This window comes from Zalophus californianus, chromosome 11, assembly GCF_009762305.2.
Source record: "Zalophus californianus isolate mZalCal1 chromosome 11, mZalCal1.pri.v2, whole genome shotgun sequence".
Taxonomy (NCBI): Eukaryota; Metazoa; Chordata; class Mammalia; order Carnivora; family Otariidae; genus Zalophus; species Zalophus californianus.
This window is the reverse complement of record NC_045605.1, coordinates 87132294-87268113: the sequence shown is the minus strand read 5'-3', so window position 1 is coordinate 87268113 and position 135820 is coordinate 87132294. Positions and strand designations below refer to the sequence as shown.

The following is a 135820-nucleotide window of genomic DNA, read 5'->3' as shown; positions in this document are numbered from 1 at the left end:
GGTCTTTTCCATCTTTAATCCTCTTGGAGCAGGGTGGGGCTGAGCTGGGAACTAGTGTAAGTCAGGTTAGAATCATCCTTGTGCAATCTAGCACATCCACAGGGTAACACCACCTTTTGGTGGATACCAACACAAGGGAGCTGTTTGATAAGAGCTTCTGGCGGCTTGAGGTCACTCAGAGGTCTATGGCCAACTGGGAAAGAGTTCTATACATTGATACTTTCTTTGACCTTATCTACCAAATGGCTCTGCGGCATACATGCTATCATACTGAGTGAAATACCTTTCTTTCCCTCGAGCTAAAAGCATACTATTTTAAGAAGCTATGGATTCTTTGCCACCATGTCACTGATTTACCTACTGTACTTTGTAACCCAGAACTATGAATCATCCTTCCTAACTTTTCAGCTAACAAAACATGTTCCCTTAGATACAATCTCTTCTTTATCTAGATTTATTTGTTCTGAATCCTGATGCATTCTTAGGGCATTATTTCTTACTGAAGGCAGCTCTCCCTCAGTGTTTGTTTAATGATAATTTTTATTTCAAGCTCTTCATTAGTAGGCTTGTCCTTTCTCAAGGCTTTATATTCCTAGGACTCTCTGAGTCAGTTGTCAGATTTCTGGCATTCGTCAAGTACAGGCAAGGGGGCTGTATTTCCTTGCCTCTCTTTCATGGGTCACTGAACAGTGCTTAAATTCTGAATTCCTTAGGAATAGAACTCAGAGACAAAGAGACAATCTCTTATCTTCCCCCCCCCCTTATTCATTAGTTTTAATTTCTAAGTAATGCAACAGATCATTTATTCATTCCAACACTGGTTGAAGAACCACCATGTGGCAGGCACTTTGCTGGGGATACAGAGATGGTCTGCTGTCAGGAAGCTCACAATATGGTGAATAAGATCAGGTCATGACTGGAAAAGCAGAATGTGCTCCAAGGTCTGCAAGGCATTTATTTAGAGGTGTGCAGATCCCAGAAAATTCATCCAAAAGCCAAGAGATGCTGCTTGCCCTGAACTGTAAAGGACAAGTAGCAGTCCTTTTGGAAGAGTCCAAACAACGGGTAGGGAACAGAATTAAGGGAGTGCTGGAGAGTCAGGGCCAGATTACAAAGGGCTTTGTCCCTTGGGCTAAGAAATTTGAACTTTATCTTAAAAAAGAGAAGGAACCACCAAAGGGGAGAGACAGCAGAACTGTGAGTACAGAATGGTGTCATGTATGAAAGAATGAGAGTTCTGCTAAGTTCACACAAGTTAGTAAGATTCTGTGTCCCCATGTGCTTGATCCGACACTGCTCTTTGGCTGCTGGGATGGCATACAGAGCATGTGGAGACTAGTCTGGGCTCAGCGCCAGCTCATGTTGCCAGTCTGCCTCTCCAGATTGACAGCCATGACCTTCTTCCCACTCCGAGCGAGCCGTGCTTGTTCTGTACTCGGCCCTGTACCAGGATCATCCGGGAAGCCTCACCGGAACAAGGTCTCTTTGCAGAAGGGCATGAAATAAGGAATCCAGATGGTGGAGAGCAGTGTAAATGGCACTTGGGGACGGGAAGAGAATGTGTGTGCAGAGGCAGAGAGAGTCAGCAAGCCCCACGTGTGACATCTCAAATACAGGGAGGCAGGGGAAGAGGTGGGAAACGTGGGGAAGGGACCAGAAGATCCATTGGTTCTCTTCCGGAAGAGTGCTGCTGCATGGAATATGAACCCACTTCCAAGCAGGAGAAGCTAAGGTACGAAGAGAGAGTAAATTGTCTCAGTGCAAAGGTGAAGCAGGAACAAATTAATAAAACAAGTCACATGGGTTTGCTTGCTTCCTTTTCCAGTCTCTGTTCTCTAGACCCAAAGCAGTCTGCCTGTCACCTCAAGTTAAACATTCTCCCTGGGAAATCATGCAGTTGCAGAGCTTAAGGAAACTTGCAAATGGAAATGTCATTACCTAATTTAAAAAAAAAAATTTTTTTTAAAGGCTCAAGTTCTGTTCTAATCACCTCCTATTATTGTTCCTCTCTGTAGCACAGCCCGTGCGCTAAGGCTCTTCAGGTTCATCAGAGGCCTTGGAAACTGCTCAGGGGAACGATTTGATGCCTAATGATCCCTGAAAAATTCTTTTCATGTTCTTTGGACACTGACTTTTTACATTTTCCTTGAGAAATTGTGGGTACAGCTAATTAATATACATACCAGAAATGTGACGAGTGCGCAGAACTTAGTTTAATCTGGTTTCATGCACGGTGGCTCCCTGCTCCACCACAAACCATGATTTTATTCCCCTCACATAGATGTTTTATGATGGATTTCTCAGGAATTTAAAAGAAAAGTTTAAAACTTTCACTCGGGCTGAGGTTCCTCAATTTTCATTTGTAAGTTCATTGGCCAGGATGTGTTACAGGGACAAAAGTGATTTCAAAATTGCTGGCTCAGTGACTCTCAGCATAGCAAAGAATAAAGTCTTTCGTGTTGTTACTGTCCTCAAACATACCCTTTCTGCTCGGATGTCACCCCTAGTTCCTCTCATTTGGGCCACATTTCCTATTTCACAGCTATAAAAAGACAGGTTCTAGATACTGTAAAGGTAAGGTTCCTATGTGTAATGCAATAGGTGTATTTCTACAAAATATACATGAACAAGGATTTTGTGAGCACCAGTTAAAACTATGTGAAGGGTATTTTCTAGGGAACTTTCTGTGGATCTTTTCAAAAAACAAAAAGCCCTATGGAAAAATATCCATCTCTTCTTCATGTGAATTTCAGGTTTTCATGGACTAATTTCAAAAACTGATGGAGCTCACCATTCATTTTCCTTTATTGAGCAAGCTCCACAACCAACACAAGAGTCAAGCATGCTTGGCTGTTAAGCTTTACTAAACAAAGATATCTGCAGTGTGGAATACTGAAACAGAAAACTTCCCCATGAGTCAGTAGCCAACCCCAGCAAAAGACCTCATGGTTCCAAATAACCAGCCCACAACCTTTCGTATCCAGTTCTGCTTTTTCAGTGGTCTCTACAGTCGAATTTCTAGTTAGGAACTGAAAAACTGGCTTGGTTTCGACTTCCGTAGGATAGGCAGTGGTGCTAGCCACGATACCCTGGGAGTTACAGGATCTCAAACATGTGAACGCTTCCCCACCTGAAGCCCCCACTCTAACCTCTGCCCCATGGGGCTCCAAAGGGACACCATATATGAACAGAAAAGGCGGCCAGGTAAGAAAGACATCTCGTTCGTGGGACTCCTGCCGCAAACCCTGGGGAGCTGGCTTGGAGTATAAGCATTCTCGTCAAAGGAATAGTTCCTAATTCTCCTTAAGCATCTTAATCACCTGGGGAGGTCTGGGTTTTTGTAGTTTCAAGTCTCGCCTCAGACTGATTTCCAGGGGTAGGGCCCTGGATTCTGTATGTAAAAGGCCTATTGTGTATGTCTGCCCTGTCCCCACCACCGCGGGCATTAAGGAAGCGCGGGTCGGAGTTGGAGGGTGGGAAGCCAGGGGTGTGCTGAAGCTGCCTTGTACCAGCTTGGGAGAACTGACTGTTAAAAGCAGCAGACTGTTTCAAGAATTTTGCAACCCCTTATTAAAAGTTAAATTATATAAGCTTACTATTAAATAATTATCAACACCAAAAATAATACCCACAGCTCATCACCTCCTACTCACTTACTATTATCTATGTTCCTGAGGTTTTCCCCATCTACCGTATCTGTACTACTGGTGGGAAATGCTACATAATGGTACTCAGCCGCGTGCCACTTCCCAACTCTGCATTCAATGACATCACATTGGTAGCTTGAGATCACAGCATTTATATAAGAGGCAAATCTAGAAATCAGGGCTTGATTTATTGTTGATTATCTCCAGGCTTAAGAAAGTGATGGGAAAATGTAAATAAGGCAGATTAAACTTAAAAATATGTCACATGTAGGGGGTGTCTGGGTGGCACAGTTAAGTGACTGACTCTTGGTTTTGGCTCAGGTTGTAAAATTGAGCCCCTGGCCCACTCTGTGCTCAGCGGGGCATCTGCTTCAGATTCTCTCTCCCCCTCCCTCTGTGCTTCCCACTAGTGCGTGCTCTCTTTCTCTCTCTAAAATAAATAGATCTTAAAAAACAAATATCACATCTATAGCTGGTATATTGTGAACAGCACAAAATTTGAGGAAATGTTCTTCCAGTATCTGAAAATGGTCCGATTTCAGTAAAGAAGTGACTCTCTTCTTTGACAAACAAGTGAAATTCCAACATACGTCTTTGTTGTTCTAACCTTCATCTTCGTCTTTCATGTGAAGGAAAATATCAACCAACATTCATGCTGGGAATCATACTTATTCATCAACTGCCACCATAGTTTGGCTATAGATAAAAGAGTTCCATAAAATCAGTAAACGCATTCTGTGAGAATCAATGAGCTATATAAAAATTTACAATAAAGAGGACTGTATGTTCTATTATTTGTGAATTGTGTATTTTATTGCACTGTATTATTAATGTATTCATATATTATTGTATTATATATTCTATTCAATTTGTTAATTGTATATTTATTTGTATCTCAGTAAAATCTATAATAGACTTACATTTGATTATATGTAAATACACATTTGCCCCCAGAGAGCAGGTTGTTAAACATTTCCCAGCACACCACTGCCTAAGCCAAGAAAAAAAACAGGTTGAACAGCTTCCTTGGCTTCTATCCTATAGGTCCACACCTTTATCTCAGCCATTTAGTTAACCACTCTCTCTTGTCAAGAAAAACACCAAGAATTGTACAAGAACACAAATCAAAAGAGATTTTCCTGAAGACTCAAAGCAGCTAATTGAATCTGCCTAATCCAACCCTTCCTAAGAAGACTGCCTTCCAAGGAGGGACAGCTTCGGGCTGATCTGGCCACACTTGCCATTGGAAAAAAAAAAAAAAAAAGCAAGAACCCCAACAGATGGCAGTTTGGGCACTATAGTCTAATAAATATCCTCCCCCTAGAAGCCACGTCAGATGGTTCCTTGGGAGCAGAGGAGAGGGGACTATGAAGGCATCCAAGTAGGGAACAAGAGGAATTTGAATCTTCCTGTCAACTGTGGTACATGTTTGGGGTACATAACAAAAGGATCAGTGAGGATTTCCACTTTTTACCAACCTGAGTAGACGTGCACGCCATGGCTTCTTCCATATTTAAATTGTCATTGCTTGTGATTTAAAAACGTCTTTCTAAATGTGGAATAAAACCCAGTTACCAAACCAAGATGTACAGAAATTTTAAAAATTCTGTTACTTGGGGGCACCTGGGTGGCTCAGTCAGTTGAGTATCCAACTCCTGATTTCAGCTCAGCTCATGATCTTAGGGTCGTGGGATTGAGTCCCATGTCTGGCTCCAAGTCAGGTTCTGTGTTAGGCATGGAGTCTGCTTGAGATTCTCTCTCCCCCTCCCCCCACTTTCATATACTGTCTCTCTCTCTCAAAAAAAAAAATTCTGTTACTTGATAGTTTTGTTGTTTGGTAACTTTAGGCCAATGTCAATAGCCAACACTAACCACTAAGGAAGTTCCTTCAGTGTTAGAAAAATAGAATGCCACGAAATTTTCAAGTTTTCTTTAGAGTTTAAATAAAAACTTGAAATAAAAAAAGTTTTCTTAAAAAAAGGCCTGGGGCACCTGGGTGGCTCAGTTGGTTAAGCATCTGCCTTCGGCTCTGGTCCTGACCCCAGGGTCCTGGGATCAAGTCCCACGTCAGGCTCCCTGCTCAGCCGGGAGCCTGCTTCTCCCTCTCCTCCCTACTCATGCTCTCTGTCGCTATTTCTGTCTCTCAAATAAATAAAATCTTTAAAAAAATAAATAAAAATTAAAAAACAAAAAGGAAAGGACTCATCTTAAAAAAAAAAAAAAGGCCTGTTCTCTCTAATCAAATCAGATTACTGACAGTCCATGTTATTAATCTTGGTCTTGTCTAAGTGTTTAATTCCATTAATACTTTTCCATTTGTTAGTCTTACCCTACCTCACCTTCTCCTTAATGATCTTTCTCTTAAAAAACAAAAGAAGCAAAAGCCCATCAAATATCTGTTGTTATTATCTGAGTACCATGAGCTAGAAACCTTGGCTACAGAGCCATCCTCCATTTAAACAGTGTAATTTTTCATTTATGAAAAAAAACCCACAATTGATACAGATAAGGAGTCTTCAGGTAAGTTGTTTTAAAAAAATATTTAAATTCAATTAGCCAACATATAGTACATCTTTAGTCTCAGATGCAGTGTTTCACAATTTATCAATTACTTCTGAATGTCTTAAATATATGGTATTGCAGATGTAAATACACAAAGAGACCTCTCTGACCTTCAAATAGGAGAGGACTCTGCTACTGAATGTTCACCTATCTATCCACCAGAAAGGGAGACTGGTCTCAGAAGTCCTCTAGAGAGCATAAGGTTATAGGTGAGACGAATGTTAACATTTTTACTTCATCAGTATGTTCTTGAAACCTAGGCACAGAACTGCTCCAACAAGATTCCCCAGGCCATTAATGAAAGGAATGTTTGGTGAAGGTCAGACCACACATTCAGGGATTGGGAGGAGGTAAGGTATGAGAAATCCAATCAGTCAGGAATCCTGCAAGATGTGAGCCTTGTGTTATGTATTTTGAACTAACAGCCTTGAAGGTGATAATATGGATGAGGGGCGCTGTGATAATCAAACAAAAATGTATCCAAGACACTTGCAAAACAATCCGGGGAAAAATCAAGATGTTTCTACTTACCCGGTATCTGGTATCTTACCTGGTATCTGCATAGAAAGAAGACATACTTTCAAGTACAAAGACATTTATTATGTTTTTTAAAAAAAGGATTAGATATTTTTTTTCCTTAACTTGTTATCCCAGAGAAAAATTAAAGAACTCTGGTCATCACTCAAAAACTTGCCCTGTAAATAAGAACGTGGAGGTGTCTTCCTGTTTGACTAATTACTAATCCGTATCAGCCAACACCCCTTCATGAATCAGAAGATTAAAGGAACATGTCACTCATTAATATAAAAATCTAGAGGACCGTCAACATCAGATTACTGTGGCTTTAGCCAGACTCATTTGTATGATATTCCTGTAAGAGATGCTACTGAGAATAAGCTGTTTTAACTATATCAACACAGAAGCATTTCCCCAACTCGTGTCCTTGTCATGTGCTAAGCTCCAGAATTTCCTAATAGATCAACGTTTTTAAAAAGAGGACTCTTTTGCAAGGCTCTGGGGCCATACTGCCCGCCTTGACTCCTGTCATCACTTCCTGCTGTCTGATCTCGACATGTTACCTAATGTGTCTTCTGTGAAGTACGGATAGGACCGATTCCTATCTCAGGCAGTTGTGAGGATTTAATGAGTTAATAATACTTTACAAAGCATTCGGAAGAATGTGTGGAACATATTAAGTTAGCTATTCGAATCATTATATTTTCATCGTCAGCATATGTGTAGCTGGAAGAAGAGAAAAAAGGTCTGCATCTACTTAACGATTTAACTAGAAAAATTATATTAAAATATTCGGTTGGAAAATAAAAGTCCTATAGAGGATTTCCCAAGTAAAAAAATACTTTGGGTTTTATTAATATATGTTTATTTATCAGTTTTTCCATTTTTAAAACATTTTAGGAAGCTATTCTTTCCAGTATTTCCCAAAGTCATGAGGATTCCTTCAGGGAGTGAGAAGACACACATACCAAAGTCCTATCCCCCGATGAATACTGAGTTTCCATTTTGCCCAATTCATAGGCTCATATATTCTCAGCATAAAGGAATAATGGCTTCTGAAAAACGGCCAAAATTAAAATTTTTAAAAGGAGGGTTTCAAGTCTGCTTTCAGGAACAGATATATCTATAAAACTTAACATATATTTTCATTCTTCTGAAGTTATATCAAAGCATTAAAAGTATAAGAGAATACCTGGAAACTTAGTTCTGATTAGCATTTAAATTAACAGGTTGAGATAAAATACATTCTTATTAATTTACCAATAATTTTTTTTTAAGATCTTATTTATTTATTTGACAGAGAGAGACAGTGAGAGAGGGAACACAAGCAGGGGGAGTGGGAGAGGGAGAAGCAGGCTTCCTGCCGAGCAGGAAGCCCTATGTGGGGCTCGATCCCAGGACCCTGGGATCATGACCTGAGCTGAAGGCAGATGCTTAATGACTGAGCCACCCAGGCGCCCCCCAATAATTAATAGATGATTTGGTGTCAAAATGAAATGCCCACAGACTACATAATGTATTAAGTAATGAAATTAAGTTAACCAGGGGTAGGGAGGGAGGGGGCTGCATGGTGCTAGTGGGCGAATGAAGTTGGCCTCAGAACCTACTAATTTGATACTTAGCATTAAAGATATGGAATGGTAAAAATAAAGCTTGATTTTCACTTGCACCTATCGTTTTGCTCAGTTAGCCAGAGAGCCCAAAGATGATCATGTTTCTCTGAAAATAAATTTAACAGATGGTCCCTTGAGATGTGAAACAGTGAGCCTAAAGATACCTAAAGAAGTATCTGTCCTGGCCGATGACTTATTCCATTATCAGAAGGCATTTGCACATTCATCTTCAAAAAAGCAGAGGTTGGAGAAGAGGTAAGGGAATGGAAGTAATATTAAAATATATTTCAATTAAACAGGACACGAGCGCTTATTCCTAAACTAGCTTAACTTTCTTTAGGCATGATGACCTTGGCGAGAACATTTTCTTGCAGGTAAAGGGGTGTAAAGCTTTCTCTGCTCATGAACTGCCCCCATGGAGTAGCTTTCCTTCCAACTAAGTTTCTAAGCTCTGTTGGAGTTAAAAAGCTACTAGGAGGATATGTACAGGTACTGGGTCAAGGTCATACAAAGATGGACTGCTGATACCTGTACATTGGGTGTATAAAAGGTGCTAAATGTTTGGCTACTGAAATTAGGGAAGTCACAGACAAAAGGGAGGTGGGTTAAAACCAGTTAAAACCTGCTTCAAAAACAAACAAACAAACAGAAAAAACCGGCTTCAAGTGTTACCTGCTCTGTAAGTCTACCTCTCAACCCAGGCCCGATGCATATACTTTGAATACAGAAGTGACTGAGTGGCCTGTATCTGCAGTTTGAGCTGACTGAGGGTAAGGGCCATTAGCTATAAATCAGTGCTGATGCACAGGAGATGCTCACCACTACTGAACGAATATTGAATTTCACATTTTACTTTTGTTTCACACTTTAATAATTGTCTCACCTAGGAAATAGGGGAACTTATTTGAAATGAAGTGACAATACTTTCAGTATTATCTCTTCTTTAGATAGATTTCTACCCATAAAGCAGGTCTCATATAGACTGCTATGCCTGTCTAAGCTGTCTTATTATTTGGTGTTATTTCAAAAATGACATCACATTTTATTTCCCAGCCTTTCTGGTTGGCTTTATTGTGCCAGTTTTAATTCATTGTCTCTCAGCTTCAAATTTATCCTGCAGTGCCTGCTCCAAAACAACGAATAAGCATTTCTCCTTTTACAGCAAGAACGATGTTAGGCTTTCTCAGAAGACACATAAAGAACAAGCAGGTGTCTGCCCCTGCTGTATGTCCAGAATGGCTCTCCCAACACCATGTCCCAATGGCCCTCTCAATGTGCTCTAGGTCTCCCACCCACTGTGGCACCCTGACCCCCTCAGTGTACCAGCCCAGCGGCTGAAGCTCACCTGTGCCCTGGAGGGCCACTTCCTATTTCCCTGGAGAATGTGGACAGATCTGGCCTTGACAACCCCATGGACTCTACCAGACAGTGAACTGTAACCAGTGGTCCCTGACTGATAAGGTCAATATACAAGATTGGACCCTGACTGAGATGGTTGTCAACAAGGAAGTCTGGAGCCTCCAAAGGAAAAATGGGGTAACTACTTTTGCTTCTGAACTTGGACCTGATTCTAAATACCTTAGAATTTCACTTTCATTATTGAAAGTGAAATTTCAATAATTTCACTTATTGAAAGTGAAATGTTCTATATATCATGTTTTTATCCTCAGAGGAACTAAGCCCCTAGTTTAAGTTTATATTTTTCTAAGCCTTCCATTCAGAGGGAGAAGTTATAATACTTAAGTTCAGCATTTCAGGTTAACAGGAGTTGTCCATATAAAAACAAAAATCCCTCAGCACTTTCTGCATACAATTACCAGAAAGACACCAGGAGAAGTACTACAGAAAAACTATGAACTGATTTAAGAGTGGTCAAGTAGCAAACACATCACTGTTAGGACTGAGGAGCAGGACCTTCAGTTATGCCAAGTGCAGAATGCTATGTGTTACAAGGAGCTAACTCGGCAACAGTACGCTACAACCCGCAAAGCTCTACACCACACTGTGGCGAGCTTGATTTTGGGTGCTGCACAGACCTGGGTTCGAATTCCAATTGTGGCACCTGAGCCATGTGCCTCTGGCCAAACGACATCATCTCTGAGTTTCTTGCATTGCCCTGCCTTGCAAGGATGATGTGCAAGTCGGATATATGTACCTTAGAGAATTGAGAAGATATTAAACAAGATCAGCAACACCATGGTTCATTTTCCCTCCCGTTTCCTCATTTTCTAGGTAAGAATACCGAGGCACAGAAATGAAGTTTTTACCAAGAGCACACTAATTTATAAAGCTGAAAGGAGGCTCAAATGTTCTTGATTTAAGTGTGCAAACTTGGGCAACAAAGTATGTACTAAAGACCAGTAGTTCTGAAGTGCTATCTTATACTTTCCTGACAAATGCCATTCTTTACCAAACAGACTGTGGATGAGCCACTGAAAAGAGGTATAGAATAAATGCAATTTATGTGATTAAACATTTAACAACTTACATTTACAGAATACTGTATGCTTTATAAAGTGCTATGACTAACATTTCACCTGATCACAAGAGCCTTCTCTTTATTAGAACAATTTTTAGGGCCATCTGGGTAGCTCAGTCGGTTAAGCAGCTGCCTTCGGCTCAGGTCAGGATCCCAGGGTCCTGGGATCGAGTTCCACAAAGGGCTCCTTGCTCAGCCTGCTTCTCACTCTGCCTGCCGCTCCCCCTGCTTGTGCGCACACTCTCTGACAAGTAACTAAATAAAATCTTAAAAAAATAATAATAATAAAAGATTGATTTTTAGTGATAAAAATTATTCAGTAATAATTTCATAAATCAAGAAATTTCAGAAAAAATAAATTTTATGTGTGAATAAAGGCAAATCATGACTAATTCACGATTTTGTGAATAATTTCTCAACTTTTAAAAAAGTCCAGGTTTCCTTTAGTTGTATATGTCATATGTAGTAGAGGGTAAGTTAGAGGTTTAAAAGTATCTGCTTTCCTAGGAAGAAAAGGCTGCTTGAACTTGTTGCAAAAAATACAGATGACTGATAAAATGTGAAAGTAAGCTTTACATATGATCAAAGAAATAAAAGACTGCTACTAACAGAGGCTAATCATTTTTCAAAACACCTCTTTATGCCTTATAATTTCATTCAATATTAAAAGTCTAGACAAACCACACCTTTCCTCCAACACTGTGCCTGTCCCCATCTGCTGAAACCAATGGAAGCACTAGAAAATACAATGTAAAAGTCCACAAAACTATTTAAAATTATTTTACTGGAAGACTGCTCTTTTTCCATTTATAAAAAGTTTAAATGGAGATATACCATCTGCTGTACATAACTAACCTTTTGGAGACTGGCGATGCACAGGGTGTGGGGGACTGTGACCTGGCCCGGGAAATTTCATTGTTCTTGCCACACTGTATGTGCCCACCCTGTATATTCATAATATGCCACAGCAAACTGACATGTACAATATTCTTCATTTTCTCCCTTCTTTAAAATCCCCTGACCTAGTGCAGAATCTAGTCAACTCACGCTCTCATTAATGCAAAAGTTTCCAGATGGTTCCTGCTGCCCGCTGTCCTTGCCCTGTTTTGACCTGCCTTGCACACTGTGGCCAGAGACTAACCTTACAGCAATTCTACACTGTTACTTCCTTCTTCAAAATTCAACAGAAGTGTCCCATGAATAAGGTCATATTTAAATTAATGGTTAATTCTTACCTGCAACATATTTAGTTCTTTTACTTCTTCACATCACCTGAGACAAAGTCCATCCTGGGAGGCAGTGTGTAATGAGGACACATTTCCCTTGAACACGAAGATTTAAATGCCATTTTAATTTTTCTCCCACACTCTAACTACAATCTCTTAACTCACAGCACCACCTATCTTTCAATTAAAAGGTTAGAAAACTAGCTTTACTTTTAACACAACGCTCAAACGCCTGGCCTATACAATTTAGTGTGAAATTCAGTCCAAAATGCAAAAAAGAAAAAAACATTCTAAAAAGAACAGTTCCAATTGACACCACATGTAAGGTACCTGTTCCAGTCCATGTAAGTCTTTTATATGGACTGGAATGTTTTAAACAAAGGAGTTGGGTGAGCAGTATATTGATGCCACAATACAGTGAACAAACTCTATCTGTAAATGTCAACCAGAAACTGCAATCGGAGCAGGGCCATTTGACTTATAAATTCTAATATTCACTGATATTTATTTTCATGCCCAAGTGTTAACTGAAATGTGTGTCACCTTTTCCTTAGAATTCTCCCCATATTTTATTCATTTTCCCTGTTTAAATGAGAAAAAAGATGACTAAATATAAAATTTAATTTTATATTCTCTCAGTGTGATAACTATCAGTACTACAAATAAATATCTATTATATATATACAGAATAATAAATAAATAAATAAATAAATAAATAAATAAAATGGGGGAGGGAGACTGCCCATGCAGCACACAGTTTGTTCTCTATAGTAACCCAAACCAAGTTTACTGTACCTCTTTCTCAAATCAATGTTACAGCAATTTCCTTACATAATCAGTATGAATATTCGAGAAAATGCTTTTAGTCAGAATGAAAGAGCATTTGTACCAAAAGCTGAAAGGTCAACCCATGAAAAATCAAAATGTCTTAAATGTATACGGCATATCTCCTGTGCAGTTCATAACTTTATAAAGCAGGCTGCGGTGCGTATCAGCACCCATTTCACCGATAGGGAAACAGATACTACTGTTGATGCACAACGGTCCATGGAAAACAGAACTCCAAGCCAAGGCTTATTTATGGCTATCTTGTGTTCTGTTCCTCAGATAGAAAAATTAGGAAAAAAATTGGGGTGCCTGGGTGGCTCAAGTTGGTTAAGTGTCCCACACTCGATTTCAGCTCAGGTCATGATGTCAGGGTTGTGAGATCGAGCCCCACGTCAGGTTCTGTGCTCAGCTCCAAGTCTGCTTGAGATTCTCTCTCTCCCTCTGCCCCTCCTTTCTATTTATGCTCTCTAAATAAATAAAATCTTTTTAAAAAATTAGGAAAACAAATAATTTCAGTTGAAACTGAAAGCAATGTAACTTATAAAAGTTATTTTGAAAATAGCATTTGGTTATAATTTTCAGTGTAACTGTTAATATAATAAAAGTTTTGAAGACTACTTTGGAAAAACAGCTTGTTGAAACTGAGTAATTGGGTTAAGCATATTCTTAACAACTGATATATTGGGGCTCTAATTGTTTTTAGAAGCTCTTTGGTTCAGGCCTAAGTAGTATGCTGTCATACCATACACCTTGTACCACATGGGTCTTTTTTTCTGGTGATTATGGCAGCAGATACCAACACAAGCCTTTCTGGGACTGGTTAATTAAACTTAACTACCCAATTTCAGTACAGTTAACTTGCCAACTGTAGCAAAGTTGTTAAAAGAGAGAAATAAATTCTTTTAACTTTTACAATTAATTAGTGAAAATTTCCTACTACTGATGGAATAAAAAGGAGAGTTCTTGCCTACTTCATAAGCTCTCCCTTTCACTCTCTTGCAAAGTTTTACATTCTGTATCCATTGTTTTCCTAATGTCATATCAAGTTTAAATTCTTTCTTTCCTCCTGTAGAATTCCTTATAAGCTGTTCCAAGCAAATTACTAACCTACTTCAAGGTGTTGCTAAACTTCTTTGTCCTAACATTTAAAATACAATAGAAATTTTTATATTTTCTCACATTTTATTGCACAATACAAACTTGATTAAAATGCACTAAAAACCCCCAACATTTTGTGTTTAAAGTAACACTAATTTAAAATGTTTGGTAGGAAATAGCATAATTTATTTTAATATATTCCAACTTAATATGAAGGTGAACAGTTTATTTCAGAAAATCTAGATATTTTAACTATAGTTTAGTACTGAAAAAAATTTTTTGGTCTCTCTTTCTTATTTTTGACTTAATTCTTCCTCTTTAGAAGTTCACAGTGTCATAGAAGTGAAAAATAAGATTGACAGAAACCACTCTAAGACCTATGGCTTTATATACATAAAAAATTCAATAATGTTGCCATAACCCCTAATAAATGTGATCCTTATTTACTATTCTCCAGAATAAACTGTACATATTAAATTGTTCAAGTATATCTAGAGTAGTGCTTATAAAAAGTGAGGTCCCACTGCTTAAATTGATGGGCTTCTCTTTGAAGATCGCTTCTAATTTCAACATAATTAGTTCTAACAATTTTTCAATTTTATAATTTATCATACATTCTCAATAGTCTAAAATGCTCAAATGAGCCAAACATTTAATTTACATCGAGCACCAGAGGTTAAAAATGGATCTAACCAAATGTTCTCTTTTATTAGTTACAGTTTGTTATTTATTTCTATACTGTTAAACCCAAACTGAAAATGAAGACAACTCGGGCCAAACTCGTTCACCTTGAATAAATAAACAACTCACCCACTTCACGCTTATATACCTAATTGTTTTCCTATAGTGTAGGTTCTGGTAACAGCTATACAATAAACTAAGCCCAAGACCAACTTCTAATCTTGGAGGACTAGGCCAGTCGGATAGGATTCTCCAGGTTTGCTTTAAAATTTTCAAGAAACCTGGTAGCCAGTTCATCGTCCACCACTCGGCTGTCGCTTGACATCGTGACTGTTATAAGCTGGTGCTGCTGCAGCCTGGCATTCCCCTCTTCGTCCTCCTCCAGCTTGAGCACAGGTCGGAATCTCCCAACGGCCAGTATGCAGGCCTGAGGAGGGTTGATCACTGCAGTAAATTCGTCGATGCCAAACATGCCCAAGTTGGAAATACTAGGGGAAAACAAAAAGCTCTGAAGGTGGCATGTCCTCAATCAAAGAAGCCTTTCCCGGAAGCATGTTTTTACTCTACTAAAAAATGGTGACACAGAACCTTATACCAAGTTATTCAAAGACCAAAGACAAAGATACCATGTACAATAGTATCAAAAAACAACACACATATAAATAGTGTATCTAATACAAACATTCATTCAGCATGAACTGGAAGTCCTTAGCAGTGGATTATGACAGAAAAAGAAATAAATATAAGAAGAAAAGAAAAAGAAAAAGAAGAAATAAAACAGTCAATAGTCACAGATGAACTAAGTGAGTGTACACAGAAAATTTAAGACTCTACAGATAAACTAGTAGGATTCATAATTTAGCTAAGTCATAATTTTGCTACTTTTATCTAGATAAAAAGGTCAGTATAAAAATCCATTTTATGTCTATATACAGGTTGCTGTAGTTAGAAAATGAAATGTTAAAACAATACCATTTATAGTAGTAGCAAAAACCAAATATTAAGAAATAATACATCTAATGAAAAAATATAAGACCTCTGTATAGAAGATTATAAAACAGAACTGATAGAAACCAAAGAACTGAACAATGGTTTATACCATGTTCACTGCCTGGAAGACTCAATGCTGTAAAGACTGAATCCTCAAACTGATCAAAAGATTTAATGCAATCCCAATCAAAACTCCAGCAAGGTTTCTTGATTTTGGCTCAGGTCAGGATCTCAAGAGCCGTGGGATCTCGAGCCATACATCTGCACTCAGCGCGGTGTCTGCTTGAGATTCTCTATCCCTCTCCCTCTGCCCCTCCCCCCACTCGTGCTTGCGCTCTCGCCCTCCATAAATAAATAAATAAATAAATAAAATCTTTTTAAAAAACCCAAAAAACACAAACAACAACAACAAAAAAACTCCAGCAAGGTTTCTATGTATGTGTCTGTATATGGAAAGTGATAAGCTGATTCTGAAATTTATTTGAAAATATAAAGAGCCAGGAAAGACCATCTTGAGGGTGAACAAAATTAGAAGACTCTCCTTACCAGATATCAAAAGTTATAGCTTAGTGGTATCGAGCAAGTGATGGACAAATAGGCCAATTGAAGACAGAACACAGAACAGACCAAACACATACACAGTCACTTTCTCAGTGCTATGGAGTAAGCTTTTCAATAAGTGATGCTGGGTCAATGTAATATCCATAGGGGGGAAAAAAGAATCTTGACCTTTATCTTCATACCACACACAAAATCCAGTTTTAGATGGATTGTGATCTACATGTGAAAAGTTATAAAGCTTCTAGAAAATAGCACAGAAAAATAACATCATGATTCTGGGATAGGCAATAATTCCACATAGAACAAATTGTACCAGCTGTAAAAAAAAAAAAAAAATACTAACAATAGAATTTCATTAAAATTCAGAACTTGTGTTCATTAAAAACACCATGAAGAAAGTTCCAAAGGCAAGGGACAGAGTGGGAAAAGATATCTGAAATAATATGTATCCTATAAAGGTCCGTGTATTTGGAAATAAACCCCCACATATCATTTTTAAAAATGGACACAGGACATCAACAGGTACTTTATCTGGTAAGTTACCAGATACTCAAAAGGCTTTGTATTTCCCTGACCACAAAGAGTACCTACCACTACACACTCCAAGAATTGTTACAATTTAAAACCTAACATTACTGGGGCACCTGGGTGGCTCAGTTGGTTAAGTGACTGCCTTCGGCTCAGGTCATGATCCCAGGGTCCTGGGATCGAGCCCCGCATCAGGCTCCCTGCTCAGTGGAGAGCCTGCTTCTCCCTCTCCCTCTGCATGCCGCTATGCCTACTCGTGCTCTCTCTCTGTGTGTCAAATAAACAAATAAAATCTTAAAAAAAAATAAATAAATAAAATAAAACCTAACATTACTAAGTGTTGGTGAGAATATGAAGCAATGAGAATTCTCATATACTGTTACTAGAAGTATAAATTTGTATAACCATTCTGGAAAATTGTTTGGCAGTATCCATTAACGCTTTTAATTCAGGGATTTCACTTGCAGATCTATACAACAAATATATTCACCATAAGATGCTAATAATAAGAATGTTCATGGTGCCATTATTTGTCATAGCATCAAACTGTAAACAATGACAAATGCCCAAGAGTAAAATGGATACTGGCATACTTACACAATATACTATAAAATACTATATACTGCAATAATAAATAACTGCTTCACACTGCAACGTGGTTAATCTCACAGACATTAATATTGAGTAAAAGAAGTCAGACACTAAGGAATATATATTATTTATATAAAGAAAAAAGTAGCAAAACAAATCTATGGTGATGATTTTCAGACGAGTGGTTACCTTGGCAAGGGGGATACTTAGGAAGGGGTAAAGGGAAGCTTCCAGGATGCTGGTAATGGTCTATATCTTGCTTTGGTTGGTTACACAGGTTTCTCCACTTTTTGAAACATTCATGCTGTACTCAGTATATTACACCATGTATAAGTGACACTTAAAAACAGAGCTGATGATAACTAAAGGGTCTAAGTATTAATATTTTCCTCCAAAGTACCTTAAAATAAGAGATCACAAGTAGAAAAAGTTGAGGTTTATAAACGTATTGTATTTATAAATATGTATTTTTTTAAAGTTTCAGAACCTGGATGTCATTCTGAGAATACCTGAATGGGTTAACTAGGTAACCCTAATGGGTTCCTACTAGCCCTGATACGTTGCTTCGATTAAAAAAATTGTTTCAAAAAATAAATGAAACAGATCAACACAGACTCCTAGGTCTGATACCTGTGTGATGCTACTGATAATTAAAAGTTTAAATATTACCTAAAAGATCCTCCTTGGTATTCTTCAGGTAACAGTTTTCCATCTCTTGCTTTCTTTGATAGGGTCTGGGAAAGAAAAACACAAATACAGCATGACAACCAATACCATGTTACAGGCTGATTTTGTCACTTAAAATACTTGTAGAGAGTACACACTCATCTCTCATGTGCCTTGATTTGACTTTATTGTCTCTAATACAATTAAAAAATGAACAAGTTAGAGCGCAAAATAGTCTAAGAAGCTGAAGATGTAAATTGAAACTCTACAAAAATTACTTCCCTTTAAAAATTCTTCAAGTATTAGAATTACCCTGTACACCATTACTATGCAGAATGTTTCAGTGTTTTCTATAGATACAGTGAAATTTGTCTGTAAGAGTTTTTTCTTGTAAGACACAGAATATTAGAAGCCATTCTTGTCAACTTGGTAGCTTTTAAATAGTTGTTCAATGGCAACAAACCCACAACCAATGTATTAGTTTTCATCTTTCAGTGTTTGCTTCTTTTTTACATATAACATATACATATATATAACTTCAGAGAGTTGTAAAAAAAAAAAGTAGAATTTTATATTTCACTCTCAATATTATAAGCATCTTCTGGGTTGTTAGTCTTTATAAATGGTTTTTTAATGTCTGCTTAACATTCTAAAGACTACATCTGCCACAATTCAGTCATGTCCCCAGTGTTTTAATTTGGTTCAATGGTTTTTCAATTATTTCATATAAATTTTCAGAAGTGGAATTATAAAGCCCTAGAACGTAAACATTTTCTTGGTTCTTGATTTACAGCCGAGGCATTTCCTGAATGAGCTAGTTCAATTTGCACTGCCATGAGAAACAGAAGAATGTAGTAATTTCATATCACTATTGGCAAAACTGATTTCTAAGAACTGACAGAGGGAAAAACAGATGACACTCTGAGAATGACACTAAGTAGTTAAATTTTCCTTTACTTGCACTTGCAATTAACCACACTTAGGTTAATTTTTATTTTTGAATGCTTCAAAAACAAAGGAACGGAGGTAGAGTCATTACATATGAAAAGTTAATAATGAACTAATTTATGAGTAGAAGAGAAAAATGAAACTATTGTCATTTGAGGAGATGAAATAAATCTGAGGCTTAATTTTCGGTACTATACAGCTTACATGGGTACAATTACAATCACCACTGACAACTGTTTAAATTTTTTTTAAGATTTTTGTTTATTTATTTGAGAGAGAGAGAATAAGAGAGAGAGAGAGCGAGCATGAGAGGGGGGAGGGTCAGATGGAGAAGCAGACTCCTCGCTGAGCAGGGAGCCTGACACGGGACTCGATCCCGGGACTCCAGGGTCATGACCTGAGTTGAAGGCAGTCACTTAATCAACTGAGCCACCCATGCGCCCTGACAACTGTTAAATTTTAAACCAGAGAGGACTTGGGTGCCTGGGTGGCTCAGTTGGTTAAGCGTCTGCCTTCGGCTCAGGTCATGATCCCGGGGTCCTGGGATCGAGTCCCACATCAGGTTCCTTGCTCTGCGGGGAGCCTGCTTCCCCCTCTCCTCCCCACTTGTGCTCTCTCTCACTATCTCTCTCTCTCTCAAATAAATAAATAAAATCTAAAAAGAAATTTTTTTTAAACCAAAGAGGACTTAATTTTTGAAAAAAACATTCTTTAAAAGTCTAAAAATGATCTCAACATATCACTGTGACTTTCTGAGAGTTGAGAAAACTACATATTTATACCAGTTGGATGTAGTTATTTATAAAACTACTTGGATCCAAAATGAAAACTGAAAAGATGAACTTAGACTTGTGTGGTCCTTGGACTATCAGAAATAGAGAGGACAATCTACAAATGTGTTTTTTCTGCCTTAAGCAATGTGACTGTTCACATGATATAAACAGGCATGTATCATATGAACTTTGAAAGGCATTTCTTTAAAGGCAGAAGATCTCAACAATCCTGCTGAGTTACCAGGCTAAAAACAAATAACACAGACATTCATTTAAAAAACTGGATTGCAAGCCCACATTAAAAAAAGAAAAAAAGGGAGAGAGAAAAGAAAAGGAAAAAAAAAAAAAAAACCTCTGTAGACCCTAAACACATCAGCAGGATATTTCTACCAATGAACTCTAAAAGCTTGGAATAAGAGTAATTCTGAGGACCACTGGTTTTAAAAATTGCTAATTCTCACTGGGATTTCCCAGCAATATAAACTTAAAATCAAAGCACAAGCTATCTGAAGCCTCCAGCTAAAAGGATGTAATATAAGATGACCAGCAAATATTTCTAAAATATGTTACATTCCTTATTAATTCATTTTAAAAATCTACTGCGTAAATAGAGGAAAACTTTACCTCTGTCTTTTAAGACTGTTAAAGTTAATGAAGAATTAAGAATAACATGGAATCTAAGGCTTGTTACTATATTACTTTATATTTAGGGAATACAAACTTGAACTCAGCTGAGGCATGCCTTTAGTACCACACAATGACATCCTTGAGGCTTGTGAGGGTCAAGAAGTAAAAACTTAGTGCAAGTATTCTAACCTGGGTCCACAGATGGAGAGTTCCAGAGAGCCACAAACTCCTTTAAAAATTAATCTCGGTAAGATTTTTTTATTGAAAATCAAAAAAGTAAATTTACTGAACATCCATGATCTTCCACGCACTCTTGTAGAATTAGTTATATGGCAAGGACAAGACCCTCAATGTCAGACAGGAGAGAACAGAGAAGGACCCACAGATAAACAAGGTAACCTCAAAGACGGATCAACTGCATAAAGACAGTAAAACAGGGTAATGTCAGGAAGCTACTTTAGCTATGGAAGCCACAGAAGGCCTAAGAAAGTGGAACTTGAACTGAGAAATGCCCAGATTTAAATAAATCCTCACTTCTACTGCTTTCTAGATGCATCACCTTGGGCAAATTTCCTAAAGGCACTATAACTCTGTTTCCTCAATTTTGAAATGGGGAAATTAAGGTTTCAACTATAATGTGGGACTAATAGGATTTTTTTTAAATTTTTTTTTTGGGGGGGGGCTAATAGGATTAAATAAAGTGCCTAGCCTAATGGCTGGTATATCCTAAGAACAACAGAGAGTGGAGTGTTCATCACAGACAGCAGGGTGGGAGAGAGAAGCAGGGAGAATGGGAAGCACAGAGTAACCAGAGCGAAGTAAACCTTAAGGATTGCTGGGAATGAGAGGAAAGCCTCGAGGACCACCAGAGAGGCCATGGAACATTCCAAAGGGTTAAGACTGCCCTTCCCATCGCTGAGAGGCTGCTCACACTGCCTCCTTACCACCTCAATGTAGGTTCTTCCAGGATACGAGGAACAGACTACGTATTATCATAGTAAAATTAGTAAATTGATCAAAGTCAAAGAAACCTTCCTGGAATGGTTAATTTTAAAAATTTAATATAATGTACAAATATTAAAAATAAGGAATATATATGAAAATTCTAACTCTATAGTTAATTATAATCTCATTTGAATTTCACAAAAACACTAAAATACACGGATTCTCATTGTTGTTGAAAACTTTTGATGAACAAAAGGCACATAACTTACCTTAGTAAACCAATCTAATTACTTTGACTTTTGAACCAAATTAATACCACCACTCAATTAAGAAAAAGTTACATTTTTATCTATAAAAACACACTGCAAATCTTTTCAAAGAGGAGTGAAGACCTAAACATGTCTATTCCACTAAGGTCACCCTTAATTATATCTAACTGGAAGATTCCAAGGGTGTGCTTTTAAAAGTAGATTAATTTGTGTTCATGTATTTTGGGCAACTTTATCGCATGTATATTATACTGTCAGCTCTCCAAAGAAATCTTATGTTCTACTTTTAATTCCTCCTTATAACTGGTTCATTCACTATACATACAACTGCTCTTTGGTAAATGAAAAAGAAAAGAATCACTTACTTAAATGCACCTAAAATTTTTTAATTCTAACACTCTTATAAGAGCCATGAGACTTCTGTCAAAAAGTACCTTTGGAAATGATAGTGGTTGTCAGAGCTGACCTACTGCCTGCGTTCCTGCCGATTCAATGGAATATTTGGGGGAAAATCGGACTCCTCCATATTAGAGCTATAAAAACTGCTTTTAAAGAAACTCAGGAAAAATTCCGTACTTTTGCTTCTGGAATATTAAGTACTTTTAGTGGTCTCAATTCTAGAGAGGAAATGAATAAAATATAACAACTTTGAAGAATAAAACGCTGTGAACAGTGAGGTCTTTCCATTACCACCTGCATAGGAATATGGCTTCAGCTTTAACATTAAAACCATCTAAAATACCATCGTTAGAGTTGAATTCTAGACTTTGGGAAATAAAGCATTCACCTATAACTGGAATACAGTTGATCCTCATTTAACTGTATGTTTTTTCCTGAACTCTTGAATGTTACATGTTCTTAAAGTAGGTCATACCTGGATTAAAACTTAAAAACCTCCATATAGTGTGACAAGATGATGTCACGACTTTACCAGAAAGTAAATACTAACATTTTGAAAACACAGTATTTAAGACATACCTTTACAGAGTCAGCAATTTCCTGTATACCCTTAGCAGCAGCATCTTTTATGATGGGTGTAATTAAACCTTTATCTGTTGCCACAGCCACTGAAATGTCAATAAAGGGCAGTTGCTTTGGGCCCTCTCCATCCCAGCTTACATTAACATCTGGCATTTGCTAGGAAACAGAACCAGAAAAAAACATGTCACTCTAAAGAAGCAGCTTTATTATTATTTTTTCAATTTTCTTAAAAAGCAGCTTTAGGCCAAAGTGGTTTCAGAAAAATAGCATTATTATGCATTTTTGAAAGTGAGTGTAGTAGACAGAAGCAAGTAAATGAAGATTTGGTTTGAAACAATGGTTTGGATCTCTGTGTTAAATGTCTTCTATGTTCAGGAAGAATAAACATACCATGTTTCTTGAAGCAAGCTTGAGGAAACGCTGATGTACACGTTTTGATCTCTTTACAATAAATCATGGTTAAAAAAAGGTCTCCCTTTGTTAAACTTGATTGCTAAAAAGCATTTAACATTTGTTATACTTCCTGTCTCATATGCTGACTGAGATGGCCTTGAGGAGAGGAGGGGAGGGGACGGGGTAACGATTCAATCATACTATTCTGGTGGCAATGTAGAAAGCCCAATTTTCTAGTGCAGCCCTGGGAGATCCATCCAACCCTAAATAAGTGACTTCCCTCTTTAAGAAAGATTTCCTAGGCTTCATAAGCATATGATAAATGTCTGAGCATGCTTGTATTTAACATACATACAACTACATGGAAGATGAAAAGAGCAGAAGAAATCAGTAAACGCCTGGAGACAATATGTACGACACTGTTGCCAAATATCACAGAGAAACTGATGGTGAAAAACAGAAATCACAAATTTCTCTTCTCACAAATTCTTTGCTCTGATTAACAGCCTACCTAACTGTACTTCTGACCATTCCCTGGAGATGCATTCCCCACCGTACCTGAGCTTCTCATCGTCCTGCTATGTTCACTCCCACTGCATAGTTTTTGTTTTTGCTTGTTTTTTTTTTTTCTTTTTTTTTAAGAGAGAGAGCACGTGCACGAGTGGTGGGGGAGCAGGCAGAGGGAGAGGGGGAGAGAGAATCTTAAGTGGGCTCCACACCCAGCGCAGAGCCCAAAACAGGGCTCAATCTCACAACCTGAGATCATGACCAGAGCCAAAATCAAGAGTCCGACGCTCAAACGACTGAGCCACCCAGGTGCCCCTCCACTGCACTGCTTCCATCTGTTCTTTGCACTTCTCCATCTCTCAAGGCTCCTTCATTCAAAGTAATCAAAGCTCGCTTATGTCAAAATAATTAACAGTGAAATCCCACCCCCCCAAAGATTTTAAATTCTTCATAGAGAACACTAAAGTAAAAGAGGAAAAAAAAACCCTCCCAAGTGAGGAATATCTGGCAAATAAATGTAATTACAGAGCTATGTAACAAAAACCCATGGGATGTAGCCTCAGTTGTAGTCAGGGGAAAATTCATACACTTAAACCTTCTTATTCATATTCATAACTGCAATAATTACACATTCACATTTACTAACAAAATATTTTCAACCAAAGTCTAATATAATTCCAATCTAAAGGTAAGGAAATGACGGAAGGAATACATAAGGCACAACAATATAAATGGACTGAGAACACCCATATGCAATAATAAAAGCAAGACAGAGTTTAGCATAATGCCAACACTGAGGATTATAATATTAAAATATTATAAGAAGCAAATTTAAATGACTCTGGGCTAGTGAGTTTGGGAATCCAGATGAAATGAGTGATTTTTCTGGGAATATATGTTTCCAAAATCGATTCAAGAAAAAGCTGAAAATTAAACAGCTCAATAATTACGGGGAAAAATGAGAAAGTTGCCAAGGCTCCCTCCTCAAAACAGAACTAGGCTCAGATATTTTTACTGGTGAATTCCTTAAAGCATCAAGAAATAAAAACCTTTATAATATTGAAATAAGCACAGAGAAAGGAAAGGGGGGAAGAATCCAAATTCACTTAAGAAGCCACTGATTTAAAAAAAGAAAAGCCTGACAAAACTAGCACAAAATGTAAATTACAATTACTTATGGCTCCTGATACAAAATTATGAAATGAAATGTAATGTCCACTAGAAATTCACTTAAGGAGGGCAGGAATGATTCATAATTAGAAAATCACTAATATAATTCAAAGTATTATTTGATCAAAAGACAAAAGCCATACGAACACTTATATATGAATGGCTAAGAAAATGCGTGACTTCAAAATTCTCTATTACTGTATTGTTCAAGAAATAAAAATAAATTCCTTATAAATATACATTAAATATAGCACCTAACACACAGTGATCCAGAAAAATAGCCTAGTCACGGAAAGAAAGACAGGACAGAAAACGGTGCAGAGCAAGAAGGCAGGAAGCCTGGGTTTCAGATCCAAATCCAACTCTAGACTCCTACCTCAAACCTGCTCCTCTCCCACCTTCCCCATGTCAGTAAGTGGAAAACTCCACACCTCCCACTGCTTGGGCCAAAGTCCTGGTCCTTCACCCCACATCTAATCTATCAGCAAATCTTGTTGGCTCTACCTCTGAAATGTATCCCAAGTCTCACCTTCAGCCCAGCTTCATCGCTAGCTGCCACCTTACCCCAAACCATTGTCCTCATCCAGAGCCTCCCCGGAGAGGGCACTGCTGCCCTCCCCGGCCCCCCGTGGGCTGTTTTCCACAAAGCACCAGAACAGTCTTTTTCTTTTTAAAATTTAAGTAGGATGTCAGTCCTCTCTCAAAACCCTCCAAAGGCTTCCTTCTCCTTCGTAATAAAATCCCCAGTCCTTCCATGGCCGCCAAGGCTTCACCGGCTTCGGGGCCCTCACAACTCCTCTTTCTTCTGTTTAATCTCATCCACTACCTTCTCTCCTCCAGAAACAGTATCCCCGGCGCCATGTCTGAATGGCAGTGTCCCCCTGCCCCAGCCTCTGTCTGCAGTTCCCTCTGCCTGGTGCACTCTTCTGATAGCTCTCACACCCTCTCTTCCAGGACTTGGCTCAGTTACCACCTTGCCAGAGAGGCCTTCCTTGCCTAACTGTGTGCACCATGACACCCCTATTATTCTGTAGCAGGGTCTTTCTCTTCCTCCTCAGCACTTTGCCTATCTGACAAATACTGGTCTCTCTCAACTACACTATAATCTTCAGGAGAGCAGAGAACATGTAGGCTTTGTTCCTACTGTTTCTCTAAATGCCTATAATGTATTCAGCGCATGACAGGGGATCAGTTAGTATTTGCTGAATAAATGGTCTTTATTCTGCTATAATTAGTTGTAAGGCCCAGTGATTCTCAGTTTCATCTGTAAAACTGAGGGAGTGAGATTAAATGATATAATATTTTTAGCAATAAAATTATACAATTTTTGTGACTTAAAAATGACAGTTCTATTTATCATATGAAAATCCCAAGACATGAGACCACTGTAGAAGCCGAAATGATTTGGGGTCTGCTACGTACTTTAAGGGTAACAGCTGCAGCCTTGATGATAAAATCGTTCACTGATACTTTAATGTCATCTGAAAGAAAACCAAGCGTATCAAAATTAGCGCTCATGAAACTTTAACATTGGCCATTATGATTTCAAACTTGTTCATTAACAAATTATCATAAAAATATTATAGGTTTTTGCTGGTTCACTTAGTAAGAGTCCCTCAATTAGAAAAACTTATATGAGGTTCTGCATAAATAGTATTAACCATAAATGTAAAAGATTACTTCTGTACCTTGATTACAATTCTTTTAAATTGCTCAGATATTATACGAGAACCTGGAGGGCACATTATAACTGTAATTAGAAAGAAAGGAACCAACTCCTATGTCTCTAAAAACACAAATGGTCTATGGTGATTCATTTTTTCTCTCACCCTTTTCAAATGTCTTTATTCTGCATATGCTTTATACTGATTATACTAGAATAGTGGTAACATTAAGTCATCTTAAAGATATCTGTATCTATCTACATATCTACCTTTATCTAGAGAGAGAAATTTTTTACAAATGGAGTGTGTACGAAAAAAATTTAAGACCACCGAGCTGCTTTTTCACTTAACAAAACAGGATATAGCGAAGCCAAAGATGAAGCAATGTTGGCACAGGTCCTAGTGCAATGAACAAAATGAGGTTTTCTGTCTAGTTTTATGGTGATTCCATTTGAATCAATTTCCTTCCAGTATACATAATGATTTCAAGATAAAGCTAAGGTCCCCTCCCTTCCCACCGAGCTGATCATAATGAAAGCATTTGATTTACACTTTTGCTTTTCCCGGTGGGTAGGAAAGTGTTGAAAAATGTAAACTACACTTGATTCTCTATTGCAAAAGCTTCAAGAAAAAAAATTTAAGATCAAGATCTAGTCAATGGTATGTGGCAAGATACACAAATCCTGTTACTATAGTATCATGGAATTTTACATGAATGATAGCTCATTCCAATGGCATGCTGGGGATTTCAGAAAGACATTAGATGAATTACCATAAATCCAAATACTGCCAAACTGTCATAGTAACCACCACCTGCTCATCCAATTCCTAGTTCTTTCAATCCAGATTTCCAGAGATATAAATATTTTTGTTTGCTTGTTTAAAACCCCTTTAGGAGTAGAAATAGAAGTGGATTTCCAGTGCTTACGGAATTTTAATGATAACCACATACAAAAGATATGGTCTGCATAAATTCAAGTATGTGGACATATTTGATGAACCCATTACGCTTACCTTTCATGGCTCCCTCAACCTCCTTCACACTTTATCTAGCATCTATAGGTAGCCACACTGAAAACCCCAAACCACCCACCAGCTGATGATTCCCTATCTACTGCCAGAATCCACAGTGCTCACCTAAATTCTCTGCCCTCATCATATCCAACATTTTGTACTCTGGAGCTGATCACTTTCTTCATCATGAAACATTTTTTCTTACTGGCTTCTATGTCACTGTACTCTCCTGTGTTTTCTTCCACTCTTTACCACTCACTCATTTTCCATGCCTTCCTCTTAATGGTGGCATCTTCCCAGGCAAGAACTTTCTGTTCCATGGTTTTGATACCATGCATATGGTGATGATTCCTTCAAATGCTACCTCTTATCCTGATGCATCAGGAGTTTCAGACTTCTATGTCCAATTTCTCACATGACATTTCTAACAGGCATTGAAAATCAAAAAAGTACAAGGGAGATTTTTTTTTCAAGATCTTTTATTTTTAACTCTTTATTTGGAAATTTTCAAATATATAGTAAGGAGACTGTTGGTGACACTGAGAAGAATAGGGAATAGTTTCTGAGGGAATATTAAATATTTTCATTTGCATATCATTACAAAACAGTATAAACATGCTTACAGAATGTTATATAACTACGTAAGAAAGAGGGCTGGGGATAAATAATGGGGGCTCTTTGGAGACCCCCTAAAGACTTCCCAGTTGCAAGGACATACAAAACTTGGACAACAAAAAGATACTAAACTAATCCATCTCTCCACTGAAATAGTACTCTCTTCTGCCTCATGAATGGAAGAAACCAGGAAAATTATTCCCCTAATGATCTCTGTATCATGACTAAGCAGGTACACTTAAAACCTATAAGGGGAGCTTCCAGGATTAACTTTTTGAATATTGTTAATTTTCTCTGAAGTAAGCTTTCCATTTATTTCCTTGAACTTTTAAAAGCTGTCAGGTTGTCATCATATGAATTCTTCAAAGTCTGTATATAAGCTGAAATATCATTCCTGTTGTCTCTTAAGATGTAGAAAGCCACAAGAGAACGTTTTTCCCACCCTAATAGGGTAGGGGAAAACGCAGGAGAAGTTACAAAATCGTAACTTCTCTTGAGCCTGTTAGGGAGTTGAGGTTACAAGGCAAACAAGTGAATTGAATGTCAAGGGTGAGGATTCCCCTCTGAAGAAGGACAAACACATGAAATGATTAACCACTGTCAGAGTACGGGAAAGTATGGGACAGAGTACGGGACAATGCGTATGAACAGATGGGGATATCAGCAGAGAGATGGAAACTCTAAAAACATTCAAATGGACAGTTAGGGGGAAAAAACATGCAATCAAAGATAAATAATTTTTCATTAAGCTTCACAGACTAAACATAGCTGAGAAAAGAGTCAGTGACATTGAAGCTAGATCAACAAAAATTATCCAAACAGAAACACAAAGAGAAAAAAAAAGGATGAACAAAAAAGGAATAGGGGATCTAAGAGCTTTGCACAATTCAAACAGTTGAAAATTTATAATCAGAGTTCCAAAAATAAAACACATGGAGCAGAAAATATAGTGAAAACTAATGGCCAGGAGCTTTCCAAAATCAATGAAAGACAACAAACAAATCCAAGAAGCTGAGAGAAACCCAAACAGGATAAACACAGTTTGTTTGTTTATGAGAGAGAGAGCATGTGCAATCAAGTGCACAAGCCAGGGGGTAAGGGCAGAGGGAGAGAGAATCCCAAGCAGGCTCCACGCTCAGCACAGAGCTGGACATGGGGCTCGATCTCATGATACTGAGATCATGACCTGAGCTGAAATCATGAGTCACACGCTCAACTTACTGAGCCACCCAGGTGCCCCTCATTTTTAAAATTCTTTAAAACACAGTTGATTTTCTAAAGCAAAAAACATCAAACATATATGCTGGGGCTTACACCATAGGTAGAAATAAAACATGACAATAACAGCACAAAGGATAGAAGGGGGAAAATGTAATATATTGTTGTAAAGTTCTTACATTATACATGAAGGGATGTGATAAAAATTTGAAGGTAGACTGTGATGAGTTAAAGAATTATACTGTAAACCTTAAGGAAACCACCACAAAAGAGAGAGAAAGGTAAAACAGAAATAAAATGGAAAAAAAATTTAAAGTAACCAATCCAAAAAAGACAAGGAAACAGGGAAAAAAAAAAGTAGGAAGAGATGGGACAAATAAAAACAAAGGACAAAATGGTACAAAGGAAAATAGTACAAAGCAAAAAGAAAGGACAAAATCATGAAATGTGAATGGTCTAAATACTTAAAAGACAGTATAGGATTAGACAAAAAACAAAGAAAAATTATATGCTGTCTGCAAGAAGTCAGTTTAAATACAAAGAGACAGATAAGTTAGCAGTAAAAAAATATAAAAAGATATAAAAACATTAATCAAAGAAAGTTGGACTAACCGTATCAATATCAGATAAGGAAGGCTTTGGGGTAAGAAAGATTACACCAGGAGTGGACAGGGACATTCCATGATAGATCTATTCATCGGGAACACATCAAAACCCTAAATGTGTTATGTGCCTAATTACAGATCTTCAAAATGATGTAAAAACTGACAGAACTCAAAGGGGAAATAGACAAATCCATAATTATAATTGGGGGTTTCAACACTCTTCTTCCAAGAATTGATAGAACACATAGGAAACCAGTAAGGATATAAAAGACATGAACACTACTACCAGCCAACCTCACCTGACATTTAAAGAACACTCCTCAAAAGTAGAATACACATTCTTTTCAGGGGCTATCTGGGTGGCTCAGTCGGTTAAGCATCGACTCAATTTCAGCTCAGGTCATGATCTCAGGGTTGTGATTTTGAGCTCCATGTTGGGCTTTGCATTCAGTGCAGAGTTTGCTTGAGATTCTTTCTTTCTCTTTCTCCCTCTCGCCTCTGCCCCTCCCCCTGCTTGTGGGCTCTCTTTCTCGAAATAAATAAATAAAATCTTAAAAAAAAAATAGAGGGGTGCCTGGGTGGCTCAGCTGGTTAAACATCTGCCTTTGGTGCAGGTCATGATCTCAGGACCCTGCTCAGCAGGGAGCCTGCTTCTCCCTCTCCTTCTGCCCCTCCCCCTGACTCATGTTCTCGCCTGCTTGCTCTGCTTTCTCTCTCTCAAATAAATAAATAATCTTTAAAAAAAAAAAAGAACACACATTCTTCTCAAATACACATGAAACATTCATCAAGATAGACCATATTATGACTATAAAATCTCAAAAAATTTAAAAACATTTCAATCATACCAAGAATGTTCTCTAAGCACAATGGAGCTAAGTAAGAAATCATAAAAGAAAGGCTGAAAAGTCCCCAAATATTTGGAAATTATACTTACATTCAAAATAATTCATGGATCAAAAAAGATATCACAAGCAAAAATAGAAAACATCTTGAATTGAATGTAAAGAAAAATAAAACACATCAAATTTTGTGGAATTCATCTAAAGCACTGCCAAAAGGGACCTTAAAAGCCTTATATGCTTATGTTAGGAATAAGGTTTATTATATTATATTGATTTCAGCTTTCACCTTAAGAAACTAGAAAACAAAAGAGCAAATTAAACCGAAAGCAAACAGAAAAAAAGAATAAAGGTTAAAAGCAGAAATCAATGAAAAGAAAATTATAAAAACAATGGAGAAAGTTAATGAAATCAAACATGGATTATTTGAAGAGATCAATAAAACTGATAAATCTCCAGCCAGCTTGAGCAAGAAAGATGCCACCAATTACTAATATTGAAAATGAGGATATCGCTTCAGATTATATAGATGTTAGAAGTATAATAAGGTAACATTATGAATAGCTTTATGCGAATACCATAGACCCCCCTTATTCACAGTTCTGTTTTCCACAGTTTGACCACAGGTAGCTACCTGTGGTCAAAAGCCCAGAAGCAGATGATCCTCCTGACTTATTGTCAGATGGCCACCAGTAGCCTAATGCTATGTCACAATGCCTACGTCATTTACCTCATGTCATCTCATCAGGTGGGCATGTTACCTCAGCATCACAAGAACGGTGAGTACAGTACAATATTTAGAGACAGAGAGACCACATTCACTTAACTTTGATTACAGCATATCGTAATTGTTCTATTTTATTATTGTTAATCTCTCACTGTGTCTAATTTTTATTTATTTTTTATTTATTTTTATTTTTTAAAGATTTTATTTATTTATTTGAGAGACAGAGAATGAGAGAGATAGAGAGCACGAGAGGGAAGAGGGTCAGAGGGAGAAGCAGACTCCCTGCTGAGCAGGGAGCCCGATGTGGGACTCGATCTGGGGACTCCAGGATCATGACCTGAGCCGAAGGCAGTCGCTTTAACCAACTGAGCCACCCAGGCGCCCTCACTGTGTCTAATTTTTTAAATTAAAGTTTATCATAAGTATGTATGCATAGGAGAAAACATAGTATATACAGGGTTTTGTACCATCAGGGGTTGCAGGCATCCACTGGGGGTCCTGGAATGTATTCCTGCAGATGAGGGGGGGAACTACTGTAAATTTCATTACTTAGATAACATAAACAAATTCCTTGAAAGACAAAAACTACTAAAGCTCATTCAAGAAGAAACAGAACTTACACTTATTTTTAAAAACTGAATTCATAGTTAAAAATCTCCCCACAAAGAAAATCACAGGCCTAGATAGCTTCAATGGTGAATTCTACCAAACAATTAAAAAGGAAATAAACTAATTCTACCGAAACTCTTCCAGAAAATAAAGGAGAAGGAAACATTTCCAACTCATTCTGTGAGATCTGGTAACAAACACAGAAAAAAGTATCTTCAAAAAAAGGTAAACTACAGGGTTTTCTCATGTGCACAGGTAAAACGATTCTTAGCAAAATTTTACTTTATTTTTTTGAGATTTTTATTTATTTGACAGAGGGAGAGAGAGGGAGCATAAGCAGGGGGAGTGGGAGAGGGAGAAGCAGGCTCCCCACTGAGCAGGGAGCCCGATGCAGGGTTCCATCCCAGGACCCTGGGATCATGACCTGAGCTGAAGGCAGACACTTAACTGAATGAGCCACCTGGGTGCCCCAATTCTTAGCAAAATTTTAGGAAATGAGATCAATAAATAGATGAGACAATTAATGATTAATGAGTTTTATATGGGGAATACAAGGTTAATTCAACATCCGGAAATCAACCAATATAACAGAGTGAAAAAGGAAAGATTATCTCAAAAGACGCACAAAAGCATATGATAAAATTCAACATCCATTTATGCTTAAACCTCTCAGCAAATTAGGAATATAAATTTCCTCAACCTAAAATAAGGAATCTACAAAAAACCTACAACTGATATTAAAGATGGAATGTTTTTCCGAAGATCAAGAACAAGGCAAAAGTCTGCTTTCACCACGACATTCATTATTGTACCAGAGGTCTTAGCCAGTACAACAAAGCAAGAGAATGAAATAAAAACCACACAGACTGGAAAGAAAGAAAAGAAAACATCAGTTCATGCTAAAAATTTGTTATGTCTCCCAGCAATCTTAGTTTTAACTGATTGCTGGGAGGTACACTGCAAATTTCATAACCTGAAAGTTCACTTTGGAAGAATAAATACAAAATTAAAACTTGTATAAAGCAAAGGAATATCTAAGATATACATAACATCTAAAACATTAAGTTTGGGATTTTGTACTTTCTAGAACGTTAGTAAGGACTGCTTTATTCAGATATCACACCAAAAAGCATGATTTACTCAGTACTATGGAACCAGTTTGTTTCTTACAGGAAAAGTGAGCCCATTCTTTTCTCTAGCACTAAACTACATCCAGATGATGAAACTGAAATAAAAAGCTATACAGTGTGCCTTTACAAGTAAAGGATTTCATGACAGTTAGCCTGTGTACTGTATTAAGTAAATTTAACTTTACCAACCTCTGACCAGACTTTGTCTAGCTTTTAAAACAGCTCCAAGGTCACAGTCAGCAGTAGCATATGCATGTGGTACAGTACTCTTAGATTCAGTTAACCTCTTGGCAATAACTCTTCGAATATTGCTAGCAGGGATCTCAGTGAATGTGCCCTGTAAAGAAATTGCAATTTGTCCATTAAACATAAATATGGAAGTGGAAAAAACAAACTCCGTAGCTAAAATCTAGTCTCAGTGACTTAGCTTTTGGTAATAAAGATTAATATAGGAAAAGAACTAGTAAAAATTCTTAGTATATGGAGGCATATAAGAAATCCAAAGTTTTAACTTTATAGTACATGACTGCAGAAAATAGTAAAATTCATGTTTTATTTATAAATGGGTTGTCTTATGTTACTATGTTTAAGATGATCAAAAAGAAATTTCCCAAGTCATGAATAATTCTCCCATGGGTGTGTGTGTGTGTGTGTGTGTGTGTGAAACAGAGACAGAGAAGCAGACACACACACACCACCTGTAAGCAGCTTCTATTACAAATATCACTTCTTAATAAAACTCAAAAGCATACAGTAATTCAACAAACCAACAACAGACAATTCTTACTTATAAATGGCATGCAGTAGAAAAAGATAATTCAATATATTAGATAATCTGCCAAACTATTTCTATTTTGGTTTGTTAATTTAAAAAAGAAATCACATGAGTATTCTATTTCCTAAAACTTCCCAATATAAAGTATAGGTGAGATAATAAAATCTTCCTGTAACTCTACTGTAGCTTTTCCACTCTGTTCCTTGAACCTTTAACAAAAGCAGGATGGACCTTAAACTACATGTGATTCCTTTGCTGTCCTTCGCTCCATTCTGGGACCAGATCACAATCACTTCAGAATAACTAAGCTGCTAAAAATATACCTGATTTCTTAGGAAACTAAACATTTTATTTTGGCAGAGTACTTGTTCAAATAGAATAAGCGCTCACTATATGCCATTAAAATTTCAAAGTCAGGTTTATCTTCTTAATTTGAATAGCCTACTTCTTAAAAATATTAAGATTTGATTACACATAAATGTTTTGTATGTGCAGTCATGAATCATGAATTTACACTTAAAAATTTTGTTTCCCATGAAATTTATACTGTTTGCAACTATTTTAAAATATACTGGAATGTATCTCTCCATGAGAAAGAGCAGGATGGGTTTGTGTGTTGAGTTTCTAAGTGCCCATTCAGTTGTACATGAACCAGAGATTATCCTGCATTTCTTCTGATTGGAAGCAAATGACACGAAAGATACTAGGAGAAGGAGGTAAAAAGAGGCAAAAATGGAATATTTTGACAACAAAAAAGGGGCTGTTACACTGCCTGCATCTAAGAAAGAATGTCTAGCAGTGCAGTCTCTGTAGTTCTTTGCAGTGAGACTATCCATTCCCTCAGTCAAAATCAAAGAGTCACAGAAGAGGGTTAGTGGCAGCTACCAATCAATAGTACCACACCCAAAAAAGCTACATGAAAAGTACCATAATTACAGAGCATACATATACGGCACTGAATTCGGAAGTTAGCACCATGCAAACAAATCAGGTTTGCGCTAGGAGTCTGCAAAACAAAGCATTTGGAGTATTTCCTCTTTATCACTTTCAGCTACTACTAAAATGGGCTGGAAGAATCACTTGTAAATGAAGACAGTAATGGTTCTTGTTTTCTTTCTCACTGAAATCTGAAAAAAAAAAAAAAATCTACTAAATGATATTACTGCTGCATTAGGTTGTCCAGGAGTTGAGAGTGGTGGGATTGGTGGCCGTGGATAAGGTGGCGTGGGTATGGCCTGTGCAGGCAGAGGCACCGTGGGAGTGGCTGGAGGGGCTGGGGTGGGTCTGGATTTCGTAATCTTGCCCATTTCTTTCAGCTGCAACAGTCTGAGAGCATCCCTGAAGATAAGAGATAGAGAACCATGATTAGCAACAAGGAACAGAGGATGTTTAGAAAGCGGAGATGAGGTGTGGAGGGAAGGTACTGAACTAGAGAGATGTCAAGGCTAAAATAATGCAAAATTAATGATTTGAGTTAAGCAAGCAAATCTTATCTGGTCTGCTGATTCACATTATTCACCCACTACACTACTTGGGACATTTTCAAAAACTAAACAATTCAAATTTATCAAAGTATTGGGTGTAGGTATCTTCAAAAAAAGAAATCAGTCTTTTTTTGACGGGGGTATCATCTGGTAGATGAACAATTCATAAATTAAACCATACTCTCATTCTTTATACTTGTCAATTTTCAAATGGCATTCAGAAAATGTCAAGTTCATTACAACTTTTATTAGAATATTTACTAAATTATTGGATTTTCTAGTGCAAATTACCCTTTTTGTGACCAGGAAATCACACCATTTTATATTGCTCAGTATGATGTCAGCACCATCTAATGAAAGAAACCTACCCACAGCATCATTCAGAATGAAAGATAACTAAACTAGTAATAGACTTAACTTGCATTAAAGGTATCTTTGGTTTTTAAAAGGTTTTAATTAATTACTACATATATCAAGCTTTCGATCTATGCTAGGTTATAGTGGGTATGAAGTAATACAATCTCTTAAACAAAATGGCTTTTGCAAAAATTATAATATCTGACAATTCAAAAGAACCCTTTCCAAAAACAAAATTTTACATTTTAAAAAATGCTTTGTTTTTTGTTCCCCCATTGTGACATTTTATTTGCACGTATGTATTACATCCCTAGAAAAAGAATCCCAGGATTTTCCCTCCTGTGTGTTTTCGTCTTGCTTCTTCATGGTCCATGATGCCAGCTGAGGCTGTCAGTACAATGAAACCAAACTGGTGGGACGGGAGTAGGTTATTCTGCCATTTTTTAGATCTTTCAGTTGTACATCAAATCTGGGGCTGATCACTCCACACTTGTTTAACCTGCCCGTGAGGTTCACAGCAATTTTCCCCGCTCTGTGATCATCACTGATTTCAAATTTGCCAATGTAACCATGCTTCATCATTACAGTGAGAAACCGGACGATGACTTTGGAGCACGGCCTAATAAGAACCTGGCGTTGACTTCTCTTTTCAGCATTGTTAACGCTCTTGAGAGCATCTGCCAGGACATTCATGGGCACCATTATGGCGGCACGGAAAGATAGCAGAAAGAGCTTAAAAAACGTTTTTAATCTAAAAATTTCTTTAAAAAGGTTTTACATAACCTAAAAACAACATCACAATGACACAAATTTAAAGGCAAATTACATTCCTTAAATTTCTCAAACACAGTTTATTTATTATTGTTTATCAAAAGAATTATGAGGGGGAAAACCTAGCATCTGCGGGGCTTATTAGAAATGACAATCATCCTCCCCTAAACGAAACCTTTTACTTAATATCTTATGGCAACATGGCAGGCAGAATTCTGAGATGGATGGCTCCAATATTCCTGTATGTATAGAATTAGTACCTGCTGTACACAGCCCACATAATCCCTTCTGAGTATGGGTCGGCCTGAGGATGATGGATGGGCTCCCATGATTAGGTTACATTACAAGACAAAGGTGATGGACTTTGCAGACCTAATTAAGGTCCTCAATCAGCTGGCATTAAGTTCATCAAAAAGCAAAAGTAAAATCACCCTGGTGGGATCAGACATACCAGATAAGGCCTTTAAATGGAACCAGGAATTCCTGGAAGAAGAGATTTGAATGGAGAGAGATTCTCCTGCTGGCACTGGAGAAGGGAACAGGCATTTGTGGAGATGACTACATGGCACGGACTTGAGGGAGGCCTCCAGGAGCTGGGACCAGTCCTTGGCTAAAAGCCAACCAGGGGCCAGAGTCTCAAAGACTGAATTCTGATAGACTGAGTTTTGATAGATAGAACTGAATTCTGCCAACAACCATGTGAGCCTGGAAGAGGACTCAATCCAATCTTTATTTTTTTTTTTTAGATTTTTTTTTTATTTATTCATTTGCGAGAGACAGAGAGAGAACAAGCAGGGGGAGAGGCAGAGGGAGAGGGAGAAGCAGACTCCCTGCTGAGCAAGGAGCCGGATGCAGGACTCGATCCCAGGACCCCGGGATCATGGCCCGAGCCGAAGGCAGAGGCTTAACGACTGAGCCACCCAGGCGCCCTCCATCCAATCTTTAGATGAGACCCTAGCTCTGGCCAAAAACCTTCATTTCAACCTTGTGACTGGAAGCTGAGAACCCAGCCATGCTGGGCCCTGACTTCTGACCTACAAAATTGTTAGATAATAAACAGGTACTATTTTAAGCTGCTAAGTTTGTAGTAATTTGTTATGCAGTAATAGAAAATTGACCCGGGCAAGCATGTTCCAACCTGGGGCACAATGTTAGAGGAATCCCCCCATATGTACTGATACTATTTTTAGTTAGGAGAGCCCATGCTTTATACCTGGGTCCAAAAAGGGGTGCATGGAGTTAACACTAAGTACAACGAACTTACTTGTTTCAAAATTAAAGAGCTGACATTTAACAAGAGAGGTCAGATTGACGGAAGAACTCTTAAATGTTTTACCATCTTGGATCCCTAATAAGCACTGAAAGTGGGAATAAAAGTGAGAAGATGAGCCTCGTAAGCCTGTACTGTGCTTATGTTAATTATGTAATCTTACACCAGCCCTGTGAGGGAGGTATTATTACTCCCACTCCATCGATGAGTAAGTAGGCTTGGAGAGGTTAAATTGCAAGTGTAAGTCAGTATTTCTCAAGCACCAATATTGCAGGTGTTGAGGATACAGCGTTAAACAAGACACTTTATTCCACAGAAGAGTCTCTATTAATCAGGCAAACAAATGACAGTAGTGATGTGCTATGAAGAAAATAAAGCAGAATAATGACATGAGTGACAGGTGAGAGGGGGGCTTCTTTGAAAAGAGGATGGATGGTCAGGGAAGGCCTGAGGATGTGGTATTTGTGTGGAATGACATGAAGGAGGAACAAGAGCTGGGGAAAGCATGTTTCTAGGCAGGGAAAAATACAGCTGCTTCTAAAAACAGAAGGCAGGCCAGTGTGGAAAGAAGAGTGAACAAGGAGGAGAGGGTTAAAAGATGAAGCCAAGGCTGGCATCAAACCCAGGTATGGCCAACTCCAGAGTCTGTGCATTTGCTGCTACTTTTCTCACACCTGTGCACATAATGTGCAAATATAAACCAAGGCAGAGTCAGAATACTTTTTTCTCACATGAACAGAGTAGGACAGAATCCAGTACATCTCGGATTCACAGCAAGTCTGGGACTGAATGACAAATAGTGATCTACCTAATCTGAAGCTAAACGTAGGACCTCTTGACCATGGCCTCCAACCCGTCACACAAAAAGCAGCCTGGGCGTAACTGGAGGCCAGGCCGCTTCTCCGAGCACGTGCCACACAACACGGTGATGTGAATGGAAAGACCGAGGATGAAGAGGAGGTATGTGGCCTAGGGAATGACCTTATATATTGTTGAGGCTTGTGACAACAAGCTTACTTCTCTTGGGAAGTTATTTTTTTTTTAAAGATTTTATTTATTTATTTGAGAGAGAGAGAATGAGAGAGAGAGAGAGCACGAGAGGGAAGAGGGTCAGAGGGAGAAGCAGACTCCCCGCTGAGCAGGGAGCCCGATGCGGGACTCGATCCTGGGACTCCAGGATCATGACCTGAGCCGAAGGCAGTCGCTTAACCAACTGAGCCACCCAGGCACCCCTGGAAGTTAATTTTTAATTTACTTATACTCATAACCAAAAGCATCATTTTCCAGTTAATTATGGTAACATTTACATGTGAAGTAAATGGCTGCCAATAACCTTTCTGGGGATTTATGTCATGAGCCAAAACCCTAGCCAGATAAATAAAAATATGAGCACTGGGGGGCGCCTGGGTGACTCAGTTGGTTGAGCACCCAACTCTTAATTTCGGCTCAGGTCATGATCTCAGGATCAGGGGAATCAAGCCCCATGTTGGGCTCCATGCTCAGCGGGGAGTCTGCTTGAGGATTCTCTCCCTCTGCCCCTCCCCCCCTTGCTTAAGCTCTCTCTCTAAAATAAAATAAAATCTTAAAAAAATGAGCACTGATATACAATAAAGGCTTCTGTTGATTCAGAAAAAATGCCTTCCGCAAAAGACATTTAGCTTCTAAGAGCTCTTACAAGTCATAGCCTAACATTACTAGTCCCTTTCTATTATATAAGGTAATTAAATACATCTAATAAAACCTATTACTAATCTGAGTTTTAAATCAAATTAAAGTTTAGCATCAGAGTGACATATCCAAAACACATCCATTTCTTTATATGGGGATCACCAGTTTACTCTCAGGCATCAGTTAAAAATAAACAAACAAAAATAACAACTGAACATAAAGACTAAAATATTAATGCCTGAATATGTCTATTTAAGAAAAGATTGGTCACATTAAACTGACACATTTTTATTTCATTATCAGCATAACTAATAACTATTTTATCAAGAAATAGGCAATTTAGTTTCATTCTTGTAGTAACTAAGATTCTTGGGTAAAACGGCTCTTGGTAAAGAATAAAAGTAAGGAGAAGTCATTAATCATTAACAAGTAAACAGAAAATCAGTTCTGGCCACTGCTTCACAGTAAACTTTCACTGCTGATTTTACACTTACATACCTCATAAAGTATAAATGTTAATTACTGTTTAATAACAGCCAACAATTTAGTTTCTATAATGCAGAGAATGCTTTTAATGATTTCTGTCCATGAAATAATGAATCAGATTCTACTTGAAGAATGAGGTGGGCATTAAAAGCTCTAAAAATTAGGAGAAAAACAAATATATCACACTTCTGCATAAAGGCAGAAGATACCCTGGTAGTTCACTCAGGGCAGAACCTTCTCTACCAGGATCCCTTAAAGAGTAATTCATTTGGGTGGGCTATAACTTAGTTTTATTTATTTAAGTAATTTCTTTCTTTTTTTTTTTTTTAAGATTTTATTTATTTATTTGACAGAGAGACACAGTGAGAGAGGGAACACAAGCAGGGGGAGTGGGAGAGGGTGAAGCAGGCTCCCCGCCGAGCAGGAAGCCCGATGCAGGGCTCAATCCCAGGACCCTGGGATCATGACCTGAGCCGAAGGCAGACGCTTAAGGACTGAGCCACTCAGCACCCCTATAACTTAGTTTTAAAAAGAAATACTGCAAACATGCTAGATACTCACCTGTCACACCTATCAGTTTTGATGCTGTGATATGAATACAAACATTAACTACAGCTATGATTTAAGACACAGATACACAAAAGATGTTAGGTTACCGGCAAAGAACTTAAATGTATTCTGTCTCTAACTGTGGTCCCAGCACTAGCTTTCCTAAAATAGTTACATGCACAGGCAAAGTCAAGTCTATATGCTTTCGCGCAACATACATTCTGAGCAATATGTTTGGGCAATATGTTTGCTCTACTGCAACATTTAAAACAGCAACCCTAACACTGAGGATTTACTTCATAAACACACTGGATCAGAGGCACTTCCTCAGCAGTTGGAGCTGATTTTTCTATTCTACTTGCATTTTTAGTTGAGAGTGGAAGAAGGAAGGATGTCCCTCCAAATTTCAAGAATTTGTGCTAAGGTATTTTGGGGGAAGCTTAGCCTGCAGTTTTTAAATCTCATCAGAAGATGACATTTTTGTAGGTGACAGTCAGCCAAAGTTTTTTCTGAGGTCCACCTTAATATTAAACTTAAAACACAAGCATCTTTAGTAGTATACGAATTAAAAATCCTAAATAATGCATGCCTTCAGGATCAATTTTTCTCATGAAATCTTTTGTAATGTGTCAGAATTTGAAGACCAAAGGCTGACTCTCTTACGGTGCACAGTTAAAGAATAAGGACAGGAAAGACAACTGGAAATTAGGAGGAGGAAGATGGCAAAGATATTAAAAATGTAACTCTATTTTAACAGTGCTTCCTTTGGGTATGCAGCAAGACAATACCATTTCGTTTCCCTTCATAAATATTACATTACTATTATAACTTCAATTCAGGTTAAAAAAAAGCGCTATTTGTTCATCATATATATAGTAAGCATATATGGAAAGAGAAGGGAGAAAGGAAGAAAGGGCTATTTCATTCCTCTGCTGTCACACCACTGAACTGCCTTCTAAAATATCACCTAATAACCGACTTCAAAAGACTTTTCTCAGATCACACGTTCCTTAACTTTTTATCCAGCCCCTAGATATCCTCCAACACAAGAAAAGTTGCCTTCTAAAAGTTTACTTCCTGATTATCTCAATTATAACCACTGCTCTACTACCTACCAATCCCTCTCGAGTCCCGAACTATCTCCTGCAAGTAACCTTCACCTCACTGATCCTGATGCCTGTGGGCTTGTCAGCACTGACAACAGGCTTCAGAGCTAACATATCACTCACTCCACTAAGACAAATACTTTCCCAAAGCCCTTATTTGTGTTTATGGAGCCAAAATTTCATCATCCAGACCAGAATCCCAAATTCATTCCTTGATTCGTTGCTATCCTGGTCTATGCTCCCCATTCAATCCTTTATGAAAGCTTCTGGATTCTGTCCTTATAACAATGTCTACATCAGTAATCTCTACTTCTTTCACCTACATTCAAGCATTTTTTATCTTTTATCTGAATTACTTTATAAGCCTATTAATTTATCTCCTAACCTCAACTTTTTTTCTGCTCCAATGTATCTTCTACAAATATGCAAAATTAAGCCTTCTAAGGTACAGCTATGATTACTTTACCAAAGATGTCACCAAATCTTGGTCAATGACTCATGAATTAAGTACAGACTCTCCGCCCTATCCCTCAGAAATTCAGGTAAGTCTATTTGATTATAAAGAAAGTTGCTTTATCCCATTTTTATGGAGAGTTTACTAAAACATAGACTGGTAGATTAATAAAATCAAGGTACAAATAGTAGGATGGATATGGGGGAAAAACTAGGCTTAACTGGCTATGAAGATACTTAATTTTAACATTTTATGGCTAAGTGAAACTTTTTAAGCCCTTTAACTAAAATTTCACAATCTAGAATACTACTTTTCAGTCATAGGTCAGGACAGCTGATCTCCAACTCATGTAGTATGGCAGGACTCACGGTATGTGTTTAAGAGAACCACATACACATGTCTGATGAACAAATCAGTAAGGCTGTAATACAGATAAACGAGGCTACCTAAGAATTAAACCTGGATTGCTCGCCATAAAAGAAATGCCCCAAAATAAACCAATGCTTTAAGATTTATTTATTTATTTACTTATTTGAAAGACAGAATGAGTACAAGTGGGGAGGAGGGGCAGAGGGAGAGGAGAAGGAGACTCCCTGATGAGCCAGCAGGGAGCCCAATGCAGGGCTCAATCCCTGGACCCTGGGATCATGACCTGAGCTGAAGGCAGACGCTTAACGACTGAGCCACCCAGGTGCCCTAAACCAATGCTTTAATGAAGAGTAAAATAACCCAACGAGAAAAAAGATATTTCCGTTGGTCCACAACTGCCACTTAATAGTTTTATAACCTTTGCTCATCTCAACTTAAAAAATTTTAGCCAGTATTACTGATCACTTTTTATCAATAGTAAATGGGGAATAAACATATTGCTTTAAAATGTTAACTCAATTTGAAGAATTTAACATTACCACCAACAGAAATGTAATACAGGGGCGCCTGGGTGGTGCAGTTGGTTAAGCATCCAACTCTTGGTTTCAGCTCAGGTCATGATCTCATGACCCTGGAGCCCAAAGCTCCATGCTCAGTGTGGAGTCTGCTTAAGACTCTTTCTCCTTCTCCCTCTGCCCCATTCCCTCTCCCTGCTCTCTCTCTCTCTCTTTCTAAAATAACACATACCACTACAGCAATTTTACATTAGTCAAATGTCTAAAGGATTAATCTTTGCCTTCCCCACTAGATTAAGTTTCAATAGAGCAGGGGCCATCTGTTCTCATACACTCTTAAAAGAAACAAAATGTAAACAAATGGAAAAACATCAGTGTTCTTGAATAGGAAGACTCAGGATCATCAAGATATCAATTCTTCCCCAAGTTAATTGTAAAATCTGATACAATCCCAATAAAAACACCATCATTCCCCTGTACCAGCAGGGCAAACGAATTGTTTAAAATTCATTTGGAAAAATAATAAAATAAGAATCAACCAAGAAAACTGGTCTATTGAAAAGAAGAACAAGGATAACTCGATCAAATTTTAAAACTTACTATAAAATATTTATAATTAAGAGTGTGGTACTAAACAATGGTGCCAACTCATGGACAGTTGAATAGAAAAGGAAATCCAAAAAGAGCCAACTGCATATGGAAATCAGTTTGATCATACAAGTGACTAAAATCCAAACAGATAAGAATGAAATTATGTTTGAAAGTATATTTCCAGGTTTTAAAAAATTAAATGTGATTATAAGCTTATTTCAAACAAATGTAAAACAATATAAAGGTTCACCACTCTGCACTCTATATATAATTTTTTGCATTTATCACCATTTCTAAGGATCTGGCTTAGTTACCAAGTTAGAACCGTTCTTCACTAATGCTGTAATTACTCTGAAACAACTCTTGCACAGAATATAATTTTGCACTCACAAAAGCAACTGAAAATACAAAAGAACAGTATATGTCCTCTTAAATCTTAACACTGAATAAGCTCTTCTTTAAATACCTTCAGAAAAAGCTGATCATGATAAATAATGGAATTGGTTGTTACAAAAAGCACAAACATACTCTTTGGTGAATATCCCCCGAGGGCCAGTGGCTGTGCCCTGGCTAGCATCCAGGGCATGTTTTTCCAGAATATTACGGGCAGCTGGACTTAAACGGAACCTACGAAAAAAACATGAAGATTAAGGAAACTAATAAATACTCCTAATTTGAATCAAATATACCCAAATATCAACAGTTTTACCGATAATGAGCAAAATAAAAATTTATAATAAAGTTAAAATGATTCCCATAGTCACAAATAAATTAATCTGTACAAATCTGGTTTATTTTACCACCAAAACATTTTCATACAAATTTATTAGTTACTATTTCAAAATATTCCTTTAATAAGCGTTAATATTCAAAAGGAGAGAGCTTCTATTTTGATTAATAATTTTTCACATGGCTCTTCATCCAACACATCAATAAGGAACTAACTATACTGTTCCTTCATTTTTTTCTGTGTGGTAAAATGTACAAAAAAATTACAATTTTAAACGTTTTTAGGCGTACAACTGAGTGGCATTAAGTACAATTAACCTGTTGTGCAACCATTGCCACCATCCATCTCCAGAATTTTCAGTCTCTCAAACTGAAACTGTACCCATTAAACAATAACTCCCCATTCCCTGCCCCGCCCCCTCCCCCAAGCAGCTAGCATTCCACTGTCTTTACCAATTTGATTACTCTAGGTAACTCATATAAGTGGAACCATACAATGTTTGTTCTTTTGTGATTGGCTTATTTTACTTTGCATAATGTCTTCAAGGTTCATCCATGTCATGGTATGTGTGTCAGTATTTCCTTCCTTTTCAAAGCTGAGTAACATTCCGTTGTATGTACACAGCATGTTTTGGACACATGGGTTGTTCTCACCTTTTGGCTACTGTGCATAATACTGCTATACATGGCTGTACAAGTACCTCCTTGAGTTCCTGCTTACAATTCTTTTGAGTACCCAGAGGAGGAATCGCTGGGTCATGTGGTAATTCTAGTCTTATTTTTCTGAGGAACTGCCGTACTGTTTTCCATAGTGGCTACACCACTTTACATTCCCACCAACAGTGCACAAGGGTTCTAGTTTCTCTATATCCCCATCAACATGGAAATCTACAACTCAGCACTTCAAAAACACTGACAAGAACTGACACTGGTATACTAAAGGAAAAAATTTTTAAAACGGTAAGGGTCTGCATTTTTATTTAAGTTCAAAAGTGGTTCTTAAGAGGACGTTTCTCAATGAAGAACTTTTCCTTATAAAGAAAAAGTAATTTTGTATAATTATAGAGAATGTTAAATAAATGAACTTGTTAAAATTTTCAGAATCCATCAATTAAAGCTATGTAAGGCTGACGTGAAATGGTGTTTACTAAGTATCAGTGTTATACAGGGACAAAATTGAGCTCCAGTCTGTGTCGGACACTCAAATGCAATATAGTTGTAAAGGAATGCGTGTTAAGATGGTAATTCCATTTTATGTCAGTCATACATTTAAAACTGGAATTCACATTACAGTAACTAGAATTCCACGGATGGAAACATGAAGTCTGGTATATTGAATTCCATCCTATAATCCTAAAACCTACTTCAAGTTCAACGTGGACAGACTACTTGCTTTGTTCTCCACCCGGTGAGCAGGGCTTTCATACTACCTGGAACGTGACAGGTATTCAATAACTGTTTGCTGAATGAACAATGACAGTAAAAAAATCATTCCTAGGCCTCAGTCACCTAAGAGAAAAAGGGACGATCAGCCACTTCCTACATAAGGTGCAAAGATGTTTTAAATATAATGACTAAAATATCCTAAAAGCTGCTGTAACTTTTTTCTTCTTTTTAACATCAGCATCCAAATAAGCATACTCACTGCAGTTTTCCCAATGTGTGCTCCTCTTTGACAGGAGGAGAAATTTGTGGTTCGGGTGGGGGACAAGGCACTGATGGTTTTGAAGCTGGTGATGGAGGACCTACATCTCTGGGGATTTCAACATGTTTCCAATCTTCTCCTTCTTCAACTAGCAAACCAATTAGTGAACCTAGTCGTATATTTTTAGATCCTTCTTCAACCTGTATTTTAAAAAGAAAATAATTGCAGAGATAGGAAGGCTCGTGACCATATGAAGTAGTTTAAATAATTCTGTACTGATTAGAAAGATCTCTTGATTTGAGCTAAAATCTGCTTCCAAATCAGCCTGCCTCCTCCTTCCACCCACGATCGTCCTTTCTTACCTTCCCCCACGTACACCTTCCTTCACCACTCTTCCCATCCCAGTTATTAATGCTATATCCTGAAAAAAAAAATCTAGAATTTCTCCTCTGATAGCCTTCAAATATATAAGAGCAATCATTACCATCTTCCTTTTGATGTCAATCAGTACAAATCAAAAACAGGAGACTGATTTACTTCAACTATTTGTCTTTCCCAGATAGTTTCCTGTTACAATAGCTTAGAAATTCCAAGAGCTCACAATGAATTAAGTACCCTAAATTAGTCCTATTACTAACATTAATTTAGTGGAAAATGTATTCAGTAAACTTAGTCTCTGAGCTGATTTTTATTTACTTAGAGAAGTCCCTAGGGGACCTTCAGATGACAATGTTTTTAAATTCGGTACTGGAAGAAAATGTCATTCCTTTAAAATTTTTATTATTTTCTTTCAATTACATTAAATAAAGTTCATTACAGATGTAATTTAATGAATAATAGAATGAGAGGCTGTAGGATGTTCACTAATATAGTAACTCTAAGTAAGAACATAACTCCTAAAATGGACTTGATATTTCTGATTAACATTAAATTTGATGCTTATTAGTATGTGCACTATTCTAAAAATAAATAAGGCATAAGTCATGGTAATTAGGAAGCTTTGTAAGTTTACTAATTACTGATGGAGAAGAACAGAAATAATGCTTCAGTGAAGCAAAATATACATGTAAGAAATGAGTACAGAATATAAGGACATTTAATGAATTGCAAGCTGTGAAAAAAAAACTGAACAGCCCAAGAACAATTTGTTTAGCTGTTTGTCACATCCTAAAAAGTTTTAGTTCTATGTACTACTCATTTTTTTTACTATTATGTCAAAAAGATGAGTTAATATTATTTTAAATAAAAATTTTGTTTTAAAACAAAAAACATACTCAACATGGATCAAGAGTGGACTCCAGAATGCCCGCTGGTAAGGGTTGGAAAGTGGCGCCTAAAGGCCCAGCATGAGGCTGGCCGAACTGGGGAGGAGGAAGCAACATGGGACAACCAGTGGGAAACCTGTGGCACCTATTTCTCCAGACACCCATACGCGGGCTGAACTCCATCCCAAGGCACAGACCCCTAGGCTGGAGCCTCTTTCTTTACAAGAGACATTCCCATAGGCTGACATGAATCACCTGCAAATGTGCTAAAGACTGCCTGCTTAAGCTCACCAGCGTCCCCAAGGATGTGAGATGCTGAAGTCGAGAGACAAAATCTGTACAGCAGAAACTCCCAACAGAGAAATTATTTGAGGGGGTTCACTCCATTAAAGGTGCTGGTAAAAACTCTGTTTTGATTGTGATGTTAAAAAATAATCAGTAAGTTAAATAGTTTCTTCTGTAAAAGACAAACAGTGTGAAAGCTGCTGACACAGAAGGCGCGCACACCGCGGTTAATGGAGAGGAGCAGAGTCACATGACTGGGTTTGAAAACTTAGTAAAATATAATACGTTATATGTTAATAAAGCCTCTAAGACAAGATATCTAAAAAAAAAAAAAAAAGAAAACTTAGTAAAACTTTTCCATCATGGTTTCAACCACTGAACAGTTTGAAACTGTCTGTATTCTTTAAGATAAACACTTTAACCTATATGCAAATTAACTTTGGTCTGAAAGGAAGATACATAAGAAACACTGAAGCTGAAAACAAATCAATGACAAGTTAAAAATTCAGAAGGGGAGAAAAAACACTCATTAAGTCCTTGACTAACAGTTTGGCAGTCAAGTGCCAGGCACTGTTCTAGCACTATGTCAACTCATTTAATTCTCCTAACAACCTTAGGAAGTAAGTGCTATTATTATTCAAGTATAGGTAAGGAAACTGAAGCACAGAAAGGCTGAAGGACTTGCTCAAGATCATAAGACCAGTAGGTATCCAGACAAGATACAAATGCAGTCTGACATTACTTAGCATTCAACACGCCAAGTACCAAATCTGTAAACTGCATTCACAGGCTGACCAAAATTATCATACAGCAGTTCAAGATCATGCTCCTACTTTAAAAAACAAGCTTAAAGGGGAGAAGATATAGACTGGATTATAATTCATTTAGCTTTTAATTCACGGGGAACACAGACTCATTTACCACTTTAATATGTCATTTACCCATTTCAACATGAAAATATTAGAACTGAGAATATCTCCCATTTAGTGAATTTGCTCTGAGCTTTGAGGGTTATTTTCTCAATTAAAAATGTTATAGTCTACAGAGAGGAATCAATTGAAGGTCTCAACAATGTCAAATTTCAACCATAAACTTCGGAACAGTGAAATGCATCTTCGAAGGTGACTCAGGCAATTTAATGAAAAATAAGGGGGGAAGGGACCTAACAATAAAATCATATTGAAAAAATACACATTCTTGAAAAAGAAAGGAATACATTCTTTAGAGGAACACCAGTGACACAGTATTACAGTAAGATGCAGCTAAGAAATCGATTGAAGAACATGACTAGTACCAAAACATTCTTTGTTATTTTTTAATTTTAGGAGTATCAACAAAAGGAAGCATTTTTTTCTTTTTTAAGTAAGCTCTCCCAAAATGGGGCTTGAACTCACGACCCAGAGATCAAGAGTCACATGCTCCACCAACTCAGCCAGCCAGGTGCCCCTAAAGGAAGTATTTTTTAAAATTTTGCATTAATATCCATGGATTTTAGTTTTCAGAAAGAATTCTAGTCTTGAAAATTATTTTGAAAAATAATGGTCTATCAATGTTTTGCCAGTCAATAAATTGTCAAAAATTTATATAAGCTTAAATAATCTTAATATCCTACACCCTTTTCACCCTCAAAAGTATCCTGGTTTGTAACAAATCATATAGTAACCCTAAAATGTTAGAAGCCAAACCAGACAATCTTTAATAAATTCTCCAAATAGAGGCATGTGGGTGGCTCAATCAGTTATGCATCTGACTTTTGATTTTGGCTCAGGTCATGATCTCAGGGTTGTGAGATAGAGCCCCACAATGGGCTCCACACTGGGCGTGGAGCCTGCTTAAGATTCTCTCTCTCCCTTTCCATCTGCCCTTCCCCTTCCCCCTCTAAAAACAAAACAAAACAAAAACTCCAAATATGTCATCCTAATATTTTACTTTATTAACATCATTTAAAATGCCTGCTGTCCAGTTTGCTGAATAAAGTTAAGACTAAGCTTATGAACTAATACCTGAGTAAAAATTTAAGGTTTTCTGTACAATTTACTAGTGATTAAATAAGAATTTAACAATTTTCTCATTAAGTGAACTAAACTGGAAATGGATCATAAAATTATCTACACTGACACCAATTATTCTTTATTAACATTATTAAAAGCTTCTAAGCTTTTTTCTGGTTCTAACTGAAATGTAATAAATATTATTTTATATAAAATGGAAATCAGATGCAAAAATTACGAATGAGAACAAAGAGATATGAAATTGGGCAGGGGTAGAGGAAGAATACAAAAACCTTTCCAAGACTATGCAAACAAATCTCCATGAGGAGCAAGATAGGTAATAATTTCTAATGGTTTCAAAAATGTGCACAAGCTAAAAACTAGAGCTTTATATCATCACTTGCCTTTTAACAAGACCAATCTCCAACTCCTTGATTCTGAAAGTAAAGATCTCGTGTAAGTATTCTTATTAAAATCAGTTTATTATGTGTGCTCATATGAGAATTATTCCACAACGAAAGACAAAGGTGCGGCCTGCATGGGAGTGAGAGGGCTGGGAGTGGGGAGGGGTGAAAGACTCAAACAGCCCAGTGATATCACCTAATATCACCCTGATTTTTTTTCCTCCATAAAACTGTTACATTGTGACATGAATAGACTCCCATTCCTATTATTCAAAACGCATGTGGAATAATAATAAAGCCATAAAGCCCTAAAATACACATACAATCTTTTCTTTGGCAAGGAATTAACCATTTGTGCTGCTAAAGCCCTTATTAATCATATCTCCCCCTCAGCCCCCTACCTTTTCAGAGCATTAGGGACCAGATGAATAGGCACTACTGACCTATAACGCTGTTAGCAATTTGAAATGCATTACGAAGCAGCTAAGTGGGAAAAGCTATCAATTCTGGAAGACTTTCATAGTCAAACAATCCAGAGCTAGGGCCAAGAACACAGCTTGCCAAAAGCATACACAATCAAATGTAGCTGGGTTTATTACATATAGTAATTTAATCTTTTCCTTTTTCTTTTTTTTTTAAAGATTTTATTTATTTGAGAGAGAGACAATGAGAGATAGCACGAGAGGGAAGAGGGTCAGAGGGAGAAGCAGACTCCCTGCCGAGCAGGGAGCCCAATGGTGGGACTCGATGCTGGGACTCCAGGATCATGACCTGAGCCGAAGGCAGTCGCTTAATCAACTGAGCCACCCAGGCGCCCCATCTTTTCCTTTTTCAAAATGCTGCATAAATTAGTTGAAGAAACTATTTTTGATATGAATAATTACATTTTCCTTGTTATGAAGGTATAGAAATTTTAGCTTTCCATTCATATTTCCTCCAAGAAGTATTTTCAACATGGTGTTTTAACATGGCTATTAATAATGCAGATGACAAGTAAAGGAATTTTGATAATTAGAATGTAAAAAGCAACATATGAATGATGAAAAAAGGGAAAAGGATTTTTTAGGAAGAAACACGAGTGAAAAACTGTGTATAGATCTACATCTAATTAGATTATAACATTCCAAAGTGTGGCCTTTGAATAAAATGTAGAAAGAAAGGTGTTGTTATCCATTCCCAAAACAGAGGTGAGCTGGCATCTCAGAATTAAAAACACTATCAAGAATGGACTCAAAAGACATGCAGTGTCTCTGTACAAATCAAACTATAGAGGCATGAATGGATACTTACTGTTCAGTTGCAAACAACCAATACAAATTAGATAAACATATAGATTGACATAGGGGCTAATGGTCACCAAGAGCTGAGTAATTGTAATAATAATTAGAGTAGCAGTATTTATTGATGCTTGGTGGGTGACAAGCTTTATAATGAGTATATATGTATTATCTCAATCTCTACTACTGCTCCATGGTGTAGATATTATTATCTCTACTTTATTATGAAGAAAAAGGCACATAGAGGTTAAACAATTTGCCAATCGCAGGGCGCCTGAGTGCCTCAGTGGGTTAAGCGTCTGACTCTTGGTTTTGGCTCTGGTCATGATCTCAGGTTCGTAAGATCTAGCTCCAGGTTGGGTTCCATGCTCAGCATGGAGTCTGCTTGAGATTCTCTCTTTCTCCCTCTGTCCCTCCCCCTGCTCATGCTTTCTCTTTCTCTCTCTCTCAAATAGAATCTTTAAAAATAAATACAATAAAAATAATAAAAATATATTATGCAGATACAGATAACATAACACTATAAATACAGCAGTAAAAATAAAAGGTGACTTTAATTCAAAGAACTTCACATTTAAGAGATCTTCATCCCGTTAAAGACAATCAAAATAAACACTTACCACTATTTTGGCCAAGATGCCATCATCACTTGCATCTAAGGTAACCACAGCTTTATCAGTCTCTATTTCACATAAGGCATCTCCAGCACTCACAGCTTCACCTACAAAACAAGACTGGGTTTGTTTTTTTTTTTTAAAATATAAATCTTAGTATGTGGGTTTGAGTGTGTGTTAAGTGCATAAAACATGAATAATGAATACCAAAATATTCAGTATCTAGCTCTGGGCTGTGGAATTACAAGTAATTTTCATTGTGTATGTGAGTGTGTGTTTGCATGTATGTATATAGGTATGGTTTGTTGTATTTTTCAAAAGCTCTATAATGGACATAAACTACATTTGTTATAATAAAAACAACAATTACAAAAGATTATTGAACAGATATAATGAAACCACATTTTAGAAACAATAGCAATGAATGCATAGTCTCTTCCAAACAAACCAATTCCAGATCTACTCCTTTCTTTTTAATATGTTTTGACTATATTCCATGAGGACAAAAGTTTTACAATTAATAGCACTTCTGGGTTAACACTGCAGCAAAAATTCAGAAACCCTGTTGGCACTGCAGAGCATAAATAAATAAAGCATATTAAACAAAGAGAGAATGTCAAAGACACAACTGAGGTCAAATAAACATTTCTGTGCAATAGAAACAATATGGAAACTCAAAAATGTTGAGCAAGACCTGACTTGTTGTTTCTGGATCTAGAAACAGGTGGGGGGCGTAAGCAGGGAGAATGCAGTGGTTTCCTTTGGAATAAAGAGAACTAAAAGTGATTTGCTGCAGACAGGGATGCAAATCAGAATCTCCCCTTAAAGTTAGGGCTGGGTCAGTGACTCTATTCCTAACAGAAGGCCAATAAAGGGGGCAATCAAGACCTGTTGACTAGAACTATAGCTTTAACCAGAACTGTAGGTCTAGGAAGGTAGGGAACAAAAACACTACCTCAGTACCAGGATCTGAGCCAAGCCACCCTCTGGCTCCATTACTCCATCTACTGATATCTGCAATACCAATAGCAAAATCCCTAGACTGGGGGTGGGGAAAGGGAAAGTGGAGGGCAGGTGGGAAGACACTGAAACACAAACAAAAAGCCTTTTTAAAATAAATAAATAAATAATAAAACAAAGTTCCAAAACATTTGAAGAAATTTAATGCTAAGAAAGAAAACCACAAAACCAATAATGGAAACAAATTTATTTCAGATGAATTTCATTTAGTGCTACCTGCCAGAGATTTTTAAATAAGTATTTTGAGGATGTTCAGAAACATAAATGAAGGTAAAAGATCCATCACAATAACAAGAGATAAAAAACAATGTACAGAAATGAAACAAAAGGACATCACATAGGAAGGAAAAACCTAATGAGAAATCTTGGAAATGAAAAATAGTCATTGAAATAAAAAGAAACAATCATTGGGATGTATTCTAGACTAGACATAGTAAAGTGAATTATAAAGGCAGCATTAAGGAACTACCTGGAACTTACTACAGGCAGAGAAAAAAGATGAAAAATAGAAGAAAGCAGTAAGAGACACAGATTGAGGCTGCAATGTTTGTCTAATAGATTTTCCAAGGGAAGACTGGAGGGAATAGTTGAAAAGCAATACATGAAAAGATAAATGCTGAGAATTTTCTACAGTGGAAAAGAAATACATAGCCTCAACATGAAAGAGCTCTGAATGAGTTTAGATAATTGTAACCTATGGTGTATTGACTAGGAGGGGGCACTGGGAGCCCTATAGCTTGCTGGGAGTATGAATTATGAATCTTGACTAGGTGGGTGGTAACCTGGTTATATGTGTATGTAAAAATTAATTGAGCTTACATTTTCAATTTATACTTCACTAAAAAAAAAATAAGCAGAAAAAAAAAGTATTAAGACTGTATGAATTCACATTAGATACACTGTAATGAAATTCCACACAATAAAAACAATCTTAAAACCTATCAGAGGAAAATAAACCAGATTACATCAATGGAATGACAGAAAGCATACTTCTCAGAAGCTGTAGTAAAGGTCAGAAGACAATGGAGTACTATCTTCAAAAAGCTGAGGAAAAGTAACTGTCTAGAATTTTATACACAACCAAACCATCATTCTAGAATAAAGGAAAGGTGGGGCGCCTGGGTGGCTCAGTTAGTTAGGTGTCTGACTCTTGATTTTGGCTCAGGTAATGATCTCAGGGTTGTGGGCTGTGAAATGGAGTCCCATGTCGGGCTCTGCTCTGGGTGTGGAGTCTGCTTAATATATTCTCTCTCTCTCTCTCTTCCTCTGCCCTTACCCACCTTCCCTTTCATAAAAAAAAAAAAAAAAAAGATTCTTTAGACATAAAAGGCTAAGAAAATTTACCAGCTATTGAAGAGCTATTAAAAAATGCAGTTCATCAAGAAGAAAAATGGACATAGGAGGGGACCCATGGACTACATGAAACAAGTTACTACAGAAACTGATAAAAAAAAAAAAAAAAAAGAAACTGATAGAATGGTAACTGTGAATCATTTAAAAGCTAATTTCTGAGGGTTTAAAAAATGTAAAACTCAAACTCTAAAAAAAAGTAAGCTGGATAAGGAAATGTTTAGTTGATAGTTAAAGCATGCAAAGAACGTTGATATAAATAGGCAGGAAAAAATGCTAAATAACTCTAGATTTTACTGGCAAAATTTAATTAAATATGTATCCAAAATACTTAATGATGTACACCCCCCCAAAAACAGAAATATAATCTACAGCATTCTGCAAAGCAGAGGAAACATTAAGTAAAAACTGTCACCCACCTGAAGACACATGAAAAGAAAAAAATAAAAAACATACCGAAATTGTAGAAATAAGTCCAAATGTATCAGTAATTATAATAAATGAATTAAAATAACCTACTAAAAGCAGCAGAAATTATCAAAATGATTATAAAAAAATAAAATCTGGACAAACGTGGCTTACAAATGACAGACCTAAAACAAAACCAGAATAAAAATACAGGTATAGAAAAGCATGTAACATACAAATGCACTCCCTCACAGAAATACCAAAAATAGCTGGTACTGCGGTTTTCATAGGCACACTCAATAAAAGAACATGAAGGAAAATCTAAAACACTAAGATAAATATGCTCTGGAAGTTTACTGTACAGAAACTACTTCCTTGTATACCAAGATGGTCACATAGATGGTTATTATTATCTTTGGTTAAAACAGTTTGGAACCGTCAATATAAACTATTTTAATGAAATCAACATTATCTGTTAGATGATATTTACGAAACACCTAAAAGGTGATTGTTGGCCTAACCCTGAAGAGATTTTTCTATTCAACAAATATTTATTAAAAATGCTTTAAGGTACTGAGGATATGGGGGGGTTGGGCAGGGAAGTTAAGATTCTAACTTCAAGAAGCTTGGTTTCTACCTAGTGACAATTAACTGGAAATTATGGTGGGATCGGGTAAAATTAGGATGCCATAGGAACATTCAGGAGGGATATCTAATTTAGTTTTTGCAAGGTGAAAGGCTTCCTAAAAAGAATATATATATTTACATAATTACGTATATTATATATATACTATTTATACATATATATAATCTGAGCCTGAAAAGAGGAGAAGACAATCAAGAAGCAGTGATCCAAGCAGAAGGCACAACATACCCAAAGCCCAGGAGGCAAAAGAGAACAGGAAACTTTGGAGGAGCTGGGTAATAGTACCTGAGAGAAGCAATGAGAGATTAGGCTGGTGAGGTAAGCAGAAATCAGACCAAAAGGAACCTTGTACGTCCCACAGAGAAAGCAGATTATATCATCTTACACACTTCTTTATAATGGCAGATGTTTTCATAGTTAAAATAGAGTGTATTTCAAAAGGAAAAAAAAAATCACATCCTTATGTTTCTGCTGTAACCATGGAAAAAACAATTGAACTAGGCCACCTAGCAATACTTCTAGACACCCAGAAATTCTGCCCATAAGAAAAAAGTAAAATTCACAGAACTGTACCTCTGAAACAAATAATACAATATATGTTAAAAAAAAAAAAAAGAAGAAGAAGATAGCAGGAGGGGAAGAATGAAGGGGGGGAATAGGAGGGGGAGACGAACCATGAGAGACGATGGACTCTGAAAAACAAACTGAGGGTTCTAGAAGGGAGAGGGGTGGGAGGATGGGTTAGCCTGGTGATGGGTATTAAAGAGGGCACGTTCTGCATGGAGCACTGGGTGTTATATGCAAACAATGAATCATGGAACACTACAGCAAAAACTAATGATGTAATGTATGGTGATTAACATAACAATAAAAATTAAGAAAAAAAGACAAAAGTGAAATGATGTTTTATCACTTGTGTCCATCTACCACAAATTCCAAACACCCTTTAAGAACCATAGATCAAAAAAAAAAAAAAAGGCCCCACAAAAAAACAAACCATAGATCAGCCATGGATCAATCTAGATGACTTTGTTCCTATCCCTGAATTCCTACAACAGTTTTAATTAATTTGAAATGAATCACAAATTGCATTCTAAAATGTTATGTAGTTACCGTTATTTGTTTTTTTTTCAATTGGGTTTTCCTCTATTTACCAGACTGTGAGCTTCTTCACAACAGGAATAGGACACATCTTAGGTGTTTTACATTCTACCTCATTACCCTGGACTCCAGCTAGTGCTTCACACATAATGAGTTTGTAATGAAAACGCTTGAGGAAAAAAAAAACTATAGTAATTTCACAAACCCTCATGTCATCATAAGGTTTACATCAAACTATCATTTATATCTTGTTTGGTTCTAACATTTGATTTGTAGCATGCTTCTAACAGTTAATATCTCAGGCAGCCTATTTCCTTTTTATGATGTTTTAATTATAGGTACACCTACTCACATAACACAGACATTGATATTTGCTATATGAGGATGCCAAGAGAGAGAACGGAAAGAAACATAGAGAAGGATCAATCCATTACGCAGTGAAATTTCCCCAGAAACCATAGCAAAGTTTAAAACATCGCATTATTATATAAGGGCACATTACCCCTAATTTTATGAAACTAAGGTACTAGCTATCAATAATCAAACCTAATGTAAATACCAAAAGAAAATTTTGAGACTAATAAGAAGCCATGATGATTCTAAATATCCTCAGTTTTGGCTTTAACAAGTTAGTGCTATAATTGAGAAAAGCTGTGAAGCAGAGTATTAGAACTCAGACACAGGTTTGATTCCAAGCTCTGACACAAGTAATCTTGACCAAATTACTTAGGTTTTGAATGCATAGGTGTTATAAAAAAAAAAAGATCATGCAACTGGAAATGTTAGGTTAACTCTTCATATACATCTTCAAACACTTCACAACATCTTTAGATAAAAACATCAGGTATGTTATTGAGAACCATTAAGAACTAGGACTCATTCTCACTCCCTATCCCATACTCTCATTTCAAACAGATCATTCAACAATTAGTATACATTAGTATATAAGGCATCATACTAAGCACTACAATGAGAAGAGTTTGTAGTCCAAAGGAGAAGGCTGAAAATGAAAAGCCAGGATAGAGCATCATGGATGGCGTGAGGTGACAGACCCTCAGCTGCCCGTGTTGCAGGAGGTGGCAGCTTTGCAGTGTCCCTGCCCCATCTCCTCGTGGTGCACGTCAGCAGCCGAGGTGGAGCGGGCCCGGAGCGAGAGTGCGGGCCCCAGGAGGGGCCAGAGCAGAGGCCCGCCCGGGGGCCGCTCCCCAGCACCGAAGCCAGCATCATCGTTGGTTCCTTTGTCCAGATGGGCGGCTGTCAGAGCTGAGGCCTGGAGTTACAGAGGCTTCCCTTTCTCTTTTTAAATTCTGGGTATGAAGTATAGTCTTGATCAAACACAATGGTCACGTTTATGAAGTAAATACATCCTGTGACTTTAACAAAATAATTTTGTCCTGCCAAAAATTAAGAATAAAAGTCTTTATATAGAAGGTGTATACAGTGGTAGTGGTGGGGGAGAGCTAGCTTTTATCTGTAAGGCCAAGAATATTAAAGAAAAAAACCTCTTCTTAGTGCTAAGTTGAAGCATAATGACAGCTATGATTTGAGAAAAATAATTCAATTGTTTACACAACAAATACTAGTTAAGTACATAAATGACATTGTCCAAGGCAGTATGGTAAAAAAAATAATAAAATCAGACAGACCTGCTTCAAGAAGTTCTTAACATAACTGAAGAGTACAAACAAGCAGGCCATGGCCTTCCCACCCAATCAGGGCTTACAGCAGTGTGGGAAGACAGAGGAGGGGCCCCTAGTCAGTGTTTGTCAACCCTTTTCACTTCATTACACAAATAAAAAAGATTATTTGCATGACCAAAGACCCCCAGTAACTGTGCTCCTTGGCCATCTGAGGTCTGCCCTGAGAGCTAAAGGCAGGAGTAGCAGTTTGAGAAGGAAATGGCTGGGCCAAGTTAACCTCCCTTACATCCTTCTGACCCCTTACATTTTATTATGTTGCCTTTCAAGTGTTCAACACACATGTGGCTCGGGGTCACCCACTATATGGGGCAGGGCAGACACAGAACATTTCCATCACCACAGAAAGTTCTATTAAATAAAATGGCAATCAGTAATTGCACCCACCAATTCTAAAATCCTAACATGATAAGAAATATGAACAATAAATGTAAAAAAGCACAGATGGAGTGCTGTTCAGCAACGAAAGGAAGGCATTACTGATAACAGGCTACAACATGGATGAACCTCAACATCATGCTAAATGGTAGAAGCCAGTCACAAAAGACAACACATTATAGGATTCTACTATATGAAATGCCCAGGAAAGGCAAAATTTTAGAGCCAGAAAGCAGATCACACTAGGGATGGGAGAAAGAAGTGACTACAGTCAGGCACCCGGGATCTTCTAGGTGACACAAATGTTCTGAAACTGGATTTTGGTGATGTCGCACAACTCCTTCTACTTAACTAAAAATCATGGAATTGTGCACTTAAAATCAGCAAAATCTATGTTATGTAAACTGTACCTCAATAAAACTGCTAAAACAGTAATGGACTGAAAAAAATGGTGAAGCTATTTATGAAATGCGTGTTTCAAAAGTTTTCCATTTTAGCACCACAAACATGGATATAAATCCCCAGAAATAACAACAGACATCGGGAGCTCTTCTTCAGTAGAATCCAGAGACCCATGTGACTCCACAATAGCATCTCATGATAACACTTCCAACAGTGATGAACTCCTTCTGAACAGGTTTACCTCAGAACTATATAATCCACATTAATAAGATCTGGTCTAAAGACTTGTACAAAAGCTATTTGAGATAGTCGCAGCTCCCAGTCACATGACAGAAGGAACGTCCACATAAAATGGCAGTCTCTGGAGGAGAACATCAAGAGCTGCAGCAGCAAACATCACTGATGAAGTTCCAGACACTGAGACTAAGTAAGTACTTTGCGGGACTACCTCAACCAACTTCTCTTCCAGTATTTCATGGTATGCTCTAAAATATCTCAGAGAGAAAACAATGTTTTTCATACCCTCAAATATTCTCTCACAAAAGGGGGGAAACAAGAATATTTTCTTCCTTTTGTTATTTTAAGATTTAATTTCAATTGATGAAAAAATAAGCTATATCTATATCCATGTTCATTAAACTGAAAATATCTGAAGCACATTTTTCTCTCCAAATAATAAACTTGTAAAAAAGATGTGGAATTACAGTTCAGCTCACCTTTCAAGAGATTCTGACATTGTACATGTTACCTATCACTTTTGAAGTGTCTTCTTCACCAATTTTATAATGCATACTCCTTACTTAACCCCAGACTGAAATTAAGTATTGTACTATTCATTATAAAACTGCTTTGTTAACAATCATTAGATCAACAAAGATGGGAAAAAATGTATATATTATTGCATATTTCCGAGACTCCAACAAAACAAAATTAAATTGAGTTATCATAGAATTCTAAAGCCAGGAATATACCTTAGATTTTAACTAGTTCAACTCACCCTCAGATATTTCATGGCAGAGTGGGAACCCCAAAAGACAAACTGTGTTTTCCAGGCCAGAGTTCCTTTCACTGCACCTTTATCACCTTTGCTTAAAGCACGCCCCACCAACACCTCCCAAAGCATTAGTAATAACAGTTGTGAATTAGAGTCTCCGATTTTCAAGAAATCGTTAAAAGTTTGTAAGACCTAACTGCTATCCATTAAAGGTTATCAGATCATTAGCCTTAAAAATAAACTAAATTTATAATTAGATATAACACTGTTCTTTTTTATGAACAAAAATTCAATCCATTTAACATTTGAAGGTCTAAACTCATTGTTTCAAATAACAATGACCATGCATTAAAAAGATCTCAAGATCAATTTTTTTTAAAACACAGTTTTAAAAAAGCTGCAGGAGACAACTGGACAAAATGGTATACATAAAGTTTGATGCAAGAATTGAAATGTTTTTAATATAGAATGATTGAACCAAGTTATCATAAATGTATCAAGCCCCAGACATACTTAGACGCATAGTCACATGCATACTGTACACAAATGTTAACGAAAAGAAGTTGTGCTCAAAAGATCACAATGAAATCATGAACACAATGAACTTAAAGAAAGAAGATGGTGAACTACTGAGGACCAAAGATTAAGATTACTCTCAATTATTTATAATATATTAGTAAAGGAACATTTCTCTTCAGTTGGCAGAACACAATTTTAAGAGGAACCTTCAGGGAAGCATGCTCCAGGGGCTTACAGCATATCCTGGCTTGTCCTATGTGAAAATAGCACATTGTCATGAAAAGGAAAAAAGAACAGAATGATGAGACCATATGTCTCCTGGCTCTCCATCATACTCTGCCTATTCTAATGGATGTGAGTAAGTTATCAGGTTGCCAGTGAGCTAGAAGTCTGAAAGATAAATGAGGTCCAAAGAATCCTTATCTACTTGCCTCAAAATGTGAAAAAATTTAATCTTTTTATAATAACCCTAAAAGGCTGTTCTGTGTCTGAATCATTAAGTAATGACACCAACACTCTGTCATATTGAATGTGGAAATAGCCAGAGCTCTGTAATTCATCAGGAAAAAGAAACCTAAAAATAGATTCCAATTGATTACATTATTTATAAAAGTGAAACTTTCTTAGATACTGGTAATTATTTTAAAAGACAGCAGTCATACAGAGCCAATTGCTCAGAGTGCTTCCTAATGAAGCGCTGGCTCTTTCATTTATGTGATCTATGTCCTCCTCAAATTCTAGAAAATTCTCTGCCACTTTTGCCTTGAATATTACCTTTTTCTCATTCTCTCTTTTTTCTCCTCCTAGAATTCCTGCTGTTGGATTACTGGATGATTTTCATATTATTCCCCATGTCTCAACTTCTTGTTCATATTTTCTACTGCTTTCTCTCTCTCGGGCTGCATGCAAACTAATTTTCTCAGGTTGAACTTCTGTTCACTAATTCTTTGCTCAGTTACACTTTAAAACAACCTTGAGTTTTTCGTTTTCTAATTTTAGAAATAATATATTTCATTCTTAGAAGTTCCGTTTGTACTTTTCACATCTGCCTAGACTTTCTGGAGAGTGACTCTTTTCAGATTTTCAATTCCTTCTCTTACATGTTTAGTCATTTCAAACAGACAGTTTTATGTATCTAGTAATTCCAATTAACTGAAGTTCTTATAGGTCTAGACCTGCTGCTAGTTATGCCTCATAACCTTTGCTCCTAAAAGACTATGTCCATGTTTGTTATTAAATTTGAGACTGTGAACTCTTCATAAGTGGGACTTTATCTGGGAATCTTATATGGCTTGGACTAGAGGCTGAGTTTTTCCAGAATAATGGCTTCTGCCAGGTAAGCCAGGAAGATTATCAGCCCAGAACCACTTTACCTCTGCTTGTGGGTTCCCAGAAAATTCAAGTACTATAGATGTGAACCTCAAAGCCTCATGAGGACAGGACTATGAAAGCAAATTTTCAAGGGAGTAGGCATTCTTATTCCGTAGAGATCTCAAGTCAAATAAATGAATTTGCCTGTTATCATATAGCATTAAATTCCATCCATATACTGATGACTCTCAAATTTCTATCTCCGAGTCAGACTTCACTCATGAACTTCAAATCCTACAACCAATCGCCTATTCAACACCTTGGCTTCAATGTCTAATAGGCATCTCAAATTTACCACATCAAAGCCTAAACCTAACTTCTTGATTTCCCCTCCCCCCTGCTCCCCTCCTCCTCCCCTCAAAAACACCTGTTCCCAATCTCATTTATTCTTCTTCCAGCTCAGGCCCCCGTGTGGCACATGGCTCCAACTCCTTCTCACCACTGTAGATGCTGCTAGCATCTGATGATTCCCCTTTCTTGTATTTACGCACTACCTACCACTAAGAAATTCGCTTTATAATTTTCTATCCAGTAGTGAGCAGAAGCCTTATCCCACTGCTTAGATGGTCATAGTGACCAAAAGTCCTCAGGGTTGACTTTTCATGTGAGTGGGCAAAGGGGGCTACTTAAATGACTTATTACAGTTTGCTCTTGACACCAGATTGCTGTCAGGGCCTGCTCCATTCAGTGTAATGCTACTAACAAGGATCAAGAAAGCACACAGAAACCACTTCCTATAAAGTAAGCATGAGTGTGGATACATCTTGGTTTCAGGATAAAGACCCCTACAGACTGACAAACTAATGACTGGTATTCAAGATCCTTCCTATAACCTATCTGACCTCACACACACTATGCCCTTAATGCAGCCCAAACTACCTACAATTGCCAAAATATATGTCATGACATCTCACTTCCAGGATTTTACTGGATTGTTTACATTACCCAGGATGCCCTTTCACACTTCTTTTTGTTTTAAACAAAACCCATGTATTCTACAAGGACCAGGTCAAATAGTAGCTCATCTACAAAGCTCTCTTAGATCCCTGTCACATTTCCTGCTTTTGGCTTACTCTTCCCCTGCCAATATATTTACTAACAACCACTTACTGTGCTGCTGGGTGTGTTCCAATTACTATGGTAGTCATAAAAGGGAAAGGACACAGATCAAGACATATTCCCCAGAGAGGAACAGAATTAAGGAATGCTTCCAACCAGATGTGGTAACTAGTCATGGTCATCTGGATAGCCTCACTGTACCACACCTCCTAACCTCCATATTGGTCTAATCCATAGTCCCAAGTTCCTGCTGTGAGGTCCATTTTGTAATCTATCTTGTTGCCTTTCCTAGCACCTCAGACTGCCTCAAAGAACTGAGGGCTTCCCCTAAACTCTCAAGCTCATTTGGCTACGGTTCAGAAGTAAATACCTGTAGCCTTCTTCCCAACCCCCGCATCTGTCATCACGGGCAAAAGTGATGCCATGAATAGCTCTCTCTCCTGGAATCACAGCATAAGTGTCAGACTGAATTCTTGCCCACTGCCTAAACTCTTCAGTGTTATTTTACAAGCACTAGACCGGACCACTCAATACCAGCATTTGCCTGGATGACATCTGTGCCCACTGAGTCACATACAAGTCCTTGCCAGGGCTAGTCTCTGGAATCAGATATGGCATCCCAAGCCATGTCATCCATAAGCTCCCCTCTTTCTGTTTTTAACACCTGGTTCACCATTTTTCAAGCTGAAGCATAATAATGGCTACAGGGAACTCATCTGGTTGGTCCATTTCTCTGTAATCTCTAATAGGGACTGGTGATTCATCCTCTTTCCTCCACAATAATTCAACATGTTGCAGAATGAGTAAAGCACAGGGAAAGACGGCTACATCGAGTGCCGAAAGAAGCTATCCCCAGTCAATACCTGCACGGGGAAGATAACTCTACTGTTGCGGGGTGGGGGGAGAAAGCAGCCACCAGCAATATAAAGTCTCCTTCTCCAGATGCCTCCACATTAATTGTTCCTTTGTCCTTCTGTATTATGGAGGCATAATAATACATTTCACTATCTAGTAGGGCTAGAATCCTTCTCCTCTGCTCTTCTTTTGAGAGTTTTCTCTATTATTCTTATTTGTTCTTGCCAATGAAATTTATAATCAACTTGCTTAGCCTCAGGAAACACACACACACACACACACACACACACACACACACACACAGACAGCATCATCATAAAACCACAAATTAACTTAAGGGGATCAGCAAATTTATGATGTTGACACTAAAAGCTAAGTATAAAAACTAAAACTAACAAAAAAAAAGTCTCAAAATATTTTACCATTCTCTGCTTGTGAAAAGATACAGGCTGAACCCAGAAAACCTTTGCTACATTATACATTACCATGGGAAAGTTTATTTAAACAAACTTAGATTAACTAGCGAAGGATGTGATTTATTTCATGTGCTGTGTAATGCAGCTGATGCGAGGACCCAAAACAATGAAATAACACAAGGCATTAGTAGTGTACTCGCTCACCTTCCTTTTTCAGCCATTTCACAATGTTTCCTTCTTCCATCGTAGGAGACAGTGATGGCATCAGTATCTTAATGGGATCAGCTGAAAATGAAAAAGGAAAGATCAGCCACAAAAAAAAAAAAAAGAAAAAGCACCTCACGAGGCATCAATAAAAAGTTAAAATACGTTAAAATCAAATTCAATTTGGGAAAGAAAATATTCCAAAATCTAAAAGACTCCCAAGCGGTCAAACTAAGTGTCCAGTAAACAATATGAAAACATAAAATTGTCATTTTTTAAAAAATAAAACTCTTTTTGGAATACTTTCAATTCCTTTTTCATAGTTCCCCAGTCATGTGTATTTTCAAGCCAGATGCTTGCAAGATTAAAAAAAAAAAGAAAAACCTGATTTATGTTTCACCTCCTTCTTCACGTTTGTCACTTCAAAAAAATATTTACAAGTAAAATGACCAAAGGAAAAGACAAATAAGAAAAAAAGAGAAAAAAAAAAACTAGGATTCTGATAACCTACAACAAAGTAATCAAGATTAGACTTTAAGAAATTGATTGTATTTTTTATTTCCCTCTACTACTACACTATTCAAGAACCAAAGGTTCTTGCTGGTAGTTGTGAAAGAGAAAGATTCGCCTAGTCAAAGAGGACGAGGCAAATGAAACTGCATGGTTAAATTAATCTCAGATTGTGTTCCATACAACATTTCAACTAGGGATCCAAAAAGGTAGACTCAAACCAGGGTGACCCCTCAGTGAAACACAACTACTTTCTCCTTGGATATCAAAAAAGGCCACACTCTCTATATTTGTCCAGATGTGCTTTGCCAATAGTCGCCCAGTGTCCAGGACCACACTCAAAGAGGACACAGCTGTATATTAAATTCATATAAAGTTTATACTAATAAAGCAGTTAATAGCATATACCAGCTCCTAGCAGTAGCCATAGTAAGAAATTACATTCCCTGAAACCTTCCACAGAACCCATTCTCTCCTCAGATTATTCAACTCTCTGACCCAAAAAAGCAAAACACTATAAAGCACATCTAATATATTTCAAATGTAGAAGAGCACAGGATAGGATTTCTTTTTTTCCATTGACGTTTTAGGGTTAAAAGCAAGGGAAGTGAACACTAATGTTAAAGGAGGTTAAATATTTTCTTTGAGAAACAACTAATTTACTGTGACTTCAAGCAGAGAGTTCCTACAGCTTCATGGTAAAAGAATTCCATCTCCAAAGCATTTGGAGAGAAGCTTCTGTCTTCTCTCCACTTACAGCTTCATGATAAAGGAATTCCATCTCAAAAGCATTTGGAGAGAAGCTTCTGTCTTCTCTCCACCAAGCATACATACCTGCCTCAGCCTCTTCCTCATTCTCTCTTTTAAGAATTGCCTGCCTCTGGGGCGCCTGGGTTGTTAAGTATCTGCCTTCGGCCCAGGTCATGATCCCAGGGTCCAGGGATCTAGTCCTGCATCAGGCTCCTTGCTCAGCGGGAAGCCTGTTTCTTCCTCTGCCTGCTGCTCCCCCTGCTTGTGCTCTCTCTGACAAATAAATAAATAAAATCTCAAAAAAAAAAAAAAAACCCAAAAACTGCCTGCCTCCAGGCGCCTGGGTGGCTCAGTCGGTTAAGTGTCTGCCTTCAGCTCAGGACAAGATCCCAGGGTCCTGGGAAATCCTGGCTCAGCGGGGAGTCCGCTTCTCCCTCTGCCTCTGTCCCTCCTCTGCCTCTACCCCTCCCCCCCCCACTCGTGCGGGCGCCCCCTCCCTCTCTCTCTCTAGCGTGCTCTCTTATTCTCTCTCAAGTAAATAAATAAAATCTTAAAAAAAAAAAAAAGAATTGCCTGCCTTAAGGAACTTGCATTTTCCTTTCAGCTCTTTCTTGTGCCAAGTCCTAAGTGGATCTGCCTTTCAAAGGCAGATAGATAGCAGGCCTACCTCTGTTCCTGCCATCAGGGCCCACTGGGCATGAGGAAACAATTAAGGGATGTGTGTTTGCTTTATATACATGAATTCTCCTCAAACAAAAGCCCAAAGTCTAAATATGGGGTTATGCTGGGAAGCCCAACCGTAGAATGCTACAGATCTAAGTCACATCCTCTAATCCAACAAAATCACCACATTGAAACTGTTACTTTGATCCCCATCTGACTTTTTTGCCTCTCTCTCAATGGGCACCCAACTCTAAGGACAGAAAAGTAGAATTTTCACTCCTAATACCCCAAAAATGGTGAGGCCCAAACCAAACTCTAAGTCAACACATCCATTTCATCGAGACAACTACAAGTCACTGATTAAGAGATCTGAATTCCTCCTGCCTAACTCTCAAGGTTATACTCTACTACACTGCCCTACTTCTCATCCTTACAAATATGGATCATCAATTAATCACTGGTTATTCACAGCCTACTCACCCAGAAATTTATAGCCTACTCACTGAGAAATTCAAACACGGCAAATCAGACATCTCAAATCCATGTGAACATATCTTCAGTCAAATTTCCAAATAAGTCCTTTCCCTACCTTGGGCTTAAAAAAATTCCTGTATCAAGAAACCACTTTTACTACTGACAATGAATACTTTGAATGTAGAAGAAAGCAGGTAATCATTAAGTGCATGATATCTTGAAAATAAGGGAGGAAAAATAGCCACAATGACTTTCCTAACTCCTGATAAATGCGTGTTTATTTATTAATAATTAACGTCTCATTAATAAGCCATGTATTTATTATTAACACCTGATTTTTTGTTAAAACACAGCACAGAAGAGACCGGTAAACATGGGCCATCAACTCCTGGGCATTATGTCTCTCAAAAACTTTCTCTCCTCAGATTATTCATGTGTTGTGTAATGACCTCAACAGTTTCATTTAATTTCCCAGCTACGTCTAGTTGAATTTCAAACCATAACTGTAATATGGCTTAAAAACATCTTCGCATTTTTTTCTTTAGTAAAGTAAGTCCTCATGGACTAAAATAGGCACATTAAGATACTGAATGGGTAGAAAAGAATGCAAACTACTATGCAGGACCTCAGTGCAGTGCCATCTATACAACACCAGAGTACGAAATTCTTTTTTTTTTCATAGTTTATCTAGATTTATTTTTTTCCTTTTTTTACGATGTTATGTTAATCACCATATATTACATCATTAGTTTTTGATGTAGTGTTCCATGATTCATTGTTTGCATATAACACCAGTGCTCCATGCAGAATGTGCCCTCTTTAATACCCATCACCAGGCTAACCCATCCTCCCACCCCTCTCCCTTCTAGAACCCTCAGTTTGTTTTTCAGAGTCCATAGTCTCTCATGGTTCATCTCCCCCTCCGATTTCCCCCCCTTTGTTCTTCCCTTCCTGCTTTTTATTTTTTAAACATATAATGTATTATTTGTTTCAGGGGTACAGATCTGTGATTCAACAGTCTTGCACAATTCACAGCACTCACCATACCACATACCCTCCCCAATGTCTATCACCCAGCTGCCCCATCCCTCCCACCCCCCACCACTCTGATAGAATTCCGGGACGTACATTTAGGGAAAACACAACACACACAGGCAAATTTAACATTAGTGATACATCTCCAAATCCAAACTGTAACAAGCCTATGCTTATTGCAAGAATTCATGAAAAGTGCTCAAAGCCTGATAAACTAACCCCATTTAAAAACAATAAAATGAGCTTTCTTATCCCTTACATTATGTTGCATGTGCCGCTTTCATTTTCTCATGGCTTGATGTAGAACAAGCAAAAACATTTGCCTTCAAAATGTTTAGCAAGTCCAAGCCTCCGCATTTAATTTTTTTAAGCTCACAGTGACAAATGGGATTTAAAAAAAAAAGCAAATAAAAAATTTACCTTCTAATAGCACCATGGTAAGAGGTCAGCCTCTTCTTGAAAAACACAGCTTCAAAAAAAAGCTGAATATATTGCTTCCATTAAAAAGTTCAAGGCTGGTGTTATGAGATAGAATATTTCATAATCACATACATATGAAATTCATGTCAAATAGAGTTCCACTTCAAAGCAACAAAATAAATGGACTTCAATGATTCTGTGTCCAGATTCCAATTTATGACAAACACTAAATCAAGTCTTCCAAAACAAATCTTGCTTCAGTATTTTTATACCTTGGTTCCAGTTGCCAAGATACAATTCATATTTATTTTATGATTCTATCTCTTATTATAATCTCTCACCTATGAGACCTTCACATTTCCATTATTCCTGACATTAACGACTATATTATGAAGCTTTTGTATTTATTAAGTATTATTTTCCAAATTACCACATCAAGAACTCAAAAATTTTCATATTTTAAAAATAAAAAGAACATAATCATTCCTCACACAGCTACCCTTCAAGGATGAACTGAAACCGCTTCTCTGAATAATGACAATAAAATATAAAAATTCTGTAATAGATCACCATCTGTACTCTGAAATGAAGGTGACAAAAACCAAAGAAAGACATTTTGGACATCTCTCTTATTTGGTACTATCTCTTGATTGATTACACTAGCTTACTATAGAAAGTAAAATGTGCAATGCATTTTCTGATTAATCTAGCCAATCTACCCTTGGATTCTCATGCTAGAAAATAACTTCAAAACATAAACATTAATTTACTAATAATGGTACATATTTCACTCTAGTATAGTCTCTTTTGACTGGAACATTATACGTATCTTTTCCAAATGTATTTTTCCAGTGGGAAAGTAAATATGCAATCATATCAGCTTTGAATGACAGGCTGCACATTATTCATATCTGCCCTTTATGGCTGTTGTCAATTCTATTCAGATAATATGGGCTTTTTTCTAGACTTCTTGGAATTTTGGCTTATACCTAGTATTTTTAATTTTATTATAGAAATTAAATATAGCTTCTCTTTCCATTCCAGTAAGCAGTACGTCTTGTCCTACCTTTTCTGTCAAGTTGAGGAGGCCTTGAAATGAGCACCGATTATATTTCCTACTAATAACTGGGCACAACTATGAGTAAGAATAAAGGCAAAGTGGGCTCCTGGGTGGCTCAGGTGGTTAAGCAACTGCCTTCAGCTCAGGTCATGATCCTGGAGTCCCAGGATCCAGCCCCGCATTGGGCTCCCTGCTCAGCAGGGAGTCTGCTTCTCCCTCTGACCCTCCCCCATCTCATGCTCTCTCATTCTCTCTCAAATAAATAAATAAAATCTTAAAAAAAAAAATAAAGGAAATGTATTTTATTCTCCACAGTCATACCAGTTATTTCAATTAATACCCAAAAATACACCCAAATTTTAGTTAGAGTTTAACTCTTTGGTAGTTATTTTAACGTTAGCCTTTTATTCTTTTCTAGCAAACTAACAACTTATAGCTAATGGCTTATAAAGTCTGTCCTTCTGTAGTTAAAAACATATATAAAATTTTTAAGATGACTATGGCAATGTATATTTCCAGTTTATATTTAAAACAATGATTTTTAAAAGTAGAGTCCCAAAAATCAGAACTGTCCTGATTTTTTTTCTTTGACAGAATGACACAATAAATTAAAATTTTTTGCTTCGTGTATTGCTGCTTTGCTTGTCCCATGAAGCACACAAGGAATCCACCAATCACTGAATTTCACAAGTTTCTCTAAGCAACTCCTACAATTTCTTCAAATCTGCTCTTCTAATCTTTCTGCAGAATAATTCTGTCTTCAACTTCCAATATGGTATACTAATCTAATTCTACTTACTACTTGTTCCCTAAAGAACTTTTACCCTAAGAATAAAACACTCATACTTCAGTAAAATCGATTATATCAAACCTTTAAATTGATGTTCTATACATCAATTCTAAAAGATCTCCAGATTAAAAAATACATATATATGTAAGCAAACTATTAAAATATAAAAGCAGAATTGCTCTGTGGTTAATACGAAGCAGATCTAAGTTCCATTACTGTGACTAAAGAAATTAAGGAAATTCAGCAGTTTATATATGATATCGCTTGAGCATCAGGCTCTCATCCATTTATACGACTATTATCCAAATACATAAAAAATCATGAAGATAGACCAAGTGAAGAATTATCCAATACCTTCTTAGTGTGCCTCCCTGTTCTTCACATTAATTTGCTTCTTCTCTAATAGGGAGAGATGCTGTTCATTTAATCACCTCTCTGTCCAATGCAAGAACTCATTAAATATAATTAACCTTTAAAATATTTGTTATTAAAAATAAAACAACTCTGCCATCTGCAGGCTGGATGAAATAAAGCACAATGAAGTACAGCTAATTTAAAAATCAACACCATGGCACAAAATAGTATTAACACTGAGCTTTGAATAAAGGCGGCTAAAGCAAATTTCTTTTTTAAACGGAGTGTTTGTCCTATACATCTTCTTTATTCAAACAGTGATTTTGGTGTACTATCAGTGTAAGAATAAACTGAAAATGTCAAAGGACAACAGAAAATGCATGCATAATAGTTGGTAAGAAGAGCATTTCCAGGTCTTGCCGTGGTAAGAGACGGCCCACAAGCACTATCTACGGCATGATCTACCTCCTACCTGCCTACCTTGTACACACACAAGGACTGGAAGGATATCCTCCAAAACGGCAAAAGTGGGTCTCTGGTTGGTGATATTATATAAGTGCTTTTTATTTCTTTTGTTTCTTATAATCTACATGTTAGTAGTTTTCTCCATAAGTTTATCCAATTTCACTCCCTGCCCAAAACTTATCTAACACTAAGTAAAAAAGAAAAAAAAAGTAGTTTTGTTTTTGTTATGTTTAGACACAAACCCACAAGGACAGGGAGAAAGGAAGGAATAACAGCACACAAATTTGGAAGTAGAAAAGTAAATAGATGAGTAATAATTGACTGAAGAGATTCTAGAAAGCTGAATCCTAAGCCAGCAGCGGGGAAAGCCGGGCTAATCACCTGTTCATACAACAGAATTCCCCAAAGGCCCAGGAACTGGCAGTCCTGAGCATCTTTAGAACTGGGGAGTGGGGGTGAGCGTTTGGGTGAATGCTATTTGAGATGCAGTCAGATACGGGGATCCCCTCCTACAGTCCAGTGCTAGGTAACAACCCACCCTATTCAACAGAAGACTGGGACACTGGAGATTGTTTCTCTGGAGAAGGTAAAAAGACCTTTAGAATGGAGGTTCTCCAAACCTTTAGAATGGAGGTTCAATTTACACATCTGGGGGTATACAGAAACTGCAAAAATACACGAACTGAGATTATCCGATGTGACTGACAATACAGAAAGTTGTGCTGGGAAGCTATTAGATGGTATGGGATGAATCAGCAATAGTTACAGAAGAAACTAGAGAAAAAATTTAAAAGGCAACAATGTCAGGAAAGGCAAAAAAGTAAGAAAGCGAACAATCATTATTTGGGACAATATATGACAATCCCAAGTTGTGTATGACGTTTGTTGAGTGTAAATACTGAATATGGATTTAACCACGACCTGCAAAATAACTACACTGTGGGGACAAGAGAGGGAAAAGCTAAGGGATGGCACTGTCCATCACTCATCCACAGATAATATGTAAAACAAAAAGAGGGAGATGAGCAAATGCTGGAACAAAGCTAAGAGACAACACTTACTGCTCATAAGAAAGAAGACTGGGGGGAAAGTAGGGAGGGATCCACTATATCGTTATAACCCTAACAGTATCCTAATAGTACTATTGTTAGTACTACTTGACTATTTAAACTATATGCATATATTACTGCGTTACGGTAAATATTTTATCATTTAATAAAATGGTTAGTTAATTTTATAAAAACCTTAACAAGCAGCAGCATACCATGGTGATTCAGAGAACAGGCACTGGAACCAAACTGCCTAGGTTCCAATTATAGATCCACCACTTACAAGTCACTCAACCATTCTGTGCCTCAGTTGCCTCTTCTGTAAAATACAGAGTTTATAAGGATTAAAGAAGGTTAACACATGCAAAGTCTTTACAGTGGAGCCTGGCAAAAAGTCAGTCAGTCTCAAAAATGTTAGCTATTTATTACTGATAGGTGGTGTAGAAATGGTTAAGAGGGGGGACTCTGCACACATCCAGAGATGACTAGATGTATCACAATATCCTGCTTTACAACTCCTTCCTCAAGTAATGGAAGATGGACGCACACAGTTCCTTTCACATCCCCACCTCAAGGTGAAGGTTTCCTTTCTACTCTCTCTACCTAATCCGGCCTTGTTCTCACAGCTACAGTACACTAATTCTTGATCTCTATTTTAACTGTAGTGCACATTTGAAAACCAAACTCTCATTAAAATAAATCATCAGCAAATGTTTTATCTTCAGTGGTGCTGTCATAACATTCTCTACCAAAGCTAATGAGCCAATTAGGCCCTCACTAAATGCCTCTAGAGCTCCTGTTATCCTCGCCCTAGACCAATACAAGACCAGAATCTTGACCTCAAAGGATTATGGTTTAAATGGGCAGTCAAATATATATACATAAGTACTAGAGCGTAGTAGATAAAAATGTCATAGGACATTGCAAAGCAATGAGAGCTGAGATTCTAGCTGATCAAGAAAGGAAAAGAAAAATCTGTGCTAGTATCACTTCACTTTATATGCATTAGAATGGCTATTATCAAAAATCCAGAAAACAACTGTTGGCAAGATGTGGAGAAATTGGAATCCTTGTGTGTTGTTGGTGGGAAAGTAAAATGGTGAGGCTGCTATGGAAAACAATGATTCCTCAAAAAATTAAACACACGATTACCATTTTATCCAAGCCTCCTATGTCTGGGTATATACCCTAAAGAATGGAAAGCAGGAGCTTGAACAGATACCTGCACACCCATGTTTATAGCGGCATTATTCGCCACAGCCAAAAAGTGGAAGCAACCCAAGTGTCTAACAACAGATGAATGGATAAACAAAATGTGGTAGAGACATACAATGAAACATGATTCAGCCTTCAAAAGGAATGAAATTCGAATACCTGCAACAAAACTTATGCTAAGTTAAATAAGCTAAACACAAAAAGACCAATGTTGTAGGATTCTGCCTTTGGGGGGTACTCAGAATAGACAAATTCAGTGACCGAAAGTAGAATGGTGGTCACCTGGGGCTGGGGGGGGGGAGGGATGTATTAAGGGACACGGGGTTTCAGTTTGGGATGATGAAAAAGTTCTAGAGATAGATGGTGGTGATGGTTGTACAACAATGTAGATGTATTTAATGCCATGGAACCAAATGCATAAAAATAATTAAAATGGTGAATTTTACGTATTTTTACCACAATTTTTTTTTTAATTTAAAAAATGTGTGCTAGGCAAAGAAAACAAGGTGAGGGAATGAGCAGATATTTCAGATGAGGGGAACATCATTTGCAAAGAAGGAGGTAGGAGCTACAGCTTAGTTTGGCAGGAGTGTAGAATCTAATTAAAATGAAAAGTGAGCATGTAAATTAAAAAAAAGTTGGGACTATTACCTTCTAGTACTATCGTAACTTTAATACCTCATTAATGGGTTTGATGTTACTTAAACAGCAATGGAAAACCGTGAAAAAAATTTTGAGCAAGAGAAATAACCACAGTTAAAAACTGAACTTGTTTGCAGTTCCACATAAACGGCTTATGTTCACAAATCTATAATTTACAGAAAAAAAAAAACTGCACATGCTTTGAGACGGTCGCCAACTATAAACTTCGCAGAAAAATTAAAATAATAGGATTTTAAGTACCAAGTAAGCTACCCATGAATGTTACCTATTCTCCTTTATCCAATTAGACCATTTGACTTGAGAGACTGAAAAGGCACCTAGGATCTTTCTTCAGATCTTCCAAATGTTTGGCCTTTAGTCTAGCAGTGGTAGAGAGAAATGAGAGGCATTTCTGGAAGATGGTGCCTTGTATATCACAGTCAGGACTTCAGATCTCATTCTGAGTTTAATGAGAATCTTGGAGGTTTTCAGCAGAGAACTGATACAATGTGATTTATAATTTAAAAGAAGCACTTTGGGGGTACATGGCTCAGTCGGTTAAGCATCCAACTCTCGATCTCAGCTCAGGTTTTGAACTTAGGGTCATGAGTTCTCAGGTCATGAGTAGGCCCAGGGTGAAGCCTACTTTAAAAAAAGGGGTGGAGGGGTCTGGGTGGCTCAGTCTGTTAAACATATGCCTTCAGCTCAGGTCATGATCCTGGGGTCCCGGGATTGAGCCCCACATTGTCCTCCATGCTCAGTGGGGAGCCTGCTTCTCCCACTCTCTCTGCAGCTCGCCCTGCTTGTGCTGTCAAATAAATAAAAACTGTAAAAAAAGAAAAGAAAAGAAAAAAGAAAAGAAGCAGCACTCAAAGCTGTATGGGGAACACTGTACTGGGCCAAGGGTGATGGTAGGGATATGTCCTGGGACACTCCTGCAATATCTAGAGTAGAGGTAGTGGTAGCTTGGACCAGGCTAGCTGGTGAGGAGTGGTTAGATTACATTTAAAAGCTAAAACCTGGGGCACCTGGGTGACTCAGTTATTAAGCATCTGTCTTTGGGTCAGGTCTTTGGGATCAAGCCCCATATCGAGCAGGGAGCTCGGCCGGGAGCCTGCTTCTCCCTCTCCCACTCCCCCTGCTTGTGTTCCCTCTCTTGCTGTCTCTCTCTCTGTCAAATAAATAAATAAAATCTTAAAAAAAAAAAAAAGCTAGAGCCAACAGGAATTTCTGATAGACTGGATGTGCCATATGAAAGTCAGGAGTCAGGGATGACTCTAATCATGAGTACAGGTGAAATAACAAAAATCAAAATAAGATGCCACAGTTCCAAAAAGAAAATCTTTCTTCCTATAAAAAGTGCCCAAAGAGCCTTATAAACTATATAGACTCAATTTCTATTCAGCTGTTCAAATGCCTACAGAAAAATCCCATTAAACAACAGGTCAGTTATATAGACCCTGTGCTTACCCTTGTGCCCGGCCCTTAGGCCACAATCCAGGGAAACCACACTTGCTTTTTCCAAGTATAATATACTCGCTCTTTTCCCCCCTCGTAGTATGAGAACCACCATATTTTTAAACAATACAGTACTTGGTTGTTTCAGTGCTCACCTGAAACATAAAGTATAATGACTGACAAGCATGAGTCAGGAGGGTAGGGGAGAGATCTCCCATTTGCCCTTCTAGATCCACCTACTCGTCAGCTTTCCCCATACCACTGTGTGTGCTTCAACAACAGGCTTCCTGGGATGCCTGGGTGGCTCAGATGGTTAAGCGTCTGGCTTCGGCTCAGGTCATGATCCCAGGGTCCTGGAATCGAAACCTGCATCGGGCTCCCTGCTTGGCGGGGAGCCTGCTTCTTCCTCTGCCTCTACTGTTCCCCCTGCTTATGCTCTCTCGCTTTCTCTGTCAAATAAATAAATAAATAAATAAAATCTCTTAAAAAAAAAAAAAAAACACAGGCTTCTCTGTGCTCAGGTTTCTGCCTGGGTTCAGACAATGGGCAGCATAAGCAGAAGACGAAGTGAGAAAGGAGAGCAAGGTCAGGGTATTTATTTCCCCAGCTCCCTCCCTGTGGGGTCACCCGGGGTTGGTTGGATCCTTTAACTGAAGGACTACACCTCCACCACTGGTCCTCCCCTCAGGCTCCATCCTTTCTAGCTCTGGCAACCGCTCCCTTCCCATGCCTCTTCATGCTGAGGAGTGGGGACAGCATCTTGCTCTAAATAGCCCCTTAGTAGGATACCACCTCTACACCCTGAATTCACAGAAATTAGTCACTTAGTAAACTCTCCTCAAATTTGCCATTTTTAGACTGCCATCTATTCCCTGCCAGGACCCTACAGAAAAACTTAGGAGGGTAGCACTTAAGTAATGAGAAAAACTTCAAATCACAAGGAAGGTCACTCCATTTGAAGAAATAGTATGAATCAGGATTTCCAAATTACAGGCTTTATTTAAATGTATTCTCTAGCCATTTGTTTATAATAGGAACCCCTATAAAAAAACATACATTTCTTGTTCTCAGATATGGTAAATATCCTTGCAAAGTGGCACCTTTTTCTACAGGAAATGACAGAAATGTTTATGGAAATAGGCTGGAGACTAGGCAGTGTTTATAGATAAATTACAGGGAGATCTACAAGTTTCCTGGAACCACACAGAAAATTTTGCATGTACACATTTATCTTGAAAAGTGGTAGAACTTTTATCAGCTTTCAAATAAATTTGTGCCCCCCTAAAAACCAGCACTAGTAGATTCCCAAGGAAGCTCTCCTGAATTATAAATATGCCAACCTTAATTCTCCCCTAAAATTTTTCATGTAATACAAGAAAGTCCCTGATTGCAGCAAAGTACTGAGTAGATCATTAGCTACAGTAAATGTACTGCCTACCAAGTACAAAAACAAAATAAAATCACCATTGCCTCCATTTTGTTTAAGGGATTCGCTGATTCTTTCGTACACGTAGTATCCAATGGTACATCCGTAAGGAAGCTGGCAAGAACTTTAGGTCGTCAGTCTGTGGCTGCAGAACTACTTCCTCTGAGTAGGAGTAACCAAACACTACACAAGAGGTTTCAGCTTGCAATACTAGTCTTCTTGCGATTAAATTATAAAATTAAAATTCTACTTGAATCCATTTATTTTGCAATCTTGGAACAGGACAAAAAGAAATCACCACTCAAGAGTCTAGCAAAAAAATGAACACATGCATAAGTTTGGGGATTTACGCATTTTGCTGTAAAAGGCAAATGAAATGAAGCTCAAGACAACAAGTCACACTTAAGAGTACAGGTGACCCTTGAACAACATGAGTTTGAACTCTGCAGGCCCAGTTATACTCAGGTTTTTAGAAAATAAATACATTCGGAAATTTTTTGGAGATCTGCAACAATTTGAAAAAACTCACAGATGAACCATGTAGCCTAGAAATACCAAAACATTTAAGAAAAATTTATGTATATAATACAGTATATGATACATATAACACATGAAACAGATGAAACACATGAAACACATATAACAGATGAAAATATGTGTTCATCCACTGTTTATGTTATCAGTAAGGCTTCTGGTCAACAGTGGGCTATTAGGACTTAAATTCACTATACACAGATTTTCAACTGCGTTGGGGGGTCAATGCCTCTAATCCCCATGTTGTTCAAGGGTCAACTGTGTATCAATTATCAATTAGAAACTTACAGATGGGAGGACATTAACATACACTCTAACTCCCTTAAATGGTTACACTTTAACTCTCTTAAATGGTTCGGCCACCTTTTATACACAGTCTAGACTTGTAACTGTTAAACTGTTACAATTACCAAGACTACTGCTGAAATACGATTTCACGATGTAGCTATTAGTAAAATATGTCTCACTTTATTAAAAAAAAAAGCAGAGGTGTTCACACACAATATAGACACGGTGAACAAAGCTTCAGCATGCTGGCACTGTTCTGCTGATGGCTAAGGCCAAGCAACCGCAGACACTGAGGTGGACTGTAGTTAAGGAAACAGGCTTTTGTTGTCAAGCAGAGCTGGCCTGAAATTTTTCTATCCCCAGAGCACAGCATTATCCTCTATGAGGACTAAATGAGTTAAGTCGTGTAAAGTGCTGAGAAGGGTGCATGGTACATAGTAAGCGATCAGTGGTACCTGTTATACTCAAACCCGCTCCCCCAACTTCTTTCTTGTTGGAAGAGACCAAATTTTGTTAAATTGTATGCCTTTCTTGTGAACATGTGCTCTGAGTAAGGGACCCCATTGCTCAGCGTCTTAGTCCCTTCAGACTGCTATAACAAAATACCTGGGCCTGGTGGCTTATAAACAACATTTATTTCCCACAGTCCTGGAGGCTGGGAAGTGCAAGATCATGATGCTGGCAGATGTGGCGTGATGGCTGATGAGGGTCCACTTCCTAATTCATAGATAGTGCTAAGCACGGGGTATAGGTCATTACTCATAAAAATGCTGCCAACAAAGACCATTTAAGGAAACCAAAACTCCAAGTGTGACTCCCATGGACAGACTTTAAGATCCTGGACGGATGTATAAATGTGGAAATTATTCAGTAAGTGTACTTAATTCATATAGTCTATAGACTACTAAATAGGGGCAAATTTCTACCAAGCTCAGTGAAAAATAAGCCAACACCATGTTAATTCATGCTTTGTAAAACAAATAGTTCAAGGACTGCCACATGCATTCACCATGGCAAAACAAAAACCTGTATGTGAAAAGTCAGGAGACAAATTTTAGCTCAGCATTAGGGGGGAAAAAAAAAACCCAAATTTCCAAATCATTTAAAGCTACCCAACAACACAGTCAGCTACTGGGGTAGGCAGAATAATACCCTTGCCTCCCTCCCTACCACCCCCCAAGATGTCCCACATCCCAACACCCAGAACCTGTGAATATGTTATGTTACATGGCAAGGGGGAATTAAGGTTGAAGGAGGGAATAAGGTTGCTAAAGAGCAGGCCTTGAGATGGGGAAAGAATCCTGGTGGGACCAATGTAATCACCAAGATCCTTATACATGAAAGGAGGAACAACTAGGAAACTAAGACAGCTTCCTTGGGATATAGTGTTCTCTCTCTTACAGACGACGTTCAGGCTGAGTTAGACATGTTGCTCACGGTGTGCAGGGGGGTAAGTAAAACGTCATGATGCTTCAGATAAGGATTGCCTAAGTGAGTTTCCAGAGGCAGGAGTCCTTAAACTGCGTCTAAAGAAAACCCCTGAGAGAAGATATTTGCAAATGACATATCAGATAAAGGGCTAGTATCCAAAATCTATAAAGAACTTAATCAAACTCAACACCCAAAGAACAAATAATCCAGTCAAGAAATGGGCAGAACACACGAACAGACATTTCTGTAAAGACATCCAAATGGCCAACAGACACATGAAAAAGTGCTCCACAACACTTAGCATCAGGGAAATACAAATCAAAACCACAACGAGATACCACCTCACACCAGTCAGAATGGCTAAAATTAACAAGTCAGGAAACAACAGATGCTGGCCAGGATGCGGAGAAAGGGGAACCCTCCTACACTGCTGGTGGGAATGCAAGCTGGTGCAGCCACTCTGGAAAACAGTATGAAGGTTTCTCAAAAAGTTGAAAACAGAGCTACCCTATGACCCAGCAATTGCACTACTATGTACTTACCCAAAGGATACAAAAATACAAATTCTAAGCGGCACATGCATACTGATGTTTATAGCAGCGGTATCAACAATAGCCAAAATACGGAAAGAGCCCAAATGTCCACTGACTGATGGATGGATAAAGAAAATGTGGTATATATATACAATGGAATATTTCGCAGCCACCAAAAACCCCCCGAAATCTTGCCATTTGCAATGACGTGGATGGAACTAGACAGTATTATGCTAAGCAAAATAAGTCAATCAGAGAAAGACAATTATCATCTGATCTCACTGATAATGTAGAATTTAAGAATAAAACAGAGGATCATAGGGGAAGAAAGGAAAAAATGAAACAAGACGAAATCAGAGAGGGAGATAAAATCATAAGAGGCCCTTAATCACAGGAAACAAATTGAGCACTGGGTATTATATTAAGACTGATGGGCGCCTGGGCGGCTCAGTCGTTAAGTGTCTGCCTTCAGCTCAGGTCATGATCCCAGGGTCCTGGGATCGAGCCCCGCATCGGGCTCCCTGCTCCGCAGGAAGCCTGCTTCTCCCTCTCCCACTTCCCCTGCTTGTGCTCTCTCTCTTGCTGTGTCTCTCTGTCAAATAAATAAATAAAATCTTTAAAAAAAAAAAAAAGACTGATGAATCACAGGTCTGTACCTCTGAAACCAATAATACATTGTATGTTAATTAAACATTTAAAAAAATAAATATAGAATAGTAAGAGGCAAAAAAGAAAAAAGAAAACCCCTGAAACTGCAGGTACTTTTTTGTCTGTCCCTTTTTCTGTGGAGAGGGACTAAGCATTCAAAGATTCTCTAAAGAATCTGTTTTACAAACAAGGTTAAGAACACTCTTCCTAATGCAAACTGGTGCAGACACTCTGGAAAACAGTATGGAGGTTTCTCAAAAAGTTAAAAACAGAACTACCCAATGACCCAGCAATTGCACTACTATGTACTTACCCAAAGGATACAAAAATACAAATTCTAAGGGGCACATGCATACTGATGTTTATAGCAGCAGTATCAACAATAGCCAAAATATGGAAAGAGCCCAAATGTCCACTGACTGATGGATGGATAAAGAAGATGTGGTATATATACACAATAGAATATTACAAGAAAGAAATCTTGCCATTTGCAACAATGTGGATGGAGCTAGTGTGTATTATGCCAAATGACATAAATCAGAGAAAAATAAATACCATATGATTTCACTCATATGTGGAATTTAAGAATCAAAACAGATGAACATATGGGAAGAAAAAAAAAGATGGAAACAAACCATATAGACTCTTACCTATAGCAAACAAACTCAGGGTTGATGGAGGGAGATGGGTGAGGGATGGGCTAAATGGGTGATGGGTGTTAAGGACACTTGTTATGATGAGCACTGCGTGTTATATGTAAGGGATGAATCACTAAATTCTACTCCTGAAACCAATATTACACTATATGTGTTAACTAGCTAGAATTTAAATAAAAATTTGAAGAAGAAAAAAAGAACACTCTTCCTAAATTATTTCCAACACTGAGCTTGTACTGTTTCATGATTTTCTAAGGTAATGAGTCTCAAAGTGTAGCCCATCAAACACCAACACAAAACATCAAAATCCACCAAAGGTTGTTTGTAAAATGAAGATGGCTGAGCTCCACCCCAGGTGGAATATCTGGGAGCTATAGGAAAAGTTCAATATTGAACAAGACGGGGAAAGTGAAAACAGGGAATTCTATAAAGAGTTAAAGAACTATACTACTACTCCAACACGTATTTTATTAAATATCAAGCTGAAGAAACTGAAATAAATTGTTCTTCTCATTACCAAATCTTAAAATCAGTGCACTCATCTTACCGTGTGACTCTTTGTAACATTTTTTTTTCTGAGCCTCAGGTAGCTCAGAATATTTAAACAGTGCTACTGCACCTAATTTTTTATATTAAAATTCATACTGTGGAGTGCCAGGATGATTGGCAGGTAACACATTACACATACAAAATGTTAGCCATATCCCCCCACCCTCATGTAAAGAAAAATAATGCCCGGCATACTATATTGCATCCTGTTAAATACTAAAAGAGTATTAATATCGTTACTTAATGCCAATTTTATATAACTTCTTGGTATGATTCCCTTCCTAAACTGCCACTCTTTTAAGCGCATATTTTGCTTAAAATATTCTTCTGGACTTATGTCTGTGATGCCGTAGGCATTTATAAATTAAGTCTTTTGCGAGTCGTCGCGCGGGGCAACCCGAGAGGCCTGGAAGAAAAATCTCCCCATAGAGATGGGCCCAGAGAACGAATACGAACTGCTACCAGTGGCTTTTGAATTTCAGCAACCTTGGGCAGCTTGACAGCTCTAGGGGGACCTGAGATATAACCGGGAAGTGGCCTGAAGGAAAAGCGTTTAGGATCTGTCTCCGCGCGTCACAAATAGCCCAAATTCCGAGACAAGGTCACAGAGAAGCCACAGCAAGGGCCCAGGAACGGAGTCAAGTTCTTCCAGCTCCCAAGAAAACCCTTCGCGGCATGCACGAGGCCAAGTCGGCGGACTCCTCCCCAAGAGAAGGCCTCAGGAAGAGGGAGCCCGGAGCACCTCCACACCCAGATGGGCCTGAATCAAAAAGCCCCTGACCCAGGCCCATTACTCAGCTCCACAGAGCAGCTGAGCGACCCCGACCACTCACCCCGCAGCCGCTGCGTGCTGTGAAGCCATCTCCAACTAACTCCGCGGCCGACAGACCACCCGGAAGCGCCCTTCACCAGCCCGAGTTTTTGGCACCGGCCGGAGGCCAAGAGAGCGCGCAGCACCCGAGGATCACAGCCTAACCTCCAGGAGGCCGCCATCTTCCCGGCCTTGTCACGGGCTGCCCGCAGCACAGCCTGATCGCCCAGTCAAGACCCTCCCAGGCCCCGCCCCTTGTCATGTTGGCCACGCCTCCGGACTCCGGCGGTGCCTGTGAGTCTCCGAAGCGAGAGGCGCTCCTTAGTCCCGCCTCCAACCTCGTTCGCCTCACCTCCCCGGCCGGGCGGCTGTGCCTCCGGATCTCCCGTCCGCGAGGCCCTTCGAGACCCGCCTTCCGCCTCGCCCGCCCCGCCCCCGGGCTGCCCTCAGCGCCGCCCGATTGCAGTTGTGGCCTCACCACAGAGGGGGCTTAGCCCAGACTGAGCGCGGGTCCCGAAGCCGCGCGAAGATAGGAGGCCGTGGTTCCCCGTCATCCGGGCCATGTCGGGCTGTCACCCTCCGGAGGGAGACTGCGACTCGCAGTGCTGCGGCGCGCAGGTAGGGGCGGGGCCGCGGCTGCCTGGTTCGCCGGGAGGTGAGGCGCTGGTGACACGCGGCGGCGGGAGCTGGGCCCGGACCCGCGGGGCCTGGGACCCGTGCGGACGCGACCCCCGCTTTCCGGCGCCTCGGCTCCCCAGGCCGACCCGGGGCCACGGCCCCGCCGCGGTCCTGCTCCCGGGGCTGGGCTCCGACGGCGGGCGCTGAGCGCCGGGCGCCAGACACTTTAAAGGGAAAATAACGGAGGAGAGCGCCGGGCATCTTGAGTGTGTTTTGAAACAACTTTTGGGGGGGCAATAAGGCCAAACAAGGCAACGGGAAGCACTGAGTGGAAATGAAGCTAAAACTGTTTGCTCTCGAGCTTATTTTCTGCGCCCTTGGCGACCAGCCCGACGTTTGGCAGGCAGTAGGCGCTCTGGAAACGGTGGCCAAATCGGGGCTGTGCTTCAGTAGCCAGCCCTTTCCCGCTCTGCCTGCCTCAATTTAGAGTGATTATGGGATGATCGTAGAAGATTTCTTCCTTGAGCAGGAGTCAAAGGAAAATCCACCCTCGGGCTGCGTCTGCTTTTCATTCACTGGGTATACTCACCAACAGTTTTATGGAACACGAATGTGCTCAGGGATACAGCAATGATTAAGACAAATGGCCTGGGGTCTGGAGGAAAACTAGACGAAGAAACAATTATAATACAATGTGAGAAGCCCTGCTTCAGAGGCAGGGAAAGCCCCCCACCCCAAAATTAGCCCTCTCATTCCCCCTGTTATTCTTTCTTAGGACTGAAGGTCCCAATTAAAAAGTAATAACACATGGGAGGTTTTATTGCAAAATACTTGTGAATCTCGTTTGAATAAGTAACTCCCCAGATGACCAAAGACGACTGTGAGGATGGAATGCTGGACAGGGACAGTTGGCTGGGAAGGGGGAAGACATTGGATACAGGACAGGTAGCTAGGCAGGTGTGTGTGGCAAGTGAGGAAAGCAACCTGTTAGTAGAATGTTGCTAAGATGTTTCAATAGCCCATGTGTTAATGCCCCAAGTAGATAAATCATGGTGAAATATAATCTAAATGAGCAATCCCTTTATCAAGGGATCTGAGAATAAACAAGAATTCTCAAACCAAACACTGCCGACAGGCAATTCGGTGAACAGGCATGTTTAGTTCACTCATTGTTCATAAAAAATTTGAGCCAACCTTTCAAACTGGAGAACACTTAAAACTTTAGAACATCTGATGGCATTGCGCGTGTATTCCTTCTTGGGGTCTAGATTGAGCTGACTAGTGACTACCACCTAAATGTGCTTGCCAGGTTACCACAGCTCCACCACTCACAACAGATTTGCATATGCACTTAAACTACTTCCTATAAGCTTGGTTCAGCCCCTGGGCCACCAGTTTGTAACCTGTGATACAGGACTTTTCTTAATGTAGATGTGATCTTAATCCAGTCAGTGTTTATTGAACAAAGCACTGTGGTAAGTCTATCGCTACATCAAGAGCATGTTCCCTACCCTTCAGGGAGCTATGCTTAGGTGGAAAATAAATCAAGAACTACTTCTATTTTTTAATTATACCTTACTTATCACAGTGTCCTATATGTGTTAACCCTGAATAATAAATATTTGTGCTTTGATATTACAGTAACACAAGGTCTTCCAACAGCCTTCCCTCTGTTTTCCTTGACCTCATCGGCTCTCCACCCTCCCCTCCACTCTAGCAACCCATTCCCACGGCCATATCCTTCCCCGCCCAGCCACTACCCCTTCAGCCCACACTTTTTTGGGTGAAGGATTTTTCTTTTTTACTCATACAGGTCTGTGTGTAGCCTCTATCAAGCCTCTATCATAGGATCCTCCATCCTGTATTACAAATAATTGCCTTTACTTAAATGCCTCCCACTCTGAACCCCCAAGGGATGGAGGGGTGTCACTCAACTACATACATTTGTGTCTCTACAAATACTATTGTGTCCTACTGCAGCTAGCTCCTAAGCACCTCATGGCAGCCCCCTGAGGAGCTTCCCTTCACATTACCTTAAGTGACTCCCAAAACCTCACCATCTCACCCCATCCTCTCCTCCAAGCCTGTTTTGAAGATGACTTTGCCTCCAAAATCACAAAGAAAAGGAAGCTATTAGGTGTGAACTTCTTAACTTCAATTTCTTCCTGTTCCCACCTACGTTATAATGTAAAGGTTAAGAACAAGACATCTAGATTCTGACTGCCTGTGCAAATCTTGGTTCTGCCCGTTGCCATCTGAGTGGTCTTGGACACATTAATCTTTCTTAGTGTAACACAGTTGTTATAAGGATTAAGCTAAGTTGTGCATATAAAGCCTTTAGTATGTGTTATAAAACAAGTATTCAATAAATGTTAACTATTTTTGTTATTAATTGTATTATTACACATTTTCCTGCATCTTTCTTCCTCCTGTCTAAGGTAAATACCACCCTGGTCAAATTCCAACTGCTCTGTCTCGGCAAAGATTGACCTATTCGTTAGGCTTTTGTTTTCCTATGTCATTAATCTCTCCCCTTTCCCTAATTTTACCTTTTAGTGTGTAAAGAAAACTTTATGTTAACCAGTTTCCCCTTCTGTTTCCCTATCCAGCCTTTCACAGCAACACTGTTGAAAGAGTCCTTAGAATTCTCTGCCTTTAAGTTTTATTCACTTCTTCACCCACTGAGATCTGGCTTCTACACCCGGTCTATTGAAACAATTCTTACTTAAGATCATGGTTGACCTAATTTACAAATACAGTTGGCCTAGCAAAACCCCAGCCTAAGATGAACCTACTAACTATGGTTTTTGTGATTGCACTGAGCTGCATTCCTAGAGAAAACTACACAACTACACGGACCGGCCTTGCTTCATCTTCAACATGTCAGCCTCAGATTGGCACTTAACACTGCCCAACAACCATCCTGGGTTTCCCTAGTACTTTACTGCCCCACTCCCTGCGATGACTGACTTATACCTTTTATTATCTTTTCAAGCCTCCCATACCCTGTGCTCACATTGTTACTCAGCTGATGACTTTGTTTATACTTAAGAAAATAGAAGACATTGGATATGAACTTACTTTCTACCACAAAACCTACCAATCTGCCTAAACCTGAACCCATCTTCTCAGATCTCAAGATGGAAGAAGCCCAATCCCTCCACTTGTGCTCAGGATCTCCCTCCCCTCTCACATCCAGAAATTGTTTCTCTCCCTCTCCCTGTCTCTCCTACCATGAATCCGTTCCCGCTCAGCAAGACTGTTCTCATCAGCGTGGCTTCCAGGCCTTAAACATGTCAAGCACTGTGTCACTCCAGGGCCTTTACATCTGCTGTGTTCTTAGTGTGGAGTGCTTGCTGTTCCCCAACACAAAACCTTGCGTGTGAGGGGCACCTGGGGGGCTCAGTCAGTTAAGCATCTGCCTTCTGCTCAGGTCATGATCTCTTGAGTCCTGGGATCGAGCCCCACTCATTGGGGAGTCTGCTTCTCCCTCTCCTTCTGTCCCTCCCCCTCTTGCTTCTGTTTGCGTGCACGCTCTCTCTCAAATAAAATCTTAAAAAAAAAAAAACCTGGCGTATGCAAACACTTATCACACACTGTTTTTTTCACACTTTGTAGGCCTTAGATCCTCACGTGCTCAGAGAGGCTATCCTTAACCACATAAATCAAGTCAATCTCTGCTATGTTTCTATAAGTTCCTAGTTTGTTTCCTTCTTCCTACCTATTATAGTTTATTCTTCTCTTTGCTTTTTCAAAACTACCCTCCAGAATGTAAATTTCTTTAGGGCAGGGACTTGGTCGAGAGTTCACAGTCAAATTGCCAGGAAATGCTTGGCATACTCCCACTGTGCTTCATTAAGACTTAGCTCAGCCATCCCCTCCTCTGTGAAGCTTTTCCCAACTCTTGCTCTCTCCCACCACTAGCTCTGCTCCCCCAAGCAGTAGCTTCCTTAGACTGTCTTGTATTATGTATCTTTGTCCTTTCATAACTTCTTTACTAGATTGTGAGCTTCTCAAGGGTAGGGATTTTTATCTTACTCAATATTCATTTTTCCAGGGCTTGCAGTAAAAATTTGCTGAACGAATGAATGAGAAGTCTCTATAATACCAAAGGAGAGGTATATAAAGCAAATGCCGTGGCACAGGATTAGAGGAGGGAGTGATCATTTCCTGCTGGGATGATGAGAGAAGGAATCCCAGGTGAAGTGGGTAGGGAGTGTGGTATAAAGGCCTACAAGCAGGAGTCTGATAGCTAGAGTTGGGATAATTGAAAATCCAGCATGAGCATTAACAGTGCAAAGAAAAAAAGATGCACTTGGTTAGCAAGAAAATATGTCTTAGTTAGCTAGTGCTCCATAACAAATACCCCAAAATTTAGGCTTAAAACACAAGCACTTACTGTCTCACAGAGTTTCTGAGGATTAGGAATCCAGGAGCGTTTGGTTCAAGGTTCTGGTTCAGGGTTGCTCATAAGGTGGCAGTCAGACTGTCTGCTGGAGCCACTGTCCTCTCAAGGCCTGACTGCAGCTGGAGGGTCCGCTTCCAAGCTTGCCTACATGGTTGTTGGCAGGCCTCCATTCCTCACTGATTTTTGTCCATATACCTCTTCACCACATGGCCTTCTGCGTAGGCCGAGTACCCTTACCACGTAGCAGCTGGCTCACTCCCCTGGAGCAAGTGAGCCAAGAGAGAGCACCCAAGACAGAAGCTGCAGTGCTTTATAAGCTAATGTCAGAAGTGACCTACTGTCACTTCTGCCCTTATACTGCAGTCTGTTGGTCACGCACGCCCCCATACATAATGTGAGAAGGACTACACACCGGGGTGTGAATACCAGGAGGCAGGGACCATTGAGAGCCATCCTGGAGATTGACTACCACAACTAGGTTGAACAGAACTGAGAGATTTATGTAAACATAAACTGAGAGAAAAATATTTGAAAAGGTAAAGTGGGGCAAGAAAGCAGAAGGACTTAAGTAACAGACTATGGATTAGGCATTTGTGCATTCTGTGATTGGAGGAATGGGGTTCAGTGATCAAAGTAGTATATTCTTTTAGTACCAACAAGAGAATGGAGGCTAAGCTAGAGAAGAAGGAGAGGAAGGAGAAATTGTAGGCAAGGAGACTAAATAGGGAAAGATAACCTTATTCCTCCCCAAATATGAGTCCCTGAAAGAGTTTTTACTCAACTGTTGCAAAAATAAAGAACTCAGGATAATGAAAAAGTGAATTTCACAAAATTAATGCATTCAATTTAAAGGACTACCTTTTATTCTGAGATGACCCTACTTTTTTATGTTAAAAATGCATTTTTTTTGAAGAAGGTGATAATAGATGGTTAAATGTAATAAATGTTCTAACTTGGCAACCTTGTGACAGTCCCTAAAATTTAAACAACAACAAACTGCTGGCCTATCTAGGGAAGTCTGGGAATCACGGATTCAGATAATTAACATAAAGAAACTGATACCCAGAAAAGGTCACTGACTTGCCTGAGGGCACTCAGCTAGTGGAGGGTCAAAGCTGAAGCCACGCTTCAGGTCTTCTCATTTCTTCTAGTCAGTGCTCAGCTGATGTGAAGATGAGTTTTTAAGTATGGTGAAGGCGAAAGGGAGAAATATGACTGAGTGGAGGTGAAATTGCAAAGAAAACCAGTATGCACAGAGAGGAGAATGAGACAGAGAGAAACAAAGCACAGAGACTGAGAAAATGCTGACAACATGGCTGTGCCTGCATCCAGTCCCTTCCTCAGGCCAGTGTCAAGAATTTTGAAGGACTGAAATGAGCAAAAAAAGATCACTGGGTGTCCTAGGGCCATCTTGGAGCTATTGCACAACCCCAAACTGTAGAATGCTGACACAGTGCAGATGATTATTGGTCATAGAAATGCGAGCTGTATTCTGGACATTAAATTTGTTGCTGCCTGGAGAATATTGTCCAGTTTTTCCTTATTTGTAAATCCAGGATTCCTGATTATAGGGGTGTGTGTTTTGCATTCTCTTTGGATATAGTTGTATCATCTTTCTGGTTCCATCATTAGTTGATGGGTTAAATAATGTCTTTCACACGTTTATTTTATAGTTGTGTGAGAGTCCCCCAGGAAAACCTCTGTCCAAGCAGTACATGTCTCTCTTATGCTTAAATTGAAAGAAAAGGTGGGGGAGGGGATTAGAGTCATTGTTGACTATGAGCAGGTGTCTCAGTGACAGTAGAGTTGATTTCCTTAAAACAACTGGATTGAAAAATTGGAAAAATAAAGTGTTGATTCAACTGCTTTTTAGACTTAAATGTTTTTAATAGACACAAAATACTGTTATTTTTTTTTTAGACACAAAACACTGTTAAATGTTTCTCCCTCACAGTATAGGACCGCTACTGTAAGAAATTGATTATAATCCATCTTTAGATAGGTCTTTCAACCTTCTTACTCTCATTGAAAAGCCAGACATAACAGTAACAGACAAGTAATATTATTGACATTCAGGGGAGAAGTAAATGTTAACTAACCTTTTTCCTTCTTGTCTATTCTTATTGAAATATATGTTCTGATATTTACTTCCTTACCATTCTGAACAATTTAGATGACTGCATTTTACCCAGTATATCTGTTAGTTCCCACTGCTCAGTGATTATTTTCTTTGAAACTGTAATTTTGTGGGTTTGAACGGTTGAATGAAACTTTATTAACAACAGCTGCCTTATCATTGTTATTCCTGTAGCACGAAGTGGGCTAATTGCTATAATAACTCAGTACTGGAAAAGACAAAAGGAAAAGGGGAGAGACCCATAATAACAGACATTTTCTATAATGTTTGCAATTTGCTATGCAAATTGATGGTTTTAAGGATTGGAAGACTGTAGGAGTCTTCTCATTAGCTGTACTTTAATATATAATTAAAATATCATTTGTATCACTAAAAAAGGAAATAGCAAATGACACAGGGCATGGATGATTCTGGCTAGATTTTGTAAGGACAGATATAAGGAAAGCCAACACAGCATTCTTATTATTTTTAATTCAAGAATTTTTAACACATTAAGAATGGGAAGGAAGGTAAAACTCCAGTTACAAAATAAGTAAGTCACAGGGATGAAAAGTATAACATAGGGAATATAGTCAATAATATTGTAATAACATTATATGGTAACAGTGGCAACTATATTTATTGTGGTAAGCATTGAGTAATATATAGAACTGTCAAATACAGTATATTGTACACCCGAACTAATATAACACTGAAAAAAAATGGGAGGGAAATTAACATTGACTGTGTCACATATTGTCCTGGATGCTTTATCTTCATTATTTTCTCTTTTTTAAAAAAACTTATTCATCCCATACCTAGAAGCCTGTAGCACTGTATCTCATTTTAACTCTCATAATGTTTTCATTTTATGGATTAGTAAAGTGAAACCCAAAGTCATATAAGCAATAAATGGTATAATGTAGGTTTGACTTTATGTCCATTAACTCCGAAGCCTGTGTTGATTCAGAGCTTTAAAAAATGTTAACATTCCCATGTTCTTAATTTTATATTTTGAAGTCTACTGCATCAAATTATCATTTATAATAAAATACAATGTATATGTAAAATATTAACTGAATTTTGGAAAACACCATAATTTCCGAAAGCCAGTTAAATAGCTGGACATTTGGTCTGTTCAGTAATCATCCTCTTTGGACTCAAAGATGTTTTTCCCCTTTACTCAGTGCCAAGATTTATCTAGGCAAGCTTCCTTGCTTTTCTTTTGTGCACAGAGGGTCTATGTCTTGTTCACCCTTACCTGGAGGGTATAGCCCCTTGTCAGGTCTCAAACCTATGAAGGGATTTTCTATCACGTACCCCATTCTGAGCACATCCTGTGTTTTATCTCATGTTTCTAGTGGCTTGCATAGCTATAAAATTGGAGCTTAAACTCACCAGAGTTCTGCAAATACCTTCAGGGAAATTATGACTTCAGAGCTTCCCTCCCAGGTAGATTGACCCTGGTTTCTTTTACGGATACCGTCAAACCTTACTTTCTTGCCAGCTCAGCAATTTAATTTGAAATGTTTTAAAAAAATTTATTCAGCATTTTTAGTTGTTTTCAAGTTGAGTAGTATTTCATATTGCCAAAAATAGAATTCATTATATTTCTTTATTATTGTTTTTGTTTTCATTAATTTTCAGTTTAAAAAATGGGGGAAACTGATTTTTTTCCTAAAGAAGTAATCATTAAACAATAAAAATAAGCTCTTATTTTAACTTGACTTACTGTGCTAATCATTTCACAATATATACAAATATCTACTCTTTATAGTATCCACTAATATATGTCAATTCTACTTCAATAAAAATACATAAAGCTCAAAATGTATCCCAACATGCATACATTTGTTCCTGTACACAGATATCTTCATAAAAATGAGCCCAGAAAGTATTCATTGTGATTGCTTGAGTCCTTTCCATGTTATTTTCTTGAAATTATATTCCATAGTGAGTAGATACTGCTTTTGTAATAAGAGAAAACAGTGTAATCACTGGAAAAAAGATTTTAGAATAAAAATAAAATTGAGCCAACACAGAATATGAATACATAGCTGTCATATGTATATCATGACTTAATTGAATAAGATGTTTTGTGTAAAGAAATTCACTGGACAGATGGAATCATGTTCCTCTCAGCACTAGATACTATTTCAGCCATTGCAACAGACATATATACTAGGCATTTCCCCACCTTGTTTTTGCAGCCTGTCCCATAGTGTTGGACTAAATGGCCCTATTCTGAATAATTTCAGGTTGCCAAAATAACATAGTAGAGCCATCTTCTAAACATTAAAAACCAAGTATGTTTTGTAATAGTTTTTTCCCTCATGGTAACTTCTCTGTGGTAGATTTTCTTAAACTTTTCTTACATTGGCTTTTTAAAAAGATTTTATCTATTAGAGAGAGAGAGAACAAGTGGGGGGATGGGGGAAGGGCAGAGGGAGAGAGAGAGAAGCAGACTCCCCGATAAGCAGTGAACCTCCCCACCCCATGTAGGACTCAATCTCAGGACCCTGGGATCATGACCTGAGCTGAAGGTACATGCTTAACCAATTGAGCCACCCACGCACCTCCTTTCATGGGCTTCTTAACAGAGAGATGTCAGCTAGAAAAGTCACTTGATAATGTAATATCTATTGGAAAAATCATTATCTTCTTTTTAAGGACAAGGAACATCCAAGATACCTGATCCCAGAGCTTTGCAAACAGTTTTACCATTTGGGTTGGGTCACTGGGACTGGAGGAGGAATTAGCTTGAAACATGGGTAAGTTTGGGGCTGATTTCACTTCTGGGAATTGTCCATATAAGTAGCCCAATGAAGAGCCTAATATGTGTTCTGTCCAAAGAACACCTGGTGCCCAGTTTTGTGTGATACTAAAAATATTTAGTTTCTAAATGGAGAAATGAATAGTTGCATAACTGAATACGTGTGCAGAAATTGTAGATACAATAAATACCTAAGTGTTTAAGAACCACAGTTTCTAATCAGAACAATTTGGTCCTCAGTCTTCAGAGTACCAAAGTTAAATAACATGCTGCCAACTATGTTTATATGGCTGGAATTAGAAAAGGTCCCCTCTAGGTGGACAGGATTTGTTTTAAAGGTTCAAAGACGTATTTTAAAAGTCACTTAAATACAGATGACAAGCCATCAAAAATACTAGAAAAATACATTTTATTAAGTCAAAAGACAGGCAGTATGCCTTTCTAAATGCATCATGTGTCATCACTAATGGACAGCACCTGCTGGTCTTTATTGCTTAGAGGACAAAACAAGAGGGACTGGCTGAAACAGAAGGAATGAATATTACTTAATTGTTCATGAGATTTATTCAGTGTCTTTCCTCCAAGAAGATGAAGTAGTGTAGTACGTAACCTACTAACAATGAAAATACAGGTTGTTTAATCTCATTCTTTCCAGTGTTTCCGGAAGAGGATGAATTTTTTTTCTCCTGAAATGCTTTAGGAATAGTATTGTCTGGAGGCTGAATGTTAAACTGAGTAACTTGATTTCTTTATCCTAATTCACTTTCTTTAACAAAATTGAGTTACTATAGCACTTGTACGATATTGAATATATACAGTAACACCCCCTAGGAGGCTCCATTTCCTAGAAAGGAATGGAGCGTAAAATGTAATCAGAACATCTAGAACAAAAGGGGTTTTTCAGCATACCACAAGATGATGCCAGTGAAATTTCACCTGCTTCAAATTACCAAGTAATTTGAATATTAATTGAACTGTGGGCAACAGTAGGGGACCTTAACTGTCTTAGTTACACGTGTATAGGGATGCCCTCTGTCTGGAAGGGTCATGTTCCTCATGGGACATCGTACATCCTCTGTGCCTCCTGTCTTACCATCACCCCGTGTTCCTGTGTCATTTCAGTACGGTGCCAGTTTTCAGGTGATTTTGCCAAAACTTCCAAGTCCTGTTCAGAACAAGGCCATAAGATAACAACGTTTGTCATTGTTTTCATTTATCCACTTAGTTGAGTTCCCCGGAATTTGGTTTCTCAGCTGTTTTTATGATAAATCATACTCTGAACATTGCCTTTAGTTAACTGCTTTTTATTCGCATATGCAGAAAGTTTATGTATGTACAAAATAGAGCTTTCTACCCAGCTGAGTTACAATAACCATTTTCTAAGTGGCTCTTTTAAAAAACAGCCACATTTTTTTTTTATCATAGACATAAAAGACTGTTCTTTCTAGAAGAATTTTGTTAACGCATGCACTGAAATTGTGGGTGGTCACTCTAAAACACTCACTGGCACCTTTTAAAATTAAATGGTTTTTACAGCACTACAGTCAGTTTATGGGGACATTGCATCATAAGCAAAATTGCTTTGCTCTTAGTTAGATTCTTAATGGGTGAGGAGCTCCTCCTGGAGGTCACGGGTGGAAACAACCACAATTTTATGGCATTGGAATCTTACTAATTTTGTGCTTTACAGAGTAAGGTGGGTAATTTGTAGTAAAACGTCCAATTTTTTTCCTAATATTTAAATGACTTCATAAGCCCCCATCATTAACTTTATCCCCTGTGTTATTCTCGTGTTGTTAGTGAAACTTTGCTTTTCTTTGAAGCTTAAAGCAAATAAATTTGGAATGAAGGATAAACCCAATAGATTGTGTTTGGGAATATAAAATTTACTGATTCCAAGGTCTGGCTGATACCATTCTAGATTATGCTACTTGTGTGTAGTCCCAAAAGATGTATATAAAAGACACCTTAAGATCCATATGAGCATTAAATCAGAAGGAGGAAATGGAAGACCAAGAAAATGACAGTAATCATAAGCAATTCCAAGATACCCAGCAGCCACTGTGTTTAGGTTGGGTCATTATCATTCACATTTAGCATTTCCTGTTTTCATGGTATGATATCGTCATGTGTCAGAGACACTAATCCTAAGGCATGCTATTAGAATGAAAATTAATCAACTCATACTGTAGACAAGATAACTGAGGCATATAGTAAGATTTACATTTTTTTAAATAACCAGACAGTAAAAAAAATAGAAGCAACTGAACACAGATATATTATGAACTCTTGAGTTTTGCCCTCTTCCTTACCAGATAGTCGAAGAGCAGAGAGTATGGAGAAATAAATTCCAAAACTTAATGCCTTCAAATTCAAAATGCTTTTTGATTGCAGCTTACAGCACCAAGTAAAGACTTCACTTCTAATCTTTGGCATATTTCCCTCCTAAAATAAAGGCTCTGTCATCTTCCTATTTTTATCCAGATAGTTCCTTCTTTGTAGGTGAAAATGTATTTTTTCCACAATCTGTTTAGCTAATCTTTAAATTACCCAAAGTGATCAGTCTAAACTGATTTCTGTCTTCAGAAAGGCAGCAATAAAAACAGATTTAGATTACCAAATCATTTGAATAAACAGAATACCCTGGATTTTTCCACTTTGTAAATGAATTTTATTTACCAATAGGCTGTTTTGAACTTATTTGGGTCTGTTCCCAGATTGCATAAATTTCTCCGCACACAAGAAGACTCACCCTACAAGTACACTGACTTCGTACCACACATGATTCTCGGAATGATTCCTTGTTACCCAAGGACAAAAGATTTGGATCCCTGGTATTTGCAAAGGACCCTTTTGTAACAGTATGATCCCTACCAATTGCACTGATTCCGGAGGAATGCCACTCCATGTTTTCTTATGCAACAAAGCTTTACGTAAAGCGAGCTATGTCATTGTGAAAACAAATAATTGGATATAGCTTACTGTACTTTGGATTTCTCTCCCGTTTTCAGGCATTTATTTTGTAGACCTTAGTTTACAAGTGGACCCTTAAAGAAACTTTCACTTTTGTCAGTTACAAGTCTATAGGTTTATTAATAATCCCAACAGGATTGATAGCTTGATTCGATTTAGGCCATCATCCTCATTTTCACTAGGGAACAGTTAATATTCAGTGTCCCTCTATCCATGGCTCAGGGGCAAAAGCTGGAGCGTGCAGGTGCTGGGATTTCCTTCATTTGTATGTGGCAGCTCTTAAAACCCTCTGGCAGCAACTGAAACTGATAAGGACCTTTAGAGAAGATTTTGAAATTAATTTCCAAATCAAATTTGAGAGTACTTTCTGATAAATGGTGTATTATAGCATCTCCCTTAGCACAACATTCTATAACAGGAAGATCTCCAGATTTTAGCATGCCTTTTATATTTTTAACTTTCTGCAGTTGTTTTAGCTTTATTACCAAATATTTTCACAAGAAAGAAATGCTTTTCAAATAGGAAGCGTATAGTCCACCCAAAAAGTAGCTGTGTTAATGCTGTAATTTAATAAACTGTCCAGCAGGGGTCCCCGAACTTCATGTTTTATAAGAAGAGAATTTCAAGCAATAAAATTAAACTTGATCCCTTGTAAGACAGAGATCTACTCCTCATGAGCATATTTTCTTCTGATTGGATTTTATAATAACTATTCCATGTATAATAAGATAAACTGCTTACTCATGCTTAAAGATGCTAAAGACTTGTATTTTCACAGTTGTATTTCCCCTAACCAGATAATTCTGATTACCATTGATTTTGCACTGTAAAAATAAAGAAATATATATGAAAACTATCAAAATTTTACTTTGTCACCAGCACTATAAAGACATTACCAGTAATTTGGTGTTCTTTCTATACAGTATATACCATTAATTAAATTAAGCAGCTTTCTGTGTGACTTGATTTATAAAGAGTATCGATAATTGGACTGCAAGAATACACTTGTCTTTGGTCAAAAGCAGAAGAGTAGAGTTAAATAAATGCCAATTTCTTTATTTTGTGTTACCAGCAATGAAATCTACATTGCTCCTTCGGGAGTGCAAAAGGAACGGATTCAGGTATGTTAAAGGGATCCTTAACTCCAAATGCTTTCTCTTCTCTACTTGACTACTGTTTTGTGAAAGGGAATTAATTTTAAAAGTTTTAAGGGGGGGGTTATAGTGTTATAATTTAAATAATCAATAAACATTTGATAAGTAACTAGTAACCATTTTTTTAAGGTGATTAAGTAATCTCCATACAACTAATATGTTCTGAATTCTCATTCAACCTCTAGAGGGCACAAGGGAATAGTGCAATCTTTACAAAGTGATTATAATTTTGCAGTGTTATAGCATCTTTATCAGGCTAGTAGGGTAGTCACATTGATAGTCTCAAATGGACCAAACTGGCTCATATTTAACAATAACAAAGCTATCCCAATCTAAAGTTATAAAACTTTATTTCAAATTTTTGAGAAGTCTCATTCCATATTAATGCTTAGGAGACTCAAAAGCTAGTTAAAACAAACATCTAACACTTAACTTCTAGCTAAGGCATAATGCTTCATTAATAAAACATTTAGATTGTAGTTTGTAATAAGCCCTGGCAAGTGAAAGTCACAAGTTGGAAGTATGCACACACTACTAGGAAAAGTCTGCATCTGCCTAACTGCTTGAACTTTAAAATAATATACCTTATTGAGGTGAACATTTCTGAGTATCAGTTAAAACGTTTCTCAGGAGATTAGAAATTCAACTCTATATTTTTCCTCATATCATGAAATATAAAAAAAGAACTGTAGCACCCATCTCAAAATGATGATTTCTTTGTATAGCTTCTCTGAAATAAAATTGTGAAATTGCAGGGAAAATCTAAGAAGCTACATTAATGAAAACAGCAATATTATTCAAACATATGAAATTTTCCATATCGTTTCTTCAAATTCTAAAGGAAGAATTTTAACTCTCGAGAATATTTTTATCAGCAGAAACATTTTTTATTTCTCAAAATGGCTTAAACATTTTCAAAGAGAAACTACATATGGATATTTAAAATAGGAGTTAAATATGCATATATATTAGCACACACAAGAAAAAGGACACTTCTAACTGATATTGTATAAGCCTTTTTTTTTTCTTTTTCCCCCCTCTATAAACAGCCTGAAGACATGTTTGTTTGTGACATCAATGAACAGGATATAAGTGGACCTCCGCCATGTAAGAATCTGAAAAAAAGCCAGTGTACTCCTCTTTTCATGAATGCTTACACAATGAGAGGTAGGCAGAAAATGGATTGAACATAAAGAATATTTGCTACAGAGTAGATTCCCTAAATAATTGTAATTATTGTTGTAGTTAACATTTCTTGAATACCTACTATGTGTAAAAACTTTAAATATGTTGGGGTGCCTGGGTGGTTCAGTTGGTTAAGCATTTGCCTTCGGCTCAGGTCATGATCCCAGGGTCCTGGGATCGAGTCCCACATCAGTCTCCCTGTTCTGTGGGGAGCCTGTTTCTCCCTCTCCCTCTGTCCTTCCCCCCAGTTTGTGCTCTCTTTCTCTCTCAAATGAATAAATAAAATCTTAAAAAAAAAAAACTTTAAAAATGTTAACACATTCAGACCTCAAATCAGCTTAGTGGAAGGTGCACTGTTACTCCATTTTATATACCAGAGGACAGAGGATCTGGGAGATTTTCCTAAAATAAATAGCTAGTGAGTATTGGGGCCAGAATTTCAACCTAGTATGACTCCACTAGACTGTCAAATTGACTAAATACTATATTTACCATCAGATTCCCACTTCTAGTTAAGAGTTAAACCTCTGGGAACTTGTAGTAGAAGTAAGTCAAATTATAAATGAGGGGAAATTGTGGCCTTTACTTTAGTAGGACTGGTCCTCTCTTTTTAAAAAATGTACTGTACAAAGGAGCGCCTGGGTGGCTCAGTCAGTTAAGCATCTGCTTTTGGCTCAGGTCATGATCTCAGGGTCCTGGGATCGAGCCCCACGTTGGGCTCCCCGCTCAGCAGGGAGTCTGCTTCTCCCTCTCCCCTTGCTGGTGTGCTCTCTCTCTTTCTCTCTCAAGTGAATAAATAAAAAATCTTTTTAAAAGATGTACTGTACAATAAAAGTAGGAGTTTTATTTTAATTCCCAGAATTTGCAGTAGAAAATCAGTCTGGAAAGGTTGAACCTAGAGGACAGTGTGAAAATAGAAAATTATAACTGGCTCAACCATAGCAATAAAGGCATTAGAACCGTGCTTTAATATAGCCACTGAATGAAATCAGGATTGAGTCTGTGATCATGCTATGTTCTGTTCCTGGACTTTGTCAGCCGCTCCTGAGAGGGCAAAACCTCAGGGACAGATTCAAACAGAATGAAGCCCCTTTCCCAGCAAAAAGCTAAATAAACTTCCAATCGCAAAAATAGCCATTACTGAATTTTATAGCATACAAATCCTTTTTAGGTAAACCCATTACAATTATACCTTAAAAGCCCTACCACCCCTTATGCTACCAAGACATGGCCTGCACTATGAAACCCAACTTGCTGATTACGGGTCACACTGACCCTAAAGTCAAATCCAAGTGCTGCCACAACTATCTGTGAACATAGACAAGTTATTTCACATCTCCAAGCTCCCCACTTCCTTGACCATCAAGTTGGGGAGATAGAATTTCTGTCTATGGTTGTCGTGATGACTTAAGAGCAAGAGATAACACATAAAGGGGATTTACCCAGTGCCTGGCACAGAGGAACCCCTAATTAAATGGTACCATTTTGACTATGATCTCCATTATTATTACAGCTGTACTTCAGACCACCTAAAGCTATTTCTTGAGCACATGTGAAGTATTGTGCATTGTCCTGATGCGGATAAAGCTTAAATGCCTTTTGCTTTCCAGCTTCTCTATTACCATTTCTCTCCTCCTCCCTCCCTCACTTCCTACCCTCCTGTCTATTGCCAACTTATGATTCCATGCCAAGAAAAACAAGTTCAAAATCATATACAAATAAATGTTTTATATATATATACACACATATATTTATATATATTTCTTTAAAAGGTAACATTTTGTTTTCACTGAGCATGTGACTTTTTTTTCTTCCTCCAGGAGCAGGTGCAGTGATTCATACCCACTCAAAAGCTGCTGTCATGGCCACCCTTCTCTTTCCAGGACGAGAGTTTAAAATTACCCATCAAGAGATGATCAAAGGAATAAGGAAATGTACTTCAGGAGGGTATTATAGGTATTTTTTTCTATTTTTGCTTAAGTAATTTGAAAAGTATTTTTCTGTCTTTTGATAAAGAAGCTACTGATCTTTCTATGCCTTTAATGAGATGTTGTGGGATCTACGTTAAATAATAGCCCACTTACTATTATTAATATTATACAGATTTCTTCTCAGCGACACAAATCAGATGCCTCCCCTCCTCTTCCCCTACCCCAACCTTGGTAAATTATTAGCAACACGAATAATGAAACATTTGTCAGAGTAAGGTGAAAAATCCTTGGCTGAGCTTTCTTTAGAGACAGAAAGATTATGTTCCGTATGGAATCACCCAGAGAGCAAGATCCCCTCACCTTCACTAGGTCTCCAGGAAGCTTCAGCCCTTATTGGAGTTTATGTCATCTTGATTTAATTTAGTATTTCTAGAACGTTTTCATATTTATGAAAGTTGTACAATTATTTCAATTAAATAGGTCTCTATTTTTATAATTTTTCAGTATGGAAAATGGCATAGATGGTATAGAACCTTCTAGAGAAAATCAAATAAATCCACCAGCCCACCAAAATGTAGAATTATTTGCCAATCTACATGGGAAGAAATGTGTTCTCAGTGCTCAGGTACAAGCTAAGCATTTCATTTGAACGGCTTGGCATTCTTATTTTTGAGCTTATTAATTTGCTAAAGGGCCTGATTCTACCTTATCTAGCTTAGAGGAAACGGGTGCCAGTTTTTCTAAAGTGTTCTGACAGCAATATCTTATTGTTACTCCACGTCGTAGAATGTACAAGTTTAAACTAGTGTGTCAAGAACTTACTATGATTTAATTTTAGTTAATACTTATTGTATGCCTACAGCATTTGTTAGCACTGTGGAATACCTATTTACAAAAGTTAAATGTTTAAATTATGAAAGTGTACATACTAAAGAAAGTATAGCCCCACACTGCCTTTTCCATTCTGGATCTTGAAGGAGAGGCATTATGTGTGCTATTAATTTCCTCAGCACTTGATTGCTTTGGTGAAGAAATAAAAGTAGGTCGGAAGGAGGTGTGAACGGCTGCCTAGAGGAACAGCACAGAATTCCACAGCCTTTGGAATTCTGGGGAGAAAGGAATGTCATGAATGATGTCACTTCTTCTGCACCATAACATACACATTTCATGTATTATTTTAAATGTTTCAGAACTTAAAGAATACAAACTTTTTTGCAATGTCCTTCGCAATTCTCTTGAGCCTGGAAATCAGTAACAGGGTCATTATCACCACTCAGGAGGCAGAGATATATCTTTTTTTTTTTAAGTCCATCTTGAAAAACAAAAACTTTCAAATACATACCTAATTCTCCTCAGGGGAGGTTTGCATATGTAAATGTAATTGTCCTCTCTCCTGGCAGCAACACTCCTGTGGTAGAGTAAAAAAAACTGTTTAATGATCAAAGGACCATCCTGGCTCTGTTCATTTAACTCAGAAGGATTAGTGTTCTGTCTGTAAAGTGGGTGATCAGATTGAATTTCAGGTCTTATTTTGCTGTGGTACTATTTTACCCCTGAAAAGATGTCTGACTATTCAGTATAGGCTCGAGGGAGTTACATGTTTGTGATTCTCTTGGTCAATATTAGGAAAGATTTGGGATTAGCAATTCATTTCTTCCATATTTAAGAATATTTTTTAATTACTTCTCTTTTACTTAAACGAAATAATAAGGGGCGCCTGGGTGGCTCAGTCATTAAGCGTTTGCCTTCAGCTCAGGTCATGATCCCAGGGTCCTGGGATAGAGCCCCGCATCGGGCTCCCTGCTTGGTGGGAAGCCTGCTTCTCCTTCTCCCACTCCCCCTGCTTGTGTTCCTGCTCTTGCTGTGTCTCTCTCTGTCAAATAAATAAACAAAATCTTAAAAAAAAAAAAGGAAATAATAAACATCTCCATACGTGAGAGCTACTTAACCTATACCTGTCCTAAAGTTGCAACTTTTGATAAAACTATACCTAGAACTTTTTTGTTGTTACGTTTGGCCATTACAGAGGTAGTAAAAAAGCAGATGTTACATTAAAAGGCAAGAGAAATCCATATAAAAGGGAAAACACGTCCGAGTTCGACATGAGCAGAAAGGAAAACGCTTATGCCAATTTTATCACATGTATTTCCTGAAAACAAGATGGAAGTAAAAGAATTCTAACGCCACAGACTTGAGAATGTTATGAAAATATTACCACACCATTAAGAGTCATTTCCAGAAGGTTCTTCCTATCCCGGTGCCACAAACCACATCTCTTTATTTATTTGCCTGAGACACTTTGGGGTCTTGCAGAGATAAAAGAAAAGGATTTTGTATCTTTGGAAAACTCATACTTAATAAGCAGTTAAATTGTTAATCCTTTCTATGCTTCTGGTTATCTGATCTACCATTTCCCATCTCCTGTTGAAAATATTGATTGTCTCTGCTTCAAGGAAATACTTGTATGATCTTGATCATTTCTTTCTTAGGTTTCGGTATCCTATACAAATTTCTGCCACTTTTACTTAGAATACACCTGCCAAATTCCCAAGACATCTTTTGCTACAGCTGTTTATGCAAGATATACAGAATAACATGCAACATCTTGTCCAGAATTTGGAGTGGCTTTCAGAAATAAAGAGAATGTCTAACTGGTTACTTGAAAAAAAATTATGACCTTACATATGAATACATTTGTTTTAATGGGGAAAAAAATGGCTTGTTTTGTCCTATAGGTATGATGATATGTTAGTGGTACCCATTATTGAGAACACACCCGAGGAGAAAGACCTCAAAGAACGAATGGCTTGTGCGATAAATGAATACCCGGACTCCTGCGCGGTCCTAGTCAGGCGTCATGGCATGTACGTCTGGGGAGAAACGTGGGAGAAGGCTAAAACCATGTAAGTATGAATCACAGGACATTTGGGACAAATCACCACATTCTAAATGTGAAAGGGAATGGAGTATGTTTTATGATTTGAAAGGAAGTATGATTTTGTGTGTGTGTGTTATTGGTCAGATTGGTTTAATTTTTTTTAATTTTTATTGTTATGTTAATCACCATACATTACATCATTAGTTTTTAATGTAGTGTTCCATGATTCATTGTTTGTGCATAATACCCAGTGCTCCATGCAGAACGTGCCCTCTTTAATACCCATCACCAGGCGAACCCATCCTCCCAACCCCCTCCATCTAGAACCCCCAGTTTGTTTTTCAGAGTCCATTGTCTCTCATGGTTCATCTCCCCCTCCGCTTTCCCCCCTTCATTCTTCCCCACCTGCTATCTTCTTTTTTTTTTTTCTTAACATATATTGCATTATTTGTTTCAGAGGTACAGATCTGTGATTCAACAGTCTTGCACAATTCACAGCGCTCACCATAGCACATACCCTCCCCAATGTCTATCACCCAGCCACCCCCCCCCTCCACCCCCCACCACTCCAGCAACCCTCAGTTTGTTTCCTGAGATTAAGAATTCCTCATATCAGTGAGGTCATATGATACATGTCTTTCTCTGATTGACTTATTTCACTCAGCATAACACCCTCCAGTTCCATCCACGTTGTTGCAAATGGCAAGATCTCATTCCTTTTCATGGCTGCATAATATTCCATTGTGTATATATACCATCTCTTCTTTATCCATTCATCTGTCGATGGACATCTTGGCTCTTTCCACAGTTTGGCTATTGTGGACATTGCTGCTATAAACATTGGGGTGCACGTACCCCTTCGAATCCCTACATTTGTATCTTTGGGGTAAATACCCAGTAGTGCAATTGCTGGATCGTATGGTAGCTCTATTTTCAACTGTTTGAGGAACCTCCATACTGTTTTCCAGAGTGGTTGCACCAGCTTGCATTCCCACCAACAATGTAGGAGGGTTCCCCTTTTCCCACATCCCCGCCAACATGTGTCGTTTCCTGACTTGTTAATTTTAACCATTCTGACTGGTGTGAGGTGGTATCTCATTTGGATTTCCCTGATGCCGAGCGATGTTGAGCACTTTTTCATGTGTCTGTTGGACATTTGGATGTCTTCTTTGGAAAAATGTCTGTTCATGTCTTCTGCCCATTTCTTGATTGGATTATTTGTTCTTTGGGTGTTGAGTTTGATAAGTTCTTTATAGATTTTGGATACTAGCCCTTTATCTCATATGTCATTTGCAAATACTTTCTCCCATTCTGTCGGTTGTCTTTTGGTTTTGTAGACTGTTTCTTTTGCTGTGCAAAAGCTTTTTATCTTGATGAAATCCCAATAGTTCCTTTTTGCCCTTGCTTCCCTTGCCTTTGGCGATGTTTCTAGGAAGAAGTTGCTGCGGCTGAGGTCGAAGAAGTTGCTACCTGTGTTCTCCTTTAGGATTTTGATGGACTCCTGTCTCACGTTTAGGTCTTTCAACCATTTGGAGTTTATTTTTGTGTGTGGTGTAAAGAAATGGTCCAGTTTCATTCTTCTGCATGTGGCTGTCCAATTTTCCCAACACCATTTGTTGAAGAGACTGTCTTTTTTCCATTGGACCTTCCTTCCTGCTTTGTCAAAGACGAGTTGACCATAGAGTTGAGCGTCCATTTCTGGGCTCTCTATTCTGTCCCATTGATCTATGTGTCTGTTTTTGTGCCAGTACCATACTGTCTTGATGATGACAGCTTCCAGCTAATAGAGCTGGAAGTCCGGAATTGTGATGCCGCCAGCTTTGCTTGTCTTTTTCAACATTCCTCTGGCTATTCGGGGTCTCTTCTGGTTCCATACAAATTTGAGGATTATTTGTTCCATTTCTTTGAAAAAAGTGGATGGTATTTTGATGGGGATTGCATTGAATGTGTAGATTGCTCTAGGTAGCACTGATATCTTCACAATGTTTGTTCTTCCAATCCATGAGCACGGAACGTTTTTCCATTTCTTTGTGTCTTCTTCAATTTCTTTCATGAGTATTTTATAGTTTTCTGAGCACAGATCCTTTGTCTCTTTGGTTAAATTTATTCCTAGGTATCTTATGGTTTTGGGTGCAATTGTAAATGGGATCGACTCCTTGATTTGTCTCTTTTCTGTCTTGTTGTTGGTGTATAGGAATGCCGCTGATTTCTGTGCATTGATTTTATATCTTGCTACTTTACTGAATTCCTGTATGAGTTCTAGCAGTTTTGGGGTGGAGTCTTTTGGGTTTTCCACATACAGTATCATATCATCTGCAAAGAGTGAGAGTTTGACTTCCTCTTTGCCGATTTGGATGCCTTTGATTTCTTTTCGTTGTCTGATTGCTGTGGCTAGGACTTCTAATACTATGTTGAATAGCAGTGGTGATAGTGGACATCCCTACCGTGTTCCTGACCTTAGGGGAAAAGCTCTCAGCTTTTCCCCATTGAGAATGATATTCGCTGTAGGTTTTTCATAGATGGCTTTTATGATATTGAGGTAGGTACCCTCTATCCCTGTACTCTGAAGAGTTTTGATCAAGAAAGGATGCTGTACTTTGTCAAATGCTTTTTCTGCATCTATTGAGAGGATCATATGATTCTTGTTCTTTCTTTTGTTAATGTATTGTATCACGTTGATTGATTTGCAGATGTTGAACCAGACTTGCAGCCCAGGGATAAATCCCACTTGGTCATGGTGAATAATCGTTTTAATGTACTGTTGGATCCTATTGGCTAGTATTTTGGTGAGAATTTTTGCATCCATGTTCATCAAGGATATTGGTCTGTAATTCTCCTTTTTGATGGGGTCTTTGGTTTTGGGATCAAGGTAATGGTGGCCTCATAAAATGAGTTTGGAAGTTTTCCTTCCATTTCTATTTTTTGGAACAGTTTCAGGAGAATACGTATTAATTCTTCTTGAAATGTTTTGTAGAATTCCCCTGGGAAGCCATCTGGCCCTGGGCTTTTGTTTGTTGGAAGATTTTTGATGACTGCTTCAATTTCCTTAGTGGTTCTAGGTCTGTTCAGGTTTTCTGTTTCTTCCTGGTTCAATTTTGGTAGTTGATACATCTCTAGGAATGCACCCATTTCTTCCAGGTTATCTAATTTGCTGGCATAGAGTTGCTCATAATATGTTCTTATAATTGTTTGTATTTCTTTGGTGTTGGTTGTGATCTCTCCTCTTTCATTCATGATTTTGTTGATTTGGGTCATTTCTCTTTTCTTTTTGATAAGTCTGGCCAGGGGTTTATCAATCTTGTTAATTCTTTCAAAGAACCAACTCCTGGTTTCGTTGATCTGTTCTACTGTTCTTTTGGTTTCTACTTCATTGATTTCTGCTCTGGTCTTTATTATTTCTCTTCTCCTGCTGGGTTTAGGCTTTATTTGCTGTTCTTTCTCCAGCTCCTTTAGGTGTAGGGTTAGGTTGTGTATTTGAGACCTTTCTTGTTTCTTGAGAAAGGCTTGTATTGCTATATACTTTCCTCTCAGGACTGCCTTTGCTGTATCCCAAAGATTTTGAACAGTTTTGTTTTCATTTTCACTGGTTTCCATGAATTTTTTTAATTCTTTAATTTCCTGGTTCACCCATTCATTCTTTAGTAGGATGCTCTTTAGCCTCCATGTATTTGGACTTTCCTCTTGTGATTGAGTTCCAGTTTCAAAGCATTGTGGTCTGAAAATATGCAGGGAATAATCCCAATCTCTTGGTACCGGTTGAGACCTGATTTGTGATCTAGGATGTGATCAATTCTGGAGAATGTTCCATGGGCACTAGAGAAGAATGTGTATTCCGTTGGCTTTGGGATGGAATGTTCTGAATATGTCTGTGAAGTCCATTTAGTCCAGTGTGTCATTTAAAGTCTTTATTTCCTTGTTGATCTTTTGCTTAGATGATCTGTCCATTTCAGTCAGGGGGGTGTTAAAGTCCCCCAGTATTATTGTATTGTTGTCAATGTGTTTCTTTGCTTTTGTTATTAATTGCCTTACATAATTGGCTGCTTGCATGTTAGGGGCATAGATATTTACAATTGTTAGATCTTCTTGTTGGATAGACCCTTGAGGTATGATATAGTGTCCTTCCTCATCTCTTATTACAGTCTTTGTTTCAAAATCTAATTTGTCTGATATAAGGTTTGCCACCCCAGCTTTCTTTTGGTGTCCATTAGCATGGTAAATGGTTTTCCACCCCTTCACTTTCAATGTGGGGGTGTCTTTGGGTCTAAAATGAGTCTCTTGCAGACAGCATATCGATGGGTCTTGTTTTTGAATCCAATCTGATAGCCTGTGTCTTTTGATTGGGGCATTTAGCCCATTTACATTCAGGGTAACTATTGAAAGGTATGAATTTAGTGCCATTGTATTGCCTGTAAGGTGACTGTTACTTTATATTGTCTGTATTCCTTTCTGGTCCATGCTGCTTTTAGGCTCTCTCTTTGCTTAGAGGACCCCTTTCAATATTTCTTGGAGGGCTGGTTTCGTGTTTGCAAATTCCTTTAGTTTTTGTTTGTCCTGGAAGATTTTTGTCTCTCCTTCTATTTTCAATGACAGCCCAGCTGGATATAGTATTCTTGGCTGCATATTTTTCTCGTTTAGTGCTCTGAATGTATCATGCCAGTCCTTTCTGGCCTGCCAGGTCTCTGTGGATAGGTCTGTTGCCAATCTAATGTTTCTACCATTATAGGTTACATATCTCTTCTCCCGAGCTGCTTTCAGGATTTTCTCTTTGTCTCTGAGACTCGCAAGTTTTACTATTAGATCCTGGGGTGTTGACCTATTTTTATTGATTTTGAGAGGGGTTCTCTGTGCCTCCTGGATATTGATGCCTGTTTCCTTCCCCACATTAGGGAAGTTCTCTGCTATAATTCGCTCCAATATACCTTCTGCCCCTCTCTCTCTTTCTTCTTCTGGGATCCCAATTATTCTAATATTGTTTCATCTTATCGTATCACTTATCTCTCCAATTATGCCCTCGTGATCCAATAGTTGTTTCTCTTTTTCTCAGCTTCTTTATTTTCCATCATTTGGTCTTCTATATCACTGATTCTCTCTTCTGCCTCATTTATCCTAGCAGTTAGTGCCCCCATTTTTGATTGCACCTCATTAAAAGCCTTTTCATTTCGACCTGGTTAGATTTTACTTCTTTTATTTCTCCAGAAAGGGTTTCTCTAATAACTTCCATGCTTTTTTCAAGCCCAGCTAGTATCTTTAAAGTCATGATTCTGAACTCTAGGTCCAACATCACACTAATGTCCGTATTGAGTAGGTCCCTGGCTGACAGTACTACCTCTTGTTCTTTTTGTTGAGGTGATTTTTTTCATCTTGTCATTTTGTCCAGAGGAAAATAGATGAATGAGAGAACAAAATGCTAACAGGTTAACAACGTCCCCAGAAAATATACTCTAATCAAATCAGAGAAGACCTGAAACCAGGGGAAAAGAAAGGGAAAGAAAGAAAAAAGAAAGAGAAAAAAAAAGATAAAAAAAACAGAACACAACACAAAAAAACAGAATATGATCAAATATGATCAGGCTGGTGCATAGATCAGTGCCACACACTAGATTTTGGGTGTATTTTAGTCTGTTAGAAGAAAGTGCCTCCTAAAATTTTAAAGAAAGAAAGACTTATATATATATATATATATATACAAAATAAGGGTTGATACGATATAGGGATGGACTATGACTGTAACGATGAAAATTATAAAAAATTTTAAAAAAGGAATTGAGAAGATGTTTGAAAAAAGAAAGAAGAGGATTAAAAAAAAGGAAAGAAAGAAAAAAGGGAGGGAGAGAATGTGATCAGGCAGGAGACTAGAACAAAGCCATACACTAGAGATTTAGGGTATATTTTGATATTTTAGAAGAAACTGTATCTCAAAATTTTAAAGAGAGAACAACTTATACATATATATCTGCCAAAAATAAGGGTAACTACTATGAAGGGATAGAATATGACTCTAAAAATGAAAAATAAAAATGTTTTTTTAAAAAAAGTGATTGATAAGATGGTTGAAAAAGGGAAAAAGAAAAATTAAAAAAAAAAAAACAGTTAAAAAATTGAACTTTGAAAGACTAATGAATCATGGTAAAAAAGCCATGAATTCTATGTGCAGTATTCCCCTAGTGCTGGAGTTCTGCCGTTCTCATTGATTGGTAAACTTGGTCTTGGCTTGCTGCTGTTCGGCCGATCTTCTGGGGGAGGGGCCTGTTGCCGTGGTTCCCAAATGTCTTTGCGGGAGGTGGAATTGCCCCGCCCTTGCCAGTCGGGCTAAGCAGTCCGCTCGGGTTTGCTCTGGGGAGCTTTTGTTCCCTGCAACTTTCCGTACAGCGTTGGAGGACAGTGAAAATGGTGGCCTCCCAATCTCCATCCCAGACGAGCCAAGAACTCAGGGCCCCGCTCCTCAGTGGGTCCCCAGAGAAAAGCAGTCAGCCACTCCCGTCTCACCGGTCTCTGGCCACACTCCGTGCTCACCTGGCCTGTGACCGAGCATTTCTATCTCTGGCACCCGACCCTGTGTGGAGTCTCCAAACCCAGCAGATCCCTGCGGTGCGCTCCCGCGCCGCTCCTCCCGGGGGAGGAAGGGGAGTCTCCCCGGATCTGCCGCTTGTTGGGTCCCTGCTGGAGGAGCAGTGGCCCGACTGTTTCGCGGATCACAGTTTATGGCAAACCCGAGCTGAGAGCCCGCGCCTCAGCTCCGTCTCTGCAGCCAGCTTCCCTGCTCCGATACCTGGGAGTTCTGCCGCACTCAGGCACCCCCTGTCTTTCGGTGACCCCGAGAGTCCTGAGACCATACTGTCCTGTGAGGGTTCCACCCCCAGCTTAGCCACTGGAGCGACATCCTTCAGCGGAGCCGACTTCTAAAAGTTCCGATTTTGTGCTCCACGGCTCTATCACTTGCCAGAAGTGGCTGACGGAGGCCCCCTCCCCCGCCGTCTATCCTCCTGAATATTGCCTTGGATTCACTTCTCCGCACGTCCTACCTTCCAGAAAGTGGTCGCTTTTCCGTTCAGAGAATTGTCGCTATTCTTTTCTTCGATCTCCTGTTGAGTTCATAGGTGTTCAGAATGGTTTGATCCCTATCCAGCTGAATTCCTGAGACCAGATGAAATCCAGGTCTCCTACTCCTCTGCCATCTTGCTCTGCCCCCCCCAGGTTGGTTTAATTTAAGTAGCTTACTGTTTCTAGGTATTTGTTTTGTATTATGTATTCATTTATTAAGAAATATTTATTGGACAAGCTATGATTTGGCAAGGCACTATGCACTTGACAAAGAAGGAGATACAGATCTCATTCTCCAAGTTTAAGGCTAGAAGGAAGAATAAAGCTAACCCAAGTTATATAATGATTTGCTACACTTATTTCAAAAAGTGACACATGGTAGAAAACTTAAATTTATGTAAGTAGTATATTTTAAACTCCCTTTTATTTCCTGAGAAGCGTGTAATATGATTGCATGATTCAGTAGGATTCCTTTCCATGTTTTAATAATGCTGGGGGCAAAAGGAGAAAAATTTGGCCTGGAATTGAGAAAAAAATGCACGAGGAACAGGGTTGGCTTGATAGAGAGGAGAAATGTGATTGGTAGGATTGGAGAACTCTTTCACTGAGACCTTCAGTTCTTTGCTTTTTCTTTTATAGGTGTGAGTGTTATGACTATTTGTTTGATATTGCTGTATCAATGAAGAAAGTCGGGCTGGATCCTACACAGCTTCCAGTTGGAGAAAATGGAATCGTGTAAGACAAATGAAAGTTTAATGATATACACAGACAAAGTTTATCTTGATTATGACTCCAAATGAAACTCGACTATTTTTAATGAATTGAACATTTCTGTGATACTATTAATTTGTCACTAAGTGCTGAAGATGACCACCCTGAATCTGTTCGGACATTGGACAATATTTGCTAATAATATATTCTTGTAATTTTAAATGACAATGCAGTGGAATAAAATATTTCATAATGAATGTTTTTTTTTAACGTTTACTTTTAAATTCTTAACAGCAAAACATTCTTTAAATTCCTTTCTTACATATACTACCAGAGAATTCCTCTTATTCTTTAAAGTTACTGATAATATAGACTTGATGAGAAAATTTCCATTTGTTATGAAATGAGCATTTTCTTATTTTAGTATTGGCATCGTAACATTTATGTGAAAAGTTAAAGCCAAATGTATCTCTCAATATTGATGTCAAAGCAATTTATAGATATCCCCTATACGGTGTAGGACTTCCCTATGATAAAACGTAAGGCACTCATTTATATTGGAATCGATTGTGAAGTTCCTATTAACTCCCACTCTCCTCGCCAAACCAGTGATATAATCAGAAAGTGCTTTCTTTAGGGTAGCCAAAAACAACATCACCTTGATCATAAAGGTTTCACTTGGTGAAGGCTCTTTTCAGTTGGGGGAGAAAAATCAATAAGGTACCATCTCCACAGTCTGAATCTCATACACCCCCTCTCAGTTTCCTGTCCTCTACCCTTTGAGTTCATTTACCCCAGCTCTTTCACTCCAGCTCCTGGATTGCACCCTTTGTCATTGTCTAGACCCCATTCCTGTCCTTGCTTCCTCCCTTATGAAGCCTAGATGACAGCCCCTACTCGCACCATTCCATGGCAAACATCCTAACCCCCTTGTACCGTGCTCCCTCCGTCCACTCACCTGGACAGCCCTCAGTCCTTGTGAAGCCACTTACTCGGCACCTGCACCCATGCGTCAAGGCCTGATGGGGAAAAATTACACAACTCTGTTGACTGATCTCACTTCAGGTTTAGGACCACAGATCTCACTAAGGTGGGCACTCGATTCTGCCAAACAAACTTCCTATAATTCCTTAGTAAATTCATTTTCCCAACTTCGTGACTGTTTCTCCTCCCTTTATCTTTCATCAGATCTCCAACATTTTCCCCGCCCCCACCAGATGACAACCTCTCATACTTGAAGAGATAAAATAGATTCATTCCAAAGAGAACTAACTAACCTTTCCAGCTCACATTTCCACCAATCTTCCTGCTTACAGCCTTCTTTGCCACTTTCCTTGTACCGAGTTGGTTCTAAGACCAATTCTTACGCCTGAAATCCAATGCCCTCTGACCTCAAGGGTTTTGCTTCTGCAAGGATCCCCACATGGATGCCATTTTTCTCTTGTATTGGCAATTTTTTACTCTCTTAACTGGATCTTTTCTATTGGTATAAAAACATAGTAAAATGTCATCTATCTTAAAACTCACACACACAACAAAAGTTGTCCACTTTTCTGTCAACTCTTCTCTCACTTGTTCCTTGACCCACTCCCTCCAATCAGGCCACACCACTCCACTGAAACAGATTTACCAAGAGTAACAACCCCCACACCCCCAGCCTCCTTGAATGCTTCCTTTACTTCTTTGCTCTGAATGAAAACTGTCTCTCCTGGAGACACAGTTTCCCCTGAGGCTCTCCTCTCAAGTGGTGGTAGTTCTCACTTCCTCTACCCCTAGGTACGGGGTGAGTGAATTCCTTGAATATTAAATGTCTTTCCCTTTCTCTCATTCCGTTGTACTCAGCAAACTTTTGGTCACAGCTAATCCCAGGTCTTCTGACTCCACACCTTGTACCTGTGTGCCTTAAGGTGGCTGAAGGGAAACACATAACCACGTTAAGGTCATTAAGGTTGAGTGGGCTTTAAATGCTGCCTGGGAATTTTACTTTCCTACCTCATCCATTCATTCCTTCACTCTCCTTGACAAGTGTCTTCAAACTTCAAACACCTCCTCCCTGCATATTCACTCTTGGCTGATGACCCTGAGTGCTATTTTGTTGAAAAAATAGAAGCCATCATGAGAGAGCAGCGCATAATGTACAGAGTTATCAAATCACTATGTTGCACACGTGAGACTAATGAAACATTTGGTGTCAACTATACCTCAATTTAAAAAAAATAATTAGGGGCACCTGGGTGGCTCAGTCGTTAAGCGTCTGCCTTCGGCTCAGGTCATGATCCCAGGGTCCTAGGATTGAGCCCCGCATCGGGCTCCCTGCTCAGCGGGAGCCTGCTTCTCCCTCTCCCACTCCTCCTGCTTGTGTTCCCTTTCTCACTGTCTCTCTGTCAAAAAATAAATAAAATTTTTGAAAAATAAAAAAATTAAAAAAAATAATTAAAAGAGCTTGCATGGGCTTGTACCTCTCTGCTGGCACTGATGAGCTGTCCATGCTTCCCACTAAGGCTAGCATCTTCACGTAAAGAGATCTCCACCCCCTTCTCATGCAGGGACAATATCCACGTCAGAATTTCCAGTTTCCTGAAGTCCTCCCCAACGCAGTTAATGGTAACGCCATCCTTCCGGTTGCTCCAGCTCATAATCTCGCTATCATGTTTGGTGGTTTCTTTGACAGGCTATACATCCAGCTAATCAGCAAATCCTATCAGCTTTCCATTCGAAGTACCCAGAATCTCTCAACTTCTCACCAGGTTCACTGTTAACCACCTTGGCCCAAGGGCCACCATTTCTCACCTAAACTATTGCAGTTGCCTCTTAACCAACTTCTCTACTTCAGCCTTTGCTCAGCACCCCACTTCTGTCCCCAGTAGTCTATTCTCAACACAGCAGCCTGCACAATCCTGTCAACATGGAAGTCAGCCAGTGTCACTCCTCTGCTCAAAACCCTGGCTTCCTGTCTCACATTGAAGTCTCCACACAGCCTCCCCCCGACATCCCCATTGCCTCATTCAATTTTCCTCCTCCCCACTTACTCTGCTCCAGCGACACTGGTATCCTAGGGAGTCTTTAAATTTTCCAGGCAATTTCTTTGGCAGGTGTTCTCCCCACCCTTAAATGCTCTTCCTCCAGACACCTGTATAGCTCATTCATGCCCTCCGCTCATTCAGGTCTTCACATGTCACCTGTGTGGTTTTCCCTGACCATCCTCTTTTAATCACAACCCTGCCCTATTCCCCTCATCCCAAACTCCCTTCTTCCTTGCTTTAGTTTTAGTTGTAAAGCGCTTATAACCAACTAGCATGCTATTGTGAAAATTAGTAAGGGGGAACCTCACTAAAATAGTCAGGAGGTTTCCACAGGAGGAGCGATCACACCTACCACTCAGTAGTCAATTGCAGACCCAACAGGGAAGAGATGTGGACTTGACCTTGCACGTAGATACTACTCTACTGCTGTAGCTGGAGGAGGACAAGCTTTCCTTATCCCCCCAGCAACAGCTCAGCCAATGAGAAGCCACCACACTTTGAACTCCCAGGTTACTCCAGTGGACTTTTAGTTCCTAACAGCCTTTCTAAATTACCCGTGTTCTCCTTAAAGAAGCGTGCCTCTTCTTTGTTCCCCCTGCTCACGTGCGTATGGTTTTGCTGCAGCTTGTTTGTCCCAGATTGCAATTCTTTTTTACTCCTGAAATAACCTATCTGTTGCAGGTAAAATAACTGGCTGTTTTTACTTTTACAGTTAACACAGTGATTTAATTGTTCACCTTTCCCCACCCTCACCAGAATACAAACCCCATGAGGACAGGGATTTTCGTCTGTTTCGTGCACTGGTCCCTTGAGCATATCTAGTACAGAGTTGGTACTAAATAAATATTTGTTGAATAAAAGAGCAACATTTTGCCAAAACTAGTGATTAGTTCTCTGTATTTTGCATGAATTTACAGTAGCATTACTAGTGATTATTTCCTCCTTGAAACGTTTTTCTCTAGGCTTCCATGACCCCAGACTCATGCCATTTTCTACTCACCTCACTGGCCATGTCTGCGGTTCTTTTCTTGAGTATTTCTCCTCTATCAGACCACAATGTTGGAGGGCCCAGGGCTGTCCACCCTTAACCATGCTCTCCATCTTTACTTTTTTCCTGGGAAATCTCATTCAGTGCCACAGCTTTAAGTATTATCTACATGCTGATGACTCAGTGTTCTATCTCCAGCCCAGACCTCCCCTTTACATTCCAGACTTGTCTCCACCTCCTACTCCTCACCCCTTGGATGTATAATAGGCATCTAAACACATCATGGCCTAAAACAGTGCTATTGATTTTTCTTTTCCCTATAAGCCATCACCCTCCCCCTCCCCACCCCAAACATTTTCTGGAGGCTTATACTAAAGATCTCTTTAAGACAGACCTGTCTTGTTCACTACAACCAAGAAAAATGCCTGACACATTTTAACTATTTGTGTTCTGGGTTCTAGGTTCTATAGTTTTGGTTACTTCAGCTTAATTTCATTCTCTTCATTTTTAAAATGAAGCTAATGAATGAGATAAAGTACATAAAAGGACAAACCACAGAGCTTGACCTTTAGTAGGTATTCAATACTTCAATAAATATTAATTACCCTTCTTTTTTTTTTTTTTTTTTTTTTTTTTAAAGTATTCTTTTTTTTTTTTTTAAGACTTTAGTTATTTATTCATGAGAGACAGAGGAGCAGAGAGAGAGAGAAGCAGAGGGAGAAGCAGGCTCCCAAGGAGCAGGGAGCCCGATGCGGGACTCGACCCCAGGACCCTGGGATCATGACCTGAGCCGAAGGCAGACGCTTAACCATCTGAGCCACCCAGGCGCCCTAATTACCCTTCTTTCTATAAGTCCCATTGAATTCTCAGAAGAGTGTTTTGAGGTAGGTATTGTCCCACTTTTTTTTTGGATGAGGAAATTGATAAGAATAATAACTATGTAGAATAATAAGAAAAAGTATGTAAATGTCTTACCTCAGTGCCTGAAACTATAGACACACCCAAGGCATTCAACTCAACCTATAAAATTTCTCTCCTGAACAGCCCTCACTTAGCTATCCTAGAGATAGTTGTAATGCAAGGAAGTCGTTGATGTCCTGCTGCACTGTAGCACCTCTCCCATTGTGTTCCTTACCCTTGGAAATGCAGAAAAGATTTGCAAAACCTGATTTAGAGGTGGAGAAGTGGCTGCTGGAAGTCTGTATCACCCAGTTAATTTTTTTTTTTTTAAGATCCCTACAATGTGGATTGCTAGGAGCTGAGGTCCAAAAGTGAATACAAATACAGCTGTGGGAGGGCTTATTCTCAACCTCTGACACATGGGTGTTGAGTGAATATTTGTCCAGGGGGGCAACAGGCATTCTTCAAACGCCCTTGTGATTATTGTTCTCTCAATTATTCCTACTTCTTTAAATAAGGAGGGGAAACGTTGGTTACAAATGAAGGATTAAACTGGTAAGCGATCTAGATCAAACACTTTTATTTCATTAAGTGCAGGACATTCCATTCACTCTCAGATTGAATAAGGGATTAACATATTTTAGTCAAGAGTATATCATCTGCTTCTCAACTGATTTTAGAGCTGTTTTGTCTCACCCAGCTCTCTTTTGTGAGAAGTACCTCAAAATAATATAGTTCCCCGGAGAATGTCCCAAACAAGTAGAAAGGTAAAGTCATAACCTAGAGGAGAGTTTCATCTTGTATTCAATTTGCTCAAATACTTCCCCTTGGATGAAGAAAACGGGTATCTCATCAGCAATTCTAGTCAAGGTGGTCAGATATGGGGCTCACAATTGGTAGCACTTTTCGAAAAGCAATTAGAATTCGCCCTCTAAGTTTCTTTAAAAGAGAAAGAGAATTTGGCTTTATTTCATTGATCTATAATCTGTAATCATCGAATCATCACATTTTGGATGATAATCACTAAAATAAGTATCCTCTTATGTGGTTGTAAGTTGTAAGAAGTGTTCATCTCTTACTCTGTCACAGTTTTTTTTAAGATTTTATTTATTTATTTGACAGAGAGAGACACAGTGAGAGAGGGAACACAGCAGGGGGAGTGGGAGAGGGAGAGGCAGACTCCCCGCTGAGCAGGGAGCCCGACAAGGGACTCAATCCCAGGGCTCTGGAATCATGACCTGAGCCGAAGTCAGACACTTAACTGACTGAGCCACCCAGACGCCCTGTCACAGTTCTAATTGTGTAATTTTGTTGTTAGAAAGTATATTTTCTGAAAATTAAATAAACTTGACTTAAAATGGAAATAGATAGTTTTCCTCCATTTACTGCTGTTAAATTACAAAAATTCAACGAAGAAAAATTTAAAGATCTAACTAACTGGCTTTATTAATCGATTCATGAATTGAACAGCGTCCCATTTAGCAAGTAGAGGGGAGCTCAGGAGTTGTATGAAAAAGTAGATTCATATAGGAAGAAGGAAAGGCAAGAAGCTATTTGCAAATGATGAGCACTGGTGTTATAGGCAACTAATGAATCATTGAACGCTACACCAAAAACTAATGATGTACTATATGCTGGCTAATTGAATTAAAAAAAAAAAAAAAGGATTGTTTCAGGCAAGATCACCTTTGTTTAGGGGGAAGGTCAGTGGGTCTTACCAGGTTGGGGAGGGTCCAAGTGACAGATTGCCTCATTGAGGCTGATCAGAACTGACTGACTAGTTAAGACTACATTTCTGGGGAGGTTAAAACTGAAACTAGGTTAGGTATTAAGCCTAGTTTGATGATTTGGCCTAAGTGACACCATTTGGTTTTGGGGCCTGTGGTTTTCTATTTAACACTGTCTCCTTGTTTAAAATTCTACACGTTTTTCATTATTGGACTTTTAGAAGACAGAGAATAAGCAAAGCAATTCTTATCATAAATACTATGTTAATTTCCTGTATGATTATTCTCAAACTTTCTCATTTACAACTAAAGGTTTTGAGGATAAAATGAATTTATTCATGTCATTAGAAAGGCCAAGTGCAATTTTAGTAATCATAGCAGTTTGTATTTTTAGGAGCCTAAGCACTATGGTAAGGACCTGTATTTTATTTTATTTTATTTTATTTTATTTTGATTCAACAAATTTTGATTTGTATAGATGAGTGAATTTATTATGGCATATTTTGAACTTTTCACTACCCTGAAAGAGAATCATCTTCTCCTGACACCAGTAAACATTTTTTTCTTTTCAGATTTTTATTTGAATTCTAGTTAGTGAACATACAGTGCAATATTGGTTTCAAGAGAATTCAGTGGTTCATCCCTTACGTGAAACACCCAGTACTCATCACAAGTACCCTCCTTAATACCCACACCCCATCTAGACCACCCCCACCCACCTCCCTCTATCAACCCTGTTTGTTCTCTATCTTTATGAGTTTCTTACGGTTTGTCCCCCTCCCTTTTTTTCTCCTTCCCCTATGTTCATCTGTTTCGTTTCTTAAATTCCACATATGAGTGAAATCATATGGTATTTGTCTTTCTCTGACTGACTTATTTCACTTAGCATAATACACTCTAGCTCATCCATGTTGTCGCAAATGGCAAGATTTCTTTCTTTTTGGTGGCTAATATATATATACCACATCTTCTTTATCCAACCATCAATTGATAAACATCTGGGCTCTTTCCATAGTTTGGCTATTGTTGATAATGCTGCTATAAACATTGGGGTGCATGTGCCCCTTTGAATCACTATTTTTGTATATTTTGGATAAATACCTAGTAGTGCAATTGCTGGGTCATAGGGTAGTTCTATTTTTAACTTTTTGAGGAACCTCCACACTGTTTTCGACAGTGGCTGCACCAGTTTGCATTCTCACCAACAGTGTAAAGAGGGTTCCCCTTTCTCCACATCCTCACCAACATCTGTTGTTTTCTGTGTTGTTAATTTTAGCCATTCTGATAGATATGAAATGGTATCTCATCGTAGTTTTGATTTGTATTTCCTTGATGATTAGTAATGCTGAGCATCTTTTCCTGTACCTGTTAGCCATCTGGATGTCTTCTTTAGAAAAATGTTTATTCATATCTTATGCCCATTTCTTAACTGGGTTATTTGTTTTTCAAGTGTTGAGTTTGATAAGTTCTTTATAGATTTTGGATACTATCCCTTTATCGCATATGTCATTTGCAAATATCTTCTCCCATTCCCATTTTAGTTTTGTTGATTGTTTCTTCTTCTGTGCAGAAGCTTTTTATCTTGATGAAGTCCCAATAGTTCATTTTTCTTTTGTTTCCCTTTCCTTCGGTGATATGTCTAGGAAGAAGCTGCTGCAGCCGAGGTCAAACAGGTTTCTGCCTCTGTTCTCTAGGATTTTGATGGATTTAGGTCTTTCATCCATTTTGAATTTGTTTTGTATACGGAAGGAAGTGGTCCAGATTCATTTTTTGCGCATTGCTGTTCAGTTTTCCCAACACCATTTGTTGAAGAGAATGTCTTTTTTCCTTTGGCTTTTCTTTCCTGCTTTGTCGAAGAAGATTAGTTGACCATAGTTATGGGTCCACTTCTGGATTCTCCATTGATCTAGGTGTCTGTTTTGGTGCCAGCACTGTATTGTGTTGATGATTATAGCTTTGTAATAGAGCTTGAAGTCTGGAATCATGATGCCGCCAGCGTTCCTTTCCTTTTTCCAGATTGCTTTGGCTATGCAGGGTCTTTTGTGTTTCTGTACAAATTTTAGGATTGTTCGTTCTAGCTCTGTGAAAAATGCTGGTGGTATTTTGACAGGGATTGCATTAAATGTGTAAATTGCTTTGGGTAGTATAGACATTTTAACAATGTTTGTCCTTCCAATCCATGAGCATGGAATATCTTTCCATTTCTTTGTGCCCTCTTCAATTTCTTTCATAAGTGTTCTATAGTTTTCAGAGTACAGATCCTTTACCTCTTTGGATAGGTTTATTCCTAGGTATTTTATTGTTTTTGGTACAATTGTAAATGGGAATGATACCTTGATTTCTCTTTCTGCTACTTCATTATGATGTATAGAAATGCAACAGATTTCTGTACATTGATTTTATATCCTGCAAGTTTGCTAAATTCATATACGAGTTCTAGCAATTTTTTGGTGGAGTCTTTTGGGTTTTCTATATAAAGTATCATGTCGTCTGCAAATAGTGAAAGTTTGACTTCTTACTTGTTGATTTGGATGCCTTTTATTTCTGTTGTCTGATTGCTGAAGCTCAGACTTCCAACACTGTGTTAAATAGTAATGGTGAGAGTCGACATCTTTGTCACGTTCCTGACTGTAGAGGAAAAGCTCTCAGTTTTTCCCCACTGAGGATGATAGTAGCTGTGGGTCTTTGTGATGTTGAAGTATGTTCCATCCATCGCTACTTTGTTGAGGGTTTTTATCAAGAATGGATGCTGTGTTTTGTCAAATGCTTTTTCTGCATCTATTGAGAGGGTCATATGGTTCTTATCCTTTCTTTTATTAATGTGGTGTATCACACTGATTGATTTGCAAATATTGAAGCACCCCTGCAGCTGAGTAATAAATCCCGCTTGATCATGGTGAATAATTCTTTTAATGTACTGTTGGATTTGATTTGCTAGTATCTTGTTGAGAATTTTTGCATCCATGTTCATAAGGGATATTGGCCCATAATTCTCCTTTTTTAGTGGGGTCTTTGGTTTTGGAATCAAGGTAATACTGGCCTTGTAGAATGAGTTTGGAAGTTTTCCTTCTGTTTTTATTTTTTGAAACAGTTTGAGGAGAATAGGTATTAACACTTTTTTTTTTTATTATTATTATGTTATGTTAATCACCATACATTACATCATTAGTTTTTGATGTAGTGTTCCGCGGTTCATTGTTTACGTATAACACCCAGTGCTCCGTGCAGAACGTGCCCTCCTTAATACCCATCACCAGGCTAACCCATCCCCCCACCCCCCCAGAACCCTCAGTTTGTTTTTCAGAGTCCATAGTCTCTCATGGTTTGTCTCCCCCTCCAATTTCTCCCCCTTCATTCTTCCCCTCCTGCTATCCAAATCAAAACCTCAATGAGATATCACCTCACACCAGTCAGAATGGCTAAAATTAACAAGTCAGGAAATGACAGATATTGGCGGGGATGCGGACAAGGGGGAACCCTCCTACTGTTGGTGGGAATGCAAGCTGGTACAGCCACTCTGGAAAACAGTATGGAGGTTCCTCAAACAATTGAAAATAGAGCTACCATACGATCCAGCAATTGCACTACTGGGTATTTACCCCAAAGATACAAATGTAGGGATCCGAAGGGGTACATGCACCCCGATGTTTATAGCAGCAATGTCTACCGTAGCCAAACTGTGGAAAGAGCCAAGATGTCCATCGACAGATGAATGGACAAAGAAGAGGTGGTATACACACACACACACACACACACACACACACACACACACACACACACACACACACACAATGGAATATTATGCAGCCATCAAAAGGAATGAAATCTTGCCATTTGCAATGATGTGGATGGAACTGGAGGGTATTATGCTGAGCAAAATAAGTCAATCAGAGAAAGATGTATCATATGACCTCATTCATATGAGGAATTCTTAATCTCAGGAAACAAACTGAGGGTTGCTGGAATGGTGGGGGGTGGGAGGGATGGGGTGTGGCTGGGTGATAGACATTGGGGAGGGTATGTGCTATGATGAGCGCTGTGAATTGTGTAAGACTGTTGAATCACAGACCTGTACCTCTGAAACAAATAATACATTATATGTTAAAAAAAAAAAGCTATTAACTCTTCTTTAAATGTCTGGGAGAGGGGTGCCTGGGTGGCTCAGTCAGTTAAGCCTCTGACTCCTGATTTTGGCTCAGGTCATGATCTCAGGATCATGGGTTTGAGCCCTTATATTGGGCTTTGAGCCCCAAGTTGGACTCCATGCTCCACACAGGGTCTGCGCGAGATTCTTTCTCTCCCTCTCCTGCCCCTCCCCCTCCTCTCTCTCTCAAATAAATTAAAAAAATATATAAATATCTGGTAGAATTCCCCTGGGAAGCCATCTGGCCCTGGATTTGTGTTTCTTAGGGGATTTTTGATTACTGATTCAATTTCTTTGCTGGTTATGGGTCTGTTCAAATTTTCTGTTTCTTCCTGTTCCAGTTTTGGTGGTTTGTATGTTTCTAGGAATTTGTCCATTTTCTTCCAGATTGCCCAGTTTGTTGGCATATATAGTAAGGGCCTTTAAATACATTATATCCAGTTTTTATAGTAACTCTTGAAGGTATTATTACCCCTCATTTTACAGATGAAGAAAATAAAATTCAAAGGTTAAATTACCCAAATAAAAAATTTACCAAGCTCATTCAGTAAGCCCTCTGCACTTTCCACATTAACTAACTTTATCTTGTCAATGTAATATAAATTACTCTTATGGGTATAGAGTTTGCCTCTTAAAGCATATGTGGCTTCTGAGATAGGCATTAGGGACTTAGGAATCTAAGAACTTTTAATATGTTCACAACGAAACATCTTTGGCTTTACTGACCTAATACTTTCCAAAATTTCTTTGGGGACCATTTATTGATGATGCATTGAGTTTCCATTTATTATTCAACTGTGTGATTAATTTTTATCCCTTTAAATATAAATATAGTATTCTATTCCTTCCATTAGTTTACTCAGTCTTTTACTAAGTACCTTTTACTTTCCTACTTGTTATCATTTTTATCTCGAGAAGGGCCACATCTTTGCAAACAAAACTAAGGAATCATTTTCTTGATGTACAGTAGAGCTACATCTTAGGTTTGAAAGTTAATGAATGAAGTGAAAATTTCCAATAGTCAAAATTACCTTAAAAATTCTTTCAATCACCCATAAAGTATAATATTATATATGTGACTTGTGAATTTAGCTTAGTTTTTTTTTTTTATTCTTTCAATAGTAAGTATTTACATATGGCCCTCAATCATACCTATTCCCATCTTGAGGATATGGACCAAGTAATTAACAACCATTCATCTACTATTTAAGTAATGTGTCTTAAAATCACTCAAAAATTTTTTTCCATTGGTTTCACAAATGTTCATTGTTGCTTTCAAGTTTCATTGCATCCATCACTTTTAATATAAGAAAAAAGGATATTGCCCTGATATACAACCCCTTTAAGTTAACTTGAACATGATGTAATACCACTGTAACTGTAACTCACTAGCTAGCTAAGATTCCTTCTCTTTCCTTAGGTGTGAATGAACTATTCAGTTAATAAACTTTTCTTTCCCAGGCTCTAAATATAAAAAGATGTGTGTGTGTGTGTGTGTGTGTGTGTGTGTGTGTGTGTGTAATCTTATGCTCATTTTGGGTTCCATTATTTTATAAAAACTGGGTAAAAAACAAAGTATCCTATCCCAAGGAAATAGAGTATATTAGTGTAATAAGTTCTCCCTGGAAGTACACAGTTCTGTTGGTGTCCAATGTAAGGCTCTCCCAGTTGAAGCACTGAATGGCCATCTGTCGACTTACCTGTTTGATATAAATGAACTAAAAGACACCACAAGAAGGATACAGCAAAGGAAGGAAATAGACATCCCCAGGGCACCAAATGTTCCTGCCCAGCACTGGGTGGGAAATGTTGATCCTTTAAATGCTATGGCTGAAAACGTAGAATAGTAAGTAGATGTCAACAGATGTTGAATGAATGACTCTTGGCTCCCTGCCCCATAACTGTGAAAGCAGATAGGAATTAGGAATAAAATGAAATATCTGCCTCACCTCCTCCTCCCAATTCCACCAGAAGAGAAATGAGCCTAGGAAGCATGAATGCCATTTTAGCTTTTATATTATGGACATAATTGGTCATGGTAGTTAATGGATAGGACTGGGAAAGTCTTAAATCCCTGCTTGGGACAGCACTGGAAGGGGGAGTTATGGGTAAACAAATCAGTCATATATTACATCACCAAAAAAGAGATTAGAAAGAATAGGGTTCTAAAATCTTGAGGCAATAAAGCTTATCTAATATATCCTTATTGAAAAGTCTTCAGTTTTTATGAGCCTTCCCATTAGCAAACTAGGAGTCACTTTGTTCATTAACTCTGTTTAATCACAGTAATTACATAAGATCTTGTAGCTTAGCAGACACTTCCACTCTCCCAGTCATCTTCTCAACAGCCCTGTGGTTGCACTGTTACCGCCACCCGCCCCCACATAGAAGCTTCTGGGGACCTACCACTCTGTCCTGCTAATTCCCATAGCCCTGTGCCCACACATAGCAGAAAATCAAAAAGGCTTGTTTTTACTTTTTCTTTTTCTTTTCTAAGATTTGTGTATTTATTTTAGAGATTGGGAGAAAGAGAGAGCAGAGGGGAGGGGCAGAGAAAGAGAGAATCCTTAAGCAAGCCCAATGCTGGGCTTCATCCCAAGACCCCGAGATCGTGACCTGAGCTGAAACCGAAAGTCAGCCACTCAACCGACTGAGCCACCCAGGGGCCCCCAAAAGGCTTGTTTTTAATGTAAACCTCAACATTACAAATGAAAACATAGGTTTCAAAAGGTTAACTTGCCCAGTATCTGTGAGTGGCAGGGGTGAGAATTTGTCCTAAGCCTTTGGCTCTAAAGTCTGTGACATTTGTCCAACCTGGATGAACAAATATCTCTCAGCAAATACAGCTATATGCATTTGATTTATACATTTTTTAATTGCTCAAGACTTAAAATGCACATAGGGACATTTTTAGGTTGACATCTGTTTTTGTTCCTTATATCAATTTCAGGTATATTCTTTCTGATATTTTAGTAAAACTGCATGCATATTTTAACAATATTCATAGAGGTGATTAACATCACAATATTAGAATATTAGGATGTTATTAAAGAAACAATTATATTCTTTCGCTACAATTCCTAATAATAAACTTACACTAACTAGTAAGTCTGCGCATTTCTGCTCTTCCTACTTTGTTCCAGTGTTTTTTTCACGGATATGAGGATCCTGATAACCTCTGTCTCGTGTAACTTAGAAACGTGTTGATTCTGTTTTAAATTCAAACTTCTAAGGGCTCTGCACCTAAGGGACACTTTCCAATGGCACTTTCAAAGCTATTCTTTTTAGTTTTACAGGATGTCAGATCGAATTCTGCCCTTTAAATTCTCTTCACAGCAATTACTGAAGTTAATTTAATCACATGGCATCTCTAACTGGTGATCTTATCACACAATGGAATGAATGAACTCATTCCAATCTACGTTCATCAATATAGCAATCACTGTGTGCTTTTTATAGAAATTCTCTGAAAAAGACTCCTTTCCTCCATTCTCCTAAATTTCAGAATCTCCTGTCATCTTCTCTTTTGCCTCTTTTTATCCAGAAAGCAAAATTGAACTCTTACAGCGCATTGCCCTCCCCAGCCAAGAATGACTGTTAAAAACCTCGCTCTGTTGTGAAAGCTGGCTGCTGTGAAGGATATTACTTTTGCCCCGGGTGACTTCCTAAGAATTACCTTTTTGCATTTACAATGATTCTGACTCACCACGCTTACAAATAAGTGTGATTTTTAACCCAGGCCTTAACTACTTCTAGCTGTTAATCTTCAATCATTCAATGCCATTCACATGTTCTTCAGGCATTTTTCCTATTTACTTAAGAAACAAACCACCACCTGCAGTCCCAATATGAAATGAAAACTTGACCCTTACACCAAATCCACAACACACCAAAATATGTATTATGACTTCGAATCTTTCGTAATGCTTTCACACCCTGAGAATGAGGCTTTCCTGCGTGTTCTCCTTTTCTTTAGTTTCTTCTGCCCATCCATTATCAATAAAGGAGATTTATTCTGTTGCTTTATTCCCCCCTATGCCCCCTACAGCCTTTTTGGGAGGCACTTTTCTTGTTTCTCTTCTTTTTTATTCCTTGAACATATATCTTTTATTCTACTCCTTTCATCTTCTGCCTTGACTTATAACTGACACTTATATTCTCAGCCTTTGTGCTAGCTAGCACTTTTAATATTTTACATTGACCTTGAGCAGAATCACTTCCCTTCCATTGTTTGGCTAACATTTCCTAAGGATCTTCTAACTAACTTCAGCTACTCTTCTCTTATACTCAGTACCTCCTCAGGACTCAGGTTGTGGTTTGCAGGGAGTGAGTGGTAAGCTGTTGGAGTCTGCCCTGTTCTCCTCATTCATTGGTCCCACATCCACCCTGCCTGTTACCCCATGGAGTTCTGGAACAACAGTCAGTCCCCAAGTCCTACCTGCAGGCGTCAGCCCCTGACCCAGGCCTGGCTGGTTGTGGCACACCATTCTCCGGCCCAGAGGGAGCGTTCCAAGTTTGAGTCTCTTGACTCAAGGAGAGCTGCTGTGAAGCCATCTTTCCTGCCACACGGAGGAAATCTGTCTCTAGTTGAAGAGAATGAAACCAACACACAAAGAGAAGCATAAAAAGCAGATACGAAAATAGAGGTCCAACAGAAATATTACTACTCATTACTCACACCTGAATAGTGAGTTTCAGTATCTGGATTTACCTCCAGTCTTTTGAGTCAGAAGGGATGAACAAATATCTTTTTTTTTTTCAAACTTCAGTTGTTTCGAGATGGGTTCTTTCATAACAGAATCTCAACTGATATCATGTCTGACTAAGAGCAGAAGCTACGCAATCGTGTGAGATGAAAGGCCAATTCACATGAATGTTGAGGAGATGCAGGCTTCTGTGCTCATGACTTCATAAAGAATTGGCAAACAGAGAAAGGCTGTTCGTGTCCCAGTGTGGCTTGGAAGTTGGGTTGGTTCATGCACAGTTTTTCTCCGTACGTTGTTTTAAAGCAACCAGGGCAAGCTCTCACAACTAATGGGAATGTTTTAGAAATACATGAAAACCTTGGGGAAAAGCTGAAAAACCTGCAGAAGTTCATTCTTGAAAGCAAAGAAAAAAAGGTGGCGGGGTGGGGGGAGCTGGTTAGAGTGGGGCTGGTTTAATGATCTCACAAGCTGTCAGTGTTTTCACTTTGTTGCGTTGGCTGGGGCAGGTGTGCATGAGGACCCAAGAAATTTCCCTCAACATAAAACAATGGATTCATGAGGGAGGCTTCAGACGGGATCAGATTTTAAATTTGATGAAAACAGAGTCTTCTAGAAGCAAATGTCTCATAAGAACTACATCTTAAAGGAATTCTAGGGAAATAAATGGTTAACTAATGTTGATGCTCAGTGTGAACACTGAAGAGAGCTAACTGTGCTAGCATTTTTATTAATGGTATTATTTTTATTTGTGCTCTGGTGTCATGGTCCCACAAACATGATAACATGTTTGGTGGTCTGCCTCAGGCTTGTCGGTCCCATATGCCATATATATAATATACACACCTACACTCATTCTGAAAAGGATTGAGGACCATATAAAAATTTACATAATAAGATGAAAGGGGAGAAAAAGGAAGAAATACAAATATTAACATTTAAGGGTAAAGTTAAGGCTAAAACAAAATGAATGTTTAAAGCCCAGTATTGGTGGTTATACTGTTCAGATTTTGTGAAAAATCAGGCGGCGTTCCATAACAATTCAGTTAATTAATATTACCATTCATCTCGTACTGCCCAGCTGGCCATGTTGGTTTAGATTGAAAAATAAGAACATACACTTGGTAGAAACTAAATATTTTTACCCATTTGGTTATCAAGAGATGTGGTAGACTTTTAGATCCCTAAGTATGGGGGTTTTATCTAGCTTTCCATTTTGGAGCTTGAGGATCCTGGTAAGTAACAGGCACTCAATAAATATTTGTCAAATGAGTGTATATTTTTTTAAAAAGACATGAGGCGCCTGGGTGGCTCAGTCGGTTAAGCATCTGCCTTGGGCTTAGGTCATGATCCCAGGGTCCTGAGATCGAGCCCCACATCAGGCTCTCTGCTCAGCAGGGAGTCTGCTTCTCCCTCTGCCTGCAGCTGCCCCTGCTTGTGCTCTCTCTCTCTCTGTCAAATAAATGAATAAAATCTTTTTAAAAAAGGACATTATATATCCTTAGGTCTTGAATTATTTCTTAATTTAATTCCATGTTTATTTGTTGATTGAGTAGGTTTTCAATTTAAATTCATGTTTGCAAGGAACATATACATTTAACATGATAAAAAATATTCAAAATGTACAAAAGTGTATATCCTTGGTGTATTTCTTCCTCTCACTCTGTTCTCCTGGTTGTCTACTTCCTCTCTTTGGAGGCAACCAGTTAACCAAGGTCTTGTGCATCCCGCCACAGACAGCTACGCAAATATGAGAATATGTCTACATACATTTGTGTTGGACACAGGGATCGCTTTCCGTGGAAGGACTTGTTGCCCCAGCTCCTAGGAGTGCTGTCCACAGACAGCCTTTAGCTGTCAACCCCATTCAGAGATTATCTCTGCTATAGAGCTACTCACCCAAAGCCTTGAACTTCCCAGGGCAGTCCACATCAAATGACTGAGGACAAAGGCCATTTCAGCCTGATACTGGACATTTCTGCTGGGCCAATTTGATTACCGAATTCTTTCTCCATGGGGTCAGCTGAGGCCCTCAGGCCTGCATTACAACTTGACTTATCCCTCTGTTTAACCCTGCTTCTGCACCCCACTTTCCACAGGTAGTTTTGCTAATAGTCCTGGTTTCTGAAGACACAGGAGGTTTCCAGGATGCTTGATTTTCAGTGCTACAATCAATATGTCCCAGGAAAACCAGAATAAATTGGTCACTCTCTCTGTATGTGTTGATCCCCAGGACACTACCAAATGAACACCCTGTATACTAAACTCAGTCTCTAGGTCTGCTTCCTGGGCTACTCAGCCTGTGAGAGCAGCAAGAGAGGTCTGAGAAAGCAGCTGAAGCTCGTCAGCAAGCCAGCATCGACACTGGGGACCCTGTCTAGCAGTAGGTGGAGCCAACAGTCCCTGGCACAAGGGGATGGTCCTACTGTGAAAATCTTCACCGATGGTAGTGTGGGATAATAGACCAAGGAAGAGAAAACACAAGTATACACAGTTTTGCAGGTTTTTGAAAATTATGGATGTGGTAGTCACTATAAGGACAGTGGGATTGGATGGCTCCTGTGACCATGGCTCTGGTAAAGGATAACTGAAGGCTGACAGTGATTAACAGACAATTGGAAGCCAACAGTGACAGGTAGAAGCCCGCTTGGCAGCTAAGAGATCCTCATCTCCTACAGTAGAAGAACCCAGAAAGCTGAAAAATAGACTCAGGTTTTAATTATCAGAGTATCTGAGATGCAAAACATGTTCAACTCCCAACTCAGGCAATCTGCCATCACAAGGTCAAGGTTCTTGTCAGGAAAGGACAGACCTGGGCATATTGGATAGGAAATCAGCATTGATGTCCCTGAAAATCTTAATTCCCAGATTCTCTGAGCCTGCAAAAGTCAACTTCGTTTCCTATGAAGAGCTAGCACTCCTGCTTCCCTCTCCTTCTCAAGACAGTATCCCCCAAGATCTGCTCCCACCTCCTCTCCTGGCCGTGAGACACATAACTAGGATTAAGTTGTAGAATAATCCAGCCAAGGTTGTGCTAGACCCCATACGAGAGGAAAGGGACCCTCAGGAAGCCGCAACACCCAGCTACAGACATAGGCAGGGGCCAGGGGAGTGCTGTGGAAATGAATTCTAAGGATGTAAGGCTGAGACATAAAGCTGGTTATAAGAGAGTTAATTTATTTTCCTTGGCAAAGGGGGATATATCCAAGCACTCAGTAACTGTTAGACACAGAGTCTGAGGTGACATTGACAGCTGGAGACCCAAAGTGTCATCATGACCCTCTGTTAGAGTGAGGTCAGAGGGAGTCAAGTTATAAATGGACCGTTGACCAAGTTCTGGCTCACTGAGGGCCCACAGGGTCCATGGACCCACCTACTGGTCATTTCCAAATGTATAATTGGAATAGATACATTTGGTAGTGGTACAACCCCCACATTGGATCCTTGGCCTGTGAGGTAAAATCTATCGATCATAGTACAGAAGGTCAAGTAGAAGTCTTTGAAACTGCCACCTACTCCTGTCCTGCCCCCAGCCAAGATACCCAATAAAAACCAAATTCATATCCTTGGAGGGAGAACAGAAATCAATGCTTCCTTAAAGGATCTAAAAGAGGCAGAGGTGGAGATCCCCCATTTTATCTCCATTTACCTCACCAGTTTGGGCCCTTGTAAAAATTAGGCAGATCTCTTGGAGGATGATAATAGATTATCACAAACCCAACTGCAGTTGCCATACCAGATATAGCATCTTTGCTAGAGAGGATTAACATGGCCTCGGATACTATGGAGTCATTGATGTCTCTATCAGAAAAGAGCATCAGAAAGAGTTTGCCTTCATGTGCAATGGGCAATAGAGCTTTCCTCAGGGCTGTGTTAGCTCTCACTCCCACAATATAGTCCAAAGAGATTTTGACTTTCTGTATATTTTACAGAACATGTTATTGATCCACTGCTTTGATGACATTATGCTAAATGAGCTGAAGGAGCAAGAAGTAGCTAGTAGTAGCTAGATGGGAGATAAACTAGATTCTGGGGCTTGACACATGAGGGGAAAATTTAAAGGTCCAATAGTTAGGGGCATGCTAGGATACCTCATTCAAAGTGAAAGACAAATTATTACATCTTGTACTTCCCACTAAAAAGAAGGAGGCACAATGCCTTGTAGATTCCTTTGGGTTCTAGAGGCAACATATCCCATACATGGAAATACTGTTCCAGTCTATATACTGAGTGTCTTGGAAGGCCACCAGCTTTGAGTGGGACCCAGAGCAGGAAAGAATTCTGCAGCAGCTCTAGGTTGTGGTTCAGGCAGCCCTGGTGCTTGGGCCACATGACCCAGAAGACCCTATGGTATTGAGAATCTGTGGTGGAAAAGATGTCATGGATAGTTTATGGCATGTCTCATTATGAGAGTCACAGTTCAAGTCCTGGGTTTCTGCAGTGGAAAATTATTTGCCTTTTGAAAAACTTTATTGTGCTCCTGGGCCTTTGTAGAGATGTACAATTTATCTATAAGACACTGATGGTGATGGTTAATTTTATGTGTCAACTTGGCCAGGCTATGGTGCCCAGATGTCTGATCAAACATCAGTCTAGATGTTTCTCTGAAGGCATTTCTTTTAGAAGTGATTAACATTTAAATCAGTAGACTCTGCTTTGAGTAAAGCAGATTACCCTCCCTAATATGAGTGGGTCTCATCCAATCAGTTGAAGGCTTTAAAGGAAAAAATTGTGGTGCTCTGAGGAGTAAAAAATATTGCCTCCAGATTGCTTTCAGTCTCAAGATTGCAATATTCTTTCCTTGTGTTGCAAGGCTGCTGGCCCATTCTGCAGATTTTGGACTTGCCAGCCCACAGTCATATGAACCACATTCCTTAAAATAAATCTCTCTCTCCATATGTGTGTGTGTATTTATATATATATATATATGTGTGTGTGTGTGTGTATGTATATATATATGTATATATATATATATGGTGTGTGAGTGGGTGTGTGTAAAACATATACAATATATAACCAATGTTTCTCTCCTATTGGTTCTGTTTCTCTGGAGAACACTGAGTAGTATATCACATGACCATGCATCCAGAACACCCATCATCCATCATCGTGCTGGGTTTTTCAGATCCACCAAGTTGTAGTGCAGACAGGCCCAGCCACAATTCATAAGACAACAATGAACACCTGAGGTCAAGCATGGACTAGGTCAGAGGTCACAAGATAACTGCCATAGCAGATAGCTCAGCCTTTTGTGCCATGTATTATTGTTACATGAAAACTTCTGCCTCGTGCTCACACCCATGGTCACGTAGTGGATTCCTTACAGCCAACTGACAGAGAAGGAAAAACCCTGAGCTTGCTTTATGCATGGGTCAACTCAGCATATGGACAAAAGCCAAAAATGACCAGCAGCTGCACTCTATTCCCACCCAGGGGTGGCCTTGAAAGACAGTGGTGAGGCAAAAATTCTTCCATTTGACAGAGTATCCAGTGATAAATTTGTCACCTATTTTGCAGGGACAAAAGAAGTGGCCCAGGATTAGAATATATACAGACTCATCAGCAGTGGCAAATGGCCTGACTGGCTGATCAGGTGCCTGGAAGAAGGAAGACGGGAAAATTGGGATCAAATTGGTCAGGGATGAAAGCATGAGGGTAAATGCATGATAGCAGGCATGAAGTGTGCAGATTTTTGGATCATGTGGTAATGCCCACCAGAAGCACATAATATAGAAGAAGCATGAAACAAGTGGACAGCATGACTCAGCCAGTAGATATCATCCAGCCTCTAAGTCTCTCTCTCTCTCTGATTATACTTCCCACAAATTTTTTGATTAATTATTTAAGAAAGAACAAATCCTCAGTGGACCACACCCCTAGTAACTAAGGCCAGCCACCAACTTTGGCATTCACAGCCAAATTTTATGGGAATATTTGAAGACTCACAGCAGGAAGAGGTAACCAAGGGACAGATCTGGAGGCTCTGATAGGATCATGACTCTTCATTGTTGTGAGGTCATTATTCTTCCATGCCTAGACTTGACCTGGACTTGTTTCCCTGGGCATTCAATACTAGGATGCATTTACCCAATGAGTGTGGTGATATTGTTACCTTCAAATGAGCTACTGGTTGCTTCGGATCCAGTGATCCTTCTTCATCCATGCCTACTTAGCAAGGACTCCACCCAGTAGCTGCACTGTCATCCTCCCAAAGGAGCTCACATTGTTGGAAGGAACCAGCCTTCTATTCTCCCCTACAGAAAGTCTATATAGCTGCCTTCAATGCGAAAACATGAGAGCCCAACTGGTGTGGCTACCCTAGCAAATTGTCAATTATTCTACTAAACTCCTACTACCATTTCATTAGCAATGGCAGGGCAGCATGGTAAATATCCAAAAGGTAGCTGGAAATATGGGTCTAAACTTTGGAAAAAGAGTATCTGAAGATGTCAGCAGATCAGTGACTCACCCATTCATTCATTCATTTCACAATATTTATTGAACACCTACTATATGTCAGGCACTCTGCAAGATGCTTGAGATTTCCAGTAATAGGACAGATCTGGTCTCTGTTGTCCTGGTACTTAGAATTTGGTGAGATCATAGAAGGATTAATTGAAGCCATGAGTATAGATGATCTTTCCAAAGGTGAGGAGAAAGATTGAGCTTCGGGGGCACATTCTAGAGTCTAAAAGAGAGAAAATAAACCAACGAAGGAAAGAGAAAGAGGAAGTAGGTGGCAACCAGAAGAGCATAGCATTCAGTTTAAAATGTGAGAGTTTCAAAAGGAAAAGAGAAGGCAGAAAAGTCAAGAGTAAGATTAAGAAAAAAAAACATAGCATGATATTGTTAAGAACATGGACTTAACTTCAGAAAAATAAACTTTGAGTCCAGTTACTGTGGATGTGACTTTGGCAGGGATTAAAATGCCTCCTTTAAGGGCTATATAAGTGAGATCATGTATGAAAAGTGTCCATACTGCTTAATAAATAGAAGTTTGGTTTTTTATTTTGATTTTTTTGACACCTATGAATTGGCAAAAAGGAGAATCAGTGCATTCTAAAAAATTTCCTTGAAGTCCTTAAACTTTAAAATCCAACAGACTCTTCATAAAACCTTCCAGTGTCTGTATCTCAGACCAACAGTCCTCCACTACACACCCCTCTGATAAGATGTAGGAAGAAGGGCAATACAGGGGACATTTGTGATAATAATTTAGGGCCAACATTTGGTACCCAGATGCCTCAACCCTTTAGCTTAGAGGATGTGGTCAGTCACACCGCTGGAAATTGAAGCAAAGTCTATATCCAGCCTCTCACAACTCAGAACTTGGGGCTGAATTGGACTCTATCTCACACAGCCTGTGTGGCACATGAATAAATCCAGCATGAGACTCACCCCAAATTAGAAGACTACAAAATATTTTTCTCTTGTCCTTACTTGGACCTTGGAGGCAGGAATAGTATCAGAGAACCATTAAAAGAAATAGCAGGGCAACCATGGAAAGCACTGACAAACACAGATCCAAAAGGTGAGATGGTCCAGCTTGGGGAAGACTGAAAAGTGAAAGCCTGGTGTTGGAGGCTTAAGGAGAAGACCTTGAGAAGCATGGATAGAACACTCAAGAAATTTGGTAGTACAAAAACAGACACGGAGTTCTGGCTGTGCTGCTGTCAACTTCAGCCCAAGCTTAGAACAATTACTTAAGTCCTGTTTGATGAGTTGGTTTCTCAAACAAGCAATTTGTCTCAGCTATTTCCCAGGACCTGACTTTCTCATGTTCCATAAGCAGAGAGGATCATAATCCCTACTGAGATGTCAGTGGAGAAGACTCTACCTTCCAGTATGCCCAGTCTGCAGATAATGATGTTGCCCAGAAGGTTGCACTGTCCTTATTCCAACTGGGGAAGGATCATTCTTTCTATGCCTTTGCTTAGGCAAACAAAACAATCACTAAAAGTCCCATTCCCTATAGTGACACCAGGTTTTATGTCAGCTCCCACTCTGGAATTCAGGTAGAATGGCATCTTTGTCATCTCCAGATTTGGCTTTGCAAATCACTGATGGGTTATGGGTTAACTCTATGGTCAGATCATCTTCTCAAAGAAGACCTGGTCAGTGATGGAGGATGAAGACTATAGTTGGCTGAAAATTCCTAAGACCTCCCTCCCATCCCAAATCTATTCCAGAGCATTTTCTTCTGAATTCCAGTTGGTCCTAACTCTGACCCTAATGAACTGGGGGAGACTAGACCTTCCATTTCTGTCCTCATTTACTGAAGTGGCTCTACCAGCCCATGTTCACATGGCTAGATTTACCACCGGTCCTACATTTGACCTGCTGTGTGTGCATCTGTGCCAGAATGTTCACCCCAGTAGTTAGAAAGTATGAGGAACAAGTGTTTATAGTGATGTCTGGCTGGGAGATTTTAAAGCCCCCTAAAGCTTAAGGTCCAAATTTTATGTTAATCTACATATTAGCCTCATGGCCATACAAAGAAATTTTAAGTCCTTGCCAGGGCTTCCTTCTGAGTACAGCCAATGACCTGGTATAGGTCATTGGCTGACATGGGACAGTCCAGCCTATCACAGTGATAAAATGAGATGTTTCTACAGATTTCCATTGTTGGATTTAAATTTAAATTAAAAAAAACTGACAATAGGTTGCTGGATGGTGAGGATAGGAATAAAACAAAGCATTACATTTTTATTTTTGTTCATTCATTCATTTGACATGTATTTGTTGAGCATTTGCTATGTGCTGGATATGGTGCTAAGTGCTGGAGATGCAGTGTGAGCAACACCAGTCAGGCTCCTGCCCTCAGAGAGCTGGAAGAAATTAGGCAAATCATCTTACAAGTAAATAGAAAAGTTTAATGCTACAAAAGAGAGTTATGGGGTACTATGAGAATGTATGAGAAAGAAGTCTGACCTGCTTTTGGTGGGACTGATGGTGGAGTTAGGGCATTTCTTAAAGTTTAATTGCCAAGAATACAGAGGCCATTAATAGCCAATCCCACTTGGTAGCCTTGGGAAAGTCTTAGTTATGGCGTCCTTCCTCTAGTCTTCTCAGGCTGTCCCTGTTTCTTTCTGGGTGGAAAGAGAAGACTATAAAGTATCCACACAGATTTAGGGGGTACATTTGGATAAATTAGTAATCCAATTAAAGAACATGATTTCTTGATTTACTAAACTCAAGGTTGACTATGCTAGTTGCTACTTTCTAAATGAAAACCTATCAGGTAGAATCACAAGACACTGATCATATTCAATCTTTTTGAAACATAATTGCAGCAAATTCATATGGTTTGGACTAACTCTATAAAGACTTCAGATAAAGAAATTTAAAGTGCTGACATTAGAGAACAGGGCTGACCTTAAACCACATGATGAGAAATGGTGCGAAATGGTATTTTTGCAATACGAGGTTCAGGGAAACTCTGCAATAACAAAAAGGTGTAAAAGACCACTAGACTGGGTCAGGAGACTTTGGTTCTAACTCCAGTAACACCACAATACTTCCTCTGAGACTTTGCATAAGTAGCTTTCTGTCTCTGAAGCAATATTCACTATCTGTGAAATTAGGGGCTTGACCTATAATGTTTAAGGTTCCATCCTTCAAGACTCTTTTCTACTCCTTGCTATTATAAGACAGCAAGACTTACAGTAACAAATTTTTATAATCCCCAGCTCGGAGTACAACTGTCTCTCATTTCCTATGCCTCCTTCTATGGACACATGCAGACATGCAGACAATATGGCCCGTATCTGTCTGTCCATCACGTGTGCCTCCATGTGGGTCAAGAAAGGAATGGATTCACCTTTCTTGGTCAGATGATTCGTGAGTTAAGAACTCAGATTTGGATCCAAGTTAGCTCGCCATAGCCTTTTAATACCTGTGTGACCTGGGTAGCTTATTTCAGCTCTCAGAGACTCTATTTGCCCACCTGTAAAATGGGGATGACAGTCATCATGTCTCAGAGTTTTCATGTGTCTGGAATATAATAAATTGGGGTAGATAACTTTGTGGTTATGTGCTAAGATGCTGGACTTCTACACCTGGGTTTGAATCCCATGTCTACCACTTATCAGCCCTGTGTCCTTGGTCATCTTACTTAACTTGCTCTGAACTTCACTTCCCAATCTGCAAAATGGACATGATAATCACAGTGGTGTGCATCAGATGCAATAATCCATGTAAGCTCATAAAACAGCCCCTGGCTCTTGTTAGAACTCAAGAAAAGTTAGCGATTTTTATTAATAGGTGGTAGATAATATTTTTTATATCGGAGTCCACATTATACATCAAAATGCAAACACTGAGCAGGAAACCATTATTGAGAACATCATCCAAGGAATCAGAAAAATAACTGACCTAACTACGAGCTAAAGCAAACACAAATTAATGACCCAGCATTTTGCTTTTCACCCTTGATGAAAACAGAGACACTATTGCTCAGCCCTTCGAAGCAAATTCCAAAGGAATCAGACAGGAAATGCTTGCTGAAGCCCAGCTGGGCTGGTGGCATGCCTCATTTGCACTCTGCTAACTGGCATGTCCACGGGCCAGCAGGCAGATCCCTCGCATCTCCTGGCAGAAGGGCAAGTAGTAACCACATAGGACTTAGGCCGGCTGTGAGTGAGGTCATGATTCAGGGCTTTGACTCTGTCAAACAGTGCTGACAAAGACACACTGTTTTCCCTGACAGGACAGAATCATATTACTGCACACACAAGTA

At 38.7% G+C, this 135820-nt stretch overlaps 2 protein-coding genes and 1 pseudogene across 3 annotated transcripts; 1 reads left to right on the top strand and 2 right to left on the bottom strand.

Annotated features, from left to right (window-relative positions):
• Nucleotides 1-14133: 14133 nt before the first annotated feature.
• Nucleotides 14134-82115, bottom strand: PDHX (pyruvate dehydrogenase complex component X). Its single transcript, XM_027578545.2, has 11 exons — nt 81832-82115; nt 64049-64129; nt 51635-51735; nt 45793-45992; nt 43947-44045; nt 34962-35136; nt 33213-33360; nt 26022-26080; nt 22527-22685; nt 17990-18054; nt 14134-15138 (listed from the first exon to the last, which is right to left on the bottom strand). The coding sequence occupies exons 1-11, from the start codon at nt 81989-81991 to the stop codon at nt 14880-14882; spliced, it is 1506 nt and encodes a 501-aa protein (XP_027434346.1). The 5' UTR covers nt 81992-82115; the 3' UTR covers nt 14134-14879.
• On the bottom strand, nt 35912-36551 carry LOC113913970 (annotated as a pseudogene).
• A 117-nt stretch (nt 82116-82232) lies between the features above and the next one.
• LOC113913968 (APAF1 interacting protein) lies at nt 82233-109854 on the top strand. 2 transcript variants are annotated; one of them, XM_027578546.1, is made up of 8 exons: nt 82233-82427; nt 91622-91722; nt 95770-95818; nt 96901-97018; nt 98857-98992; nt 101703-101870; nt 108943-109039; nt 109526-109854. In XM_027578546.1, the coding sequence occupies exons 1-8, from the start codon at nt 82371-82373 to the stop codon at nt 109529-109531; spliced, it is 732 nt and encodes a 243-aa protein (XP_027434347.1). In that variant the 5' UTR covers nt 82233-82370; the 3' UTR covers nt 109532-109854. The 2 variants fall into 2 exon arrangements, with proteins under 2 accessions (XP_027434347.1, XP_027434348.1); XM_027578547.1 differs by lacking the exon at nt 108943-109039.
• Nucleotides 109855-135820: the final 25966 nt, after the last annotated feature.

What these genes read in the sequence shown, in the direction of transcription:
- PDHX (XM_027578545.2), bottom strand. Translation starts at nt 81,991, where the DNA reads ATGGCGGCCTCCTGGAGGTTAGGCTGTGATCCTCGGGTGCTGCGCGCT. An exon ending in GAAATGGCTGAAAAAGGAAG is followed by an intron (nt 51,736 to 64,048) that starts GTGAGCGAGTAC and finishes CTTGTTTTGTAG; the next exon opens with GTGAAGCTGTGAGTGCTGGA. An exon ending in TACCAAGGAGGATCTTTTAG is followed by an intron (nt 15,139 to 17,989) that starts GTAATATTTAAA and finishes GTTTTCCCCTAG; the next exon opens with TATTTCCAACTTGGGCATGT.
- LOC113913968 (XM_027578546.1), top strand. Translation starts at nt 82,371, where the DNA reads ATGTCGGGCTGTCACCCTCCGGAGGGAGACTGCGACTCGCAGTGCTGC. An exon ending in TGCAAAAGGAACGGATTCAG is followed by an intron (nt 95,819 to 96,900) that starts GTATGTTAAAGG and finishes CTCTATAAACAG; the next exon opens with CCTGAAGACATGTTTGTTTG. An exon ending in GAATGCTTACACAATGAGAG is followed by an intron (nt 97,019 to 98,856) that starts GTAGGCAGAAAA and finishes TTCTTCCTCCAG; the next exon opens with GAGCAGGTGCAGTGATTCAT.